Source organism: Hetaerina americana, unplaced genomic scaffold, assembly GCF_022747635.1.
Source record: "Hetaerina americana unplaced genomic scaffold, ioHetAmer1.1.p SCAF_3, whole genome shotgun sequence".
In the NCBI taxonomy this organism is placed as follows: Eukaryota; Metazoa; Arthropoda; class Insecta; order Odonata; family Calopterygidae; genus Hetaerina; species Hetaerina americana.
This window is the reverse complement of record NW_027286874.1, coordinates 68732595-68876773: the sequence shown is the minus strand read 5'-3', so window position 1 is coordinate 68876773 and position 144179 is coordinate 68732595. Positions and strand designations below refer to the sequence as shown.

General features: G+C 37.9%; 4 protein-coding genes across 9 annotated transcripts; 2 read left to right on the top strand and 2 right to left on the bottom strand.

Annotated features, from left to right (window-relative positions):
• Positions 1-48926: 48926 nt before the first annotated feature.
• On the top strand, positions 48927-67392 carry elgi (E3 ubiquitin-protein ligase NRDP1 elgi). Of its 3 annotated transcripts, none has more exons than XM_071588449.1 (8): positions 48927-48955; positions 49521-49620; positions 49694-49836; positions 50252-50408; positions 51531-51662; positions 53465-53620; positions 63111-63369; positions 66169-67392. In XM_071588449.1, exons 2-8 carry the CDS (start codon positions 49531-49533, stop codon positions 66210-66212), a joined length of 981 nt encoding a protein of 326 aa, XP_071444550.1. In that variant the 5' UTR covers positions 48927-48955; positions 49521-49530; the 3' UTR covers positions 66213-67392. The 3 variants fall into 3 exon arrangements, with proteins under 3 accessions (XP_071444550.1, XP_071444547.1, XP_071444548.1); XM_071588446.1 differs by lacking the exon at positions 48927-48955 and adding an exon at positions 49096-49228; XM_071588447.1 differs by lacking the exon at positions 48927-48955 and adding an exon at positions 49317-49341.
• Positions 67393-73402: 6010 nt separating this feature from the next.
• On the bottom strand, positions 73403-82538 carry Usp30 (ubiquitin specific protease 30). The gene is made up of 10 exons (XM_071588130.1): positions 82326-82538; positions 82129-82238; positions 81352-81543; positions 80269-81224; positions 77550-77825; positions 77013-77138; positions 76729-76916; positions 75888-76064; positions 75380-75427; positions 73403-74393 (listed from the first exon to the last, which is right to left on the bottom strand). Exons 2-10 carry the CDS (start codon positions 82232-82234, stop codon positions 74285-74287), a joined length of 2178 nt encoding a protein of 725 aa, XP_071444231.1. The 5' UTR covers positions 82235-82238; positions 82326-82538; the 3' UTR covers positions 73403-74284.
• A 69-nt stretch (positions 82539-82607) lies between these two features.
• On the top strand, positions 82608-96056 carry LOC139690240 (beta-glucuronidase-like). Its single transcript, XM_071587570.1, has 12 exons — positions 82608-83015; positions 83308-83490; positions 83729-83907; positions 84864-85030; positions 85492-85730; positions 88062-88202; positions 89464-89636; positions 89721-89867; positions 89949-90033; positions 92779-92955; positions 95390-95528; positions 95817-96056. The coding sequence occupies exons 1-12, from the start codon at positions 82815-82817 to the stop codon at positions 95960-95962; spliced, it is 1977 nt and encodes a 658-aa protein (XP_071443671.1). The 5' UTR covers positions 82608-82814; the 3' UTR covers positions 95963-96056.
• A 7059-nt stretch (positions 96057-103115) lies between these two features.
• On the bottom strand, positions 103116-138874 carry LOC139690284 (CUE domain-containing protein 1). 4 transcript variants are annotated; one of them, XM_071587640.1, is made up of 8 exons: positions 138770-138874; positions 137973-138260; positions 137745-137885; positions 127893-128311; positions 126287-126596; positions 110607-110814; positions 107110-107244; positions 103116-106504 (listed from the first exon to the last, which is right to left on the bottom strand). In XM_071587640.1, the coding sequence occupies exons 3-8, from the start codon at positions 137841-137843 to the stop codon at positions 106062-106064; spliced, it is 1614 nt and encodes a 537-aa protein (XP_071443741.1). In that variant the 5' UTR covers positions 137844-137885; positions 137973-138260; positions 138770-138874; the 3' UTR covers positions 103116-106061. The 4 variants fall into 4 exon arrangements, with proteins under 4 accessions (XP_071443741.1, XP_071443740.1, XP_071443742.1 ...); XM_071587639.1 differs by having other exon boundaries at positions 138518-138840; XM_071587641.1 differs by having other exon boundaries at positions 107110-107160; positions 138518-138840.
• Positions 138875-144179: the final 5305 nt, after the last annotated feature.

Genomic DNA, 144179 nt, shown 5'->3' with positions numbered 1-144179 from the left:
ACTCCAGTAGACAAGTGAGACAGCCAAGAAGACATCTATACCTATGATTACACCCATAATTGATTTCTTTAAGTTAATGGCAGCACTGACGAATCGATCATAAAATTGGAAACTAAGAAATGGGAGATACGGGAATGCAGTTAAACCCCCAAGAATTAGGACATATTAGTTGCCACTAAGTTCGAATACCGCCTTAATCTTGATTATTGGGTCAACACGAAAATATTTTTACGTTTTTGCGTTCTTACGTTGCAATATAAGCTCTGTTAGCCGGAGAATCTTAGTCTAAAATATGCAGATAAACCTACCATATACTATGTTTATAACGTTTGCATGCATGCGTTCTATTAAAGTTAAGATATTGAATCACGGAACATAAATACAAGCCTCGGAGATTTGATTGGAATCCTCTAGTGAGGTGCATTTACCTATCGATTGGTTTTGTGATAAAGGTGGCGCATTGGTATGCATTGGAAGGCTTGAAAAAACCTTAAATACGATATTTCGTTTAAATATAAAGTAGAAAGTTAACGCGGAAAGTTAGAGATATGCCGCCACCTTGACTATTAGTAATAGTAGTAGGCAATGTATACAGCCTTTTTGCTGTGAAATCATTCCATTAGTCAAACAATTCATATTATTATTTTTTACATAGCATACGTGTATATACGTTTATCTCATGCATTCTCTTACACTGGTTATCAATACACTTTGCTGGAGGTGCTGCAGGCGTGAATGTTCTGAAAAAATTCGATCATTCATCTCCGATAATTTTCTCATAGCCTCAGAGATGAAAAACGAGACAGAATCGAATTTCCAACGCCCCCACCAAGTCAACTTGGAAGATGTACTTAAAGTTTTAGATCTAAATAATGCAGCATTGCACAAAGTTGTTTCGCAAAATCCCATCTCGAGACACACAACCCTTTCGGTTACAGCAATTAATACATCTCTTGAATATAATTTAAAAAATGATTTGAAAAACTGCATTTCATTCAGTTTAGCCCTTGACGAATCGACAGATATCACAGATCTTCCGCAAGTGGCAGTTTCCATACGTTTTGTTTCACCTGACTTCGTGGTTAAAGAAGAATGATTAGACTTAGTAGCACTTCAAGAGTCAACCCGCGGTGTCAATATTAAAAATGCATTAGATTTCATAATGAAAACTTTTGACGTGCCTCTTAATAAACTTGTAAGCATTGCAACTGATGGAGCTCCAGCAATTCTGGGTAAAAAAATCGGTTTTCCATTTCCAATATAATTATGACCCAAAAAGCATCTGGAGAATTAGAATTAATAGAGATGCAAGAAGATCAATCTCTACGATTAACATATAAGTCGACGCCGATTACTGAATTTTGGAAATTTGTACCAGAATCGAAGAATCCTGTATTAAAAATGGCTGCTTGTCGAATTATTTCAATATTCGGAACAACGTACTTATGTGAATCTTTAAAATTCGTGAAATCCAAACAACGATCAGAATTAACAAACCAACATATGAAAGAATTACTGAGAAGTGCTGTCACCAATTATTCACTAAATTTTAAAGAATTATCAAGAGAAGTCAAATAAATGTCTTTAATTTTTAATATTTAAATTCAATACACATAATATGTACTTTTATTTATATGTTTTCAACAAATATAATTTCTGTAAAAAAATATTTTGATACCTTTTTTGCATACCTTTTAAATACGTATTTAATTGCGGCTCGCGAAAAATTTCAAATTTTAAAAAATGCCTCGGGACTATCAAGGAGCTTGGCCACCCTGATCTATGGTGAATATCTGATAACTGCCTTGGTTTACCCAAAACCTTCTCGACTGGTCCACCAATCGCCGAGAGTTCGAATGTTACAAAGGTAATGTGGTTGAAACTATAGCCAAACCATTACTATATTCCACATATATTCAGTTTGAGATCGTACAACGATTCTCCGTATTTTTATACTATTCCCCGATAAGAGCTTCCCTATCATTAAATAACAATTATAGTATCTACAATTAGATGCATTCTAAGTTTCTCCACAAAAAGTGGTGCTGCGGAGCTGCATTTCGATTTCGAAGAGAAATTGGTTATTCCTTGCTTCCGAGACGACTTTCGATTTCGAGGCCAAAGTGAAAGAATTCGTAACTCTAAACATTTGCCCCCTCTTTCAGCATCAAATGTCGAATTAACGCTAGGTTTAGGACGCGCCGTGAGGATAGGCTCCACCCGCCGGAACGAGCCCAGAAAAAGTCACTTCTGTCGTTCTTTCCGATGAACTTCAGCTTCATCCACACCGATTCGGGCCAACCACACAGGGTTGGCGGACTTGGCTTGCATCCAATAAAATCGCAACCACGTATGCAGTAACCAAGACGTCAACTCGGAAGGAGAGAGGGTGGGGAGGGGGGATTGACGGGAAAGGGGTTTACGAACTCGCGTTTTCGCGTTAATGAGGAACCCATCAGCCAAGAGCTTGAGAGGTTTAGAGGTGGAAAGGAAGAGGGAGACAAGTCTCTCAGGTCGATGCAACTCGAGGAAATTCCTCGAAAAAGAAACAAAGGAGGGTGAGGGGAGAAGGAGAGGGGGAAGGGTGGTGGATGGACGACCGTGGAAAGAACCAGTTCCCATGGTTCACTAACCTCTACTTTTCTCCTCTCTACCCTTCCCCTCCCCCCCTTTACCCCCTTCTTTAAGGTGGCCGGTCTTATAGCGGAAGGAATATCAAATCATTTTGTGATTTCGGATGGGGTCCAGGAAATGACGGGGGGCATCGACGGGGGGAGGGGGGAGCGAAGGAGGAGGAGAGTGCTAGAGAGATGGAAGGAGAGGGAAAATGGAGGAAGGGCTTCCCTGGAAGAACCTTTGAGCGTCGAAGCGAGTTCTTTCGTGATGTTTTTAATTAATGCGAGGGACGAGGCATGGCATCTGGTGACCAGGACTCAAACTTATGAGAAAACACTCCAGCAGGACCCTATCTCACCTCTTCACTACAACGACGAATGACACGTTAGCGTCCTCTACCTCCTCCATTAAGAGCAGTTTCAAATTTTACGACTCTTGTGATGTGTCATAATTCGAACGCCGTTTCGTCAACTGCTTATAAAACTGCCTGAACGGTCCCGTGGAGCGTATAAAATTTACGGCCGGCTGTGGCTGAGGGGTGGATGGGATTTTTTTTTCAAGCCTGTGTCAAAGGCACGTATGCAGTCGCGGTCCAAAAATCTCAACCTCGAAAGGAGAGGCTTCGGTGACCACCATTAAACTTTGGAGAGAGAGAAGGAAATATTTTAACCCGCGCGTTCCGCGACGGGTCGACTCGAACCGCGAGTGGGAGTGTGTCGTACGAGGAGGCCACCTAGTTTTTTCAGCTGGTCACGAAATTCATCGCACTGCTTTCGCCTTTTGTTCAATAGAGCCAGCTGAGCTTATAATAACCGCTGGAGGCTGAAGCCTGTGAGGTTTTCTCTGGCCAAAGTTCACCCTGTCAAACGAGCAATAAATGACCATATTAAACAAGATCAGAGGAGTACAACATTAATTCAAGGTATCCTACAGTTAAAGCTAGTTTTTCGACAGTCCCTACCGACTATTTACTCCTACGTATCACGCATCCTTTGGCTTATCCTACATTATTTCTTTCCTCATTTCTTCGTGCTGTAAATTCAAAAACCAAAAACTTATCCTTACTCAAACACACGCATGATGTAATATAAGTATGTATTTGGTTAATTGTACATTGTTTGTAAATGCGAAATATATATTTATGTATAATTGAATATTTATGCATAAGAGGCTGGTGTCCTAACATCCCCTGCTACATGTTCTGGCGGCAGTATTGTGTAAATGTTTAGATTCAAGTGTAACTATAATCATAGGTCTGAACGGATACTTATAATATCGTGAAAACTCTAAAACAATTTTTATTGCTTTGGTAATTTTCTGTAATAAATCTAGGATATTGTAAAAATGTTTCAAAGGATAAAATTTATCATGAGGCCTCTCTATTAGGATCTTGTTGCAAGTATTTTCTTCTAAGGCCGTGTTGTCGGGTTGAATTGTATCTCAAGAAAGAAAAGGCCTCGTCTTCATTTGAGCCGCGGAGAATATTTCATCAAAATCCACCTAATATAAAACTTGCTATATTGCTTTTGAAATAATCCAATAAAATTTGCAGAATTTTGTGTTTGGGGTCTTGCCCGAGCCGAGTCTACGGGGCTGGAAGATATTTCATTAAAAATTCTTCCTCCCTCAGTTGCTCCGTCTATCCTCCTCCTCTTTTCAGTGAATTAGTTGGTCCTATAAGCATTGGATGGCTTGCGGAAGGGATGTGAATTATCCCCTAAGAAACTCAGTTTGGAGTTCTTATATCTGGCAGTGATAAAGGCAAGGAGTACGGGTAGTTTAAAAAAGATTCAGCAAAAAAGATTGAAATTGAGAGATCGTGTCGAAAGAAATGTCTCATTGCACTGCCTTATATGACATGCGAAATATAATCTTAAACAAAGTCAAGGTAGAGGTAAAAACTGAAATCGGAACATACACTGAGTGTTTTGAGCGGTAACTTTCCTTCCCAAATGGGTAGAGAGCAAGTAAAATTTCCATGTGACTTCAGGAATTAACTGCTGGATGGGTTGAAATTTGATGTGCCCTCCATGGACTGGTGTGGTTGTTCATTTTAGTATACGATGAACGATGAGAGATGAAATTCATTTAAATCAGCAGGGGCGGGAACGTTTAGTTTCCCCTTAAGCATTTATGGCTCCGTTTTCCCAAACACATATTTTCAGCAGTCTCTCTTACTGTATGTTTTTTTTCATCATAAAAACATTTGAATTAAAAATTAGATTAATGTGAATTAAACAAATGGAGAAAATCTCAAGTCAGGTTCCTTATGTCTGTGATTTATTTGAAATGATTTATTGTCATCTCATTGCCTGGAAAGTTAACATTAACAATTTAACTGAGTGGAGCCATGATGTTTTTAGACAACCCTACTTAATACCCATGCCAACAAAGGGTTTAGTAAGGGGTAATGTTAACTAAAGCCTTTTAAAGTTAGCATTCGGGTTGAGTTCAGTAGTAGTATTTCTTCCGTAATAATTTGAATTTGAATAATTTCAATAACAAGGCAAGTCATCAAACAAAATCGCAGTCTCAAGTGCTCCGCAATATTTACCCCGATATTCCTCACAGAAAGGGAAAATATTAAGGCTCATTATGAATGCATAGTTTACGGACAACATCAATAACGTTTGATCTATCGCAAAGCCACTGTCGACACGGTCTATATTGTATCATAAAATTAGCTATATGGAATTATATTTAAGTTATTTGTGCATTTAAGTGTTTTTCAACAATTTCAAAATATAAATACCATTCGCCTTGACCGGGATTCGAACCCGGATCTCTCGGTTCCCGATTGCTTTATTCACGAATTCAATATATAGCGTGGGCACGAAATAGGTCTTTACGAAAAAAATCGGTGCTCATGACGCATATGAAGCTGTGAAAATGACACATTCAAATTTTACAATAATTTTTAAAGTTATTGTAATAATTGACATAGTGCAACTCCCACCTTTCCTGGATAACAACGGTCTTTGTATATTACGGCCACTCTGAATTAAGCTTCTTGTAAAATACGAATGATAAAGTTTAACTCCTGAAATTTGTAATAAGGAATACATGGCGAACTAACATAAAGAACCCTGTTTGCAGTGTATAAGTAGGCTCTAACATCACATTCTGCTCTCACTCCCGACCTAGGCTTTTTAATTGTCGAGTTTAAATTAAGGATTCATTGGAAATTTGAGTAAATTGAGTAGGAAGCAGAAGAGATTCAAATAGGAGTGCCATAATTCATAAATTTGAAGAAGTCCGTTGTCAGGGTTAAATTACTCATGAGACGAGAATTGACTTAAATCAGAGAATTCTGGGTAAATTTTCCAAGATGTACCATATTACCTTTTGTAAGTCACTTAGCATTTTCCAGGCGAGAGGTAGCTAAGCTTATCTCTACTGTATCAAATACCGATCCTCTATCCGCCATTTATATATAACTCCGTCTTCATCGGAAGAAACAGAAGTACTGAGTACTTAGCACTTCTATTTCTGCCGATGAAGACGGAGCTAAATCCCATCGAAATTATCAAGAAATAACGAGTGAGTGTTCTTTTTATGAGTTCTTATATTGTTTGTTGCTGTCCAAGTTTGTTATTCAACACTTCCGTGTTACTTCGACGAAAACATTTATATATATATATATATATATATATATATATATATATATATATATATATACACATACATATATATGTATATATATATATATATATATGTATATAGATTTTATATATATATATATATATATATATATATATATATATACATATCTATGTATATATATATATATATATATATATATCCAAATATATATCCAAGATTTCCAAGCACTCGGGAGAAAAGCCTAGTTTTTTACTCAATCAAATTATTTTCTGCTTTCAGACAAAGATCGTTCAGCGATCGAAAATTTAATCGCTGATGCCAAGGATCTCCCTCCTTTTTGCAACTTTTGTTTAGAATTCACTGACGAGGTAAGATTTTTTTAACACACCCCCTCGCGATAAGCAAATTTTTTGCTGGCCTCCTTGCTCTGTAATAAATCCCGTACGAAGTCTGTCGTGCATATGACCTTCGAATAAAATGAGCACATGAATGTGTATGAGTGTTTCCATTCGAGGGGTTTCCGGAGCACAGATTTTGAAAGTATAATTTTTAGAAGTTTTCAAACCGAGCTATAAACTCTGGAAAAGTGTAAATTCTCCAAGATTCGTATTACTGAAAATATACTCAATCTTCTCAAACGGAGAGCTATCATGAAAACACTAGGCTTATGTGCTTGCTATTTACGAATGTGTATAGAAGCATAGATTAAAGAATTCCAGGGATTTCTTGACGGTTTGAGTCAGAATAAAAGTTTGATATAAGCATCGGTATTTTCGTGCGCAACATATTATTTAAAGTAGATGTTTTTTTATGAAATACAAAACAAAAATATTCCAGTACTCATTTCATATTTCATGAGAATATATTCCTTATAACTGAATTATTTGGCGACTTAGCTAATGTTACACAATATGATGGCGAGTAAATCGAGGAACCAGATGTGTGATGGAGTACTTTACAAAATGGGGAAATAAATGACGTGAAAGAGAAATTAAACTAATTATTCACTATATAATCAAATCCTTTCACAACAGTTCGTGAAATACACTAATCAATGACTGAATTATATTGTTCATAAAAAAATAGAGCACGAAGTACCAGCCCAGCGTAGCTTTGTGGATGAAGTAAAATAACTTTCCAGAAATAGGTGACCTACCAACTATCGTCCACACCCGCATGTGGTTTTTTAATACTCGTATCACACCAGCATTATTAAAAGTACAGGAAACATAAAACGGGATTGATACCGACCGATCGGTGCTGTCCACCTAAACCCACAACACTGACCTGATTTACTGAGATTTTAAGTTTATTCGGGACCTTATTCGGATATCGATTCGATACACTTAAAGAAGGGAAGAGAAACGTCCGTCGAATGGGACGTTTACCATCATCCCATTTACGCCTTAATGCCGAAGTCGGCTTACTCTCCTCCTTTCTCAACTCTCTCCTAAATGTTTAGAAGTCCATAAGCACTAACCTAAGGCGCAATAGACCTCGGGAGCCGGAAGGCCAAAGAGCGGCACGCCTCGTCGTGCCACAATGGCTGTCATCTACACTGCAACGGCTGCAAAGCTCCACTCTTGGAACAAGGGCTTTGTTGGCCCCGAAACGCTGCGAAAGTGCACCGCATAAAGTATGAAAAACACTCTTCGCCAAATGGCGGGGGGTTATAATACGAGGGAGGAACGAGCGCTTTGAACGCCTTCTCTTTTAAGCGTCATTACCCGCGCTTCTTTTGTCTTTCGGGGAGGTGGGAGGGCGGCAGCGAGACAGGAACTTCTCATTCCGGAGGAAAGCGAGGAGAATGGCAGAGAAGGGGGCGGATGAAAGTGACATTACTTCCACAGTCGCCCCCCCCTTCCCCTCCCATGATGCTAATTCCCGACGGGGAAACAACTTCCACACTTCAGCAACGACGCCCCCCCCCATCCCCGCTTGCTCTCTCATCGCACCTGTGCGAACGGGGGCGTCGTTGCTTCAGCCGACGGTTGACGCGGGACCAGGGGGAATGATCCGAGGAGGATTTCACCACATCAACCTTGGGAATCCTGAGAAGAATAAATAAATTAAAATTTAATAAACGCTCTCGCTAAATCCCTCGCCCCGCGAGCATCCTTCTGTGAATATAGATTGAATAGAAAGAAAAAGGTGTCGACGCTCTTTCAAGCGCTAACCGCGGGTTGTTCCCCGCCTCCTTGCGGGAAAACCTCCGGCCTCACCCACCCATTATCACCTCGCCCTTGTTTCTTTCAGCACTTGTCTCGACCTAGAAGTCTCGTTGCTTCGGAAGTCGGTGACAAACAATGCTGCAACTGATGGGGGTGTTACTGTCTATCAACGGGAACCACTCATATGCGTAAAATGATGCTTATAAAAATTATTCGGCACAGTATGCAGTTATAGTATAATTTGTGAATGCTATACAATTATGAAGCACAGTATTCTGTTCAAAAAGTATCACGACTTTTGTGTTTTTTCAAAAATTATTTACTTATTCATGAATATCTATTTTGTCCCCTTCAAAGTAATCCCCATTAGATATTATACACTTGTGCCAACGTTTTTTCCAATGCTCGACGCACTTTGAAACATAATTTTTTGTGATCTTGTTCAGCTCCTCCTTCGATACAGTCTTTATCTCGTCAATCATGGTGTAGCGTCCTCCTTTCGTGGAACTCTTCAGTTTCGGGAACAAGAAAAAGTCACGGGGGTCCAGATCAGGGGAATACGGTGGCTGCGGCATCATTAGTGTGTTGTTTTTGTCCCAAAATTCACGCACAAGTAACGATATTTGAACAGGGGCGTTGTCATGGTGCAAAAGCCAATTTTTGTTATTTCCCAAATCCAGGCGTTTGTGGCGGATTTCTTCGCGCAAATTGCGCATAACTTGCAGACAATATTCCTTATTTACTGTTCTACCCTGGGGCAAGAACTCATGATGCACCACGCCCCTGCAATCGAAGAAAACTGTAAGCAAAACTTTCACATTCGACCGAACTTGTCGCGCATTTTTCTGTCTTGGCTCGCGCTGCAGCTTCCATTGGAATGATTGAGCTTTAGTTTCCACGTCATAACCATAAACCCATGATTCGTCACTAGTTATGACCCTCTGGAGCAATTTTGGGTCGACGCGGACAGAGTCCAACACAGCATTAGCAATGTTTTCATAGCGTAGCGGTTTTTAGTCGAAATTTAGCAATTTTGGTACGAATTTCGCGGCTACCTATGCAATGCTGAAATCATTGGTAAAAATCGAATGGCAAGAGCCAATCGATATGCTTAGGTCCTCAGCAACTTCTCTAACGGTGATTCAATGATTGGCCAATACTATTTTCTTCACTTCATCAATGTTTTCATCTAAGGGTATTATTTCTAGGAAAATAAAACTAATCAATGGAGTCACACAGTTTCTCAAAGGTATCAGTATAAATATTTCGAATTATATCGATTAATTAACGCTAAGATAAGAAACATTGGGACAAATTGCGTCTCACTTTACCTCGCATTCATCCAAAGTTCTTATAAATAAAATATACTGGAATTCTGGGATGAATATTTCCCGTTACACATGCATCTACTAGGGTCATCCGGAAAGTAGTACCCGTTCGTGAAATAAAGACACAAAAGTAAATATTAACAAACATAAAAAATTTTATTTGAAAGAGGATACTTTAAACTACTTCTCAACATAATCTCCAAGCAAATTAAGGCATTTGTCATAACGTGTGACAAGTTTCTGTATTCCTGCTGCATAGTCCTTCGCCGCCAGCTCATTGAGATACGCGAGGGACCCATCTTGCACAAATTTTTGCATAATGCAGATGGTGTTTAACAATTTCATGAACAATTGTTCGAGAAACATTGGGAAAATGCTCACAGATGTCATCAATTGTGACGCGCCGATCGTTCCTCACGAATTCGTCAACTGAGCTCACCAGTTGGTCTGTAATGACAGACGGTCTCTCCGAACGCTCATCGTCGTGTGTGTTCCCCCTCCCCATGTTGAAGTTGCGACACCACCGCCGAACAGACGACTCGTCCATTACATTGTCTCCATACACCTCCTTTAATTGGCGATGAATATCACATGGGCGAACGTTTCTTGCATTGAGGAATTTAATCACTGCCCTCACTTCACAACTGGCGGCGTTCTCAATTTTTTTAAACATTGTAAACAATCACAGAAACAACACAGGCAATGCTAGCGTCACGCAACTTGGCTCAGAGAAGGCAGACAAGCCACTGAAGCTATCTGACCTCGTCCAGCGGCTACTCGCGTCGTCAGCACTTCATGCGGCACGAACGGGTACTACTTTCCGGATGACCCTCGTATGTGGGTAGTCTGAAAGGTTTCCGACATGACAAATTAATCAGATAATTTTTCTTCAAATTAATTTACGTTTCTCAATACACGCGTAGTCTCCTTTTAAACCGATACAATTAGCTCAAGGAAGTATCAAGAGCTCAATAATAAACTGAAGCGCGAAACAAATTGGGAGAAAGAGTGTCGCGGAAGACACAGTTCGAGAATATGGAAAATTTACAGAGAAAGGATTATATTGGTGTGTACTGGAGGCTAAAAGCCCTGTCAGGAAGTGGAAAGGGAAATTTGTGGCAAATAGTCCAAGATACGCCAGGAAAATTATTACCTGAGCCAGGGTAAATTAAAGTGAGATGGAAGGAATATATAGAGGAACTGCTAGGGCGTCCGGCATGCTCCTCGTCGTTCACATCTTCTCAACCTTCTCAGAACATTTTGTACCACCGATAAAGGCTGCTTAACCCGCGAAAATTCAAAATTCGCGATACTTTTTGAACAGACCTCGTAAGATAATTTTTTCTACCCAATTAATAGTATAGGTTTTAAAGGAACCAAGTTAAGAGATTTTGTCTAACCTCACGGAGATTAGTGAAGTAGAGTGGGGGATTAAAATCGATCAAATATATAAAGATCAAAAATATATAATGTAATGGACGCGACCTCAAAATCTTTCTCTCTTTCTGGAGGTAAAAGTCTATCAGAGAGTAAGGCTCTACCTCTACTGGTCCCTGCCTTCACTCACGGCTACCCAGCCATTATTTATCAGTCAAAGGAACCATATATTCACCGAGTTTGATGCTAAAAAATATCAAATTACTTTTTCGCTACATATCGGGGACCTGAAATATTCTGATCGAAACTTTCAGGTAATTATGGAACTATGACAGATAACAAAACGGTCACTGACAGGAAATCTTTGGTCCTTCGTAAGTCACGTAATTTTATTCAAAATTTTTGAGGACCTCCCATTGTTAAACATTCGGAATAATTAGGAAACATTTGACTCCCGGACGACCAGATAAGGTTACACTTTGGAAAATCAGAGCACAATTGTAATGAATTTTTTTTTAATTTCGCCTAGTGGCGGCTGAAAATCTCCGCACATGAAATTGGATAGAGTGAATGCTCTCAATCCTTTAAACTATGTCAGATGTCTACCGTGTTCAGATAAAAGCTTCCTTTATATATCGTTAAAAAATTATACTTGTTTATCGTTTGGTCTTTGGTGTAAATTAGGTTTTATATGGACATAGCCTAAACAATGAAACTTTTCATGGTTTCTTCTAACAAAACACAGTTTATATAAGGATATCAAAATTTAAATAGATTGCACTTAAACACAGCTTTCCGGAAACTTTCATTACTTAGCCATCTTGCCCACCGTTAGAATTCATCATCATAGTAATGAGCCAAAATCCAGGGAAAGAATATTACGAGAATATCCGATAATATTCGTATTTCATTTTAAAATGGAAAAATTCATCTTGGCATTTAATAAGAAAGGTAAAATTGCATTTTCCGGAACAATTTGAAGTTGTAGATATCTTGGCCATTAGCATGTTATGTAGCAACCAACTTTTCCCCACGTATTCACATTATATCCCTTTATCCTTGTGGCCAATCAACCATCACAAAATTTATAATTTCTCTCAAATTGAAGCTATTCCTCCCCGCCCCCCCTTCCCACTCTAATTATTCAATTTATGTTATCCTGAGTTGTCTTACATTAATCCTAAAAGTGTACCTATTATATATGTCGTCTTCTCAATTTTCTCTTTCGTGTCCTCCTTCCTTTTTCCCTTCCCCACTCCGAAATGTTGACTTCCTTAAGGATATCTGTAAGACCTAGCAAGACCTTGAAAATGACATGGAACATGGTAGGGTTATTTAATAACGTTTGAAACCTGAAATAAAATTTTGCAAATTTAATATTAAGAGTTTCCTCAAAGTGACGCCTACTAGAGACTTATTAGAAGCTAAAAACTCATGGACTACTTTATTCCGATGTAGATTAATTCTTGCGGAGCGAAATCCAGCTCCCCTTTGGAGCTCGAGCGCCAATCATTTAGGCTCCGAAATATTGTATACCTGGATGCCATTCTCGGAGGCTTATAACAAAGTTGTTGCAGAATGCAAACACCCTTCCGCGAACTTACTAATCCGGGCGGCGGATCCGGTGGCGTGTTCACACGTTCAGGATAAGAGCAGCTCATTTCTCCGTGCGTGGAATGCGCAGAGGCACCAAGTGGAATTGTGGAATTGGAACGAGGATTATCCCGCTGGTAGCCGAACCCACCAGGCTACAGCCTCTCAATTTAGGGATGAACCGTGAAAATACGGCTATCATATATATGGAAAAACGTGAACATGGAGAATAACCTGAAAAAATGTTCACGGCCGCGACGACGAGTAGAGAGAGGATCGTTTCGTATTCCTCAGACGCAGGAGCAACGAGGCACCGCAGAAGTGCTCCCTATCAACGGTTTCTCCACCCGTGCGCCCGACGGTACGTGTAGTCTGTAGGCTTTTCCGTCTCATTGGCGTGGGGAGAAGTGGGCAGGGAGGCTGAAGAGGGAGAAAGTCCTGTCCAGGACTCGGGTGAGACCTGAAATACGCGTACTACCTTCCATTGTTCCTTTGTAAATTGAACAAAAATACAGAAACACACCCGCAATGGTCTTCTGTTATGATACTCGAGCGTCCTTTGAAAACCTTTCGAAAAGGGTGGGCTCACAAACGCAATCCAAACGCTTCGTCTCAGATGTTTCATCTCCCCAATGTCTTTCTCTCTCTCTTTCTTGTTCCTCTATTCTGCTCTTTCTCTCTATCTCCAGCGCTCTTCCTCGTATTCTGCGAGAACACCTTCACATATCTGATCTCCTTTTACATTCGCTCATCCATGGCATACACTTGTAAAAAGGCCTGCTATGTCAGCAAAGCATTTATCGAAACCTTTGGACGAAAGAATTGAAAGGCCCTCAATTTATATTTTGTCATAATTATTTTATCCTCAAAAGTGCGCGGATGAGCTCCTATGGAATAATTTCTTTACGTAAAAATCACTGTTCATGCAAGCCGCTTGTGAATAACCGTGAAGGTGGCGTTTGAACCAGTAGAATTGTGGTAGCTGATGCGCTGCGAATAGCTGATACACTTCGGACGTTAACCTAATTTCAGTCTAGTGAGGGATTTTTAACTTTAAAAAATAGTCATTATTTGAATCTGGCTTTAACGATTGCGTAAATGATTCCCGAGAGCCGAAAGCAATGTGGCGGCTACTTGCATTATATCAGGGCATGTTTTTACGCCGTCCCATTGCCCCATTTCCATTCTTGATGCCACTAATGAAGTACTTACCCCATCCTATGAAATGGACGCGCAGGCATTCAAAATGAAGACTCATAAAAGATCAACAGCGGCCATAAAAATCTCTAAATCGCTTCTACCAACATCATGATACGCAGTTTACCTATTTGAGTTCGATTTTTTATTATCCTTATATTAACCAACCATTTTCTAATTCTCCTTATCTTTTACTCTCAAGCAAGAAAATCTAATCCTGAAACTATTTTCTTCTCCAGTTCTTCACACTTTCTACCACCCTCCATGCCTCACAAGCATTTTATTCTTATCCTTCCTCCCCGCTCACCTGACATTCGCCCTTTTATCGCAAACTTCCACTCACCACTATCACTTGAAATCTTACCATCCACTTTAATCAGAGTATTCTAATTTTGCTATAAATCTGACTTCCCCCACTCTTCTCCATATCCGTACCTCAAAACACTCTTAAAACTGCCCTCATAATCTTGCCTCAGAAACCAGGTTTGTGAACCGTGCAGCGATGCATACACCATAATGACGTCTTTACTCAATAATTTTATTTGCACATAAATTCGGTGTGCTTGTCATCAATACCATCGTTCACCAACACATCAGCACTGCGTTCGATAAAACTAATGAATCATTATATGGACTTAAACTTTCACGTTCGTGGGCACCCTAAGGTAAGTGGTTAGTAAATGTTCACTCGCTTGAGGCATGTACTTTTACCTTGCCGACATAGTGTGGCCTTCCGATCACCCTTTCTCCCTCCTCCTCACCACGCTCCAGGAAAACGACCGAGAGAGAATGCGAGACGTCCCGTAGGGGGACATCAACCCTTCGCGGTGGTGCGGGCGTTAAGAGGCGACAGGGACGTGACAGTTGGGGTGCGGGAGGATCAGTGCGGCAGTGGGGGGGGGGGGAAGGGGAGCGAGGTGAAGGAAGATTAATGTGCACGCTGGGAGGGAGGAGAGTGACTGGGTGAAGGCAGAGGTGGGATGGCGAAGGATGTCAGATAAGCAGAGAGATAGGCGTCTTTGTTCGGGCGAATCGGGACCACCGGGTGCTTTACTATGTTTACCACAGTTTCAAAAAATTATTCGATACAATATTTATTTTGATATTCTTTGCTAATTTCCGCATGCTTTTTTTATCATGCGAAGATTAATGAGTAACTACATATATTTGCATTTAGGGCAATTAACGAACGTAGTTACTCTCTTTACACAGAAAAGTCTATCAATGTAGTAAAAACAGAATGCAAGGAGTCTGTTTACTTATAAATACTTACCCCTAGGGTATGTCGTAATAGGATTGGATGTATCGGTATCAATTCGAATGTGCATATTTCTGTGTCCATGCTAAATCAATGCCTGCCGAACCGATTGTTCATAGGTGGGGCAATCTCGGTGGCCGACAAGAAGGTAACGATTAAAGATCGCGAGGTATAGGACTGTGCAGGATACCTGTATTGGTGTTGTCATTTAAACGGTGCTGTATTGCCTCCGGTCGGTTCACAGAAATAATTAATATTTCGTGCCCTGATATTTCCACATTTTGTCAACTTTGTAACTTAGAACTTATTCGTCCATCGATATATTTTTTAAATGTTATTTACTATTTTAGTATTGAAAGGTAAACCAAGTAATGTAACAGTTCACTGTCTCATGTTTTTTTCAAATTCTATTTTGGTTTAAACGAATGAGTCACAGTAAAAATGATAGAATAAAAACATAATGCCTTCTTCTGCATATGACACAATACTCGTACGCCCTGGAATACTGGACGTACGGAACTGAATATAATTCCCATGGGTGTTTATCAACGTAGAGTCAATTTTGTAGTGAGCCACAAGTATTTCATATTATCAGCGCCGTTCAATTTAACGTTTAAGAGTGTGTATATTCAGGTTTTTTTGTCAGTTTTTTTTCAATAATTATATTACAATACAATATTTTGCATTTAAGGCAATACATATTGTGATTTTACTTGAATGAATTGCCGGTTATTAATCGATGGTGAATGCAAAGAGTTCAAATTCAGCCAGTGACACTGGAAAGGCTTGTATCTTTCAGTGATTTTTGAGGCAGAGTAACATATTTGGAATTCTAAGGAGGGTGGATGGGTGTAGAAGATGAGATAACTAGGGTTGAGGCGGAGAAATAGGATGGAAGAAAACCCCGGCGTTGGGCAGGGAAGTAGTTGATCTCAACGGTAGGAGATCAACTTTGGAGGTAACCAGAGAGGAGGGGAGGAAGAAAAAGTTTAGGCCCAGTTATTAACCTAGAGTTAAGAAAGTTCTCGAAGCATTAAAATACCATTCCAAAATGAAAGAGTTTCAGCTTCCTAACGGTTGAAAGATGAAGTTTTACATAGTTTACACTAGAAAATTCATAAACGGAAAAAAATAAAGTAGGTCCACTGCTCACGGTTTTAATTTTGCTCTACGATAACGAAAACTAGCTTTCCGTGCAATTTCTCGTCTTCCTCCTTTGAAATAAAAATGAAAATATTTATAATTTGGACAAAAATAATGATTATCCCGTGACCGAAAACTGTTAAACGCAATTCACCTAGTTACGTGACCGAAATTATGGGAAGTCTGATTGCTGCTGCTTCGTAGCTTCAACGGTGCAGTTAAAAGGAGAATATAAATATTAAATTCAGCTGAAATGTAACACAATGTATATTTTTTAGCTCTCACGGCAATCCGATTCAGTTACGATTTTAATGAGATACGTTCAGGGGTTTTCAATGCCACATTTGATTCCATTACTAACACATGCCTTCTTCGATTCGATTCCCCGAGCACACAACTCCCCTTCTCATCGACGGACGACTTCACACGTCGCGATGCGAATCTTTATTTTTTTTGCGGACTTATATTTCGTTCCAAGCATCCCACCTAGAGTGGGAAGACGCGCAAAGATGAGGATATTCGGAAAAATAGGAGGGACTCGCTCACGCGCGAACTCGTCGTAAGGGCGTTCTTTTCGATCTGAAACAGCGGGGTAATTGGTTGCCACGCGCCTCAGAGCTTTCCGTCTGCTCTATGTCAGGCGAGAGGCGTATTCACCTTAAAGTTCAGAACGCTCCAGATTCAAGAAAAATAAAAGGAAAAGTCTTGCACGAGATGAGGTTCACGTTCTACCATTCTGCCATCTGCACGCTTCTCTGAGAGAGGCAAATCTGAAGTTAAGCTGTACGATTCAGTTTTAGAATGTAAGCGCGTTGTATAAGGCCGGAGATGATCCCAGGCCAAGTTATTCCAATATGGGCTCCTGCTTTCTTCCTTCCCTTAGGTGAATTCCCGTCCCATAATAAATCAGCGCACGAGCACAGAATGGTATCCCACAGGATGAAGCTAGTAGCGATGCGAGAGTTCAGAAAAAAACATTTTCCCCCAGTGATTACATTGAATAACATTTGGCCTTCCGCAGGTATAGAGGTATCCGGTATTGCGAATTTTTCTTGCTGCAGGCTAATAAATCATTTAGCAAAATGAGTGAACTTCCCTGAGTAGAGTTTTAAACCCAGTCATTACGGACTAATTGTGTGGATGTTACACTTGCGGTCATCTCCCGTTGAAGCTTGTGTATGCGTCTGCGTTAAATTCTTTAAAACTATATTCTGGGAAATCAGTAGTCTGATACGGCTATGAATAAAGTCAGTATCAGACTATGGTCGGAATTTTAATCCGGCGTTTCACGTGGATTGTATGTATAAGTAGAAGCATTCCACCGTAAATTTATTTCAATGCTTCATTATATACGTTTCTATCGCTTTTCTCTCATTACTAACCGTGCGCAATTAGTGACGAAGGAAAACATTAGTTTTTTGTTTATTTCAAGACTTACACCATCAAACTAGCTAACCTACGGGGGCTGAGTTTCGAGTGGAGTCGAAAGGGGGTCGTGTACGGGGTTGAGTGGGGGTGTGCTGTGATTACCGAGTACCAGGTATTCGTTGTGAGAGGTCCAGAAGGATAAGGAGGAGGACGTCCTGGGATCAGAAGGCGAAATCACGGAGGAAGAAGGAAAGAAAGCTTGAATGAATGTAGAACTCCAATAGCCGTAAACAGTTTACCTTTCTAAACAAAGTACAAATGAAATTAGTTGGCTAGCGCCACAAGTCAAGAAGGGGTAAAAGGTAAAAAGAAGAGGATAAGAAAGGTGAATACGAATACGCGTATTTCGGCCACGAAGTAGCCCTCTTCAGGGTACTGAAGGGTAATCATCACGACAACACAAGTCGAAGTGAGAAAGGGTAAGGGCAATCCGAAGAATATATAGTGATACATGTGGGGGGAGGGGGGTTTGGTGAAAGAGACAAGAGCCAATAGACAAGGCTGATGGTAGAGGAGTTTGAAAAGATAGGTTATGTAGTGAGGGGGAGTGGGAATTACACAATCAAGAAAATGACCATTGCAAAAAAGGGGGAAAAGTGAAGGGGAAGCTTAGCACAACCGTTAATCGAACGTACATGGGGGAGGGAGAAATGAAAGGCAATCTACTGACAAATAACCGTTGAGGATGTGGGAAAAACGTTACAGAGGATGAAGGGAATAACTCAAAAACGGAGAATTAACAGTTTAGGGAAGGGAAAGGAAAAAGGATAAGAAGCACAAACGTTGAAGAGACTGTAGGTTTACAATGAACTAAGGGCTATTTTAAATTTAACAGGGAGAAAAGCGAGGAATATGAAGTAGGTCCTGTGTCACTGTTTAGGAGATTGTCTCTGTTTTTGAAAATTAAAATGCTCTCATAAGCGTCAAGTAAATTATTCGTTGTTTGTTTCAGAAGATTTAAATTACCTTTTGTCATGTGGTGTCCTGTTTCAATTAAATGCTGTGCCATACTGGATTTGTCTGGTTTATTGTGTTTGTAGTGGGCGTAGTGTTCTTTATATCTAGTAAGAATGTTTCTGCGTGCTTGGCCTATGTAAGAAGCTTGGCAAGTCCCACAGTTGATTTGGTAAATGCCAGACTTCTCTGTTGTAGGTTTTTTGTCTTTGGTGTTTCCTTGGAGCTGTTTTAGTTTGCTGTTGTTGGTGTAAAACATTTTCGTGTCAACAGTCTTGAAAATTTTTTCGATACCTCTGGTTAACTGAGGATAGAAGGGTAATTTAATTTATTTATTTGTTGCGTCTTTTTTGTGTGGTGGACGTGGAGATTATTTTTTTTAATTTGTGTTTCTTTAATATGTTGTCAATCAGTGATTCTTGAAGAAAGCAACTGAGTTTAAATTTGAAAGGCAATGGTCGAAATAAAGTATTTTTTTTCGCTGGTGTACGCGTGGGTACAGATTCTCGCACAGGGCAAGTAAGGAAGCTGCTGACTCCGATCCATGGGGACTGGCTGACGTTAGGATCTAAGAGCTACTTTTGCGTTCTGGCGTTCAGTTCTGTCGAAGGCCGCGTTTTTTACCTCGGGTTTTAAAACAGTGTATCTCCTACCCGAGCACGTTGTCAATTCCCGGTGGGAACCCGCCGTGGGAAGCGCGAATCCGGGACGAATCCTGGGGGTGTTATTGAGTTTTCTAGACTTCATGATACTCGTCTTTATTTCCAGGAGCACTAGTATAAAACTATAAACAATGTGTCACGTAGAGAGTGACTCTGAATCTTTCGTGGAGACAATTATGAGCAGACGTAGGCATGGTTCAAATGCCCCCCTTTATGTGCAAATGCCATAAATTTCAATGATTTCATTCATTAGGTTGCTGCAGTGAATGAGTGTCTTGTGCGTCCAAGTTTATCTTTTCAATAGATATTGCAAAGTTATACAGAAGTTGGTATAACATTTCAAGTTTCTTTTCCTTTCTTAAAAAAAATTCTAAATGGTTTAATATGACTGACTTATATTTTGCAGAACTTCGCGTGACGAGGGCTCGTGTCCAAAAGTTTACCCCAGACGATGCAGAAACAAAGTTTTTCTTAATAAGGCGTCGCGTTCTAGCGCGTGTTCCCGTGGACTCAGGGATCTGAGCTTGCGTGTGTTTATTTGATCTTGAGTCGGAGGAACGGGACCCAGTTTGAGAGGGGAAGGGTTAGGATTGGCGTCTTAAAGTAGCCGTATTTTCGGCGGGGCCTTTGGTATGGGTCGGAATGGACGGGGAAGGAGAATGAGGCAGGAGGAGAGGAAGCTTTCGAAGATAAAGGATAGAGAGAGAGTGAAGTGGTCGTCTTGTGAACGGGGTGATGGTAGTGGTAAATGGGGAGATGGAGATAAGAAGGGTTGAATTGGAGCGGTGAGTACCGGAGAAATGGGTCACCTCTTCCGGGAGTGAGGTCCTTTGCACGGGTAGCCGAGGGGATGGGAGTGGGCTGGCAGAATGGACCAATTGCGCCCTCTTTGGACATTAGCTTCGCCCCGTTTGCGTTTCATCGGATTCGATAGTCGTGGAAAAACCGCTCCTATTCCATCGCGAGTCAAAATGCGAATGAATGATTCGTCCTCCCGTTGACGTTCCATTATGCGTAGATTGTCGAGCCGTTAACTGCCTGTCACACGAAATACTATTCCTATCTCCTCCAGTTTATTGCAACTAGCAAGGTTCAATTATTATGAAAATGTCGCAGGATCAGGGAGTAAGTTTACAATTTACTTTAAAATTTTTAACAATCAGAAGTGGGGGAAAAAAGCAATAAAAATACGCTTAATCATTTTTGAAAAGATTTTTTGGTCCGCAGGACAGCGATAAAAATAGGAATATTGTAGGCATAATAGAATCGTAGCAGAATATTTAAAGAGCGATAGATTAGTGCCAAAACAGTTTTTAATTGAGTCACTTAATCTTAATATTTATTTTTATATAGTGTAATCGGGTGTTTTTGGATGCAACATTGGTGAATATAAACTAACATTTGTGAATTGATTCAAATAATATTTATGATTATCGATCTATCGAAATATCCTTCTACCTTTATGGAAACTAAAAAAAAAAGAATCGAAAAAAATGGTAACTGGAAGATCGCTGCCTAAAGCGCCCATTGTTTTGAATATATTTTCTGAGTTATGTCAATTTCCATTTTAATAATTTTGACCCTTTAATATATTCCATGTATTATAAATTAAGTTCATGTTTGGAATAAAGAGATACGCCAAGGCAACCTAAGCTCTCCTCGGATTATTTTAAAATTGTTTTTAAATCTGCACAACATTCCGAAAGCAACCGGAAGGGCGTGTGGCGGAGGGTGTTAGGGCGCTAGTCATGCATGTTGAAGTATCAGATAATTGGATCATACTTGCAATTAAATATATTAGCTAATTTACAAAAACATCATGGCACATACACACTCATGAGGACCTTCATACATCATGTTATAATTGGTGTGACTAAATCATTCAATTTTGACCTATAAAGGCTTTGCTTCGATTTCGTTATGATTAAGTATCGTGCGAAGGAAGAGCGAGTGTTTCAATCCGTCTCTGACGGTGTTGATTTCTCTTCTAATATCACGGTGGCTTAGTCTATTAATATACTTTTGTACCATAATAATTCTCACGATGTGGCAAATGAGCTCCTATCTGATTGAAATGTTTCCTGAACCTTTCTAAAAATTCTAAGTCTTCCCAGTACTCTTCGTGAATGAAGGGACTGCTGGACATATTCCGCCAGCTTACCCGTTTACAGCAATTTTTAACTAACCTAGCGGATTTTCCTTATCCTTATCTAAATCTCTGAATAACTTTTTCCCCAAGAGATCCAAGATGCTAGCCACATATTCCAAAATAAGACCCTTACTAAAGCGAACAAATCCTCCACTACTGCCTTTCCATTATATTTTCCTACAAGCCGTCTTATGGAAATTACCTTCTTTGAGGCTGACGCACATATGCTGCTGATTTGAGTGGACTATAAAGGTTGGTGTCAATTTAACCCCGTATTTGGCCAGCTCTGAGATGCTTAACTCGATTCCATATCATTTCCGCATAATGCAAGGGTTTCGTGAGATGACGACCGCGGAAGCCTTGCCTCTCCCAAGATTATTCGGGTCTCCCACCGGGTCCACGTTCGTAGGTTTGCCGACGTTTCGATGGCCGAGTCGTCCATCGTCTTCAGGGCATGTCGTTACTCAGGTATTTGGCCGCCTTATATAGTTTGTTCGGGAGTTCAGGTCACGTCTGATTGGTCGGACGCTTTCCGCCTCTTGTTTTCCTTGATGTTCCTCAAAATGGGTTTCCACGCGTTACTGAGGGAGTATCCGCTGTCTCGGTTAATGGATTTGTTTTCGAGCCGGATCGCTATTGCTTCCTTAGTCAATCTTTCCCAAAATTTCTCTTCTCGGCAAAGGACCCTTGTCTCCTCCCACCGAATGCTATGGTCGGAGATGATGCTGTGCTCTGCAATGGCCGACTTCTCAGGTTGGCACAGTCTGAGATGTCTCCGGTGTTCTTTTAACCTTGTAGCAATGGTCCTTCCGGTCTCTCCCACGTAGACTTGGCCGCACTCGCAGGGTATTCGGTATACTCCAGGGGTCATGAGGCCACAGGGGTCCTTTGCCCTTACTAATTCGTCCCTGAGTTTGTTACAGGGACGGAAGTAGGTGTCGATGTTGTACCTCTTCAGTATTCTCGTGACCTTGCCCGAGACCATGTGTGAACACCACATCAAGAACTCAGTGAACTTCGTTAAAACTTTGGCTGAATTTTGCCTCGAAGAAGGAGACCTCATGGTCAGCCTCGATGTGGTGTCGTTATTCACTCGCGTGCCTCTCAAAGACACTCTCAGACTACTGGAAGCCATGTTTGATCGTGACACGGTGAATCTCTTTCACCACGCACTGACTTCCACATACTTCAAATACGATGGCGAGTTCTTCGAGCAGACCGATGGGGTGTCAATGGGATCTCCCCTGTCTCCTGTGATCGCCAACTTCTTCATGGAAGATTTCGAAGAAAAGGCCCTAATATCAGCCCCTCTCAAACCCAAATGTTTCTTCCGGTACGTGGATGACACATTTATCATCTGGCCGCATGGATCGGAGACCCTCAAGCAGTTCCTGGAGCACATGAATAGCCTGCACCAAAATATACAGTTCACCATGGAGGTGGAGGTCAACAATAGCCTTCCATTTCTCGATATACTCATCCACCGGAAAGCAGACGGGTCATTGGGACACAGCGTCTACCGCAAACCGACGCACACAGACCTTTACCTCAACGGAAGAAGTCGCCATCACCCCTCCCAGAGAATGGCGGTTCTATCAACGCTTATACACCGAGCAAAAGCAATATCTGACACAGAAAGTCTTCACAAGGAGCTGCTGCACCTTAAGAAGACTTTCAGGCAAAATGGCTACAGCGAGAGAGAAATCGCCTTGGCGCTTAAAAGGACCGTCAAGCCTCGGGTCTCCACACCGAAGGAAGCCGAACCAAAACCACTGGCAAGGGCGGGTCTACCCTTTGTCTCCACGGTCTCGGGCAAGGTCACGAGAATACTGAAGAGGTACAACATCGACACCTACTTCCGTCCCTGTAACAAACTCAGGGACGAATTAGTAAGGGCAAAGGACCCCTGTGGCCTCATGACCCCTGGAGTATACCGAATACCCTGCGAGTGCGGCCAAGTCTACGTGGGAGAGACCGGAAGGACCATTGCTACAAGGTTAAAAGAACACCGGAGACATCTCAGACTGTGCCAACCTGAGAAGTCGGCCATTGCAGAGCACAGCATCATCTCCGACCATAGCATTCGGTGGGAGGAGACAAGGGTCCTTTGCCGAGAAGAGAAATTTTGGGAAAGATTGACTAAGGAAGCAATAGCGATCCGGCTCGAAAACAAATCCATTAACCGAGACAGCGGATACTCCCTCAGTAACGCGTGGAAACCCATTTTGAGGAACATCAAGGAAAACAAGAGGCGGAAAGCGTCCGACCAATCAGACGTGACCTGAACTCCCGAACAAACTATATAAGGCGGCCAAATACCTGAGTAACGACATGCCCTGAAGACGATGGACGACTCGGCCATCGAAACGTCGGCAAACCTACGAACGTGGACCCGGTGGGAGACCCGAATAATCTTGGAAAACATTATTCGCCGGGAAAGTACCAGATCATCCTTGCCTCTCCCGCTGCCGGGTTCGACACCCGGCCGATTGGACCGAGTCCCGTAATCGCCAGGACTCTTATTCTCTACAGTGTCCTTCATTATATTCTTTGGAATGATGATTGAGGTGGTTTCCCGTTCTAGTTTCCCATTCCCGTGGCCGCCTTCCTAAATAGTGTTTTAACGTGACACTGTCACTCAATGGGGTCAGACGCCTTTGCAGCCGCCTCACTGAGGAACAGACGCTGCGTGGACTACCTTTCGTCTGGCTCCTAACCTTCGACCTCCCTGGCATGGAAGACCCTACCAGGAGCAATTATCATTACTCCCGTCAGCACATCTGTAGGGGTAATCGGAACGCACCAGCCCTGGCCACCACGTCAAGGATGTAGTCCATGGGAGGGGTCATTCTTATAATGAAGCTGTAATTTGATTTCATATTTCTAAGAATTAACATAAGCAGTAGGTGACCGTACATAATTAGCCTGGTTTGTCTTCTTGTGCACCTATGGTCTAGTTTATAAGTTATATTTTTAAAATAATTTCAGACACCTTTGAATAGCATGTCTTTCAAAATTCAAATGTCGACAGCGTGATCCTCAGGATACACATGTGTTCAGTGATGCACGGTAGCCGATCGAAGAAATTGACGTTAGGTGCTTCTTATTCCGCGTCGGATCCGATCGGCGACTCGTTCAGAAGCGCGGAATCAGCGTGCCTGGGATTGGCGCGCAATTGCTCGTGGGATGAAACGCGAGCGCAATCAAGTTGCCATCTAGGGCGAACGAGTTACGACCTTCCGAGGTGCGGTGGAATCCTGGGGCAGCGACTCAAACAGGGATTTGATGATTTTTCTGGGATGGTCCGACGAAATCCCTCCAAGATCAATGTTGCAATTATTTCTCATCACCCTTCCAACTTCCTCGTCGAGTCTACGATTTCGAATATATTTGTCTTCCTCGGATGTGTTACGTAACGTTGGAGGTGACGCCTTTTCCAAAATGGAGCGCTCTCAGAATGGCGTCCTCAAATAACATTGAGACCATTTTCGTTTTTTTAGCTCCCATTTTTGTTAGGATTCGTAAGATATCAACTCTCCCTCCCCCTTCTTACGTAATTATAACATCTATCATTATAATCAAACAGAGGCACATTTTAACTGAAAAAATTAAACAATTAGCATACGATTTTGCCGAAAACGTTTTTTATTACCATCACTAATCCATTCGAATACAATTTCACAATCGATGTGAAGGAGGAGGAAGCATGCAGAAGAGCAGAAGAGGAAAGGGACATACGGAGAACTCTACGGCATAGGAGAACTAGATGGATTGGACACACCTTGAGGTAAAATGGTTTAGTTATAAACAAAACGGGCAGGAAAATTGAAGTAAAGATCCTGCAAGGAAGACCAAGAGTCAAATATATTGGACAAATTAAGGAGATAGAGTAGAAATGCTATCCGGGGATGAGGGAATTATCACTGAAGAGAGAAGAATGGACGGCGGCAGTAAACCAATCTTAGGATTGAAATACTGATGATGATTACTGAAAAAATATACTACCTCGAAATACACCTTGTATTCTTTAAATTTGGTGAGGATTTACACAGTATTTTCTATGGTGATCAAGAGTAATAATTGCTTCTCTTATTAAAGAAATTGCTGAACTAATGAAAAAACAAACCTCAGATAATTTTAACATCTCCGTCTTAATTACTCATTGTTAGTAAGCGTAATGAAATGGCACGCACACGTTGCTCCCACACTAAGGTCTTACGTAAATAAAGGACTGCCCCTTTTCGACGCGGACCTTCAGCTGGCACGCATGTCGGGTCTCCTGTTCGTCACGTCCGCCTTCCGCCGTGGCGGAGGTCCCGCGTCGGTGTAATATCTTATTGATCCTTAGAATAACTTAAATTGAGAGTCCTCAGAGACTTTAAGACACAACGCTGACTCAAATAAGAGGTAAAATATATTGTCGTCTGTCTATTTTTAAACCTCACTAAAATGCCAATCGTGTAATTTTGCACAAAATGAGGCCAAAATCCTAGCCCAACATCAAATTATCAGTATGGATTGGAAATTAAAGACACGAGTGGCACACTAGCATTGTCTTATCAAAATCACAGTCACTGGATATATTGGCTGGTATCCTGACATCCCGTGCCACGGATGATCCTTCCGGCAGCTCGCGGGGTGTTGCGAAGCTTCAGTTGAATAATTAATCACGGAAACCATGATTGAGTCAGAAAGATTAAGGCGAATTTAGGAGCTGAAATTTTATGGATGCACGAGTGTAGATGCAGTTTCATTTCATTTCATCAGAATTCTTTTAAAAAAACGCCCGTGATTATCGATTAAAAATCGAATATCGATGGCATAGGTGGAGAAAGGATTAGAAATAAGTGTTCGTGATTATTCACAACTTACTAAATATGGTAGCATTTATTTGTTTAGTAATGATTAAGAGTAAATTTATTTTCTGTAATGCACTAGATATATAAGTTTATATTAAGTTGTTTATTTACGTATTTATGTAATAATACTTAAAGTCATTTTTCTCTCGCTGTTCTGTAGATTCCGCAAAGGGTGACTGTCACTCTTCTACTAAGAAAAGAGTGTAACAGTGGTCCTCAAATATTACAAGACCTTCCATTCTCTACCGAGCCCTCTTTGGATATGTGTATTCAAGATGGCAGAAAATGTTTACTTTGTCGAGCTGAATCCAATATAGTCGGACATAATCCTTACCCAAAACCATCCTCTTGCTGTGATTTCGGGTCCCTATCATGCAAATAAACGATGAGGGTGTTACGTTAAACTTTTCAAATAACCTACACGAGTTTGTTTTCCTGCGTGAAATTGATAGCAAAGGGTTCCGGCATGCAAAGAAAATCACCAGTGATCCAGGCGTATCCTTAAGGTTAAATATCAATTGAAACCCCTTCAAAGCTCGGCCGCAACCAATATATTGCTTTTTATTTGGGAATATAAAAGAAAGAATCGAATGGCAAACGTCATGAGGTCTGAAGAGTAACCATTTGACTCGCCCTTCCGTCCCTTACACACTTCTCTTGACGAGGAAATACCAGACCTGTCCCAAAAGTAGTATGACTTTTTTTCGGATAGACGGACGGATGGGCGGCGGTTTCTCTGGCTGAGTTTGAGGGAGGAGGATCTCAGGATAGGCTAGAGGCCGGTCGCAGTTGCTCCCAACCTTGCGGAGGGCGAATCGTTCGTTTGCAAAACCTCTATAACGTAACCTCGTTACGCTCCTTCATGAACCGGTTATTGAAACAGCGCTACGCCATCAAATTTTGCGTGAAACTGGGAAAGAGACTCTTGACATGCTCAAGGCAACTTATGGTGATAATGTCATGGATAGATCGAGTATTTTTGAGTAGCACAAGTTGTGTCGGGAGGGTAGAGAAGATGTTGATGACGCCAAACGTTCAGGACACCCTTCGACCTCAAAAAGTGACGGCAACCTTGCAGCCTTGCTTTGTTGGACAGGGAACGCAGATTGTGTTAGCATGGTTTTTGATGAACTTGGCATCCCTAAAAGTGATCGGCTTCTGGCCAAAAAACAGGGCATGAGAAAAGTGTGTACACAGTTGGCGCCACGAGTGCTCTCGGTCAAACAAAAGGGAACTCACACGCGGATCTGCCAAGAGCTTCTCGACTATACCTCAACCATCGTGCAGCTCTGAATCTGCCCCAAAAGACCTCCCCTTCCGCCGCCTCAAATCCGGGCTGAAAGGAGGTAACTACGGCTCGGTGGAAGCATTACAACAGGCCGTGACGAGGAGGTTTAGCAGCATTCCAGGCGCTACCTTCCAGGAGGTGTACGAGGCGTGGAAACCCCCCTGGCAGCAATATATGGACGCACAAGGGTGCTATTTCGAATATTTGTGAGTGAATATATCAATTTTGGCAATAAATGTTTATTTAAACGACACAGTCCTACTAATTTTGGGACGGAACTTGTAGGCTCATGACGCCGTTCGCCTTAATGTTTTCTTGCCATAATCCTTGAGAAGATCATAGAAATTGTAATCATCCGGACTGACATTTAGGGTGAATATTAAAATATTCCCCAACTCTGCAGGAACTGGCATTTAGATCTGACCCACAAATGGCGTATTCCGGAGACTATTTTTTTTATTTTTGGCTTTTTACTGCATGACGAAGAGCATTCTTCACCAAGGAAACCAACCGGAAATATACTCGTCCGAACGTCTGTAGACGCTTGAAAACGGCTACGGAGTGATTTGGAGGGGGAAGAAAGAAAGGGAGGCAAAGGGAACAAGATCAGGGAAAGGGCAAAAGAAGTGATCTACAGGCACGGGGCACCCCAGGGATACCCGCCGTGCGAGTACAGAAACGAAACCGATGAGAGACATTCATTCGATATTTTACCCGAATTCAAGGCGGTTCTTCAACGAATCATTTAGCTATTCGTCTCCCTGAAATCAATAAAAGCCGAGGCCATCAATCATAGGCGTAGTCTATCCGTTAAAGTTACTCGCAGTTTCACGATGGACGCTAAAAACTATTGTGCATCACGTGAGGTTCCCCTAACCTCAACTCCTGTTTGCCCTACAATGTTTTCTCCATCAGCTCATCATATCTTCTACCAGTCTTCATGCCATCCCAAAAGCTTATAAAGTCTTCCTTCGCTTGATACGCTCTCCCTTTTATTACGGTTTTTAACACCAAACTAACTCCGAATATCTTCGCCACTTTTGTGTCTTCTTCGAATTTACCCCAGCATCTTCCTCTCTTTCCCCTCCAAGTCTTACGCTCTTGCATCAAAGTTCTGAACTGTAATTTGACGCCAAACTTTGAACCAAAGGCTTCTGAATCATGCTGTTCAGAATAGTGCGAAATAAAGTCTCAGTTTTTTTATTCTATGTCACGACCCACTCTTACTTGTTTTATTCCCTGCTCGAATTCATTTAGTTTAGAACACCCCTTCACTCCCTCCACTTTCCTCGCTGGCCTAATATCCTTTCTCCCGTCGTTTACCCCATGTTGTCCTCGGCTATTGATTTAATCTCCACAGCTCAACTCGTGTGCCTACGCCGAATTTATGTTCAGCCTTCTCACCACCACCACCGCCAAATAAAAGCCTAGTGATTTTATTGTTTTTACATCCAGCCCCTCTCCACACAATTCTCCAATCCCACTACATAGAAGCCTCCCGGTTGTAATTATTCCGCAGTAATATTTTCGTAGGCTCACATTTATTTCCACCTTGGCCAGATTCTCCGTCGTTAAATTTGTTCTGCTTCGTTGAAAGCTATCAAGGTATAACACTTGCATACATACATAGGACTGGGCGATAAACGATTTTCACGACATACATTTGAGTTAGGGACATTAGACGCGACGATATTCTATTTACAATGGAAGCTATGCATTTGGGGGATCGGGATTGATGCGGTGGCTATCGTACTGGCTTCCCGCCCAGAGGGCTCGGGTTCCAATTCCGGCGGTGTTGAATATTTTTCAGAGGTATCTCGATCCCTACTTGAGGTGCTTTGTGGAGGGCACTTTGAGTGAGTACGGCGTCCGTCGGATGGGACGTTAAGCTGCGGACCCCTTGGCGTCTTTCGTAAAGAGTAGGCTAATGCCGACGCCGGGTTTCTCTCCACCCTTCATCCTTCCCTATCCATCCCCTATGGCGCAAATGACCTCAGCAGTCGGTCGCCTCCCCTAAATACTACCACTGCTATTCATTTGGAGAATTTCAAGGTGTTGGCGGGATAACAAGGGTGTTTCTACTGAAAGGGACGATATTCTCCTCTATTCTGCTGAATGTTACATCAATTCTTACGGTTCTAGCCCCCCTGGAGGCGAATTCTGAACAATAAATGTATAATTGAAATAATAAAGGAAGACGTATACAGAAGAGAAGAGGAACATATCGCTTGGAGCACTTTCGGTAGGAAAGAAGAACCAGATGAATTTGACACACCTTGAGAAACAACGGAATTGTGAAAAGAATAACACAAGAGAAAATACATGGGAAGGTCCCACGAGGAAGGTCATAGGTCAAAGGCAGCGGCCGAATAAGAGAAAAGCTCGCAGGGCATTAGAGAGCTCCTAGTATGTGACAGTGAAGAATGGAGGCCAGCAGTCAACCAATCCTCGGATTGGAGGACTGCTGATGAGGGACGATATCGTCAATCATTGGTAGTCTAGGAGTAAACTGTAAGTCGGCATAGGATAATTTCATACCATATCTGACGGCCCTGATTGGTATGGCATACACGACTAGACGAGAAGATCGATACGAAATCGGATACTACCGTGGATACCTATTGCGCTATCCCATTTCCATCCCTTTGCACTGCTCAAATTCCGCGATCGCACCCGCCGCGTGTCCGCTACGATAAGTGGGGTGGACAGAGCCTTGGAAAGGGGTGCTGTACTGGGGAGGAGGAAGGGGCTGGGAAGCGGAAGTTTTGAAAGGCATCTCGTGTTGGGGAAGGAAGCGAGAGTTGACTCAGAGGGAGGGGGGGGAGAGAAGAACGAAGAGGGGGGGTGTCTAAATAGTTCCCGCAGGAGGGGATGTTTCGGTTCGGGAGGAAGGGCGGAGCCGAGGCGATACTGTTGATTGCCTGGAACCCGGCGAGGTCAAACTCTCTAGACGGCCATCTTCCCCGTCCCTCCTTCTCTCCCCAGCCCCCCCCTCCACCTCCCCCATCGGTCTGCAAACGCCGTATAACCGTGGAGGCATTTTTCACCGGAAGTCTGCCCTCTCCGATCTGTTTACCATCCACTCCTCCCTCCCCCATGCGTTGCCTCCCGCCTCCTTTCCCCTTCCGCAACCACTCCGCCGACTTTCCACACGCATCCCTTCTCCCATGATGGGTGACTACGTGACCGTCACCGCTTCAGTCCCACCACCCCCTCCCCCTGTTCTCCTCCCATTCCCTCCCACCAGATCCGTCTCCTTACTTTTCCCTCCCCTCTCTTGAGTGCGTGCGTGCGCGAGTATGTTGCGTCGTGTGCATTATGAAGTGCCTTTAATCGGGCGTGTGCCTTTTCCCGAGGGTCGCCCGCCTACGCCCCTCATCGCCATTAATGCCGGGCCAAGGAGTGATCCGTAGGAAGGATGGGACGGACGGGGGGAGGGAGGTTGCTGGTAGTGGGTAGTGGTGACCTCCTCCAGTGGAGAAGGCCCGAAAACGGGAGAGAGACCTATGGCACCACTTCGGTATTGCTCTTTTTGTCTCAACGAACCACGGCGATTTCTCAGGCCGTTTTTTAAGGTCGAAATTTGGACGAGCAATGAAAATGATGATAAGCAATGAAAGCGAAGAATAAACATCGCTTGCATTTGCCGGTGTTCGAGTTCCATCGTGAGCATGTATGCATTTTCTTCAGATACTTATCTAGTAATAATAAACAATAATGATCGTGTGCTAGTTATTTTTTTAAATACAGTCGTTTGGACCTCCAGGTTAGAATTAAATCTACTGTCATCTTATGGATCAATAGCATTGAAATAATTAATTTAAGGAAAAACTAATGTTCAGTCAAGACAGGTGAGACTTATTATATTGGATTCTGCACCAAGCAAACATGTACGCGAAAGTTGTTATCACTATGAAATTGGGTAAAGGCGGGAAACCAAAGTTACTCCATCTCTCCCTAAAAAGGAAAAGTTTATTTTCTGCAATCGATTGCCTGACATCTATTAGCTCATAAAAACCCTCCTAATATGTACATTTTTGGGTTTTTTATCGCCGTAACGTTTCAAGGTCTGTTATGGAAGTCCCAGGGCTTTACAGTTTGGGGAGCAAGAGCAGCGCTTGATGGAATTTTATTTCCTCTTTTCCATATAGTTTTGAATATGAATGATATAATTTTGATTTTTCTTATCGACGAAAAATATGCCATTTTGTTGACATTTGTGAAAACAAATTTCATCGAAAGACATCATTCAATTCTGTATCCCTGCTTTTCCTCAATAACTTTTAAATTAAATTAATCAAGAACTACAGTACGAAAATCCCAGGGCCATATCAATGAATTAAAAGTATATTCTTGTAGCGGTGTAAATGAAAGCAAGAAGCAATCACTCCTTAATTTCTCCCCAGAGACCATTTAAGACCACAGTACTTTGTCATCATGAGTTATACTCGTAAATATGAATATTGGTTTGTAGCATATCTACAAACTATGACCACGAAGCAAGCAGTTTTTCCGCCCATGCTCCCTGCATTTATGTTCTTCATAAAACTACACTGGCTCAGTTTCCAATTAGTTTCCTTCGGTGTCTTCCTCGTGCTTGTCAACTCAGTTCCTCTTCGAAGTTCTTCTTCGTCTGCAGATACGCATTCGGTTACAAAATAAGTAAAACATCTGACATTTTAGTATCTTTTATTTTTGAACCATTTCATGGGTAGGGTAAAGGAAAACGAACACCCGTCGAGGACTTTCATGAGCTTTCATGGCGTACCCATTCTCCCTCCTGATTATATGGAATTTCCTCCTAAAAGTCAGTTCCCCCGAGCCAAAAAGTTTTCCGACCCTTTGGACTAGTGCATCACTTCATATAAACCGAGGGTGAAACAGGAGTAGGGGCAGGGGGTGGAGGGTTTGGGAGCTGGGGATGTTATGAGAGGGATATGAGCAATATCGCTCCTCGTTTAGATGACTGAGGCGATACTTCCTCCTGCTGAGATCAACCTGCCTCCCATGACGACGCTTTCAAGATGCCCTCCTTCCTATCCTGCAATCAATTCTCTCCTCCGTAATCCACTGCCCGTCACCCCCCCCCCCTCGCCTCCCCCTCCCCCGCTCTCCCCAACGGTTTCTAAAGGGCAATTATAAAAGTCTTCTGTACCGCACGGGAAGTGTCGAGGCGCTCCCCCCATGCAAACGAGGATTCTGCGCTCTCCAGGTGGTCCGGGAGCGTCCCGAGCGATAACATTCCGATTTGGAGGGTCGCCTGAATTGTTTTGTAAGTGTCTCTCGTGATCGAAGCCAGCGGCTGCTGCTCCGTCCGGACGCGGACGCATAGGCGTACCCGGAGGCGTACGTAACGTCGCGGTATGGATTATAAGAGAACTCGTTTGCGCCTGAATCGAAGGAGCAATCGTAAAAACTTTCAAAGTTCCCGCAGAATTTTGTTACGAGTGATCCTCCCACCGCGAAATCATAGGGGTTAAGGATCTGAAACAAATATTAAAGACAAGAATAATTGAAAACGGTCGCATCTGTGTTTTATTTCAAGTCAAAGAGCTTCATTTCATTCTGAACGCATTTATATTATCATAATCAAAGCATGGGGTCAGAAATGCTACTCAAGTGCGTGTAAATATTTGACTGTCGCTCTAGCATGTAGTTTTTTTTATTTTAAATGTGAGTCAGATTTTGAGGCAGTTTGTTTTTAATTTCCTTCGAATAATTTAGGAAAGAGACGGGCAATGTCAGTGAATCTGATCCAAGTTTGATCGTATCTAACCTTAGGTCATGATTTCCAAATCATCTCAGGGAAATGAATACTGGTTATATCCTTATCATGGATATTTTGACTGAACGTGGAGGTCATCAGATCAATGAATAATTTAAGACACACCCCACATTCTGCCAGCCGAGTGGCACGTCAAATCAGTTGGTTAGCTTAAGATTATGACAATAAATGGACTAATCCCGACGTCATACATATGTCGTAAACATTTAACTTACACATAAGCTATACTCGACAACAATGTGTGACGTGGCGTGTTAGTGCACTAGCCATACCTGCGGGAATGTTAGTTCATTCATTTGTTTATATTTATATATTTATTTATTCATTACAAAATACAGCATTACGCGTGCACGTGTAACACATGCCTATGAACAACATTCAATATTGGTGTTGGTTAAAATAATTACTTTTCAGTCTTTTAGTATACGTATACACTTATAACCGAGACTTGGAAGACCAGAGAGCATAAGAAAATCTAGAATTTGTAGGTTTCTCAAATAGAATTTTTGATAGAAAAAGATGCAATGCACCACGATTTACGTCAGCATTTCTCATAATCATAATTTGAGAATATATCTATTAATTTATGTAGCCCTTTTTAACCTACTTTTAGCTTTGAGAAATAAGCCCGAAAAATGTATTCGTTTAGCTACTAAGGGAAGGAAACTGAACTTCGAGTTATGCTTTGAGATAGGCATCTTAATATTTATAACGCCTCGTTGATAGTTTTAAAGAATTTTCACAGTGGTAATCATGGTTCAACAAGGGTACATGTTGCAAGACGAAGCATGCGCTTTTTGATCATTTTGTTTTGTATTAGGGAGATGATGATATTCCAGTTGATGCGGTTTTTCATGACTGGGGAAAAGTTTTCTACAAAGAGTCTAATAGCGAGTAACTTACAAAGCCAGAAGCCTATGGCATAAATAAAAATATACTAGCCTGTATTGAAAAATGTCGCACACAAAGGGTCTTCATACATGATGTTACCTCTAATGCAGTCGAAGTCACTTCAGGTGTTCCCCAGCGGAGTGCCATTGGACCGCCAAACCTAGCGGTGGCTTCCAGGGTACCGTATACCATAAGGAATAGAAAACTGAGAAACGCGACGATATTTCATTCAAGTGAAAGAATCATTACTTCAGATCCGCAGCGATTGCCATCATTATATAAAACCATAAACACAGTAATCAACCCGAAGGTCGGTTTGGTAGGTGATGGTAGAGTTCACCCAGTGCTAAGCTCGACGGCGTGTGAAATTTACACATCAGGGTAAGGGGGCCAGTTCCTTTCCCTGTGCCGGTTATGGTTTCCCAGGAAGATCTGGTACCCGAAAAATCACATAGCTCACCATTTTATATGTTGTGAAATTTTTCGCTTTTGACGAAATGTGTTTAGGTTTAGTACTTTAATTCCATAATGGAGATAATTCTTTCAGCGGCTCCAGCTGGACTTGAATGATTACCACATGGAAGTGAGCGGATGATGAAGAAAAGGAGAATCGATGCGTGCATGTTACAAGACAGGATCTTTATCCGCTACTTATCGCACACGGCACAAAATAAGCTACACCTAATTACACGAATCCTATATCATCCGTAACTCCAGAGACCGCGTGGCTCACGTAGCATGCGGCTCAGCTTGTCAAATGGAGGATATTTTGGCAGGCTTGGAAGCCATTAGGCCTCCACGGCACGCCCTCCTTGCCCCCATGAAGCACCAGCCTGAATGGTGGCTTTTCATAGTTGGAGAAAAAAGAGTGGACAGCGCCCTAGATCTTCAAAGTTAGAGGAATCTGTGTTCGTCGCCAAGGAGGAGTATATCTATATCTACACAATGCCCAGTAAGCCGCCACTAGGGCGCGTGGCAGGGGAAGGCGAATTGTTAGATCAATTACGGTTTCCCTGTTAATTTTATTCTTCATTCCATCTGCCCGGATTGCACTTATTTCCCAACAAATCTTACTCAAAAAACTCGGAAATCCTTATGCTGATGTTTCCCTTCCTTGATTATCAGGTCACATTTTCTCTTATAACATGGCTAACCACGACCACGTATAAGTACAAAACGTCAAATAAACAACGTACACGTATGCAAATCAGTCATCAAAGTAATTGCCTCCGTAACTATACCACAAAAGATCATTCAGAGTTGAGAAATTCATTCCCTTTATGATGACCTCTCAGGAAGGCGGAAAGTTCACCCGGGAGACGGATTTGGCAGGCTAATTCGCTTAATCGGCCAACACTGCAAAGGGGGGTGGGGAATTGGTGGAGAGAGAGTCCAACCATCCCTTGCATTCGCGAAGGACTCCTTCCTGCCCCCTTCCCCGAACCCTCTTAAAGGCTGACTTAGGAGGTCGAGGACAATGAAGACCACGGAAGGGAATTGGGCGGTCGAAAACTGCAGCCGAAGTAATTACGAGCGATTAAGCGAACGGCTGTTCGGCCGGCTGAATGGGCACTCGGGCTTTCTTGTATGTGCCCTCATCGGTGTCTGGGAAGACGAGCGGCATGGAATACAGAGATGGGGGATATCGCTATACATCCTTGCATAGCCTCGTACGAGATCACTCAGACTTTGCGAAGAATTTTAGCAATTCTTAATTGAGCAACTGAGAACAGGTGAAATACTTGGGTGTTGCACATAACTTCAAATCGTTCATGGGGCGTACACATGCGGGTCGCCCTTAAAGAGACTAGGTATTTTTCGATAGGTTGCAGTAACAAATAATAATTCTGAGTAATTTGATTATGAAGGTCAGCTGTCGAAACCGCCATTAGGTGCCGTCACAAAAATGTGTCGAAAAATCACTAAACATCAGTTATTTTTTCATGAGATGGAAGGATTCCACAAAATTAAGCTGATTCGGTTGATTAATACGTAAAATTTAAAATGAAATGATAAAATCAAACAGACGAGTTAAACCAAAGCGCAACACTTCCGTTCTGTAACATTTGGAATACGCAACACTAGTTTGGGAGAAAATGCTAATTTAGGAACTGAAAAAAATTCAAAGAAAATCCACCAGTTTGATAAATAGCTACAAGAAATAAGTAAGTATGACGAGCATTCCTGGCGATGAAAGGTTGGATAACCAGGATATATTAAGAGAGATAATAAGAGACCCCACCATTGACAGATTCAAGCACTCTTTCTTCCCTCGCATGAAAACTAAATCAAATCTAAGCACCCGCAATTCCTCATTGAAACAGCAAAATTCTAAACTTTACTCGAGCACACCCATTATTGTGTATAAGAGTAAGTGCACGTGTGTTTATAAAAGTATCTGTTCAAATATATAGTCACATTTTTCTAGAAACTGTTGGTGCTCAAATACACTCCACCACACAACCTTGCGGCAACCCTGTGTGGTATTGTCTAGATGTGGATGAACGATCTCAAAAACAAGCTGATTCTAGGAATGCATTCAGATAAAATGAGAAATAATAATATTGTAAAATTTTCACATTGCAACATTAGAATTTTAAATCACTAGTGTCTACGAAAATGGCAGTCCTTGCATAATTTATTTATGCCTGTGCGGAGGTTGTACGTGGCAGCCACGGATCCAGTTCGTTAGGTTAACAAATTCTATGGCTGGATTACGAAAAGTTGCGGTCTCAAGGCAAATGAAATTTTTAAGATTGGCGTGTATGAAAAATATGTTCGACCAGTATGTTAACATGGCGGTATATTCAATGCGGAATTGTTTCAAGACCGCTCAGAACAGGAAAAGTCAACAGCTCAAAGAATAAAATGCGTGAGGTTAATGAGAATATTAACATTGATATATTATGTACGAGGGAGTATTATAAACCTTATTACTAAAAATAAACTTGAAAGCACTTAAATAAACTTGATTCTTATTTGTTATTCTTAAAACTTCTCTAGATAGTCACCAACCAAAGTTAAACATTTCTCCCAGCGTTTCTTGACCTTCCGCATACCATCATTGTAGAACTAAGCAAATTACGTCGAAAACCATTGTGCCACCTCTCGAGTGACGTCATTTGTGTTATCAAATCTCCGAAGGCGCAATGGTTTTTTTTGAGTTTTTGGAACAAGAAAAAGTCACGTGGGGTGAGATCGGGAGACAAGGGCGAATGTGGCGAAATTTCAAATCCACATCGTTTTTATACCTCAAAAGCACCTGAGATGAGATGAGTGAGCTGGTACAGTGTCGGCATGAAGATGGATGCCTTTGGTCATCATACCGCACCATTTCTTTTTCAGAGCATTACGCAATTTTTGCAGCAGTGCAGTAATAAGCACCAGTGATGGTCGGACCCTTTTCCAGGCACTCTGTCAATGCGACTCCACGACAGTCCAAAAAAACAGATAGCATAACCTTCCCTGCAGACTTCTGCATCTTGGCCTTCTTGGGGGAGGTAAGTCGCTGTGCTTCCACTCCTTACTCATCTCTTTGGTCTCTGGATCACATTAATAGATCCGAGATTCGTCCATTGTTTTCAGGTGACCGAAAAAATCCTCTTCGTCTTGCTCGAAAATATTCAACACCTCCCTTGACAGGTTGCATCGTGTTTGCTTCTGAAAATGAGTCAGTAGTCGTGGAACCCAGTGTTCTGACACCTATGACAAATGCAGTTGTTCTTTATACTTTCCCACATACTGCCATGACTAAGATCAGTCTCACTCACGATCATTTGGGTGGTTGCCCTTCGGTCTAATAGGATTAAGTCCTCCACTTTCTTCTCTGTGGCAGCATCGTCTGTGAGCAATTGTCTTCCACTTCTTGGATCGCCTGTGAGGGACATGTGGCCGGTTTGAAGATTCCTTTTCCACCTCGCAGCTATGTCACATGACGGGCTATCATTTTCATGAACAGCCATAACTTCATCGTTGATTTACCGGGCACTATAATCTTTCAAGTGAAAGAAATTAATCACACTGCGTGGCTCTATCTTCTCCATATTGCGAGTTACTTCAATCTACGGCTTTCTGAAACAAAACAAATGAACATTTATAGCTATAATTTAAAACATTATGTAAGAATGAGTTCATGTACATAATTAATTTTACCCAGATATCGTGGTTATTTCTCAGTAATAATTAAAACTTTACGATACCCTCTCGTATGTACACCCACATTTCTCATGTGGTTATTTGTCGGGATTGGAGATCACAGTCTCTTCGTCATTCATAACCAAAATGCACACACCTTAAAAACTCCCTATCAAAACTACGATGCAAGATCGTAGCACACGATACATTTTTTCGAGTCAAATAAATAAAGTATAATAGTTCAAATTTCCTGGACCTTATTTTTTCAAATGTCTCTCAAGTCAAAACTGGCGTCTGGCCCAATATGATATAAAAATGTTGTGACACAATTAAAACCAGTTCTATGAACAAGAACTAGCTCTTGCAAGCTAACATAGACAAACCCTTCTGAATTTTCTCCATCAAAAACAGATGTACGTGCAGTAGGACATGCACAATATCCGGCTATCAGAATTATGACCGTGTCGCGAATGTATGTACTATATAAAGACGGGAGGTGAGAGATAGAGGGGGTGGGAGGAATTCTGCGTGGGCATTAGCCTACTCCAGTCGGAAGTTACCAACAGTTTCATGTTTTCACCGTTCATACGACCCAGGGAGTAATGTGTTAACCCATGCACCAATTTCATCTACATCTACACAATATTTCAGCGAATTGATAAAAGAGTAAGACGCGAATATCGATGCAAATTTCGCCAGCCCCAAACCGATTCTAACCTGAGTCCCCGGGCAGAAATAGCAGAGAACTAATCATCGCGCCACCTTTTCCCTTATATTTCAATATCTTCAAATGTAAGGTAAATTGATCATTATCAGCATCTGGAGGAATGTCGAAAAGTGACCTATATACAGCCATTTACCAGGAATATCCGTGTCTCAACTTATAATAATTCATTTTAGATTTTATTCCAGGTGAAATCGTGATAAATCATCCTAAATTAGGATTAAATGGTTCAACTAGAATCATTCTGAGATTTCAGTTAAAGTTAAAATGCATATTTTCACGCCCTGGATTTTAAATAGTAGAAGTTTTTATAACTTGCTTAGGTGGTGTTTTTAGAGCTGAGAAGTTCTCTCATATTCTTAAGACATTCCCAGATGACGGGTCAGACAGAACGTGGTATCAACTCCTCGGCGGTTTGCCACCCGTCCACCCGCCCTATCAAGTCTTAGTCGTACACCCAAAGAATGAGAGTTAGGGAACAGTTTCGCCGTGTCGGTGCGCTCAGTATTATTTCTGATTTCGTCTTGATTATCCTCATTGCTTGAAGACAACGAACGACATCATTATGACACTTGCCCAAAATTTTGTTCCATTATTTCTCCGTTTTTCCTCCTTCCAAATTGTACCAATTACTATTTTAGCATTGCAATATATGTATGTCATTATCACCCTGTTTCGGAAGAAGGTGGCTGTGTCACCCTAATATTCGGAAAGAAAGAATATTTTTCGTACATGCGCCTATTTTTTTTAAATGAGCGGGTGAGTTCAATCGATGTCCTAACGGGTGATTACTGTAGTCAAGTACACCGAAATGCAGGAGAGTAGTTGAAATTTTGATTTATTGCCAAGTATGTTTCCCTGCGCGATGACCAAATTTTTGGAACTTTAATGAGTTACTTGGTGCTTTGCGATGGATGTGGCTCGTTTTGAAGAGTCCGCTGTGTGCGGACGGAGGACGTATTCCGTTGGATGAATTGAGAAAGGTGCAATGGCAGAGCCGAAACCTGCAGCTCATGTACAATAAACATTACGCGTCCTCTCAGCCGCCCACCAGTCACGTAGCAATCTTTTCGTCTTCCGACTTCCGGTCTCTCCCTCGTGTCGAGGCACCGCGTGCGACGGCATTCCGACGGCCCTCTCCACCTCCTCCTCCTCCTTTTAATTCTCCTCCTTCATTTTTTCTTCTCTTTTCAAAGAGAAGAGAGATATAACGATAGAGAGAGGAGTGAGATGCCTTGGATTCTTCGAAGCCATTTACGAGGTTAGCATTGCATAATGAGATTCCGTGGGCGACGCACTCTGCCCCCGTCCGTTTGCAGGCCTCAGGTTTCGACTAACGCTACTGACTTGGCCACTGGTCGATCCTGCTAAAACCAAGTCCGGCGGGCCAGGATGTGTGTGAGAGGAAGAGACGTTATCACAGTATTTTCAGACGAGGCTGAGACGAAGTTCTCTTCTCACCTTTTTCATCGAATATCATTTCATTAACCCTCAGCCGCTCGCGGTCCCAACCTCTTCGCCTTCTGTGGCATTTCTCAACATTTGGCCGAGCCGATCCGACGGTTTTGTTTTTGTTGCGCTGATTTCTTTTTGCTGCCACCGCAACCGGTGGGTCGGCGAATGTTTTTGGTGCATCCCTTATCCCATTCGAGGAAAATAACAGTTGGGGGCAACGTCTTGTGCAGAAGGTGCCCTGCTCCATGAAGCATTTAATTGACGCATATTGAATTTTTCAGTGAAATAAGCCAGGCTTGGAGAGTGGGGTGGAAAAGTAGTTGGAGAACTCTTCAAATCATGTTTGCGGATGAAAAACATTTTCTTAGCCAGTCAGCCAAGGGCTTATAAACATTACTTCACGTACTGTAGAATCAGTGTGATAGGTGTAGGATGAGAATGAACCATAAGAAAACAAAGTTTATGAGATTTTCAAGAAAAGGAATGGCTAAGATAAACATTAAATTTAGGGGACAAAAACTAGAAGCAGTTCAGCTATTTAGGAAGTGTTTTGGAGGATAGCGGCCATAGTGGTTGGGAAAATAAGAATTCCGTTAGTTTAAGAAGCATTTAGAAAGAAATGAGAGTTGGTGACAGGCAAATTAAGTACTTATCTAAAGAAAAAACTGGCGAAAACAACAAATTTTTGCATGGCATGGAAACTTAATCATTGAGGCGAGGGGATAAGCATAAATTTGGAGACTTGAGATGTGCGGTTGGAGATAAATTAAGAAAAAAAATGGGCGAAGAGGAAGACAAACGATGAAGTTCTGCTGGAAGGTATGGAAGACAGGAGAATTGGATGCCGAAGATACTAAGAGGCATAGGCAATGGCATTCTGAAGACGATAATGGACGAGGGAATGCTGAGAAAGTGAGGTAAACGGAAGAAAAGAATAAGCAATTTATTTGAAATTAAGGGAGGTATAAAGTGTTCACACTTAAATAATGATTTTAATATGTGATATCGGTTTTCACAATATTTTGTGTCCCGTTAATTAGGGCCTACAACTATAGCAGTGTGAAGTGCCAAAGTCCATCAAAATGTATCCCTATTTAGCTCATCAAATCCTTATCTCTCCCAATCATTGTAATTATTACATCAAGGTATTCTGTGGAGTTGACGAGGATCTTCAATGGTTCCTAAAACCTACAAAAAGCTTCGAGATATTAAATAAATACTCGTAGTTCTAATTTGGGTAAAACGCTGTTTTTCAGTTTACAATAATTTTTACTCAGTATCACTCAGTATTTTCGGTCCCTCTGTCTTCTGTGCTCACATGATGTTATCTGTTTTTTTTAGTTTCTATCATAAGTCCGTCTCCCTCAATATCAACTCTAACCTCTTTACCGATTTTTGACTCCCACCCACCTCCTACAAAAAACCAATGTTCTCCACTTATTTTCCTTCCTTTCCATTCGTACTTCCCTTTCTGTATTAACCCGTGCGTATCCGTATATCGAAATCCTCCAATCATGGACCAATCAATCAGATTCATGTCCCCATTAAACACAACTCTTCTAAAAAATATATCAAATTAGTATGATCAATTATATTTCCACTATTTTTCGTCCAGAATATCTCACCAAAGGCTGTTCACATACTTTCAGTCATCCGTTCAGTTGTTTTTAGTGAACACCAGTATAACCAACGGGCGCGATGATACAGTGGGTGCTGAGCTAAGGACCGGTTGGCCCGGGTTTGATTTAGTTTGACGCAACCACTATTTTTACCCGAGCTGTGTGATTTTTCGTGTGCCAGAACTTCCTGAAGGGCCACAGGCGGCAGTGGAAAGAACCTTGAGGTATGAATGTTACCCACCGTATAGGGGATGAAGTCACCTTACCTTAGTTGTGCTCTAACCTCAACTATTAAGCCAACTTTCGGGTTGAATACAGTTTTATATAGCTAACGGATTTCTCGCTCTTGGCATATTTGATAACTATAGTATTTCATTTGTAAAGAATGCTGTTCTCATTCCCTTTGTTGAAATGAGATTTTTTATACTCCAATGTTCTCATACTTTTTCGTTACTTTGATCAATCCTCAAACCCTATGTTTCTGTCTGGTGGTCGATTTACTTCTCATGTAGCTAACTGAAAACCCTTCGCCATGGACCTAAAACTCTTCAGCATGTATACCATTCCGCCAAAACATGGCCGTATGAAATTGAATCCATAGGTTTTATTATGTATCTACCCTCTTCTTTGCGTTGTTTAGAGTAAGGATATCGATTTAAGAAATGTTAGGGGCCAACTTCTACCCAGTAAGGGCTTTGACATACTCTGAGCAATCCTTGTTCCCTTGAAATATGTAGAAGTAATGCATAGTTGTAGAATGTAGCATATACGTATATTACAACTAATTACCAAAGTCGCCTTCACTTCCCTTGTTCTTTTACTATATCTCGATCAATTGTTCCTGGGCCCGAGCTATCCGGATTCACATCTCATTTATTTGACATGTGTCGTAGCGTCTACTCGCTATTTCTACCATTTCCCCGAATTTTCTCCAGTTTCCTTTCCAATTTCCCTGGATATCTTCCGATTGAGCAGATGAATTTTATGCCCTCTCTTACACTTGGTAATAATTTCCCTCTCTGGCTTCTCAAAAAATTTTCTCCTTCTTGAATATTTTGCCAATATCTTCCTACACGTGATTTTCTTCTATTTGCAATTTTTACTGTTTCCGGTATGCTTCCTCCGCTATATTATTTTCTTACCTTGGTAGGGACACATTAGAAAAAAAATTAGGAAGGAAGGGCAACCAGTCTCGTCTGAAAAAGACAGGTCAAACTTTCAGAAAAATCCAGGATACTCGAATTTACTTATGAAAACGAAGGAATCATTGAAGCCACGTAAAATACGGGCAAGTATTGGCTACCTAGATAAATTAAACAGTGTGACCTCTGACAAAATGTGTGTGGCTTGCGTTAACAGATGGTTTCCCTGTGCCGAGAAGATCTGGTGCCAGAAAAATCAAATATCTTGGGTGGAGCTGATCAGATGGTATCAGGGATTGCCCGGGAATCGTACCCGAGACCTTTAATCACTAGCGCAACGCTCTACCCCTGGACTACCGCGACCCACACACACAGCTGTATACATACGTATGTGTATATATATATATATATATATATATATATATATATATATATATATATATAGACACACACACATGTATACATATATATAATAGCTACGAATACTAACGCTGACTGTATCTTGTTAAAACTCCTAATTAGCCATTCCTGTATCGACCATTTTTTTAAAAAGATTGATCGACAAATTAGCTGTACACGAATATCCTAACGTACTTAAGGCGTCTAAATTCATCCGTTGACAAAATCCGAAACTCTGGTGGGAGCCAACGTTACACTCGTCATGCCTTTCGTCATCCGTATCGAAACAAAACAGCTAGTTATCTCTTCCGGGGTATTTTTGAAAATGGAAATAATAAAACGCCCGACTTAGCTTCGAAGACGGCAAAAAATATTTACTTTGAAGAGTGGAATGCTAAACGAAATCAAACAGATGGAAGTCCTATTTCAATGATGGAAGATCCACTATTTTTTCTTCGTCGAGAGAAGGAAGTCCCTTGAGTCGGAGGAGAAGAGTCGTTCGGTCGGTCGGTGGGGAAGAGGGAATAGTTCTCTGATGGAATGAATCACTGGGGATTCTGTTTGTGGGGCAAGCACGGGGAACGACGCAGTTTTCGCGCGATGATCGGAGCCTGCTTATTGTTAGTTCGGTGCTCTCGCGTCAAGTCCGATAAATGGCCCGGCTGCAGGTGGCGAGGTCCTCGTCCTCCAGCTAGGGACGGAGGAGAGAGGCCAAAGTGGGGCGATCATCTCTCGGTTCGACGCTCGAGAGCAGATCTGAAATAAATGAAGTCGTTTGAGTACCACTGGGGGCAAAAGAAGGAAATTTATTATGAGATATTCGCGAATCACATAATGCTGACGCACCTTTTATTACAACGCCAGCACATTACTAGATATTATGACTTTCTTAGTTCAGCACCCACCTACTGGTAATATTGCATTAATATTTTTGATATAATAATTTGATAATACAAGAAAGGGTTGTCTAAAGCCGCAAAAGACATCATTGGAACCGTTAACGCTTAAAGGACTAGGAAACCATGGATCACGGATGAGATGATTACAAAAATGGATGAGCATGTAAAATGGAAGAATGTAAATACCGAATTAGGCAAAATGAAGTACAAAGAATTAAACAATAAATTGAGCCGGGCAACAAATAAAGCAAAAGAAGCATGGTGGAAGACGCAGTGCGAGGATATGGTAAGTCTGCAGAGGAAGGGTGAAATCGGTGCGATGTACAGCAAAGTTAAATCATTATCGGGAAGGAAGAAAGGGAGATCAACGATTGTAGCTAGAGATAAGGCGGGTAAGGTAATAGTTGACGCAGGAAAGATCCAAGAGCGATGGAAGGAATATATAAAAGAACTATATAGTAATGAGCTTAGACCAACAAAGTTAGACATTGAAAAGGAGTATGACGTAGAGGGAGATAGCTTAGGTCCAGGCATACTAGACAATGAGATAGAAAAGGCATTAAGGGAGATGAAACTAAATAAGGCCGTGGGGGTGGATAACATTCCCGTGGAACTTTTAAAATGCTTAGGAAAATGTGAGAGGAAGAGGCTATATGGGCTGATCCGTAGTATTTATGAGGAAGGAATTTGGCCGGAAGACTTTGTGAGATCAATTTTAGTTCCTATTCCGAAAAAGGTAAAGGCCACGTCATGTGAGGACTACAGGACAATTAGTTTGATATCCCACGCAGTAAAAGTTGTTCTCAGGATCATAAACAAAAGGGTAGAGAGTAGGGCAGATGATTACTTAGGGGATGATCAGTTTGCGTTTAGGAAGGGAAGAGGTACGCGTGATGCCATTGCAGTAATGAGATTATTAATCGAGAGGAATATAGAACACAACCAGGAGGTATTTGCCTGTTTCGTAGATTTCGAAAAAGCGTTTGATAGAGTGAATTGGGGAAAACTAATGAGTATTCTGCAGAAAATAGGAATAGATTGGAGGGAAAGGAGGCTAATCCGCAACCTGTACATGTCTCAGACTGCTCAGGTGCGAGTGGGGAACGGGGAGTCTGGTTGGGCAGTGTTAGGAAGAGGTGTAAGGCAGGGATGCCCATTATCACCGTTGCTGTTCAACCTGTATGCAGAGGAAATGATCAAAGAGGCATGGGAAGATCTCGAGGTAGGAATGAAAGTGGGCGGGGAATTCGTAAAATCAGTTAGGTTCGCTGATGACCAAGCTTTAGTTTGTCAGTCAGCCAAGGGGCTGCAAGCATTGCTGAGTGAATTGGAAATTCAGTGCGACAGGTATGGAATGAAAATCAATGTTAATAAAACAAAGGTTATGCGATTTTCTAGAAAGAAAAAGGCTAAGCTTAGCATTAAAGTAGGAGGGCAAAAACTAGAGCAGGTGGAACAGTTTACGTATCTCGGTAGTGTTTTGGACCAACACGGTCAAAGTAGTAGGGACGTAAGGAGAAGAATTACGCTAGGCAAAGAGGCTTTCACAAGGAGAAGGGAGTTGATGACAGGGACGTTGAGTGAGGACGTTAAGAAATGACTCATAAAAACTTTGATATCGAGCGTAGCTATGTACGGTGCGGAAACCAGGTCATTGATGCAGGAGGATAGATTGGAGGCTTGTGAAATGTGGGTGTGGAGATGAATGGAGAAGGTGAATTGGACAGAGAAGAAAACAAAAGAGGAAGTACTTGGTATGGTGGGCGAAGAGAGGGGTTTGTTGGGAGAAATCCTATGGAGGCAGGAAAAATGGACGAAGGGGGTATTGACCGGCAGTAGGATGTTGAAGGCTGTAATAGAGGGGAGACTGTTAGGCAAACGAGGAAAGGGAAGGATCAGGATAGGGATGCTGGACGGGATGAAGGGAGGAAGAAAGTACTCAGAGCTGAAGAGGGACCTGATGTAGAGTAAGATGTTGTGTTTTGCTAGGGGTCACAAATTATTTAATTAGTCATTATGTTCATCCAAAAACCTACCTTAACCGGTAGATTACCTAATAATAATAATATAAATTACTTTCAACTTAACCTATTAATTGTGGATGTTCCGAACGGTGATCTGTGACAGTCAAGCTATATTAGGATCTTTCAGTTGTTTTTTTTTAAAGATACACTCGTCTCTGGGATGGGTTCGAAAACATATCCGAGTAAACTGTTCAATTTTTGCATTGCTTTGCTAACGAAGCAGAATTTGCTTGCATTGTTTTACGGGATGACCTGTTCCTCCTCATTTCCAAAGTCGCTTATTTCCTAATAAGAATTTAGATCACTCTACTCCTCCGTGTTACAAGGTTTCATGCATATTTGGTGGAAGTTTTTAGCCTGGTTATGTTCATCCTTCTTTCTATGAAGCTAATATTACAAGCATATCTGGCGGGCTATCTTAAATTCCAAGTCAACCCAATAAGTTTAGAGAGAGAATTAGAAGATTGTCTCTTAATTCTCGGCAAAATGAAAATCCCGGACTCGATGGCCGGAGGGTGGGGCTAAACAACCTACCGTATTTAAATGCGTTCAGCGATGATTGTAACCTCTTGACTGATTGACTAACTAAATTTTAATCATTCAAAAATCTGATCTTATGAATTTACCACCGACTTTCATTCCTATTCCCAATCGTCCCCTGGCTCCTTTTGCTATTTCATTCGCGTATTCGTTGAAAATCACGGGTGATAATCGGCACTCCTGTTTTATCTCCTCCTAACACCGCCCTCCTGACTCTTCATCCGCCTCACGCATCTGAGAGGTTGTGGATAAGTCCCTCCAATCTAATCCCAGGAGTAGTAATAGTTATTATGTGAGGCGACCGACAATTGATGTCATTGACACCTTTGGAAATATGCGGTTAATTTGATAAGATTAGGATGTTCAGGGAATGGAGAAAGGGTGGCATTAGCTTACCCGGCGTCGGCATTAGCTTACTCTTAACGAAAGGAGCTAAGGAGTTCACGATTTCATTTCATATCCGAAGGACGGTGTACTCCACATCAAGTGTTAGGGACCGGGATACCACTGAAAAATCTAAAAATCTTCACACCTCCGGGATTTGAACCCGGGCTTGGGGTAGGAAGCCAGTATATTAGACACCGCACCATCATGGTCTCCAAATCTACTCCTACTAATCTTCTGTTTTACAGCCATTAATCCTACCAAATATACTCCATTAATCGCCTTCTCAAAATCTTGCCGCCGCCTGACTGATTTTTTAAAATCACGCAATACCGAGACAGTAAAGCGGGAAATGTAATATATTCAATGTCCTGTGCACTTACAATGCACTTGTGCACACACTGTGCACTCACCTGTATGTTAATTATTACAGTGGTAGATCAGTGCCACGGTTCGATCAGGATAATACAAATACATTGATTAAAATTTCATTTTTTAGCTTGAAAATATATCAACCCCGACTGACGAAGTGCATTTCTGGTGTGGGAAGTGCTTTGACAGGTGTTCCACAGGGCAAAAAACGAGAGCGCTTAAAAACGTTCCTCGCTTTAGATAAGCGGTCTCACAAAAGGTACCTACCTATTTTTTTTCTAGAGCGACGTTTAGAAGACATCTATCGGTTGCTCTGGTTCAGACTTAAAAGATTCAAGTAAAATCTGACAAAAATGTTAGGAGGGCTCCTAAGACACCAGAAGTTTGAAGTTCAATATTAATTTTCAAAAGGCAAAAGAATTCTCAGGATTTTTAAATTAATTGTGGTATTTTTGAGAAAGCCTTAAATGTTGCCAATAATAATGTTACAGGGATGCTAACATTAAAATGAGGTATGATTGTTTCAATGCATAAATAATGCACCCCTAATTTTAATTCGTGGCAACGCTACTTATTGAATTTAATTACCCATTTGGATAGGTTCATAACACTTAAGTCACATAAACGCCACTCGTACAATGTCGATAAATTGTCTCAGCGAATCTCATGGAAGTCTTATTATTTCTTTCTTACGAATTATTAGCCTGCCACCAAGATGAGCCGCCTTTCATTTTTATTCACATCAAATAGAGATACCAATCAATTATTTTAATAAGTGATGGTTCCGTAGGAAAAGAGCAAGATTACAAGCATCTCAACAAACGCCCATCCCAAACGTCTCAACAAACACACACCTGCAAGAGCCGGGAACCATTTAGCCCTTTGAAACCATAGGCGGCGCTTCAAAAAGCACACACATGACAATTTCAAACATGCCTAAATGAAAAATTTGAAACGAGAGGTAAGATTTTGATCGCGATAAAATATCTTTAAATTTGAATGTTGACTTTTTTGAACCTATGTTTTTATGTTTTCATGATCGACAAATTTTTCATACATGTTCGAAATTTGTGTGTTTTTTGTTTTACCTATGAAGGAATAGGGGTCTGCAAGAATGAAATTGTTAAATATCTTTCAAAAATACTAGTAATTCCAAGTTATGTCCTGTTTTTAGCATTAAAATGCACTAGAGACTTCAGAACTCATAGTAGTAAAGTAGTTTTTTGTAAACTTGGTAAGATACAGCATCAATCCTTTTCTTTCTGTTTTGTTTACGGTTATTCCGAAGTTGCATGGCGATTGTAAAGTGCCCTGTCCTTGATGTTGTGATTTCTTACAAATTTAATGGTAAAATTTTTATTTACTGTCATTTTTGTTGTTTGTTAACTGTTTATATTTTTTTCTGGTGTTTTAAATTATAATTCCTTGTTATATTGTATTTTCCGAGTATCTTGCGGTCAAGCATTTGAAACGATACCTGAAAAATCGTACAGGTGCGTCACATTTGTTTTTCTTATTTATTCCAGGCAAAGAAGCATGGGATTTGATTTAAATCGGTTCCAGGGAGAAGTTGACGAGGAACTTGTTTGTCCTATTTGTTCGGGAGTGCTCGAAGATCCTCTGCAAGTAAGTTGCTAGGTATATTATGTTATCATTGTAAATAATTGATGTCAGTGTGTACTAATGAGATTATTTTCAGGCCCCTGAGTGTGAACATGCATTTTGCCAAGTATGTATTCATGAATGGGTTTCTCGTCAGCCAACATGCCCTGTGGATAGACAACCAATTACCTCTGCTCAGTTGAGACCAGTTCCTCGAATACTGAAAAATCTTCTTTCAAGGTAAAAAAAACTCGTATTATGAATGAATCACGAGTTAAAGCAGCTTATTTACCCCATTGCGTGTGTTCTAAGTTTTTTATTTAGGTTTACTCTTAATATACCATATCTTTCTCAGTTAATATGGCGTTTGTAATTACATTTGGTTGAACCGCTTGGAATTACCTTTATCATATTAATACTAGGAGGATATTTCATTGAACGTTAATATGGCGTTTGTAATTACATTTGGTTGAACCGCTTGGAGTTACCTTTATCGTATTAATACTAGGAGGATATTTCATTGAACTGCATATACTAGTAACTAGATGTGTTTGTGTCATGATTTATATTAGGAAATATCATTTATCTCTTTTTCTTATTGAATCTGTGGCGCTAATATCGTTTTGTAAGCTGCATTTGAATTATTTTTTCACAGATTATGTATAACTTGTGATAACATATCCTTTGGCTGTACATCTGTAATGAAATTGGATGCACTAGCGTCACATCTGGAAGATTGTCCACATAATCCTAAAAGACCAATCAGATGTGAGCAGGGTTGTGGTTTAGTTATTCCTAAAGATGAGATTAAGGTGAGTTATGTTCACTTGGCAAACTTTACTTGCATGTATATCTCCCCTGAGGTGTTAATTTTAAGTTTAAAAGGGAAGGATTACTGTGCAATTATGGGTAAATATTATTGTTCCTGTGGTATACATGTCCTTGCACAAGTGCATTAAGAGACTTATTTCACATGGTAGAGAGATAAATATTTTCCTGGTGCAGAAATTCGTTTTGATGAAAAATTGTTTTTTTTCATTGACCTCCAAATTTGACCACTCTGAAGAACAAATTATAACAATTTTGCAAACTAGTCCCTTGACTGAGGTTTGTATTATTGCCTTAGGCAGTTAGGTTGTTTCTTGGAAAGACTGGTAGTTGTGGCTTTTCTTATTTATCAAACTATTGCCAAAGTAGATGCCAGTTTGATTGGCGTTGTGTCTAGTATGCTTACCTGCTATCTTCCAATGCATCTTATAGAAAACTATGACCAATTATATTTTCTATTAATATGATTTAAGATGCATATCTCAGCTAAATCATTGGAGAAGTTGAAATTTCAAAACTAAATTAAACTTCTAATTCTCATCTGTTCAGATTCAGATGTTGGTGTACTTGTTTGAAAACCCCCTACTTTGCTGGGTGTGCATTCTACTCGTAAATTACAGTAAGTAGGAAATTATCAGAGGTTTGGTGACTTTCAAATCAAAGGAGTATTGTTTCTACCTATATTTGATCTGGGCAGCCCATATATTTTGAAATAATAATTGTATATGTTACGTTTTCTTGGGGAATGGTACTTGTAAAGACTTGTGAAGTTGGCTCCTTTGTGGGGGCAACATTTTAGCCTCACTACTTCGAGTTTAAAGTCAGTTTTCTTACTGGTCCACATGCCCATGTCTCCACCGCGCATAGATTTTGATTAGTCCATTGTTTTTCTTCTCTTTCATTATCTTGTAGTTACTTTCTTAATCCGTTTAAAAATGTTCAAATTGTTGTTCTGTGGCATCTCAGAACAGAGTTTTGTAATCTTACCTTATTTCTTATTCTTGAACACTTTTAAGGCTTTAAAAGTATGAATGTCTGCTCGCTGTCTTGAATTTATTTGTTCCACCTGCATTCTTAATTTTACTAAGGAGGGATTGTATTTTCAGGACCACAACTGTGTTAGGGAGCTTCGTTCCTTAATCCATACACAGCAGCAAAAACTTGGAGACTTCCAGCAAGGGATGGCGGAGATGCGTTTTCAAATTAGTGAGCAAAAGAGAGAGTTACAGCTACTGAAAGTAAGAGCCAACCCTTTGTTAAATTACACTTATGTGTTGAATTAGAAGCATATTTTCTCGCAATATCATGGTGTTGTATTCACTTATGATTGGTCAGTTTGTTTATTAATTAAAAAAATTATTGAAGCTTTAAACTCCGACATTGGTGATTTATGTAGATCAAAGGTTTGTCATAATTCTTTACAGAGCTAGTTTTTATCAATTGCAGTGTTTCATAAAGGAGGACCACTAATAATAATAATATTTATATCATGAATACATATACATGTATGTATAACCATTTAAAGGGTGTTTCATAAAGATAAGACAACTATGGGATATGGGAAGGATTCGTTTATAAGCATTTTGTTCCATGAATGTGTGTGTAGTCTATGCTCCTTAATTATGGAGCTATGGCAGTTAAAACATTCCATTGAGCAGACCTACCGTTATCATTAAAATGCATCATTGCATCGTTAAAGTTCATTGATTTGAACTTAAAATTTTAAATAAATAAACAAAGTATGTTTCTTTTTAAACATATTGTATATTTTGTTTACCATTTACATGTTTCAAGATGGCCCCTGAAAAGTTCCAAAATAAATAATTTCAAAATCCCAAGAAACAGTGTGAAATGCTGGGACAGTAACTTTTAACGTAGTCATCCAATAAATCTGTATTTCAATGCAACAATTTCATGGTGTAAAAATCATTCACCTTGACCAGGATCCAAGCCCATATGTTCATATCTCGGTCAATGTGTGAATGATTTTTACCCTCTGAAATTGTTGCATTGTAATGTAGAAATTGTTTCCACCATAACTTTTTCTATTCAAAAGTTGCAAAATTTTATGTTATTTAGAAAATATTAGAAAATAAAATTTTCAATCGTTTAGTTTAGGCCTCATGCTCATTGTACGAAATATGCTTAAAATATCACATACCATACTCTGAAGTTGTTCACTATCTTCATTAATCACCTGTTACAACATTCTCAAAAAATTCACATGGGTTATAGTTAGATTTGCTTTACAGTATTAGATTAATTGTTCTTGTAAACATTGATATTGGTGGAGTGAATCAGATGTGTCATGGAATCTTATTGAATATACTTATTTCAATTGAAATATATTTTGGATCATATTTTATGTAAATTCAAATAAATAGAAATATTTTGTCAAAATATAATCTATTCTTCCATTCTTTTAAAAATGATGCCCAAACGTTTTTTTGGTGTTTGTTGCTGCATTGTGGTGCAATATTGTTCTACCGCATCAAAAAAACATTTTCACCCATGCATTCACCCAAACAAGCATTTTTAATAAATTTATTCTTTTGTCCATCAGACTTTTTCCTTGGAAATATGGTAGTAAAATGTTTAATGGATACATTTGCCCTCCATACTATTCATTGAAACAGTAAAAATTGATCCAGATCATCTGAAAACGATAAACCCACAACAAAAGAGATATTAACGTTGCAGCATACTTATTATCTTGCTGAGATAAATTTTCATTATTGAAAGTAACTTGAATTCAAGTTTTGGAGCATGGTAAGGTGATGCATGATATTGTACATGTGTGTGTGTTGAGCTTCAGAATATGTAATTATGTTTTTCATTAAATTTATTTAATTTTAAAATCCCTAATGGGAAGATATCATAAGCTTTTATACCTAAATTAAAATAGTATTATTTGATTCCTACTGCCAAAAACTCCTAATCCATGTTTGAATCATGATGAATAATTATCTGTTTAGCATTAAACTGTAAGAGGTTTTTTAAAAGATGTTAATTCAGTTAATGATTTTTTGACTGATACTAGGATTTTATGCGTGCTATGAGGATCTCAAACCCAGCCATGCGAGCCATAGCTGATAGAATGGAACGTGATGAAGTGATACGCTGGTCGAACACACTGGTTCGAGCGAGGGTGACTCGTTGGGGTGGAATGATATCAACCCCAGAGGTGGCGTTAAGGGTAAGTAAGAGTGATGAATGCAGAGGAGGCCATATGGAATTGAGCACAAAAGAGACCAAATTGACTGACTGTCTTTATTAATGTTCATTGATTCATGCATCCGCTCTCTGCTTGTTTTTTTCCCATGAAACTTTTTCAGAAAAGTGTTATTTTCTGCATTAAACGTATTTCAGCAGTCTACGGCATAGTCTATAATTGATAAGAATATTTGTTTACGCACCTAGAATTCTGGGTGGAATGGCATGAGTAAAATCAAGAGGTCATTCATCTGAGGGTATAATCTAGGAAAATACATGCAATTCATAATATTTTCATTATTACGAGATGAAATTGCATTAATTGTTTGAAAGTAACTAATAAGTGAAGTACAAACTGAGCCTATGCCTTTCAGTCAAGGCATTAGCATTTATATGAAGAGCCACGATCCAACCTGCAAATTACTGTCATTTGCAATTCACTCAAAATACTTTTCTAAGTCCTCTAGTTCAAATAGTTTTGTGAATACTAATTACACCATTTTTATTTTGACTTTTAAAATCACATAGTAGAAGTGCATTAACTGCGTTTGTTTCCTATGAGAAACTCCTGTATATTTCTTCCTCATCTTTATGGATATAAGTAACTACCATAAATAGAAAGTTAATGAAATAGCACTTAATCATATAAGAAATAAAATTTCATGTAACTTGTTTCAGCTTTACAAAGCTATCATCACATATTCTTGTAAATAACTATTCTGACACATTAAAAGATTAAATTCAATGGTGGAGAGCGATGTCTACTCTTTTTTTAAAGCCAATCAATTCTGCATGTGCATGCAAAATTTTTATTTAAAAGATATACCATGTTTTGACGATATGATAGGTATAGTAGGAAGCACTTGTGCACTGTTCCTCACTGTCCCTTTGGAAGTGGCCAGTTTAATTCTCTTTCTTGAAAAAAGACCAAGGATGCATTTGGATTATGTGCCAGTAAGGCATTTAGTCTGTATATTTAGAATAAAAATAGCATCAATCTGACCATCTGTGCCAACTTTCGCCTATTTCCTTTCCTTTCTCACTCTAATCTGCATCCCATGTTATACTCAACACACAATATTCTGTTGGAACCTTTCTGCTCCTTTTGTATCACACAAATTTAACTTCTGCAGGTCGGAATCTGAAAGGTTTTTTCATGTTGTAGAAAATGTGTTTTTCCATGTGGTTTTACCATTGATGACTTTTAGTCCTGGTGATAATGACTAATTTAGAGTGAACCAAAGGCATATAACAGTGTGCTGGTTATAACGCCTTGTTGATGATCAACATTTTTACAGTTAGATCTGTTGCTTGTGGCTTAAGGTTGAATGTATTAATGTTTCCCATATAATATGATGCTGAATAGAAATTCTGCAACACAATGTATGGCATCTCAAAAGGTCACGTTCTTTCATGTAGATAATCTGTACACATGCAATGTTCCTTTCACAGGTTTACTGGCTTGTTTGAGCTTGTGAAAAATTAATGGAATTACTTCATTTATTTTCTCCCTTGAACTTAATTATAAAATCTTAAATCCAATGGTCTTGTAATAAAGGGAGTATAATTAATTTTTATAAACTCACATTCCTTTATGAAAATCCCAAGGAAAAAAATGGGAAAAGTAGTGAAAAAACATCGGAAAGGCAGTGGTTGCTAATGTTCTGAAGAGAAATGTATTCTGTGAGGAGAAAAAGTTGTGGAACATGATCAATAAATTTTGTGGGCGCATGTTTATGGAAAATGTTCATAATATAGACTTATATTATGTATAAATTCATTAGAAAACAGTTGGTGGAAGGCATTAGGATTAACAGTTAATCTATGGTAAAAATTTGGAATTTAACAGTGAAATGGGTGAACAGGATAAAAGTACTTTCCAAAATTTGCATAATTCACTTTCAGGAAGATGTAATGAATTGATTTGATTTGGTTTCTGCAATTCTTAATTCAATGTCAAAAGGAAGAGACCATGATAACTAGGTTTGGCAATTGAAGCAATCCCATAATCGTCGTAGGTTCAGTTACTAGGAGCAAAAGCAATTGTTTGAAATTCATTGAAAAGAGAAACTTGCTGTGGACTGATTTTTTGTGAAATGAAACTGGACAAAAAAGTTGCTCAACAATGTGTTGGTTTTTGTTGCTGGATCCTTTCTCAGGAACTTATTTGATGATTATTTAGGGTCCTGAGATGTCAAGATTTGGATTTGGTCACCAGGAGGTCATGTGTACAATTGGAACTTACATTGAAAGGGTTTGGTTTTTGTTCTCAAGTGAGTCCAAAAAGAGTTCCACCTCAGTATTTACGAGCAATGCAACGACTGCCTAGTCGAAAAAGTTGGAAATGTGAACACAAGCAAATCTTTGAATCTCCTTAGTTCAGCCCATGACAAGCCCTTTCTTTCCAATGAAAGCTATTTTATTAAAACCAAACTGAAACGTTATTCGCTGCGAAAAATTATTCCGAACATCAAAAGTTTCAGATAGCATTTGAATTGCAAAAGTTGGTGTTCAAATAGACATTAATTTACTTTAGCTTATACATTGAAATTACTTTGATAATGGATTAGCGTTTTTGTTAAAGAGTATAAATTCTGTCTGAAAAAATATAATTAAAATAAAGTTACATAAAAAAATACATTGGTGAATTTATAATCAAGATGACTAATCAATTTGTTAGCATTCACAATGCAAATTGTCTGCTTTGCTTTGTGTTGATAATTGAAATTTTGCCTAGTGAGCTATTGGCAGTAGATTTGTGTCCTACTGGCCATGTTAAATTGGTTTTTAGTGTGCAATGCAGCTGAAGTTAAGGCTGTGCTGACAAAAAAGGATTCTGAATAGATATATTTTTAGTATTTTGTGCCTAGAAGCATGATGGGAAGTATCATAGAAGTAAAGATTCATGGACTGAAAAAATCTTAATACTTTTCATAATAGGTGGGTTTGAATTGCACTGCAGGAAGGTATCCTTAATTATGTAGTAATTAGAAAGCTTTTCAAATAGTCTGATTCTGTACATAAAAGCCAAGTGTAATGGATGTTCTAGTTTTCAAAACAAGGAATTGTCTGAATTCCCCTAAGCAAATGGGAGTGGAAGATGGAGTGGTGCAGTGTGGATGAAATATGCTATCTATACAAATCTCATGCTTTAGTATGCATTTTAATTGTAAGTAACTATTATTTAGCACTCTACTTTTTAAGATAGGTTTTATTTTTATTTTATGAAATCTCAATAGACTTTCATTCCTGTATCCAATTCTTCCCATACCTCTTTTACAATTGCTTCCGCATGTATGTTGAAAGCAAAGGTGATAATGGACACCCATGTATTACCCCTTTTCCTGACTCTGTCCATCCTGACTCTCCACCTAAACAGTCTCAGACATATTCAGGTTGTGGATAAGTTATAGCGATCACTCTGGTCTACTACTATTTTCTGCTATATATTCATTATTTGGGGACAGGGTAGTCCGGGGTAGAGAATATGACTACTGACTGGAGGGCCCGAATTTGATTCATGGTCATGTCTTTCTGGGCACCCTCAGCTTCACACGAGCTATGTTATTATTTTGGTACCTGAACTTCCTGGGAAACCATAGCCGTCACAGGGAGAGGATCTACCCCCCTACCCTGATGTGTGAATTTTACATGCCATTGGGATTAGTATTGGGTGAATTCTATCATCATCTACCAAACCGACCTTCAAGTCGATAACTTTGTTTATGGTTTTTCATTAATTCCATCTGATTTACTCTATTGAATGCATTCTTGAAAGCTACAGAACACTCAGGTACATCCTGTTTGTATTCTATGTTGCTATGTATTAGTGACCTCATTACTGCAATGGCATCAGGCATACCTCTCCCCTCCCTGAACCCAAACGGACCATCCCCTAAGTAATCATTTGACCTTTTCCCTTTATGTATGATTCTAAGTAGAATATTAGCTGCGTGAAAATAAAACTTATTGTTCTACAGTCCTCTCAATGACTGACTTTTCCTTTTTAGGAATGGGAACTGACAATGATTCGACAAAGTATTCCGGCCAAATTCCTCCCCCATGAAATATACAATAGTCCACTAGTCCATAAAAACTCTCACTTCAAGTTTTCCTAAACCCTTAAGTAATTTTATGGGAATATTACCTACATCCATGGCTTTATTTGAATTTGATTTCCTCAATACCCTTTCTCTCTCACCAGAAACCATGTCTCACCATGCCTGGACTGAAACTCTCTCATGCCACCTTCTCTTGCTATGCCCAGGCTTGTTGACCTATGTGTTTACCATATAGATTTTCTATTTATTTTTTATTGAAAGTAATATTGCATTGTAATTGTCTTCATCAATGCAGGGGTCAGTTTTGTATTGCTCCTAAAAATGAAACTTATAGCAGCAATTCCAATGTGTGCCATACAGAAAAAAATATAGGTAATAGGATGTCATTTGCTTCCAAAATTAAGAGTTCAACTCTTTAAAAACCACACTTGGTAATACAGTGTAGGAATTGGAGTTGGTTTGAGTATTCAGTCCTTTAATTTATTTAAAAGATTCAGGCATTTAATTTATTTAAAAGATTGTGATGTATGATATAAAAAATTATCATTAAAAATTCTATCTACGGGAGTCAATCAAAAATCTAATTTGCAATGTCCTGCAGCAATGACATCATTTGTACTTCCAGTAATTGGATAGACAATACAAGAGGCATCTATAAAAGTTCCACCAGTAAATTCAAAGTCAACTGTTGGACTATATCTTTGAGTGATGGGATAGACACACATTTAATTGATGTTTAGTTAAAACTTCCTACTTTAATCCTCTGTTTTCTCAAGCCTTCAGTCATTTATTGGTATATCTTCATTTGTTTTCCTTAGTTATTAAGGAGCTACCACTGAAAGAGCTTGCATAAAACGAATATTTCTTTTAAATCCCGTTTTTCTTATTCTCAACTGGGATTGCATTCCTACTGTCCATGTTTTTTAGTTTAAATGGGGATGTGATTGCTCTGGAAATGAATGGTGCATACATTTCCCATTTCAAGAAAGATCTTCCTATGCCTTATGTGTAGTGACATTCCCATTTGTCTATGCAGTGGGCTGTATATGAAGCTGGAAAGATTTTGTTTAAATGATGCTACGAAATTTAGGATTTATTTTTCTTAGTAATATATTTGTAATACATATGCATAGCTGATTGCATTATCATCTCAAAATTCACCTCCAATAGTAATTCCATTTCATCAGCTATGCTTTTTCTCTCATAAAATTGTTCTCCTTAAAAATTTGTGTGTAGCAAAATTTCATAGTGTAATTGTCAACAATTTAAATCACACTTTTTATTTCACAGTTTAGCACAGTCATCTAGAACTGTTATAATTAACAGTTATTCATTCCATTGATGAAATTGTTTTAGATTCTTGTTAAATATATGGATAGAATAATTTGTATCTGGAATTTCTACAGCTATTACAAATCACACTCAGGATTTTTTTCCTTTGAATAACAGCAGTTGATGCAATGTGTGTTATGCCAACAACATATTCTTTTAATTTCATCTCTAATTGATTCCTCTTAAAGGGTTTTTATTCTGGTGGTAAATGCATATACCTCCCGGAAGCTGAAGTACATAAAACTGTATTGAAAAGTTACAGGTTGTAGGAATACCCTAAATTAAAGTTACCATTTGCTGTCATTTCTCATTGCAGACACTTGTTTTTAAGTAGCCCACTGTGATGCCCACAAAATGGTAAGCAAATGTTGACTCCATGCTTTATTCTTTGAGAATTTTTTGTCAGATCCTCTATAGAACACCTTGCAAATTTTGGTGGTGTTTAAAAGGAGCTTTTTAGCATGTTTCTTTTTATCTGAGAGGAAGAATATAGATGCATGCATCAGGATGATTTACAATCTCCAAAAATCTCTGTGATAGGATGAATTCAGAGTACTACTGTTTTGCTGTTTTCATAGAAGGTTAATTTCTGCCCTAAATGACTTCATTTTAGCATAGTATGTTACTGTTTGTTTTAAAATTAACATTATTATGCATAGTGTCAGTAAGTGTATGGTAGTTAGCGACATTTTTTAAAATTAGTGTGCCTAAAATTATGGCATCAGTAGTTCTTACTTACCTTGGTAAGATGATTGGAATTTTTGAAACTTTTTATATATTTATCTTACAAAAGAAATCAATATACTATAGTGTAGATCTTTGCATTTTTATTGATACTAAAATTGTCCTTGCTGTGAAAATCATATTTAATATAGCTCAATAGCTTACACACAGGGAGTGGAAAGTGGTTAATGAAGAATTAATATTCATATTTTGTGGAAGTGTGTATGAGTTTTAAGACTTCATGTATGAAACTCTGGCCTTGGACTGTAACCTTCATGTGATGGAAGGATTTATGCATCCTGATGACCCCAAGAGCTGTGCTGACAGGAGCAATTATAATTGCTCCTGGTTGGGTCGCCCATGTCGGATAGGTCAAAGGTTTAAGGGTAGAGGGCAGACAAAAGGCAGTCCACATAGCATGTATTCCTTAGTGAGGTGGCTGCGAAGGTGTCTGATTCCATTAGGATAGCCATTGGAGTAATGGTGTCAAATTGAAAACAATATTAATTAAGACAACAGAAAACTATTTCATTATGAAAGGCAAAGCTTCCATGCTGGTCATTACATGAATTCCTTGAAAAGCGGCAGCAGTGCAGATGACTCAGAAAAGGGCCAAATTAGTTTAAATAGGGACTTGGAATATTAGGACAACGATGAAGGCGGGGATATTAGAGAATTTAAAGTGAGAGATGGAGAGAGGAAATAGAGATGTAATAAGGCTGTGTAAGGTAAGATAGAAGGATGTCGGAGAGTACTGTAGTGATAATCTTAGAGTAATATATAGTGGAGGGGAAGAGAGCCAATGAGGGCTCACAATAATATTGAGTAAAAAGGTGGAAAGAAACGTAGAGCAAGTGACTAATGTGCATAGATTAAGCGACTGATGGAATATTTTTTGTAGAAATAAAAGCTGAACTGGCAAACTTGGTGGTTATTCAGGATAACATGTCACCAAGAAGTCATAGTGAGGAAGAAGCATATATGCTCTGATAGTGATAGAGGATTTGAATGTGACAGGCAAATGTTAAAAATATAGGCAAAGGAAGAGATGGTAGTGAGGTGGGGCATTACAGTTCAGGAACAAGAAATGACAATGTGGAGAAAGTAATTGAGTTCTGCAGAAGGCAGGGGTTAACCATCACCAACAATTGGTGCAGACACCACTAAAGGCATAGGTATGCATAGAAAAATGACAGGGGACCCACAAAGGTATCATTTAGCCTCTATTGGTTAGGCACCAATTTAGGAACAGCGTGATTAAGTTGCATAATTTTCTGGGAGTGAATGCAAACTCGGATCATAATTTATTAATAATGAATTGTAGTATCAGATTCAAGAATATTAAACAGGGAAGTTGTGCAAGGAAATGGAATGTAGAAGCACTAATTGGATCAACGAGGAAGGAGTATCAGGAGACTGTAGAGAAAATCACCTTTAAGGAATGAGAGCTGAGTACTACATGTACAGGAAAATGGGAACATATCAAAAAAAGGGATATCAGAAGCTGAAAATGAAATGATAGGAACAGTAAACGGGAAAAGTACTAGGGAATCATTCATTATGGATGAGATGTAGTTTTAGTATTTAGGGGAGGCGACCGACAGCTAAGGTTATTTTTGCCATTAGGGATGGGCAGGAAAGATGAAGGGTGGAGAGGAACCCAGCATCGGTATTAGCCTGCTCTTAACGAAAGGGGTCCACAGCTTAACATCCCATTCAACAGATGGCATAGTCACTCAAAGTGCCCTCCACAAAGTGCCTCAAGTAGTGATCGAGATACCTCTGAAAAATATTCATTACCACCGGGATTCGAACCCAGGCCCCCTGGATGGAAAGCCAGTACAATAGCCACGGCACCATCTCGATCCCCTGGATGAGATGATTAGAGAGAAGGAAATGGAATGATGCCAACATAGAGGTAGAAGAGATTCTTATGAGATAAATGATAAACAGAGTAAAAGAAGCATGTAGAGGTTGAAGTGCGAGAATATGGATAGTTTTGTATATGATGCAATGATAAATGTATTTAAAATGATGAATCTCAAGGTTGCTTGGTTGTTTTACTGCACTCTTAATCTCTCCCATTCATTTCCTTATTTTGTTCGCTTGCTACAACTGCTGGGGTCTTGGAGAATCTTCAAATACGTATACGCCCAAAATACTCAGTTTGTACAAAATTCCATGTTCGTTAGTCTTTTGCTCCAAAGATTTGTTGACTTCTCTTTATGAAAAATTTTGAATTTCAATGGTAAACTGTCAAGCTTTAGCAGTTAATGTTGAATGTAAACAGTGAAAGTTGAATTTTCATAGATTTATCCAAAGGAAGTTCAATTTGTATTTTATGGTAAATTGATTAATTTTTTGACATTAAATTAACATTTTTTCATTTCATCATTTTTTACTGTAAATTAATCATTCCCAATTTACTATTAACTTTTCAAAAGTTTTTAACAATGAGTGCGGCCTTGTATTCTTCCATATCAAATGGCAATTGTCTTGTACCTTGATAGTTCTTTCATGTATCCTACCCAATTAAGTTGTAGGGGCCATGTGTTTATTTCATGGTCTACCAATTACTGCAATTCCCTATTATCGTACTATTTTCCTGATGAACCAATTGAGTTCCATGGCATGCCTTGCCCACCTAATTTATTTTTTCTCCAAACAATGCTCCTTATGGCCTCTTATTCTTAAACTTCCCCATATATTTCCTCACATTCGTTTTCTACAAAAGTTTGCTCTTCAGTGTCCCTGGCAACAATTTTCTGATTCTGCATGTTTTGCAGTACCTGGTGAGGATATCAAGTTTTCAAGAAGTACAAAATTGAATCATTGTCTAGGAAATCAGTGAAAATACTGTAGAGATTGCGAGGAAGTGCATCATTGTGTATGTCAGAAGGAGTAATTAGAGTTCAAAGAAAATGAAAGAAGAGATAAATGCTACATTAGAAAATTGCAATTGTTCACAATGAAGGGTCTCATTTTTAAAAACTTAACATTTTCATCAAAAAATCTTAATAAATTCTTCATGGGTGCAATGCTGCACAATGTATCACCTATGAAGCACTTATGCCTATTGCCCATATACTTAATAGTCCTCTGTATTCTTGTAAATTTGGAACAGAACTGATACCTATGCTCTCTTTCCCTCATTCTGCTATGTATATGTTTTTAAATTCCCAAAAGAGGATTCCTCATGAGCAAAAACATGCCTGTTTTTGGCTGGTGTAAGTTTTAACGAGAGCAGTGAAGTTGCAGTGATGTGTTTAGGGTGTTTATATCTTTCTCCTGTCATAGGAAAAAATTTATGTTTAGAGGCAGTCTATAAAATTACAAGTAAAAACTCTCTCCTTGCAGACCCTGGTGAAGAGGGCTCTGTCCGAGTGCAATTGTCCCCCCCACATAGTGGATGACCTGATAGAGAGAGCACACGAGAGTCGATGGCCCCCAGGCTTGAGTTCTTTGGAGACTCGACAGGCAAACAGACGACAGTATGAGAATTTTGTCTGCAAGCGGATACCCGGGCGCCAAGCAGTTGTGGTCCTGCAGTGCGACAATACCCACATGTCGGAAGACATGATGGTTGATCCGGGCCTTGTGATGATCTTTGCACACGGTATTATTGAGTGAATGCGTGAGGATGAGGATGCTTGTTGCTAATTATTTTGAAAGGGGTCGTTTTGGAGTGTGGGAAGATGATGGCTCACCACTTTCCCCTGTGCCAATAAATTTACAGTGTTTAAATTTTATCATTCTAAAATTCTTATGTGGCTCTGCCATAATATAATTTTTTTAAATTTTGTTGTTTTTCTAGTGTTGATTAGGTTGTGGCCAAGTTTTGACTGCCATATTGGTAGTCAACATGTTGAGTTTGCCTTTTGTGTCAAAAGCAATCGATGGCTGATTGATTTGAGCTCAGTAATAACTTATGATAACACATCCATGCTGTGAAATGGAATATCTTGATATCCGTTAAATATAGTTGCTTGGAAATGCTTCAATATCAAAAATATCATTGCAGTGAATCCTTGATTTTTCAGTCAATATCTTTGTCTGGAATATGTGAAATAGATCCAGTGTTCATAAACACAAGTCCATCAGAACAAAGAGTTGGCTGAATTAAAGGGTAATTTGGGTCAGGCAAACCAAATACTGTAAATCATTCATTTTATGCTCTCTAGATCAATTTAACAGCCTCCTTTAAATAATATTAGAACATTTTATGTTCAAATAAATTTTTATGGAGAGAATATTTTAAAGACTTGATCCTTAAAGCTTTCAAATACCAGAGACATTTTTATGATGTTTTTATCATGATTGTTAGGAATGTTCCATCTCTTCTTGATGGAAAGATATTTTTAAATAATTTAATTTAATTTGAAGCTGAATCAAATGCAAATTGAATATAAATTGGCATGTTCATATGGAAATTATTTTTTATGAAGGGTATTTGAGATTTTGAAATATCATCCTCCTGTGCTTCAAGGAGAGATAAAACGGGTAAGTTTGGTTTTCCATCCAGGATGCTTTACTAGCATGTCCTCCTGTGGCATATGTTCAGAGAAATGCCTAAGTGGTAAAGAGTGTACCTTTTGTAATCTTGCATGGGTTAAATTTGAATAAAAAGCTCTTGGAACATTTTACTTTTGTTTTGATAGATTGAATCCCTCTTTAGCTGTTGAAAATAATTCTGGGGAAAATGTGGACTTCAAATATCAGCATTGTTAGACTTCATGTTGAACTTGAAATCCTCTGAATTGAGGGGCAGTTTTATCATGATACCTTTAACAAAAAGTTAAGATTGAGTACCTAAAGTATACACATTTGTTCCGGTATTCTAATTCTTAAAGTTCTCTTTGCATTCATTTACTACGGAGTAGTTATCATAAATATTGAATGTTTAAATGGCATTGTTATTTTTGTTTTTTGTGGCTGCCTTCCAACTCAACCATAATCAAAATTGAATATTATTGCCTGGGACAATTTTCTCACCAGCATCATTTGAATATATTGAACAAAAATATGACATTTAATTGCTAATCTGAGACATTTATTGTCAGTACCAAGTTTATCAAATCATGAATAAATTATTGCATAATTAGTCAGTCTATCATTTTTGGAGATCACTCTTCCCTTGGATGCATTCACATACATCCTATGGTAAATTTGTTTTTAAGTTTTCCACAAAATAATCAGTTGACTGTGTGAATGTAGATTAGCAAATAATGTTGAAAGTATTTCTGTTACCAACCAAAAGTGCATTGAAATGGAAGAGAACTAAGAATTGCATAAGAAAGGCTGTACCATTGAGCATAAAATGTGAAATTTGGATGGAAATGAGAGAGAATGGGTGAAGAGTCAAGAAAGAAAAAGTATACAGGTTGTATTATTTTCTGTGCATGAACTTCCAACACTTGCACATTGTCGTATCTCTGTCTTTTAGCATGAGGCATAAGAATGGTTCCCATTTTAACCCTGCAGAAGTAGCTTATATTGTGGTCTTTGGTAATTTTACAGTTTCTATTTACTGTTTACTTTGATTTCATGCCATTATTAAGACTTGAAAGAGTAAAGAATCCACACTTCATATTACCAATTCAGTTTCATCAAAAGTGTCCGATATTGAATTTAAATTATGTTTTACATAAACACATGCACACACTTGTGTGCGGTTGTTGAATTTATGTCTGTGACATTCACTGTAATATTTTAGTGGCAGAAGTCTCTCACTCACCCTATCTCACATTTATTTTGGCTGTTTCATGAAGTAAAACTGCTTATATTTATTTCAATCACAAAATATGATTGGTGTAGTTTTTTTTTTATTATTTCCTGGTCGATATAAAAGATGCTCAGTAAAGGCAGTGGAGCATTTTGCACTCCTTGGATGTTTTGGTTCTGTTATTTTTTTGAAAATATAAAACCCTTATAACGTTAGGAAAGCATTCACTCCACCCTTCTAATTTTATGAAATAAAGTCCCATCAATATTTAATGGCATTAGAAATTCCTCCCTCATATGTTACTTGTATTACTAATCATGGTGTAAGTTACCAGTGCTGTAAATCCTTATCTTGCAGTGAAATTTCTTAAGATTGATAAGGTTCCAAAAATTGTGCTTTGAAGTTTTGACCTATTAGGAGCTTCTGGCCAGGAGAGAAGAAAAATATTTTAACTAAGGTGCTAGTCAAATAATGTATCCTAGACCTTTGCTGAAAATTATACCATCCTAGTGTATTCAAGTAAAATTTCAGATTATCAGCACACATTGTGCATACCATTATTAATGCTACAATTTTACAAATTACCTTGAATTATGCACTATATGTTCAAGTTGATTTTGCCTGTCATTGTTCACCTTATCCTTCATTTCAATGCAGTCTTGACATATTTGCCGTTACTTTGTTGCATTTAAGGTTCAAACTTCAGTCGTGGCGTCCTGGAAGATGTGGTGGACTAAGATGAAATCAGAGCCTTCCAACAAACTCCTTAAACATGCTGTTGATGCACCATCTGGAAGATTCTATTCAATTGGTAAAATTTTGAGATACTGTCCTTGAGATGTGACAAGCCTTTCGTGGCACTCACACTTGTTTTTGGATGTTTTTAGTCCAGTTAGTTTTGAAATTAATTTGTGTGTGCCCTTGTCCACATTCCTATACCCCAACAAAACAGATTAATGTCTTACGGTGTTAATGGCACTGGCATTTAGGTATTGAGATGTTCAATCTGATTGAATAACTGTGTCATAACTATAGCTTATGTGAGAATTTAATTTGATGTCATTTTGAATGTATGGTAAATCCTCATCATGTCCTTGAGGTTCAGTTTGTGAGGAGTAAACTTCTATTATGAGGGTCTCTACGTATGAGGTTTGAATGAATCATGGTGTAATATGTTCAAGTTTGGTTGGCTTGACTTTCCAGGATTATTGTTTCACTTATTTGCTTGTGGGGGAGTAAGTTCTCTCTGAAGTAGTCCTGCAGATTTATTGTGTTCTCCTTGGATTAACTCATCAGTTTGAAGTATACTTCAATACTTTCCCTAAATATGATAAAGAAGGGAAATGAGTTATTTCATTCATTCCCCATTAGTTATATAATAGATCAGTATGCTCAACGTACAATATTTCTAAACAACGGGCAAAATTAACACTTCCTGCCAAACTAAATCCTTGGAGCATTTATAAGGTGTTTTGCGTAAATCTTACATTTCTGGGGCTGCCATGGTATCAATTATGCTTTAAATGAAATAAATTGCTGGAAAGCTTGAGGGCTGTTATTTGAAAGAATGAAGTTTGGGTTTTTGGGATATTAAATTCGTTATAGAATGTTATCCTAAAAATGTTTCATTGGCATTTTTTTGAGGTTTAAAAGAAGTGAGGAGCTGTTGTTTTTGGAAACTGGTTGTTTTAATCGAATTTAGGAAAAAGGAAAGGGAGCATCTGTTATGCTTGATCTCAAAAGCCTGTAACCTTTTTCATGCCTTTAAGGGTGGGTGTTGTGTAACTTCTATGCTTTAAAGTGTTCTATCTGCGAGTTTCATTCTGATATCTGTGCAGTAATAAGTTCACTTACTATCTTGTACATTGTTAAGTGAAATACATAAATTTATGTCGAAATAAATTTGATGATGTTTAATGTTTTGTTTATTTCATGCACTTGGACTCAGATATCTGATATAGTATTGTTTTAAGTTTGATAGAAATTTATTTTCTCTGTAGCTCATATTGAAAAGAATTGCCTTGACCAGGTCAAAGATGCCTTTCAGAATTATGCATAAGGTATCATTGAAATATGTATGAAGAGATATCTATTCATTTTCTGCGACTATTTGTCTTAGCATATCTATTCACAGTATTATTTACTAAATGTGTGATGCAACTTCCAAGTTCAATCTGTATTACTGAAATAATTCCGCTCGTCACAGGTTCATATAACAGTGATCTAAAAAATAACTGCTTCAGTGAAGTGCCCTAGTCACCACTGGATCTAAAGGTCTACAGAAATTCATAAGGTTTAAAGCATTAATATGAATTAATTATTTCATAATCAGAAAATCAATGGTAATGTAGATGGATTTTTCTCTGGCTATAGGGCAAATGATTGATAATTAACTATGTTTGTTGCAATAGGGAAATTAATTTTTACTGGCTATAGAGAGTATTGGTACTGATTCCACAAAGATGTGTGCATAGGTCATGCAAAAGATATAAGCTAACATTAATATTGTAGACTCTGTATAGTTTCTCAAGTCTTGATGGAATTAAGCAAAATTTTTATAAGTTTATTTAACAAATGATGGCAGAGGATTTATATAAACTGCCTAAGTCCTATTCTAGCATCATTGGTGACAAACTGGTGAGAATTTACAAAATATTCTCTCTGAATTCTTACATATACATTTTTAGGTGGAAAAAAAGTGGCCTGTGCAATAAATGTGCAAACTGGTGCAATCTGGCAGCCATGACACAGACTATAGCCCCGCCCACTGGTGGCACTTGTTGCCTGAGACTCAATGAGCCATCTGTGCTTGGTGGATCTCTTAGAGCTGTGCATATGGTGCCAGTTATTTCAGTTTCTGTTGTCCTTGTTTTTACTGTTTGTCGAAAATGGAAATTGACGAAATCATGGTGCAATAAATCAACATCAAGTTTTTTGGTTAAGTGTAGCAAAGTTATCAAGAAATTACTGAAATGTTGACAGCTGTTCATGGTGATAATGCTCTGAAGAAAAAATCTGTTTTCAAGTGGATTAAGTGTTTTAATGATGGCCAACAAGATGCCACAAATGATGGAAGGCTGGGATATGACCTCAACCATCTGTGTTGAAGAGAACATTGATTGTGTGCAGTCCTTTGTCCTTGCCGATTGTCAAAAAACTGTCTGAATGATAGCTGATGAACTGAATTTAGAAAAATCAACAGTGCACACTATTTTAACCGAACATGATGGATGTATCCTTCACCATGACAATGCACCTGCACGTTCAGCATTGATTGCTCGCCAGTTTCTGTCAAAAAATTCAATCACCATCCTTGATCATCCATCTTTTTCACCAGATCTCGCCCCCTGCAACGTTTTCCTATTCCCAAAATACAAAAATGTGATGGGGGGGACATCACTGGGAAGATGTGGACACAATAAAGCAAGAAACAACGAGACAACTAAAAAGCCTTACTGCTGAGGACTTCTAAGGGTGCTTTAAACAGTGGAAAAGATGATGGAATAAGTGCAGATCAACAAATGGAGAGTACTTTAAAGGGGAAAAAAATCGATGGAGACTAAATTTTGCAAAATGAAGTTTTTATGGCCTCAGTTCATGTATTTATTGGACAGACATTGTATTCAAGGTAAGATTTTAAAATATTTAATCATCTTATTTTAAATAAATGTTATGCATGTAAATCATTATTTCAAGTTAAATCAATGCTACAAACAATTAATTACTAGTCTTCTAATTATGTTTTAATAAATTTCCCGAGAATATCTAATTATGACTTCAAAAACTACTAAGTTCTGAAAGATCAACCTCTAGGGTTATCGGTCATCCACTTTATATTGGAAAGTTACATGAGTATTTCATGTGGCATGTATGTATTTAATTAAACAAGGTTTTTCAGAGAAAAATGTTTTCCTGGCAGTAAGAGACATTCCAGGATTTTGGAAAACGATTATACTAGTAAAGTGAGGATTACTAGTGTCTCCACATCATGATGCAAGGATGAAATCTTTCTACCAAGGATAAAGATCTCAATAAGGTAATATCTAGTAAATTTGAGAATACTATTTAAGCACGAAAGATTTGAGTTGATCCAATTAGGTTTTGGTGGGTTACATTGTGTTAATGTATGTATTATCAAAATAGTATTTGTTAAAGATTATGCCAGTATACTGCGTTCGTTTCACCTGGACATTTTGAGAAACAATGGAATCCTTCATAACTTCACTATATTCGTATAAAATTGGGGTTGAGGAAATGAGTAGGTGGGTGATATTTGCGGATTTGGACATGATAGCTCAAAATCCACCCAATGATTTCGAATAATAAGCTCAAAAAAACGATTGATCAAGGAGGGTGGCAGCTTGTTGCAAAGTGTCAAATTTATTTTTTGAATTAAATGAGACTTCTGGGAATGATTGATTGGATTTCATATAGTTGAATTCAACACCTGTGCTGGTAAAATATGTCAAATAATGTTTATTAGATGGTAATTATCAGAGATAAACTCTGAATATGAGAACTATTGATTTTGTTAATGGAAGGAAATGAAGTGTGAGAATTTAATGATTGTACTTCACATGTTAAGTTCACATCGATCGTGTGTACTTCTAATAACAAAAGTCGTCTACCCTAGGAAGCTTATCTAGAAATATATGTTATGACAATAACTGAATGCAGGATTCATCCAATTCCAAACTGAAGCCATGCACCTAAAATGCATAAACCCGAAGGTTGGTTTGGTTGGTGATAGTTGAGTTCACCCAGTACTAAGCCTGACAGCGTGTGAAATTCACACATCAGGGTAGGGGGGCCAGTTCTTTTCCCTGTGCCGGTTATGGTTTCCCTGGAAGATCTGGTACCTAAAAAATCACATAGCTTGGGTGGAGAAACAGGTGCCCAGAGAGGCTTGCCCGGGACTCGAACCCGGGCCCTCCGGTCAGTAGTCCAACACTCTACCCCTGGAGTACCGTGACCTGCATTATGCATATATTGATGAAATTTAGAACTATACTTTCGAGAATTATTTTTGCAAAAAGCATCAATTCTTAGCGATGAAATTGACCAAAGGCTATGCGAGAAGTCAGGAAAACCATTAAAATATTTTTTTTTAATGCCCGGCATTGTTTCCAGCTGCCCAGGCAACCAGCCGGAAAAATTGTCGCTCATTTTCTTGCCAATGTTAAACTCATCCAATCGACTCCAAGGAATTAAAGAAGAGCCACGTGAAGTTTATTCTCTGTGAATTTTCCAAAAAAATATTCAAATATAAGAGTTGGTGGCAAAGTAGTCTAACCAAGACCATTCAGCCCCGCCTTTACCACGCCAGCTGGGCATGTTCTTGTTAAAAGAGCTTTGGAACTTATTCTTCTCTTTCAAAACTTGGGACTTGGTCATTTTATTGGAATTTCAGCTGCGATGAGTGCAGCTGAGAGGCTTTGAGCCTTGGGCTACTCCGCTCCTTCAGAGAGGGCTGCGGTGGCCTTGGAATATTTTTGATCGGTGACAGACTCTGATTTGATGTTGGTTCTGCCTCGCTACCGGTCTTAGGAGAAGGGGGTCAGGTTTAATAGCATTAAAGTTAGCAAAATAAGTCCCTAGTTTTAAAAGAGAAGAAAAAGTTCCAAAGCTGGCTTCATTTGACACAAAATTTTCAGTCGCATCTAGTTGCATTTTGATTTCGATCAAAATTTGAATGTGAAAATACCGGATTCAGAGACTCGTCGTCATTTTTCATTTCTTAAAAACTCTTTGTTCCACTTGGGCTGTGGTGCATGCAATGAAAACGGTGGCAAATGCATTACAGCATATTGCAATTAATTTATACCGGCCATACTGAAAGAAAATTCTGATAAATCTGACCGTCGGATATTTATAAGTTCAAAAAAGTCATTTGAAGACATTCTTCGTAAAGCGAATTATGCAATCCCTCTGGTTTGATCACATCTGCTTTAAATGTTGCAAAGTGGTGAATTATAAGATGAATTTTTTTCACAGCCTCTTGCCTTTTACAAAAGGTCTGCAAGTTCATGTATGTTATTACTTGTTTAGACCAGTTGGAGCATTTGGGTACCAGCCAAATAGCTTTGGTTCAATTCTGGGTGAAGACCTAGGTCAATTCAAGTTTTGAGATTTTTTGGGTACTAGTACATACCCAAATGATACATGGTACTTAATTAGTAGCGCACTCTTAACAGATATGCATTCATCAAAATTAGATTTAATCTTTTGTGGGTAAAAAATGGGCCGCAGAATTTATTGTTATTCTACTCAATTTCAACCTTTCTTTTGCAAAAATTCTAGGCTGAACTAGAAACAAGATATTACATAATGAAAAAATGCTTTCATACAAGAACTCCACAGTGGAATTTGTATTAACACTCTTGAATAGCAAATTTTGAAACAAAATATTTAAAATCACCCTCCTCATAAGTTTTAAGATCCAGATAGAAGTTCATGATACAATCTGGTTTTGAATCTTCTTCCCTTAATTTCTCAATTCAAATGGAATTTTCCAACTGTTGTCCTTGAGACTATAAAATGAGATTTATCCAAATCCTATGCTTACAAAAATCAATTCCAAATATTAATCATTTTGAAGTTTATTTTGTCGCCCAAAAATTAAACAACATAATACACCTAAACAAACTTCCCCAAACTCCTTGTTGTCATGTCTTCATTTGGCATCATGAAACTACTGAACGCCTATGGATTGTACAAGGATACCTAGATATATGGGTTGAGAACATGCAAAGATGTGGTAGTCCATTCTTAACTATCAGCCACACTCAACCAACCCAACCATTCACATCAAGCCTAACTCATTGCCCCTCCTTATTCTGCATCCGCAACATTCTTCCCAAATGATTTTCCCTTTTTCTTTTGAACACTTCAATACACAACTCACCCAACTTGAAAAGAATGAGGTATGCCAGTACATACATTCACAGAGAAATCAGTTTTCCAGGGATGAATTAAAATTTTAGAAAAGTAGAAAGTTACCTCCATTAAGAGTATTAAATTCTATTCCACATTCTGATTTCTTAGATGCCCACTGAAGCAAAGTACACATAGTAATGGAAAGCACATCATTTGTCATAAATAAATGCTAAGCATGGATTTCTCTCATGGTTTACCCAAGCAATACTATTTGTAGAAATAGCAGATTCTCAATGGCATGAGTGTCTTGGTGTTGATAGTACATGGTCTTGAAAACAGCTTCAAGCAAATGAGGGAAACTAGGCACACTTTGGACATGAAATCTATCACTATCACCCAATTAAGTAACCAATCATCTGAAAGTACCCCTTTCCCTCTTCTTGCTCATTCTCTAGTGTGGTTAATATTGTACCCAGGAAGACTGACCTTTCACTAAATTCTACCAAACCCCAGTCATCTGAATTCTTAACACTTGTTAAGGATATGTGCAATAGAATTTAGTTAAACAGCCAGAAGAGATTAATTTTGTACCCATATTAAAAATGTGACAACTTAAGTGCCTACCTCCAGCTTTTACAACAGGTAATATCATACCACTGCACAAGATTTATCAATTCACTAAAATGATTAGGATAATCAACTGCCAAAAAATAATCTCTTAATGAAACTTCAAACTTAAGTAAATAATAACAAAAAGAAGGCTCAAATATAAAGTACACTGCGTTTGACTAGGCATAATTCTTCAGAAAGAGTTGGACGGTCAATAAAATGTATACACAAACTTAAGAGCAGGAAAAATTGAGATGATATATTTTTCAGCTTGACAGAGTAAATTCAATGTCCTGGGTAAACCATGTAAACAACACCACGATAACATTTATAATAAAAGTGTATAAAAACATGTTAGCATGAAAACAGAAAAGAATAGGAAGAGGTGCATCATCATGTATAAAGATTTTTCACTTGACACATCAATAAATGAAAATTCCAATACAGTGGAAGGTTGCATTTATTTTTTGGAAACAGTTAAGACAGTTCACAGCAAAATGCAATAAACATCATAGAAAAATAATAACAATGGATCCACATCAATTGAAAGTGCCTCAAGTTTGCTATACCATTGTATGCCATTCTGGTTTTGGTCTCTCGGTTACTAATTATCAAGGAACTCACTGGACAATGTAAATAATGACTGATGAGTAAGATGAGTACGACTCCTGCACCTACTACACAAAAAATCTCATTTTATTGATAATTAGCCCATTCAATGCTGATTAAAATAAACAGCATAGATGAATAATTACACACTCATTTTTATTTGTTATTATTATGAAAATTTGTCAAATAGTCAAACTTTTGCTGGCATCCCAGCCCTACATCGGTTAGCAAAATAATAAATTTTGGGACGCCAAGAGGTATTGTAACTAAAAAGACCGCACTTAAAATCATGATTGACCAAATATAATGACCTAATTCAAACATCCTATAAGGACATTATTAATGATTTATTTATTTTGTAACAATAGAGTATATACATGTCTATTTGGCAGCTTAATCAACTCTAGCAAGCAAGCATATTCTTCTCTCTGCATGTAAATCTGCAGAAAGATAGACATCAATCTCTATAATACCATGCAATAGAAGAGTTATTGCTTGAAGAAAGAATGTTGTTATCATTCTTTTATCACATATAAATAGAAGAAAAATGCTTCCCACAAGTTGACAAAAATGGAAAATATCCACATATGAATACATAAATATTTTAGGCAAATAGTATTTATGAAAAAACACAGTTCATGAGAATGCAAAATATTCATGAGACCAAGTATTTCAACTTGAATACTGATGGAACGAACCGCTTAAAAACAAACTCCTACCCTTGGGAGGGCAGAACTTTCTCATAAAACAGCATGTAAGCAACTGACTCCAAAACTTTACTTAAGGAACACTCGACTATTTCAGTGTCAGAAGTGTAGTACCACCTGAAAATTAACAATTGCATTCAAATTAGTGGAGACATTTACAGTCTCATGATGTGGTTTCTTAACCATGATGAATTTCCACAAAACATAAAATTGTTTTGAATAGGATCTTAATATAAAGCCGAAGGGAATCATGGTAATCGTGAGTGTTCAATAGCCATCAATAGAGGAATGAGGAGAGACAAGGCAGTGAAGTATGAGGGAAAAGTAGGGATACAAAAAGAATAGTAACTCATGCCCTGTTGATCAATGCAGAGTCACTGCTATTCAACTCCTTGTCATAAGCAGATTTGCCAGTAAGCAGCTGGTCTGTGTTAGTTACAAGAGTCCTTTAAGACCCTTATACACACAAATTGATAAAAAACATCAGTAATCAAAATAATAAATCAGTAAATCATCTTTTGTACCATGGAAGAAGGGGCAATTATTAAATTTCACTAATTGAGAAAGCATTTAAAGTTTTTGGAAAAGTCACCTTATTTTAAGAATACAAACAAGAGCTGAGAACTGAATTGAATATGACATACTATATAAAGAAAATGATGGGGTTAAAGAGGAACATGAATTGATGAAAAATCTCATTCAAAACTTTCTATTAGTTATTAATAGAAAATTATCTATATACCAGTACATAGGGCGACTAGTGATACAATCCGGGGACTTCTAGAACACATGTCAACTCTAATTGAACATGGATACTATATCAAGATAATTAAATTTTCCTAGTGCACAGACAGCAAAAGTGCAAATTTCAAAATATTGCTGCACTAATAAAGTAAATCATCTTGCACTCTTAAAGAAAGGTATGAAATTAAAGCCACTTAATTGATAAATCTATACCAAAAATGGGCTTAGAAAAGCTTCACACTACATTTGAACAACTTTGTACAATTATTTATGAAATAAGTCCAATATATCATAGACTATCTTAGAAATTAAATAAAATATGAACATAACAATAATTGTAACGCATGCTTTCAACTTACCTGCTGTCATCCAGACTAACAGATCTAGAGAGAGGATAGCTTAACTCCCTGGAAGAGAATCCACAAAATAATGTTACATAATAACTGGCTCAAAGGATAATTCTGTGAATTAATAACAATTGGCCCACAATTTCACACAAAAAGAAAAGTACAAGTATTTTTGTGATGCTTACAGAAGCCTCATGTCACTAAATTTGCCATTTTAATAGGCTATTTTTTTATCCCCTGGCTTCTTAATAATGACGATTTGGTTTAATAAACACTTCACTTTGCTTTGTTCAAATATTATTTTCAACAGCTAAAGGAACAAATGAAACTCAATTTCTGACAAACATTTTTAACTCTAATGACACTTCCAAATAAAGTGATCGATCACAACAGCCTCACTTGCATATTGATAGTGTCCCATTGGTCTTCAGTGACCATTCTCCAGTCCCTCTTAGTGTCCAACAAGAAGAAAAAGACAGGCTTTCAGATCCGAACTGTTTACCCATTCATATGTACTCACCCATTCCGTTTAAAGGGAGAGCCTAATCCTTTCTGCCTGACACTGGACGGCATAGGTGGACCACGACGATAAGTCACAAAGTGGCCGGAATTGCTATCACCCACATGAACCACCACTGCAGTCAATCTAAATGTGTTACGTTTGTGAATCGAAGGCCTATGCCATAGCCTTCCTTCACTGAAAAGCAATTCAAGGTAAATCAATATAAAACACAAATGAGATTCAAGGTTTAGTCGAGGGAAATGACAAAGAATCAGGCATTTCCATGAAAAAATGAACAGTTTGGAGATTCACCAGAACATTATATATGTAATACACAGGAGGGAGCTTTAATGCATTAACCTGCCTTTCAAGATGCAGGAAATAAAAATAGACATCAAGAATAATAGAAAGACATCTATGAAAAAGTGCAAAGGTGACCAGGGTAAAATGAGTGTGTAAGTGTAGTAGTGCAATGTACTTGCATTGTAAATCTGATGCATCTGAACATCAGGTAAGAAATTAAATTTTGCATTTTCCAATTTCATATTTCATGTACTAAATAATACATCTTACATCATTTAGAAGCAAGAAGTTTACCAGGACTTAAATCAACTAACTTACAAAAACGGTATTGTTTTGCCTATTTTCTATTTTTCTCCAACAAACATGGTACAACTTATTTTATAACTTTTGGAAACCTTTTTGAAATAATATATTTCAAAGAGATTTTCGACATTGATTTGATATTCTATATGCTTATACTGCCATTTCCAAAACTCTTTAAAAAGACTAAATTCTTTTCTAAACAAGACCAGGAAGTTATGCTACTTTTAAAAGAGTTTAAATCAAATTTATTTACCTTTTTGATGGAATGCCCATTTCCATTTTCAAAGATGATTTTTCTGTCTTCACAGGAGGTGATAATGGCGCTTTTGTTGAAGTCTTCTCAATTTCTAACGACTGTTGACTTTTGCTCAATCTATTGTTAACCGTATTTTCTTCTTTGAGGACTTTGAGATTGCTCTTTTTTGAGTCTCTAACAGAGGCCTGCATCAAAGAGATGGAATTTTACGCAAAATTTTGTAAAATATTCAGTGTGTGACAAAAGGAACTGCTTTTGGCTAAAGCTGTTTATGCACTTGCCTGCAAGTAAGTGTACATTTCCATACACAAGTATTCTGGGAATGCAACAAAATCATGTCTCTTTGAAGTCTGACCATTATCAAACCATGTCGTCCGTTGGATGTGAAAACAAAGACATTTGGGTAGCTGTAATTTTAAAAAGAAGAACATGAAATCAGACCTTATTGAAACATCATAAACCTTTTCATTATATCTTATTAGTTAAGACGCTATGAGATGATATTTATTAGAGTTACTTAGTTAAAAATAAAAAACAGCTAAGTCTGAGAAAATGAATCCATCGAGCAGATGAAATAAAATTTCAAGATCTTTAAAATGAATAGTAATACTGATGCTAAGTGAGAAAACATCAAAATAACTCAATGAAAAAGAATCAATCCCTAGAATTTTTATCTTCGACCAAAATTACAAATATATATAAAAAGGACTGGCACAGCTGTGACCAATTCCCCGGCTGGCTCTAGGAAATAGGTAGAGTACCACGCTAAGAATAAAACAATTTCATTTTTTCTATTAATCTGTACCACTTTTACTTACTCGACCAAAGTTCAGCCATTTAAGGAAAGTAGCCTTGACTGGGCCTATGGCTTTATCATCACAGGATGTATCAACTCCTAATTCTTCCTTCCTCTTAATTGTACAACCTTCACAAGTCACACCCTCAACTATTTCTCTTGAGACAAAGCGATGAAGGAGATACTCCAGGGTAACTCCTTTCTTTACATTACCAACAAGGTAACCCATGTCGGACCCAGCTCCTCTAGGAGGAAGACTGAGGGAGAGGCTGTCAAATTTGTCATACCTCACAGCAGACTAAAGAGGGGGAAATAAAAAAGCATTATCTAAAGTAACAAAAAAATATCACCTCTATAAATGATTAATAAAATGCTACAAAAATTAGATCATTCATTATTATAATTACTCCTATGGAAATTTAAATAAATTATGTTTACTTAACTATAACAGCTGCAAAATCTATTTAATTGAATAATGACCTTGAATCACAAAAGCTGCAATTACTTAATGCATGAAAATATTAAATAAGCCTACATTTACTGCATGGACTGGAATATGATGCCATGCATCATATTCCAGACCAAAGGAAATTGAAATGAAACATAGAGACTGGAAATTGATACACACACTACATAGAGAACAAGAAGCAGAAATTAGATGTGGTGAAAGCAGGGTAAGGAAGTCAATCTTAGAATAGGTGACAGGGAATTTGCCCTTCTTACTGTCTTGCTTCGGTGGATGCCTGTCAGATATATGGTTTTGGTTGATTTTTATTCCCTTTTTTCCCATAAAAAATAACTGATTTATTATTTGAATTAACCTTTGTTTTGAATTTAGTCTTTTTCCAGCATATACACAAGTTTGCACATAATGATAGCTTTTTAACAAATGCTTTTCCCTTCCTCTCTTATATCCTCCCATATCACCAACCCCTCCCACCTGATGCTTGCACCCCATGCCACACACCTATTTTGTGGCTCACCGCGTATTTAGTGTTCTGGTAAGAGATCTCTGGTACAGACTCTCTGTTGATGTTCCCGTGTAGTGATTTCTGAAGATGGAAAAAATTGAGACTCAAGCAGTGATTAAATACTTGGGAAAGAAAGGTATGAAAGCAAAGGAAATCCAAGCCAACTTTCAGAATACTCTGGGAGACTCTGCTCCTTCATTTTCAACTGTTGCCAAGTGGACAAACAAGTTAAAGTTTGGTCGGGACAGCTTGGATGATGATCTGCATAGTAGTTAGCCAAAATGTGCCACTACCCCAAAAAGTACTGCAAAAGTGCAAAAAATGGTCATGAAGGGTCTCAAACTGGGAGTGCAAAAAATGCTGAAGCTGTTAGGGATATCACCTGAACGGGCACATCACATTTTAACAGTTCAATTGGATATGAGAAAATTATCTACAAGATAGCTGCCGCGACTCTTGATGCAGGATCACAAACACATTAGAATGGAAATTTCTGTCCAATTTGTGACCTGTTTTGAGAGCAACCAACAAGATTTTCTTGGCCAGTTTGTGACCACAGATGAAACTTGGGTCCACTACTATACCCCAGAGATAAAACAGCATTCAAAGCAGTGGAAACATGATCCATTACCACCAAAGACCACAAAGGCAATTAGGTCAGCCGGAAAGGTGATGCTCCAGTTTTATGGGATGCAAAATGGATATTGCTGATAGATTATCTTCCCAATGGTCAAACAATTACTGGAGAATACTACGCTAACCTCCAGAACTGACTACAGCATAAGATACATGAAAAAAGGCCAGGTTTGGCGAGGAAGAAAGTCATCTTTCATCACACAAGTGTTGTTGCCATTGCAAAATACATGAACTAAGATACGAATTAATAAAATAAAAACTATAGCTGCAATAAGTTTGAAACACTCGTCCCGCAATGAAAACAAAATTTTTGTTGGTATATTTTATGGGAAAATAAATTCCATGACAGAGACCAACCACAACCTCTCAACCAGAACCTTTCTACAGGAATTTGCGTTAATGTTACTTCCTCGCCAGCGACCAACTACAGACCCAAACACTCAAACTCAATGGGCATCATTGACAGAGTTTAGGGCCTCCATTGAGGATACCTGGTTTTATGAACAGATATACACTTTCCATGACTGCTACTACTTAAGTCCACGCCAGGGACAAACAGAGCTGACACACTCACAAGCACTCAGAAAAACAATCACTCACACATTTAAAAAGGACTACCAGAATAACTGTGAAATACCCAATTGCATATAGAAATATCCTCCATGAAGTAGGAGAAGGAAACATTTTTTGAGTGGGAATATTGTGATGATCCTTAGCACCCACCACTCTGCAGTACACATACTCCAAATTAGTTTTACATGAGATATAGCATTGTGCTCATTTTGAGACTGTCGATAAGCACACAAAACAAAAAATGATGAATAAAGTATCACTTGCTTGAATACCATAGCAGAGAGGAATTCCAAAGTCGCTCATCAATATAATATTCCAACCAAACAAGCCAAGACCCAAATATTTTTTCGTAACTCATCATAAACCCAGCAATGCTCGTGCTTCCTTCTCTCTAATCCTCTATTAGCGTTGAAGTGATCACTCTATGAATGGACACCCACGGAATTATTGTAGCTGCATCATACAATGTTTTAAAATAAAATAAATAGAAGGTAAACAACATAATGGTGTAACGTTTAATCCTACCATCAGTACTCGCTCATAAAATATATCTCAACATACCTTAAAATTACACGACATGCACTTCAGCTGACTGGTCAGGAAACCCCTGAATGGAGAGCCGGATGGAGACGACACTAATCCTCCGGTGTTGTCCCAGCTGTTGCTCTCGAACAACTGTGATGTGTATCGTCCATCTGAATATCTCAGGACCCTTTGCCTTGAGTTAATGGCAATGCTAGACCGTACTCTTCTGCAAAGCTGGTTAACCTTCTTGGGAGATCCAATTGGAGAGGCTGAATGGGTTGGAGATTGCACAGAGACAGGAGATCGTGATGCATTTGGAGAACCTGGGTAAGATGATGCGTACACAGAGAGCAAATCTTTGCCTAACAAGTCTGCACATTTGGCCCCATCACCAAGTTCACTCACTGCCAAATGACTACTGACATCTGTGTCAGATCCCCTGATAGATTCATTTAGGACAATCTTGACCCCACTTTCTTGTCCCACACCATCGCACTTTACATCCCCCTTCCCAAGGATACCAGCAAATTCATCTCCATGGCTACCATATTCGGAAGTTGCTTCAATCCCACTATGGGAGATCATAGTAAACGCATCCTTGAATGGTGGATTCCTAGTACTTGAATCAGCTCTCACTTCGTTTGTCAAAGATTGTATTCCTTCATTGACCTGGTTGTCGTTAGAGATTCTTAAACGCTCCAGGCCTGTCCCACAGTTATCTGAAGGTGTGAGAGCATCTGTAATGGATGGTTTATGAGCATTCAAACTCAAACCCATCCGAGATCTATTATTATGCTCCACCATGGGGCCCTGGCCATTATTTGCCTCTATTTCTTCACCAATTGTAGACAAGAGAGCATGAAATAGCTCATGAGCATCTTGTTCACCAGGACTGATGGCCCACCCACGCTTATTAAGTGCCTCAAGAACACAATATGGTGCATAAGCATATCCGTCCTCTGATTGTTCATTGGCTTCATTTCCATTCAACACTAGAAGATACAATTTAGTAATTCAATCGCAGGTAATGGTACTTTCATATTTTGAGCAGAAATAAAATATTCATTAAAAAATATACATATATTCAGCATTTATGGGTAAAAATTCTTCGATACTCACCTAGAATCACCTTGTAGATAGCTGCAGCAAGACTAGAAAATGTTCTATTATGGGAAGCGTATCCATCCCTGAACCTGAACTCTCGGTTAGCATGCCAAGATAGCCAGCTAATAAACGTTGGGCAGGATGCCAGAGCTTGTAATAAAGTGTTCAGGAAACAGGTATGGCCCAAATTTACGAGTCCAATTATTCCTGTTAAGTCAAATAACAACAGTTTCAAGTTACACATCATAGAGAGCATACAAATACAGTGTCAGTGTAATCAATGGCCCTGGGAGTTCTCATTAAATTTTGATAAAATGAAATGAAGACATTTTACACAAAAATAATCAGGAGGCCACAGCTGTCAAAATTGTGATATTAAAATCAATGTAACTGCTTAATCTAATCACAGATAATATTTTAATGAATTAAAGTACCTAACCTTAAACCTATCTGTTAAGTTACTGCCGTTAAGACAAACACAGTACCAGAAAGTGCACCTACTGGTAAAAATTCTTGCAAATAATTGCTTAACGCCACCGATTTTATTAACTTACCAGAACTCAAGAGTGCTGAATTGCTTATCACAATACATCCAAAATATACGCAAAATATTTCATTAGCTGACGATTTCGGTAAATTTCATGCATACTCTAGTTTGAACATAGGATTGTCTTCATAAAGTACTACTGTTGAATAGATAGGAAACACCGGTGTATTTAAAAAAATGAATTTATGATCGCCGACAAACAGACTTTCTAATTACTATTTATAACGAAATGTAGCAGTGTTTACCCGCTTTCTTTCTCTTTTTAGTAGTTGATGGACCCCACAGAACGTACAATCCAACTGCCACCGCAAGAGAAACACCAGAGAGAAATAGTATTTTCTCTGAATCCATTGCCCTACGAAGGAAGTACTTTATATACAACATTTTCTAACAAAATAATCAATAACTTGATAACTCAATATCCTAATTAACAATTTATTACCTAAATTTCACGGTGATTTTTCGTTGTAGTTCCCTCACTTATTAATTAATGCATTACTTATGCTATGAAAATCATTTTTGTGCTGGCATTCAGCGTCTCTAAGGGCATAACCGACTGCAGAACATGTACACTGTAAATTTTAAACCATTGTTTCCTAAATTGTCGTTACAGCAGCGCTTAAGTACATAACACTAAATCGTAGTGAATGCGATAGTAAAAACAGAACATAAGGCGCATCTGCGGACAATGTATATCATTTGTCATTCAAGGGGCGCGACTTGTCGACGCAACCGCGCTACTATTTTAAATGGAAAGATATTGTTTACCTACTAACCTCAATCAAAAACCTTGTAGTGAACATGTTATAGGTCTTTAAAACTATGTGAATTCAATTTTATGCCATTATATTTAATGAAATCATTCGTTATAAAGTAAACACTTCGTAACTTTTGAGGGTACGTTTCAAGTTGCCATTATCACTAATTAAAAATGTATGGGGCCTATAAATTCGTTTGGTTATTAGTACTTGTAATCGTGCAGAAAAGACTTTGTATGGGTATCTTATACCCGAGAGAATCTGAAACTAGAGAAATTCGGACTCTGGATGGGCTCTGGAATTTTCGAGTTTCCTCAGCTAGTCATGAAGATTTGGGAATGTTGGAGAAATGGTATGCATCAGATTTGTCAGAGGTAAAAACCATATATGCTGCGGTTTACACATTCTCTTCGTGGTATTGCAAATAGAATACAATTTAAATGCGTGCTCTTTTGAACTCTTACTTTTTAGGTTGCAGTAGTCGGTCATTTATATTATTTAGCGAACATTTTCTACTTCTTCTATCTGTTACTTAAATTGAATTTTTAGCCATAATTGTGAAGTTACCTGTTTAATGTCTGTCGAGATTTCCTTCTTGAAATAAATGCTTTCTTGTTCTATTCAAATGCATAGCTCAATATTAACAATCTTTAATGTTATGCCTAGTTGGGACCCATTGAGCTAATGCCTGTACCATCAAGTTACAATGACATATCCGCAAAGAGTTCCATTCGAGATCACATTGGTGTGGTGTGGTACGACAGAAGGTTTTTTACTCCTCGCCATTGGGCTTTAGAAAGAAGAAGGGTGTTCATTAGATTTGGAAGTATCCATTACCATTCTCGTATTGTAAGTCTGTGCCTTATTGTTTGCTATTTGCTTTGAGGATACTTAGTCATATTTTTGGACCTATGCCATTTTAATTCTCAAAATGTCCATGAAAATGGTCTAATGCACTTTCAGGTAGATTTAAAAAATTATTTATTTTTTTAAGGTGTTTGACGGAGTTACTGATTATCTTAATAACTATGTCATAGGCTTTATTTTTTGTCTAAAATAGTTTTCTTAATGGATGTTTATCTTCTAGTGGATTAATGGTGTTTTTGTAGCTACACATGAAGGAGGACATCTTCCTTTTCAAGTGGATATTACAGAATTCCTTAACTTCAGTAAATTTGATGACAGAGTTACAGTTGCTGTAAACAACACACTAACACCAACCACAATCCCTCAGGGATATGTGAAGGTTATGAATGATTCCACTAGGTGAGTGATCCAAATCAGGTCCCCATATCCTGTGGACACTTGCATTGAAATCCTAAATGATCACAGCTTTAATCTGTATCGCCATTATTTTATTAAAAGAAAAAAGGATTTTTGTGTAGAAAGTACTATTTCAAAATGAGAAAGAAAAATTATCCCATTTTTCAAACTAACTGGATACTTCTTTATTGGTGGTGCATAGCTATTAACAGTTAAGTGTTTTGCTTCTATTATAGCACTTCCAGATGGTAGCTAAACCAAGTATATTTTTTAGAATATTCATTAGTCGATAATTAACTCTTCTGGAATGTTTGTGTCCTAGTAACTACCAATACATACCTGCATTGGTCATAGTTTCACTCTCACTCTATCAATATCTCCATGTAGGTCTTTTGCATTCAGTATAGCATTGCATGGACTAATAGAATTGGGCTTAAGGCATTCTTTCTCTTAATATATATTGACATTTCATGATTCTCCTTTTGTATATAGTAAGGCATATATACCATCAAAAGGAGTGCAACTATGCAATAAGAGAATTGCATTCATCTTTGGTGGGCACCAAGTACCTGAAGAAATGTAGTAAATAATATTTTATCTGGGTATTCCATCTCAAGGTTTACTTGAAGTTATCCTTTTTTTAATGATCAACCAAACTAAGTGTAATTTACAAATTGACTAGCTTCAGGCATGATGTGGTGGAAGTCGAACATAATGAATGACTGATCAAAGCACTTTTCCACTTGATAAAACTTTTATTTTACGACTGGATTTCGATGTATTACATCATCATCAGCTCTCCTGATCTTTTATCAAGTGGAAAATTACTTCGATCAGTTATTCATCAAAGTGTAATGTGTTTTCATATGCCATGATAAATGTATCAGCTTTAATCAATCTTTTATCATCAGTTTATACAGTAATTTTTACCAGCCATTTCATTCTTCCTTCTTCTGTAGGTATCCAAAGGGCTATAGAGAACAGAGTTTCAATTTTGACTTCTTCAATTATGCTGGAATTCACAGATCTGTGTTACTGTATACAACTCCATCAACCTACATTGATGATATTTCCATTTTAACCAGCTTTAACAGCAGCTTAAATGATGAATCTAGTCAAAACACTGGTGGGTGTAATAACAAGCATCTAGGAAGAGGTTGTGTCATATTTGAGTAACCCATTAAGGGTTTTTTTATGTTGCATTTTATTATGGGTGGGTAGGAAGAGTAGAATTTGGAGGGCCCTGTTTATCTGTACTACCCAATTGTAGAACACAGTCTACTCTACTTGCAATTGCCAATCTGCCAAATGCAGTGGCTATTGCTGCTGTAGAAAACAGAGCTATTCAAGGATGGAATTGGACATAGAGATTAAAAACATTTCAAATTTAGCCTTGCATGTGATTCTACATATGGGAGAGGGTTTAAAGTCAATGTTATTGCTATTAAATGAATAGCAGGGAAATCAAAGAGGAATCCTGATACTTGATTGAAGAGTTGCCATGATGTGTTATATCCATGTTTATAATTCTTGTTTTTTGGTAATATACATTATATGCAGGTCATTATATTCGATAATATCTTTCAGGTATACTAAAAATTGATGTATCAGTTGCAAGTCCTCCATACAGTGAAAATTCTGTTCAATCTCAGGCTACATGTTTAGTATATGTCTATGAAGGGTGGGACCCAAATGGAGCTGGAGTGAGGAAAAAGGCTATGGTAGCCACTAAAATTGGATGTAAAAGTGAAATTCAAATTCCAAAAGTGAACTTATGGTGGCCGTTTCTCATGGACTCCTCACCTGGATATCTTTACACTTTGGAGGTAATATTTTAAATTAGGGGTGCTCAGCTGGTAGCCTAGGGGATCTGACTAGGCCCATTTTGTTTATTTAAGACCTGCTTGCAGTCTGTGCATGGTCTCTTATGCTCTGACTTCCTATAAGTAAGCAGTTCTCCACTCCCAAGGTCGGCCTTGCTCTGCGTCCACATGAACCATCACTTGGCACTTCTGGTGCAATTTGGATAACATGAGTAAAACTCCCCCTCCCTCTGACCAGCAATACATGTTGCATACCTGAATCTGCCCCAAAAGTGCAAAATAGTTTAGTATCCCTGGCTTAAATGAATAATAATAAATACAAAATTATTGTGTCAAACAATTGCAGTGTAAATGCATACATGTCAGCAAATGAAAATAGTGACAATGTAAATGCTTCTTATGTATAAGGGAACATAAAAGAATGTTTAGATTGACAACCAAGCTAATTTACCACACATGTATTCAATAGATAGTTTCAGATTCCACTCAAGTGTATTTGTAAAGATTGGCAAGACCTTGAACCAGGTTTCAATACTTTTGTTGATCATCATCATTTGATTTAGTTTTTTTCGTTAACTATTGCACATTATATTTGTCACACCAAAAGATTTTGGATCCTTACTGATATGCACTACATGAACAAAATTAACATATAAATTAAAGAATGCTAGTGAAAATATAATGTAATTAGATATCTTGCTACAAGTAGCTAAGCCAGCTGATATTCCCATCTATAAAAAGAAATAATTCTTCCAAAATTAGTCTGTTTTCCAATCAAACAATGACCATTATTGGAAGAAGTATTATTTTTATAGATACAAGAGTTGGGAGTTTGTGGTAAGCGTTGGAAATGATGAAACAGATGAGATAAGTATTGGAAGGAATGTCATACAAGGATGATGTCTGTCATCAACTCTCTTCAATATATATTCTTAAGACCTTACTATAAGGCATTAGGAAAAGAAAGAGGTGTTATGGTGGCAGGAGAAATAATCAAGACTGAAATATGTAGATGATAAAGCAGTATGGGTGGAATTTGAAGAGGAGTTAAAGTATACATATGCTGTAGTGTATTGTAAGAATAAGGACATAATTCAGAATGAACATAAATATAGAAAAGACAGAAGTGTTGAGAGTATATAGGAACAAAGCAATCACTGACATATCCATGAAAGGAAAAACTGTTCAGCGAGTTAAATAATTTCAGTATTTGGGAACCTTAGTAACTTAGAATGAAAGTTATACTGAGGAAATAAGAAAGGGCATATCTATGGGTAAGAAAGCTTTTGAAAAGGTATGAGTACTTCTTGCCTAGTCCTACTTGCCCAGTGGGTAGAGTTTCAATAGAACTTAAAAAGATATTTGCTAAATGTTTTCTCAGGAAAGTGGCGTTTTACTGTGGTGAAACATGGATGGTCAAAAAGAAAGATGGAAAATGATTGGAAAGTTTTGAAATATGATTGTGGAGAAGAGTTTAAGTTAAATAGACTGATAGGCTGGGGGATGGAGGAGTGCTGCTGAGAAGGAGCAAGGAGAGACAACTGCTGAGAGAAATAAAAAAGAGAAAGACATCTATGTATTACATACATGTATAAGCCGGGATATATTATGCTGAAGTTATTTGCGATAAAGAGTAAAAGGGAAAATTTGGAGAAAAGAGAGGAAGGGGAGGAAGATAGATAGGAATACTTGATGGAATAAGAAATGGCAGAAGTTAACAGCAAATGAAAGAAGTTGCTTTGGACAGTGTGATTTGGAGGACATCTAGGTAAAACCTGAAAGAACACAGTTCTACTTGAGAGAGATCCTCTTACTTGACCCAACTCTCTTTTGAGTTGATCTCTTAGCCTTTTGCTTTTCCTCCCTTCCTTACTATGCCTTGAGAAAAGGGGTAATACATTGAATCGGTAAATGCAGGAATATATTTCTGAGAAAATGTTTCATTTCCAGTGCCTTACTTTGCATGCTTTTGGAACTAATCCGGAAATCCATTTATTCGGGGAAATCAGAAATCAAATTTCTTTAATCACCCTTTCTGTCTATGATACTAAAATCAGCTGTGTTTTTCAATCATTTTGGATTATGATCTTTTATCAAATAAATGGATATAAATTTCCTCAGAACAGGGTTCGTTTAATTGAGTCTGTACTCATAAAGACAAATGCTTGCCAATGCATGTATACATACTTCATTCAAATTTTGCCTTACTTAATTTATGTCATCCAAAACTCCTCCCTTGTCTCTTTCATGTAATTACCTACTCGTTTTTGTCCCAATGTGCAAATGTATGTGTGTATGTATGTATGCTAAAAATAAGCCCTCCATTCTTTGCAGATTATATTGAACAAAGATGGAGAGAGAGATGTTTACAGAATGCCGGCTGGAATACGGACTGTTGAATGGAACAGTAATGAGTTGCTGATCAACAGGAAGCCATTTTATTTCCATGGATTTGGAAGGCATGAAGACTCCAATGTATGTTCTTTCAGATATTAACTCTTTCTTTAATTAACTTCCATTTAACCAGGGGAAGACTAATCAAATCCAAAGTCCAAATTTTGGTGTGGATTACAGAGAACTCAACGGCTGTAATTTATTGAAGTCTGATCTTGTGTTTTCCTTGCAAATTTCTGTGGAAAAGACTACTTAGGTCAGTTCCTCCATCAATTATACTGTTTTGGAAAACGACTCATTTTCCAAAACGTTGGTATCATCGATAGAGTAACTGACCTGTTGGAAGACCTGAGTAGCCTTTTCCACCCTAGAATTTATTACTTACTCCAGGCCAAACTTTAAATTCTGGCAAAAAGCTTCCTATCCTGCCTTAGCATCTCCTGGAATCCTTCTCACAGTTCCGCATAAGCAGCTACAGCCGTATAAAAACAAATACCATGAGAAATTTCTTTGGCTTACTGTCTTAATCATATTTTTTGTGTGTAAGACCAGCAGAGGGGTGTGGAAGGCCACCCGGTAGATTACTTGACTACTGATCAGAAGACCTGGGCTCGAATCCAGGTATGACACCTCTGGGCACACTCAGCTTCACCTTAGCAATATAATTTTTAGATACCAGAGCTTTGTGGGAAACCACAGGCATCATGGAAAGGATGCCCTAATGCATGAATTTCACTTACCATACATGGCTTAGTATGAGGTGAGCCCAATCATCACGTATGTACCAACTTTCAAGTTGATTACTGCACTATTAAGACATACAGAAAATGAAAGTTTCATCATACTACATGTCCTTTTCCTCCCCACTCACCTCTAAGCAAGAAAATTACCTTTAAAAAACACCCAAAATATTTATTTTTGTAGTTGTCTTGCTCACAAAAATAATGTAGAATTCTGGGGCCAACATTATAGAGGAAACTGACAAACACCAATGTCTTCATGCAAAAAATGTCTTTAGTCTTTCTAGCAGAGACTAGAAAAGAATCATCACAACTACAGGTATTCATAACCCTTTAACAGAGAAGCCTTAGATCAAAGGCACTTAACTGAGGATACTGCTCTCCTGAACCACAAGCAAGATTATTTGTGCCCTTTTTTTAATAGAGCTTTCATTGTCTCCTTTCTTATACAGCTTTCTTGACAGTTTTCTGAGCATTATTTTAGAGCTATTTATGCTAATTTTTTAGAATTTTGTAAGTTGTTTTTTACTCGTACCGTTGCATCTTTTCATGTTATAATTTCTGGCTCAAGAATTAGTTACTTGTATGCATTTTTTGTTTAGATAATTGGAAGAGGTGAGAGCCTTCCACTTGCAGTAAAAGACAGCAATCTATTGCACTGGATAGGTGCAAATTCATTCCGTACATCACATTATCCTTATTCTGAGGAAATAATGGACCTGGCTGATCATCAAGGGATTGTCATCATAAACGAAAGCCCTGCAATAGGCATAAAGTGAGAAGGCATTTGCATTATTTGTAAAATAATTACCATTATGTTACATTATAACTCTATTTTTAATTTTCTTTTTTCTTTCAGTAATTTCACCGAAGACATACTTCTTCGGAAACATAAAAAAGTCATGACAGAATTAATTCAGAGAGATAAAAATCGTCCGAGTGTTATTCTTTGGTCTCTTGCCAATGAACCTCTCTCTCAAGAAAAAGGTGCAGATTTATATTTCAGGTAACCTGTTTGAAATTCACTGGATTACATGTAATGATAAGAGCACATTATCCGTATCTTTCTATTCTCTGCCATTTCCAGCAAACTTGTAAATCACACGAAGGCACTTGACTCATCTCGTCCAGTAACATTTGTGACGAGTCAGCAATATTCCAATGATAAAGCTGTAAGTTTGAAGTCAGATGTTAAGCTCTATGTTTTATGTCTATGAATTTAAAAAAATACTACAAAATTTAATGCATGCTTTATTTAAACACAATTTCATTTGATTAAACAAGATATACTTTCTTAATTTTACTACACCTAGACAATGCAGGTTTGTGAAACCTGGTAACGTGGAAATCGTATATTGCTGCATGTGGTTCAGATGCATATTAAATTTTTTAAAGTTTCAATATAATCATATTTTACTGCGTTCATATCCAATTGCAGGGTGTCCACCCATCTGGGGAAAATCTGGGTAATTCCTCTTTGTGTTCTGTACAGTCTTAAGAATTTAAGGGGTCAAGCAGTAAGGGTTCATTTTTAAGTAGCCCTCCTAGCCTGGGGCCTAATATCACTGTGATAGAAGCAGGGCTGCATTACAGAATTACTTATGAGCACACCCAGAGTTTTCATTCATCACCTGTACACTTTTCATTGGCCAGATTTTTCTCTTTAAAATGTTGCTCATCATTGCTTATGCCAGATGGAGTAATAGCAATTCAATGCTATTAAGTTTACTGGGTACACCAGACAAGAGCATCAGATGCCACCATCAACATTAATGATAAAATTATTCCAAAGAAACTGCGGGAGATGCCGCAACAGTAACTTTTAACGGATTCACCCACTAATGTGCATTTCAATGCAACAGTTTCAGTGTAAAAATCATTCATTCATTCATCCCAGTCAAGGCGAATGATTTTTACACTCTGAAACTGTTGCATTGACATGATAACATTATGTCTACAGGGTGCGGCGCTTAAATACGGACAAGCACACATTTCCTTGAATGAAATTTCCTCGCTGGGTTAGCGAAACCTTCCTCAGACTTCTCCGAAGCATTATATTTAGCCATAATATGGTAAACAGTTAATCTGGGGCACCAGAAGAATCAAACTATTTCGAAATATAATGCCCAGCGCAAACACTTTCAATGATAGTGGCTCTTCAATTGTACTCCACTCTTCTATCTCAGCCATTTTGAGGTTATGACTGTTTACTAGATGCCTATAGCTTTCAAGAATGCTAATCGTCATATCCAGTGGAACTACAATATTCAATTGAAATTCAAATTGAAATTGGTCCGGATTTAAGTGCTGTACCTTGTATATTCATGAGATGAAATTTTTTTTCTCTATGCTATGATTAACGTAGTATTTTTTTGGCTTTCATTATGCATCATATTAATTTTTTTTATTTAATGCTACCAAAAATAAGCAATTTATGGAATTGCGCCATCTAAAAGTTAAAACATTCTAATTATACCAATTTTCATTGAATTAAAATTGCTGGATATTTCATGTAAACATTGAAACCGATGACATTTTTACCTTCCCTACCACTTCATTGTTCATATCTCTGTTGAAAGATGTTTGATTATAGCCTTGGATTAGCATTCAGTGTTCACATCAATGGCAATGGCCACTACTTTGAGGATTGAGTCATTTGCTCCTCACATTAGACAATATAAGCATTTGGTCATATGGGAAGTAAGCACCAGAACTTCAACATCTCAAAATGTCCTTATCTCCTCCTGTTGAATTTGGGTTCAATGTGATTGCATTTCAGTCTTAGAGAATCTTTCCTGCTGTGCTTTATGAGATTTTCTTGTACTTATGCAGTAAAAGGCACATATTTTTATAAAAAAGTGTCTATGAATTTAAAAAAAATACTAAAAGATTTCTTGCATGCTTAATGTTGTAACTTCAAATCACAATTCTCTCCCTGAGCTCACCTGGTGTTTTATGGTCTCATGAAATTTACACATTCAGGTTATGGGGACTAGCTCTTTTCCATGTACCACCTGTGATTTCTCAGTAAGTTCTGGTGTCCAAAGAATTGCATACAGCTTGGGTTTTGCTAGGGATGACATAAGGCATCACCCAGATTTTACCCTGGGCCCTCTAGTTAGTTGCCAACCGTTCTACCCTCAAGGCTATCATGTCACCTGTTGCGGTATCACTAAATACAAGATTGCAACAAAATCCAAATAATGGTAAATCATAGTAATATTACCCTCAAGTGACTCTGATGATAGTATATTTTCAGAGAGTGACAACTGAAATTATATTGGTGATAAAACTCATACTAGTAATGATTCATTAAGTAATAAGGGAAATTAAAGGAAAAAGATAAGATTAATGGGGAACTATCTTAGAATTATTTTATAAACATTTCAGGATAACTCAGTAAAACAACATCGTCAATTAACAGCAATGTTTTTATTTCTCCTCTATTATCAAAATTGGATTCAATTTAAATGCTGTGGTGTTTTTTTTGTCTTATGTCATCTCTTATCATCTTAAAGATCAAAGAAAAAAAGCATGTGTTCATTCTGAGCTTCTGCTTTTAAGAGACACTGCCCATAGTTTTCTACCACTAGCAAGACTTCAAGGAGCAATTCGGTAAATGGGGAAAAAATATCTGAAAAAAGAACAATGTTTGTCGCATTCACAGTTTTGGATCTCAGGGACTCGGGAACAGATCATATCAATGAATGAATCTCTCACACATTTTGCATTCCCTGTCCTGTAAATTTTGAATTGATCTGCTCTTGTTGCATGGCATTTTTAAAATCAGGGAAAATGAAAAATAATCTGGAAATACCCAGAAATTTCTTTCCCCTTCATTAGTGGACACCCTGCAATTATTTTATAAGTATATTCATTTTATTATAATGCATTTTTTATCATTTATACCATTTCAGGCTCAATTCATGGACATTATATGTGTCAATAGATACAGCAGCTGGTATAGTGACACTGGGCACTTAGACCTCATCATTCATCAAACTGTGTCAGAAATGTTGGCATGGAATGTTAAGTTTAAAAAGCCTGTTATAATGTCTGAATATGGTGCTGGCTCCATTGCAGGCTTTCATGCAGTATGTCTCTTAGTTTAAAAAATAAATTTAAAAATGAATTCAGTTGATGCTTGTGGTCATAGTAGGTGCCTATAGTCTTTGATCTGCATGCATGGTGGGAATCTTTTCCAGGGATACATCCTTCCTCAGAGAATCTTTTAGCACCCAAAAACCTGTTACAAACAAGTCACTCCTCTCACAGTAGGCAACATTACCTAAAGAATAAGCTAAAATATTATCTTTTCATTTGATTGAATAATCATGTGTAAATGACAGTTGTTTAGTTTCAAATATGCTATAAAAAGAGGAAAATTGAAAAAAGCTGAACCAAAATGGTGGATCAAGGTGTCATATACATATGCGCCTATGTACTTCACGCTAGATGCTTGTAGCAGAGGAGATACGAGAGCGATTCGAAAAGTAAGGTCCCCTATTTTTTTTCATGAAAAATCAAATTTATTCTCAAATTTGCATACATCGTTGGAAAGGTTGAGCATTTAGCTATTTTTCTACACAGTCGCCTTAACAATCAATCACTTTTTGCATCCTTGTAAGCAGCTTTTTAATACTGGCATCGAACCCTTCTCCCGCCGCGTTGCAAAGCCAATTGACGACTGCTTCTCCGATATAAATTCATCGCCATGTAGTGGAAGTGTACACTGGGATGTGTATGGACATCAAAAACGTGCGGAAGTTGTGCAGGGAGTTTTTTGATGGCTGGGAAAACGTCTACGATGAGAAGCAGTCAAGGTGGCCAAGTTTCCGGAATCAACAGTGGCTCCAATTGACGAGATGGTGCACAACAACCGGAGAATTACCCTTCATGATAAAAAGGAGGGCCTTAATGAAGAGAGTGGCTACTTCTCTGTGCAGAATATTGTGTCTGAGGTCCTCGGGTACATAAAGGTGTCTCACCAAAGGAGTGTGTTTGCATCATGACAATGCTCATCCACATGTGTCACATCAAACAACCACCCTACTCAATGAATTCGGCTGGGATATCATTGACCACCCTCCTTTCAGCCCGGACGTTGCCCCAAACAAATAACATTTGTTTCCTGCTCTCAAAAAACACCTTAGAGGACAGAAATTCAAGTCAGACAAGGAAGTGCAAGAAGCAGTCGTCAGTTGACTTCGTGACACAAAAAGTGTTCAATCGTTCCCGGCTCAACTTTGTGGAAGTTCATGTTCATTAAATGAAGAGCACAATGTATCTTTCCACTGTTCTTATTTACGTACAACTAGTTTATACAGTTAAGCGTCATCATCAGGTACAAATTAATCAAGTCGCAGTACATTTATATACCATTCATGAGGGAGAAGAGGGATGGGTGAGAGGGGGGAGGAGGGGAAAAAGTGGGGTTGCAATCGGCATTGATGGGAAGGGCGAGAGGGGTGTTGAGCATCAGGAAAGGTGGTTAGTGGGTTCACAGTAGGGGGGGGGGGTTGTTGAGTCTTTCTGTGAAGGAAAAGTGTACTTCCAAGATTAGGGGGAGGTATTCAAACAATAAATCGTTAACCAAATGACCCGCTTTTAAAGTCTTCCTGATTTCTAGCTCTTCCCACTTGCCCATCCTCATTCCTTTTTCCATCATCCTAGATCCCTCCTCTCCCTCATGAATGATATATAAATGGACTGCGACTTGATTAATTTGTACCTGATGATGACGCTTAAGAGTTGAAACTAGTTGTACGTAAATAAAGAACAGTGGAAAAATACATTGTGTTCTTCATTTAATGAATATGCAAAAATTGATTGATTGTCAAGGCAACTATGTAGAAAAATAGCTAAATGCTCAGCCTTTCCTACGATGTACACAAAGTTAAGAATAAATTTGATTTTTCATGAAAAAAAAATAGGAGACATTACTTTTTGAATCGCCCTTGTACAACACAAATACTTCATAAAAATTAAACCAGAATATTATTTTGCTTTTGAAATGAAATTACAATCCGGGAAATTAAAATATATTTTCAACTTATTGGAATTCATGATGGTCATATTAGGAAGAAAGCTCTTAGATGAATTTTAATATTTTAGGAAACCTAGATTGTTTTCTTATTGTCTCAACTCATACTTCGACAATTCATCTACATATTACAGCAAATTACCCATGGCATTTGGTGCCTCAAAATGCCATACCTCAGGTTGCCCTGCATTGAAACCCTAGGGAAACAGAGGACCATTGGACTCTTAGTCCCCTTATCACACTAATACTTGGGGGTCTATGTAACCATTCGTTACCGTTAATAATCTTTATTTATGCTACAGTCGTAATATAAACTCATGTTACTTTTGACTTATTTTTGAGGAAGTGTCAATATTGGTAAAAAATTAATACATGTGTACATCACATGTCATCTATCTTAAATGAAATCTTACCATCTAAGTAAGTATTCAAATTCATTGAACAAGAGCGTCAATTAATCATAGGATAATTTATAACAATTTAAGGAGCCTTCATCATTGTGGACAGAAGAGTACCATGCAACTACCTTGAAAAGGCATTTCAAAGCCTTTGATATACTTCGCCAGAAGAGATTTTTTATTGGAGAGATGATTTGGAACTTTGCTGATTTTGCAACGCCTGCAGGTAGATAGCAGAACTAAAAAATAATGTAACTATGTTAATTCATATGCTTAAAAATGTCTTTGCAATTGAAACGCAAGGAAAACTATTGTGTTTGTGCTTAACATAATAGTGAAGTAGCCCACATGAAGGGGAAGCATTTTGCTATTTGAACTAGAGGCGTATTACAGGCTGAGGAAAGTTTATTTTGACCAACCCCACTTCAGTTTTTGTCCCTCAGCGCTGATTTTCCTTTCTCTTTCCAGCACGAGATAATCAGCAGATGAAATTAATGCATATATTTCATTCTAGAGTACTTCCGGCCTGGGGGATGCATGAAAGGGGTGTTCACTCGAGAGAGAAAGCCGAAATTAGCAGCCCATGTCACCAGACAGCGTTATTGGTTTCTCGCTAATCTCAATGCTCATATTTCCCTGCCGGATGATCTGCTCTTTTAAGGAAGTGATCCTTTGCAGTTGTAATTCTTTGGAGACAATGCTAAAGGATTTCCAGTCAACAAAGAATTAAAGCATCAATGTTTTAACAAAAACTTATTGAATATTGAATAAAATTTTTGCCATATTCCCTTGTCTTTACTATTTGCCCTTTAAACACAAAATAATTTCTTTGCACGGATCACAAAAGCTCTCCTGAATTTAATTTGTCATTGTTGAAAACTCATTCGCTTCCAGATTTTATTTCAGAACCAAAATAAATTTCACTCATGTAAACAGAATCTTCTAAAAAAATTCAAGTCCAAACTTGTTTCATTCCAGTGTCACCTCGATTACTGCAAGTTTATCAATGCAACAATTTCAGGGTGTAAAAATCATTCAAGGCGAAAGATTTTTACACTCAGAAATTGTTGAATTGAAATGCACTTTAGTGGAAGACTCCGTTAAAAGTTACCGTCGTGGTCTCCTGCAGTTTCTTGGAATTTGTACTGCAAGCTTAGTTGAATTTAGTTAAGTATTCTTTAAAATTACATCAATTGAAGTGTTAAAATAGTACCCCTTCTTATTCCAGGCTTCACACAAAGACATTACGAGTATTGCCATTGAGTGTAGCGCGGAGTTTTTGTATGGTGTGAAGCGCATTATTCTATAGCAGATACAGCACAAATTGCCAAATTAAAAACCTCCATTCTACTTGAGCATTGGCTACCAGAGAATACATGATTAATGCATTTATTGCCACGAATGTTAACCCAACCATGAATTCCCTGTGAAATTCATATTCAAACCAATAATTTGAACTTGGAGGGGCTCCTTAATCCTGTCATCATATTGTAAAGCAGCCAACAAAAGGTTTTCAAATTTGTTAATTTTAAGTATTCAATGTATATTATTGGGCAACAATTACCTACCTATGCCATTACAAGACATTTTGAGTTGCTGCAAGTCAAAAATGTTATAGTGCATACTTTGCCTTCCCAATGCTATAATTTCTCTGGAATCGAGTATGTATATAGTATGATTTAAAGGTGACCACACCAATAAATTTGTATAAGGCAATGATGTCCCCCTCGGTATTGAATAATCATTTTCTGTGGCGAACCATAGGGAGGGAACTAAGGTCTCATTGCTCTAGGTAGGCTATTTTTCTCAAAATATTTCATGGCTAGATAATTTCCAGACAGACCTCATATTAAGAATAGGTTTTTAAAATAACACCGCATCTAGAACTTATATTTAAGAAGTCCCTATAAAATTATATAGTTCTCAATGGCAGAAAATTGCTAATATAAAGTATATTTAAAAGGAGGGATAGAAAAACAGTGTTTAGACCTATTTTCCTAAGATAAATTTCAAATATGGTCATAATAAAGGTACATAATAATTAATAGTATAATAATGGACCATCTCATTCAAAAGAGTTAATTTATGAAAAAGCAGTGGTTTCTGGAGATCCGATGAGAATTAGGTAATGACTTTAGATTTGGTAGAAAATAATGTAAGAGTTGACATGGTTTTTCAAGACTTGAAGAAAGCTTTCAACAAAGAGCTTAACAAAGTTATAAGCCTATAAGAGATAAAAATACCAAAGGCTGGATTAGAAACTATTCAAGTGATGTGTACGGAAGTAAAAAGGATGTCAAAGATTGTGTTAGGCCTAACAGTTTAAGTCATGACATACATGCATGTTTCCCTATTGAAGTGCCATTGGTCCACTTTTATTCCTCCTTTACATTAGCACCATGGCTAATAGTAAACTTCACTTTCCATGTAGGCTTCCGCGGAGATTATTGATGTAGGAAGTGGTTCTTTCGGGTTTTCTTCCGCGTGTATCCATTTTTCGGACGATATTTCGCCAACGTTCCAGTTGGCTTCCTCAGGTCCACTGAATTGCGAGGGCCCTCCGGAAACACAATGTCTCAGCCAGGTTCAAATGCGTAACCAAAGTGGCCAATATCCTCGTCAACGCGAAAGACCGCCTCCCAAAAGACATCTCTGGAGGAATCTACCAAATCAAATGCAGCTGCGGCAACTCCTACATCGGCCAAACATCAAGAGCGCTGAAATGCCGAGTCCAAGAACACAGAAGGGCCGTAAAAAATAGACAGTTCCAGCAGTCAGCGGTGGCTGAACATCATTGGAGTGGACCGACACATAATATTGAGTTTGACAACGCCACTTTATTGAATAAAGAAGGCCGCTACTACCCAAGGATCATCAGAGAGGCAATTGAAATTGCAAAAACGCCCAGAAATTTCAACCGCGAGGACGGCTACCCCCTCGCCAGCGCGTGGAAACGTGTCCTCAAGGATTTCAACGAATCAGAGCACACCTCCTAAAAATAGGCGCCAAACAGAGGGTATATATATTGGACCAAAACCTGCATCGGCACTTCAGTGGACCTGAGGAAGCCAACTGGAACGTTGGCGAAATATCGTCCGAAAAATGGATACACGCGGAAGAAAACCCGAAAGAACCACTTCCTACAGTAAACTTCACTTATTTGTCGATAATACAATTGAAGTCCAAAGGATAGAATAGCCTTATAAAATGACACTGATTCAATTTACAGGTTATGCAACTATTGGAAATTGAAATTGAACTTGAAAAAGAATGTAGCAATGAAATTGTGGGAAAAGAAAAGCTCTACTTAAAGCTCTTACTGTATGTACCACAGCAAGTGTATAATCTATTATATAGCATGTGGCTGTTATAATCCATTTGCGTTAACCTGATGAAAATATGCGAGAGGAGAAATAAGTGCAGAGAAGGGATAACTTTGAGGGGTACATGTAAGCCAGGTATCATGCACAGCAACTGATTTTGGTATGCGCAAGTCCAACTTTAGGATACTGCCCCTCAAAGGGAGTGCATTTTGTAGAGGCACATCTATAAGCAATGAACTACATGTATACCACCTCTATCCTCCTCTACTCCCTTTAAATTTTTTCCCTCTCTGAATTACTGTTTGGCACATACCTCTCCCGAAGTAAGTATTGCCTCCACAATTACCTGAAATGGATTAGACCTATCTGCAGAGTAGGCTTGGGGGTCTACATATCAAGTGGACAATTACAATTAGTTTAGAACTGGGGAAAAGTGACGAGAAGGTAAAAGAGTGGTACTACCAGTCATCAGCCAGGTCTCACTTACAAAATGCTTCTAGTGAATGAGTTCCTTGAAAAGTCAGTTTGATAACAAAATAATACATTAAGCCACAAGAAGCTAAAGTTCTAAAATGATGTAACGACACATTTAGTGATCCATCAAGATTATTAGAAGAACTAGGTTGGAGTCACACACAGACTGAATTTTAAATCATATATTCTTATATAAATTAGAAGTAATAAATTCCAAAGAAACTGCGGGAGATGCCACAACAGTAACTTTTGACTGAGTCATCCGCTAATATGCATTTCAATGCAACAATTTCAGAGCGTAAAAATCATTTGCCCAGTCAAGGCGAATGATTTTTACACTCTGAAATTGTTGCATTAGAAGTAATAATGTTAAAAATGTATATAAGAAATGATGCCAGATATCACTAGTAGAAATTTTAAATGTCCATCATAATCAATTCAAATTATAGCAAAATTTTCTATACTTTTCTATTTAACCAATCATGGTTCTGCATCACTTGTCATTCTCAAGGTGTCAGATGAGGTGAGTGGTCTCATATGTTATCAGGAGGGGAATGTTTATGGAAGATAATGTTTCCACCAGATGGAGGGTAATCGGTTTCAAATTGAATATCTAAGGGGGGGAGAATAGGAAGGAAATCAATGGTCAATACAAAGTAAAACATTATTTGAGCTTTTGGCAATTTAAATTAATATTTGACATTGCTAAAAGCTGCTATTTTCTTTGTAACGCTATCTCTCCTCTTCCCATCCTAAGCATTCACCTACCTCTCACCTCATGACCAGCCAACCTCCCAAGATATGGGATAGTGTTCATCTAGATATGTATTCGTCTTTGTCATCAGATAGTGAGTCCACATTGAGGATGACACAACTTACCAAGATCCCTAACCTTCTATTACCTCCCTTGCCAAACAAATTCCCTCACCTCCTAATATGAGACTTCACCTGATCTGAAACCTCTATAATGACACACATTACTGAAACAATGGTCAGTTAAATATGTAAAAGAAGTGTTGAAATGAACCCAGTGATTTTAATTTATATGAATGGATTTAAAATGTATTACTAACCCCAGAGTACCACAGTATGATAGTTCATACAATTAAGATTAAAGAGACAAACTCTAGAACCAAAAGAATTTATATGTACTTATTACTGACTTTCCAAACAGTTATAATTAGTAATTTTCCCATGAATGGCAAGTGAACAGGAAAAATAGCGAGGAATTATATAGCCTAGTTTTTTAAGCATTATTCTTATCATTTTATTTTAACTCCCACTAATAGCTCATCTTTCATGCTGAAGAGTACAGTGCTAAACCATTATGTGAATATATTTGCAAAAATATAGAGCATGCAAAGCCGTTGGTAAATATGATTGTGCACTGCTACATTTTTAGAACCCAAATATAACACTAAATACTGTGAGATCCCCAATTCCAATAAACCATTTTCTAGCTTAACATATTCTCCACCTCCATTCATTACTTCCAATATATCTAACCTTTTCCTCCCTCTATCTCGCTTTGCCAACATACCTGCCTCTTATTGTCTTCAACATTCATTGCCACTCAAACTGACCTGCATCTACTTTTTCTGTAGCCTATGATTTTCTCCCAACAAACTCTCTCCTCCCCTACATACATTCTTTGTTTGCTTTCCTTATTGTCCATTCTGCTTTCTATTCTTCTTTACTAAAACATCTAAAAGTCATCTATGCTTATCCTCTTTCTTCGGCAACCAGTTTACAGAACCACAAAAAACCATGCTCCATATCAGGTTTCACTCATTTTTCTTTCTATCTTTACTTATGGTCCCTGTTGTTAACTCCAAGATGGGTGAACTGTTCTACCTGTATTAGTTTCAGCCATCCAACTTTTTGGATCTTTAACTTAGCCTTCCTATTTCTTGAGAACCTCATCACCTTAAATTTCCCAACATTAATTCTTATCCCATATTCACACTGGAACTTTTAATGTGCTCGGCAATGATAGTTATATTTCTAGATCCAGCTCTTCCCATACCTGTCTTATCATATCCTTGAGTGAATGTACTGGAAAGAGTAGTTGATAATGAACAAAATCCCTGCCAAGCCCTGCACATCCTAATTCTCCAGCCACTACTTACACCAGTGCAGCCTGGGTTATTAACAGGTTAAGGATTAGTAGCAGAAAGATGCCCATTAAAAGTGAGGGACTGCATGACCTTCAGGACATGGTATTGTCTTTTATCCCCATGAAACTCCCCTTTCTTCCCCACCAATGCATAGCACACAGAGGCATTTATCATTTCAAGAATCCCCACAATCTTTATACCTCACCTCATTACCTCAACATATCAAATCCCGGTATCTTTTATATTTCCTCTCTCAATATCTCTTTAGATGTTTGCTAACCTCCTTGAACTCATCATAATTCTTACATTCCAAGTCACTATTCAGTCACAGTCTTCTTCTCAGTCTTTTCTTCGGCTACTATTGATTTGGATCTGTGTGACAACAACCACAGAGGTCTTTCTTATCATGTAGCTAGACAGAGCAGTAGCCCTTGTGGATTCAATTCTTTGGTTACCAGGACTCGTGATCAAACTTGTAGCCATCATAATTTCATTAGATAAACAATTGAGGTGGTTTTCCATTATCCTAATCAATTCATGGTGTATTTAATGCGACAAAACACTTAAATTATCACTCTAGATGCCTTTGACATGGCCTTACTGAGGAATACCCTGTGAACTACCTTCGCCTAGCTCCTACCTTTTGATCATCTGACATGAATGACTGTGACTAGTCTTGCAAGCACAGTTCACTGTCACAACAGAACCTGAGACCTTTCACCATATGAAGGTGTTAGGATATCATCATCATCATACCAGTCAATCTAAGATTTGATTTGTAGCACCTCTCCAATCTAAATCCTATTTCCTGCTAATCTCTTAGTCTCCTTATAGTCACTGCACCAAAATTTCCTATTTATTGCCTCTTGTAGTTCATGTTTGGTTTTCTTCTGTAGTTCTTCCCTTCTTCAAGTTTTCATCAGTTGAGGTCTGCAGCAAGCTACCACAACTAGGATGTGCCTAATTGATTCCCTTTTCTCCTTCTCATGCCCTCCACAGGCCTCTTTCTACAGTTGTAGTCCATGGAGAAGGTTATTAAGTTATCTAGCAATGAAAATCATTGAAGGGCTGAATGGCATTTTTTGTTTTCTTGATATGCTTTCCATACTTACTTGAAAATGTATTGCTTAAATGGCCCCAAATAACTGTATGGCTCACAGTCTGAAGCACTCACTTGAAGTGTGTATGAGCGCTATGAAGAATCAAAGATGGAAAAATGTACAGAAAAAGATTTGAAAGATGGCAGCTCTCTATGAAAAAACAATATTTCAATGTAATTTAATGCTGCTGAGGTGACTTCTTGCCTGATACACCAACAAGCATGATACTTGACTAATTAACCCACATATTAAAATCTGTTACCATTTTCATATTTGTTTGTCACTGGACATAACCAACCCTAGTAATCAAACAGCCTTCTGCTTACACCAAAAATATCCACAGGAAACATTTTTCATGTCAAAGTGAAACCATCACATTACATCTCATTTGAAACATAAGACAAGTGCACAGTGGATAGTGTTACATTGGGAGATCATGACTATGCCCATCTAAAAGCTCAAGTGGTGCGATTTTCTGGAAACTAAAATATCATGAAATATCAACAGGTGACACAGATAAAGGAAATGACCCCCATATCCTGATTGAATTTCACATGCCTTAGTGTTAGTCCTGAGTGAGCTCTACCCATACCTATCACAACCAAAGCACTTTACCGTAATGACAATGGTGTTTTAACTTCATTCATATTAAGCCCGCTTTTCATTATGTATTAATAATTTGCCTGTTTTCATATCTAAGTAATAGGACTGCCGATAACTCATGTTTTTGTTCATAGTCGGCACCAAACATTAGGTTTAATAACCACCAGAAAAGAAATAAATGAATATATATGGCACAAAATTTACTTCATTTTATATAACTTCATTATGGCTACAAACATAAATATATATTGAAATAGTTTCTCTTGGTGAAAAACTACCAAAAAATAACAAAGGCGCATTTAGGTATAACAATTTTCTGCAATTCTTGAAGTAAAATTGCATGTTATGAATCAGCCAAGCAAAGAGATCAGTTCATGTTCACATTCTTATATAAAGTTTCATTTCCAATCACGAGTTTCTAAATTAAGACAACATACGCACTCACTACTTCCTAATGCAAACAAAAAAACAAGGTTCCATCATCAACTCTATTTACACAAATCATTACACATTCATATTCATCCAAAAATTTTAAATGCTATTGTAGTATGAAATCTTGCCTACAATACACTTTTAGTCTTTCAGTCTACTTTAAATACACCAAATGGAGTAAAAAAAATAGCACAGTACAAAAGTTCTTTGTACCATATTTACCTTTCTAACCAACTTGATCACTTAACACAACCATGCTGAATTAGGATTTTTTTTGTTGCTGACAACATATTTAATTTTAGAATTTTACCACATTATATCAATACAGAATTTATATCTAATTTGATTCAAAACCTTAAAAAGTTTTTGAATCCAACAGCACCAAACAGAAATCAAATAATATCCATTCTAACTTAACTCAGCAAGATACAGTAAAGCCACAATATAACAAACCTAGTAGAATACTGGAATTCATAAACCTGTGACAGATTGAAACAGGAGGTATCAAAAACAACTCTCCAATATGCCGCATGCCTTCAATAATTTAATGAAAACAGAATATAATTACTTCAAAACTTAAAAGGATTACGATTGAACAAACATCCATATTTAAGTCTACTGGAAATTTGGTCCTTGCCTAAATTCTTATGAATTTTAAAATTTTATCATTTTTTTTAACCTGCAAGTTGGCCTTTATTATTGGTGCACTAATTCAATTATCCCTTAGGATAAGAATGAATTTACGTGTATTGCTGTGATCAGACAAATTCAGTAGGCATGCATAAACTTTGTAACATCTTATAAACCTATCATTATTTAAATTTCTTTCGGATCAACAGGATTTTAAAATAGTCCCAATTCACTTCTCAATAAAAAAACTACAATCACATGGCTTGAGAATTATCATTTTCCCAAATTTGTTGGACATGTGAGATAAAGAATAGCTATTTCACCCATCATATTACTTTCACAAACATTATGGCACAACGAATGATGGAAATTAGAAATATTACAGGTTTTATTTGAAGATGTAGGATGCAAATTGTGATATGATCGGAGGAAACTCAATGGAGAAATGGGTGTCTTCTTCATCCAATATCCACGGATCATTCCACATAATTTGCTGAGGGAAAAATAAATGGTTAATTTTTCATTCCATGTATCCAAACTCCTAATTCTTTCAGAAGCTAAAGAAGATCATGCTTCAGTACATGCATTGAAGGACATGGTTATCAAGCTCTACCTGAATCAGATGCCAAAGGGGAACTTAGGCACACCAATGCTGAGGCTATGCCTCATGCAATGAGCCTATGCTGCAATATATAACCATTTGTTTTCTGCATTATCAATGCAAGAGATGACTCTCCAGAATTGACAAAAAAACTTACTGTTAACGAAACTACCTTCCTTGATATTTTGTCTTAAGAGTACTCTTGTGCAACATATATTCTGAATACCAAGTTAGAAATTACACAGGTTTTAGTGCTGAGATATTTCAGTGAAACTTGGAATGTTTCTCTGCATGATCAACAAAAAGCGAACAGTGCACTAACTATTGAGAAGAAGTGCAGCTGGAAAAATGTGAATCACAATGCACCCCCAACTCCTGAGAAAACTTGAGTGCCGAAAAAGGTTAACTATTTAACTGTAAATTCAAGCTAAGCATTTTGCAAAAACTGAAATTGATGATTAAGTACATCCATGTTTTATTCACATTATTGCAATAAAAATACCTAGTTTTGCCACTTTTTGGGTACTCTTTGTCATAGCATGACTTTACTGTATCAATTCCATATTAAATTTAAATCTGAAAAAGAAGATACTTCAAAGAAAATATTTTTTTTTAATTTTGTTTCATTTCTCACTAGAGCAATCAAACACTGGAATGAAAAAAACTTTTAGAGCATGAGGATGACATCTGGATATTAAATGAACCACAAAAAGTGCACCGTCACTGAATGCCATTTATCACAATTAGTAGCTGTTACATATTTTACAGGTGTGAGAGCATTTACAGTGCAGTTCATAGCAAATGCCCACAAAAGCTGATGAGTTATATTTGAACATTAATTTAACCTAAAAGGAAAATCAATGTATCTATAATGAAGCAATTCATGAAAATTGTTATGCCATAACTAATCTTTTGAAGTTTTAATATAATTAAAATGCCACTGTCAACAAGAAAATATAGCATGTACAGAATATGTTATATACATTTATGTACATACATTGATTAATACTCAGACACACATACCAAATAATAAGTTTCTAATGCTACATCACAAATAAAAACTTTTTGGCTAAAACATGACCACATCATAACATTTCTCTGATTGTTCTAAGCTTGAGAGCAATCATGTTACTCAAACATGTCCCAATAAACTATGTCCTTCATACTTACTTTTGGGTTGTTCCATTAGGTAAGATCTCAATAAGAGGAGCTACATTTTTTTTAATGTCAGGGATTGATTTCTTCAATTTTCTCACAAGAATCTCAAGGATTCAGAGGTACACTAACTTAGTATACTCTTGGGACAAAAAGGGGCTTTAAGAAGACATTTTTCTTTTGTCTAAGACTTGTTATAGAAGAAAGCAGACCCTCACCTTCAAGGGGATGTGAGGCAAATGGTGGATATTCAACAATTTATAATCACACTTTTTTTTGTAACTTCTCCTGGAAGTCAACATGAGCACCAACCTTAAAATTTTTCTAGTCTCGAGACTCAGCCCGCCGACCATGTCCCCCGTTGTGACTCTCGCGCAAGTGGTGATGGTGAAAGTCCCCCCCACCCTTGTCCTCCTCATCCTCTTCCTCCTTACCATCCCCGCTGGCCCTCTGCCCACTCCTCTTCCTGCGGTCCCCGCCCCCCAGGCGCATGTGCCTCTGGGCCCGCCGACACCGTCCTGAGTCACCCTGATCTGTTTCCACCTCCTCTGCTTCGCTGCCACCGCCTGCCTCCCCATCAAAACGCTCCATGTCCTCCTCGTCGTCATCCTCGTCTGGAAGTAAGGGCTCCGCATTCAAGAGCAGGTTGTCCCTCGAAGGCGCAGGACCTTGGCTCAGGATGTGCTTGGCTCCACCAGCACCGCTCCCACTACGCTTCTTTCGACCAGTGAACACTCGTGCTAGCTGCGCAAACTTTTTCCTTGACACTGGAAAGGAAGTGGGGCTCAGTTGAGACTCAATTGGAAAGCCAGACATTGATAGGAGGCAGTACCCACTTAGTGAATGTAGCAGGGTCCCCTGTTAGTGCTGGACTTAGAGCTTACATGGAATGAGGGTAAATGTTAAAGGTCACTAAAAGTTTTTTCCTTTCCTAATGGTCTACATGTTGCAAGAACAGTTGTGCAGATATTCTAGATTACTTCTTTTGGTCAGATGGTTCCTCACAATACAGCTTCTAACCAGGAGAAGTTGGTTGGAATGCCTTCGCAACTGTCATCACAACAGAGAGACCAACCAGAAGGGAAACCTCTAGAGGTCTTCTTCATCATGCCCTCCATTATATCTATTTTAAAAGTTAAATTTCCCACTTCTAAAAAAAGGAACATTTTTGAGAATAAAATTCAACATCGAGCAAGTGAATTCACCTCTTTTATGAAATAGCACCTTCCTTGTAACATGAAGGCAAATACGGAGAGTAAAATCATGCAAGATATCAGTTTAAAAGTTTGCATAACAGGGTAGCAATTTTATGAACACCAAAACATTCTAGCACTGAGAAGAAAGAGTAAATATGTTAAGGCATGCATCTTACCTTTTCCCATATTTCTAAGCCTTTCCTTAAAAAGAGCATCTTCATCGTGACCTGAGGAAGATAGAGATTTGCCAAGAGGAAATGAGCCCATGTGATCTTCAGGGGGACTATCACAATCACCTCGCTGCATTTGATCTATAATAAAAGGCAAAAGAAATGAAAGAACAAGAGAATTGTCCTTGTGTCTCCCAGATTTAATGAAAAAATACACAATCATGATTTTTCCATAAAAATGTCCACAATTTTCCATATTTTGTTATTAGAAGGATTAAATTACAAAAATGAATGTGCTTGTGCTGCAATACACATAATAAACAGGTGTACTAAAAAACAATAACAAAAGATTTGTAAGCACCTTTGTAGCTACAAAATGTAATAAGGAGTTTGTATGGGTTGAAAAAATGGATTGTTATGATTCAGCATTCTATATTTCACGCTAATCACCTGTATTACTGTCATTTTGCAGATTTTTTTCTAGATACTTCTTTTCATATATCAAGATAATTTTTGTTGTGAACATATGCCTACCCATAATTATTTTGATGCTGGATAGTCTAGATGCTATCTAAATGACACATCTCTGTTTTTATAGCATGTTTCTCCATAATCCCTATATCCTTTGCATTGGTTCACATGAATGTTGCAATCAATGAAGTAAACACAACAAACATTGTTTACCTTTGAAGGGGAAGAACAATTTAACCAACATAAATCAATTCAAAGAAATTAGCTCTCTTATTTTTTCCATTGAGCTTCTTGAAGTAATTTCTAATTTGAAGACACTTGCTACATAACCTGCTTATTTATTTACTGTGAAACATGCTACGGACTCACTTTAATGCTTCTCATGCCTACAGTAGAAACTACCCAATATAGAATCTGATGGTTAAGCATCAACTATCAAGGATAAAAATTGGCTAGTGCTTGAGAGAGCTTTGCTAACTAATCTGTTTACATGGAATCTTAGAGATCCCAAAGGTTTCCTAATCGAATGAACCCTAGAAAAAGGCTGTAATTCTCAGAAAAAACAGTTATAATTGGTAAGTTGTCCAGAATTTTTGGAGTGGCAGCCAAATCTTACAAAAAGCTTTATTTTTTTCAGAACTTACAAAATGTAAGCTTCCACGAAAGAGATTATTAATGATAGCATTACATAGACATTCATCACTGAAATAATACTGTACATTTTAATCATATTATGAATTATTATCATAGTTATCTACTTTTTCTCAGACTGACAAGTAAATTTTACAACATTAACAATTGTGACAATGCCTTGGCACATAAATATGTGAATTATAAGTACTTAACTTATTTGTAAAACAACTAATTTTGCTCCTTCAACTGAAACTGTGCTTATCGTGATAAGACAGAATGAGGATGCCTTATGGAATTTATAGGAGGAGCAAGGGATGACGAGACTCAAGGTTTTGTGGTAACAGTTATCTAGCAATGACTTTGGTACTGGGTTATATTTACAGTTGTAACCAATCACCTATAATTTGCTGAACATTTTAACCTGCATAAATGAACATTTTCATTAAAAAATCAGTTGAAATATTTTTTCATCATAGATTAACAAATTAAACAGCTTCAAGAAAAACAGAAATTGAGATGATGGGCTTATTTGCTCTCTCTGCAAGTGAGTCATTCAGGAAAACAGTCATCAATCTATTCTGAACACGGCACAGAAGTCCAATTTTTTACTTTTAGAGACAGAGTAATTCTTTTCACATTTGAGGGGTAGAAGTGCAAAACACAGATTTTTAATGAAATTAGATCTTAATTCCAAATCAGCATTTTATGATAAGAGATTTGTTATCATCCCATTTTTTAACTCAAGTTATGATATGGTTATAGGGGCATTTTAGTGGCAAAACACCTGCTAATTCAAAGGCATGTATTTGGAATAAAAATGACAGAATATGAATGTGACAAGTATAAGATCTTTTTAAAGGGCAAGTTCATCTCAATGATCTGTCGACCATTCACTTTAATCAGTATCTACTAAAATTCTATTAAACTAAAGTGAAAGTAAAAGGTGCACTCTTCCATGTGTAATAGTTTTTTTAGTGAAATATAAATATTTTCCTGAACATTTCCAGTGCATAATGACTTCCCTGACTTTTCCAGGTTTCCAGGATTTTCCAGGCCAGCGGCCACCCTGAGTTATTTTTTCAGACCTGAATAAATGCCTGCAGATCACACTGTCACAGAAGGGTAGACATATTAGTATCTTTTAGCAGTTATTGGAAAAATATTATTTACTTTCTTCTTACATATATAATAAGGAAATGAACTCCTTTGGTGTACTTAAACAACTACACTAAGCTAGTTGGCTGCAAAAATGGTTCTCATGGCTTTAAAATGAAAAAGACCCTCACATGGGTATGTCATGTCCAGAATGAATAGAATTCTTATCAGGCAAGTACAAGGTTTGTATAAAAGGTATCATGACAATTTTTTCCTGACGTCAGCATGAAGTGCAGAAATCAGACCACCAGTTAAGTGTTTGCATGATCACAGATTGAATTGCAATTGATAAGATTACAGTGCACATCATTATCACTGAAAATTTGGCGATGCAAAAGATCTGCACTAAACTCACCCCAAAGGGCTTGACAGATAACCAAAGGTGGAGTCGAGGGTCTGCTTGCAAGACCTTCTGTAATGGCATTGCGACCATTCCCCAACCCCCTTACAGTCCCAAATTGGCACCAGCAAATTATTTCCTATTCCCAAAAGTGAAATACTCCCTCAAATGATACCATCATTTGGCCTTAAGTGCCATCAAAGAAGCTTGCACGCATACCCTCCAGGACCTTCTAGAATCTGCCCACAAGGGAGCCTTCAAGTCATGGAAAAGCCACTGGCAAAAGTGTGTGGATGCTCAAGGGATGTACTTTGAAAAATTTTGAGGCATTGTCACAACATCTGAAATAAATATATTTTTCCAAAACTTTTCCCGATACTTTTTATACAAATCATGTATGGGAAGTCTATGTTTAACAAAATGCTGCAATTTATGCATTTATTTATGAAACAGTTGAATGGTTAGGCGATTCATAAATATTCTTCTACAAATATAGTTACATTAAATTTGAGATTTTCTTCGTTTGTTATTCAATTTTTTTAAAATCTAAATTATAACAGGTTTTCACAACAATTTATAAGCATAAGTGAAATTACTATGTTTGTGATAGAAAATATCTTTAATCTTCTTACTCTTTACTTAATTTTAGGGAAATTTTATTCATGTAATTGACACTATCTCAAAGATAGGTAATATAATAACACAATCTGATTCAAAATTTAATCAAATCAGAGGATTAGAATAATAGATACCCTGAAACACATTATCAAGCCAAAATGTCTGTCTTTGCTACCACAGTCTTTTCTAAGATTTGCAAGGGCAAGAAGATGTTTAAAATGGCAAGTTCAAAGTAAACTGATCTGGTCTGTATTGAAACACTGATGTTACAAGCTAAATGCTTTACCTTTCTCAAGAGTTGAAAGAAAGTCTTTGTTCCACCGCAGCTCTGCCATAAATTCTTCATTTTGCAAGAAGAGAGCAATCCGCTCATCTTCAAGAAATCGATCTAAGTCAGGATCTCCAACTGCACCTCCTGCACCAAGTAGGGCTCCACGACGTTCCTGATTCTCTGCATATCGTTGCTGAAGGAGTTGATGGCTCAACATCAAGCCCTTTGAGTAAAATAATTAAATGTTAATTTACATGCCTGCATATTACTACCCTACATTTCCACCTTAATCAACTCTATAATTATGCGATGCCACAGGCATCAACGAGACTGAACCTTCCATCCTCTCCAGGCAATAGCCCAATGCTCTCCACTTTGGCACTATCTCATCACCCTATATTCCATACAAATTCCACAACTATGCCAATATTAGGCAAACTAGAGAATAACTTCTAAAAAACAATCAAAGAAACTATTCCCATTTTCCTAATCTGCAGTGTCTTTGAGGGAAATAAAATTTCTACCAAAATTTACAAAAACGTTGTAAAATTGATGGTTTTTTATCTTATCACCTATGAAATTTCGACTTCACTGAGTATAAACAGAAAATTCTACAAATTTAATTTTTAAATGGGGTGGGAAACTGAGAAAAGAATGATAGGATGACCACTACTGCAACAGGGAGGCTTCCACTGTAATTATTTATTTTCTCAAATCAAGATTATTGATTGAGCAGTGGAGATTCCTCTCAACTAGAATAAAAACTATGCCTAGGTGTGGGGTTGGACCACTTATTATGCATTTAAAATCTTTTTTACTTTGCTGTGCGTGCAAAAATTAAAACTGTAGGGCAATCACCATACAAGCCAGTCATCCTTCACAAACCCTGAAAAGGGTGACTGGAATGACCACAGGATACATTGTTTTCACTGAATTAATTAACCCTAATCATTCCAAAAACTAAAATTGCAACAAAAGAAAACATATTGACAGAAAAGAAATTTAATAAGCAAAAGTAACACTTTACAGGAAGAGGAAATATGCAATACACAGCCTCTTGTTACAAACAACATGTCAACCATTGTATTATAGTGGATATATGAAACAAATGGATATGTATTAAGTCCATAAAAATATATATTTGAGAAAAACAATCCAGCAACCAAAATCAACTATAATCTCTGTCCATTATAGATTTTACGCATTATGTTGTAGACTCCACTGATGCTCAGAATATCTATTTTTAACTTTTAAAAGAGACAAAATAAATGCCCATATAAATATGAAGTCCAACAGATAGCAATTTACACATTTTACCCAACATACGAGGGTCATCCGGAAAGTAGTACCCGTTCGTGCCGCATGAAGTGCTGACGACGCGAGTAGCCGCTGGACGAGGTCAGATAGCTTCAGTGGCTTGTCTGCCTTCTCTGAGCCAAGTTGCGTGACGCTAGCATTGCCTGTGTTGTTTCTGTGATTGTTTACAATGTTTAAAAAAATTGAGAACGCCGCCAGTTGTGAAGTGAGGGCAGTGATTAAATTCCTCAATGCAAGAAACGTTCGCCCATGATATTCATCGCCAATTAAAGGAGGTGTATGGAGACAATGTAATGGACGAGTCGTCTGTTCGGCGGTGGTGTCGCAACTTCAACATGGGGAGGGGGAACACACACGACGATGAGCGTTCGGGGAGACCGTCTGTCATTACAGACCAACTGGTGAGCTCAGTTGACGAATTCGTGAGGAACGATCAGCGCGTCACAATTGATGACATCTGTGAGCATTTTCCCAATGTTTCTCGAACAATTGTTCATGAAATTGTTAAACACCATCTGCATTATGCAAAAATTTGTGCAAGATGGGTCCCTCGCGTATCTCAATGAGCTGGCGGCGAAGGACTATGCAGCAGGAATACAGAAACTTGTCACACGTTATGACAAATGCCTTAATTTGCTTGGAGATTATGTTGAGAAGTAGTTTAAAGTATCCTCTTTCAAATAAAATTTTTTATGTTTGTTAATATTTACTTTTGTGTCTTTATTTCACGAACGGGTACTACTTTCCGGATGACCCTCGTACATATGAATAAGGCTCATGAGAAACTTTAAAACTGTTAAGAAATCTAATAAAACATATGTAACACAACTGAAATCTTAGTCACCAAAAAATACCGTGTTTGCTAAGTACCTAGTGCATGTGAATTATTTATGTGGAAATATTTTTAACACTACTGTAATAGGCTTTCGCTGTTATTAATTCAATATTCTTTTGCGTCATAAGAATCACACTGAGTAGTTGTACTCCCAAGACATATGCATATATCTCTCTAGCATCTTCTCATATCTGGCTACTCTTGCACTTGCCAAGGCATTATTTTTCATTTAATTAATTAAACAGATGGCACCAGTTGAGAAATACAGCAATGGTGATCAAACAAAAAATCACAAAATATTCCCTTTGGAGAGAAATTCTTGATCAAGCAATATGTAAATAAAATAAATTGTAGGCAAAATTTGTGTCTGCAATAGTGCTTGAAATGACTATTTATCATTTTCATTAGAATACTAGATTAAAACAGAAAGTTGCAAATCAGTAAATATTTTACATAGTTGGTTTAACCCCTTGGGAATTGAATTTTCCAAAAATTCTCATATCCTTAGCAGGAAGTTAGATACTAGAAGTAACCTGTATGAGATTCAACAAATATAAATAGATACATTGACACACAAGAAGTAAAATAATGAGGTGAAATACAAGAGATTATCAGACATGCATTATTTAGCACATATTACTTACTATATGATTTCTAACACTATGCTATAATGAAATTCTGCAGCCATATTAATATTTGAAGGGATTTAATAAAAATATTTTTAAAAGGGTAATTTAAATGAATTTAAAACCCCTGAAAAACTTTTCAATGACAAGCAATATTCAGCTGACAAGGCCTTGAGTAAATTATGTAGGTATCAGCACTTTTTTGGTATATTCCATTGTGACTCAAGATTTGGCCATGAAGAGAACAGTGGCAAAACTCATGCTGAACCTGCCGATGGCAGAGCAAATGTAACTTCTTGTGGAAGTCTCACAGGACATGCTGGACTCCACAAGTAGTGACCCCGACTTCATTAACACCATAATCACTGGTCACCCTGTTTCCGGAAAAATTTGATGCAGTAGAGCTACTCCATTTTCTTTGCAATGAAAAACTGACGAGAGCACTACACACTACCTCACTCAAATGCTGCTTGCCAGCAACAGATGGTATCGACAGGCAGGAAAAAATTCATGCATGTGCACTAAGGCTCAAGGTCAGCTAATGCAAGCACGTTTGATTCCAATCCATCAGCTTTTCACAAAGAAAAAATAAGGTCCAATACTTTCCTAACAGACCTCATAGGAGTAGACTGGGTGAAAACATGACTTATTTGCAACCTTAACAAGTCTCAGACCACTTAAGTGCGAGTGGTGATGGAGAGTCTGGATGGCCCGAGTTAGGAAGAAGAATGTCCATTATCAACCAAGCTTGTCTACATATATGTGGTAGAAATGGTAAAAGAGGCATGGGATGAACTGGAGGTAGGAATGATAATCGGTGCAGAATTCATAAAATCAGTTGTATTTGTCGATGGCCAAGCTTCAATTTGTCAGTCAGCCAAGGGGTTGCAAAGTCTGCTGGGTGCACTTGAAGGTAAATGCGAGTCATCAGAGTAGAATTAATGTACATATAACTCAGAATGTGTGGTTTTTGAGAAAGAAAAAAGTCAAGCTAAAAATTAAAATAGGAGGGTGGAAACAAAAGCAGGTGGAAGAGTTTACCTATCGGAAGTGTTGGACAAAATGGGCAAAGTAGTAGGGTCATAAGGAGAAGAACTGCATAAGGCAAAGAAGCTTATACAAGGAGGGAAAGGATGACCAGGACATTTCCCAATAATGTTAAGAAAAGGCTTGTCAAAACTTTGATACGAAGCATGGTCTTGTATGGTGCAGAAACATAGTCATTGACGCGGGATGATAGGCATAAATAGGGGGCTTTTGAAATGTGGGTGTCGAGAAGGATGGAGAATGAAGACTGTGATAAGAGTGGAGAATGATAGGCAAACGAGGAAGGGGTAGGATAAGGGTGTTAGATGGAATGAAGGGAGGAAGGAGGGATTTGGAATTAAAAAGGGGCCTATTGTAATGTTGAATGTCAGATTGTGTTTTCTTAGGAAAAACAAGGGTGTTGTCACTGTACTGTTTTGTAGCTTGTGCCCATCCAAAACTTAATTGTTAGATTACCGATAATAATCATAATACAACTCCAATGCAATTCCAAGACACTCAGGTCACTGACTTAGTACTCAATTAATACTATGATTTAGATTGGTATGTGGTTAAACGTGTAATTGGTTCGCCGCAAATTGAGAATTAATGTCGACGTCGCATATTTTGCAGTTGGTCCGAGGTAATATCCTCCGGCATCTTGGCATCTCCGACATCCATCTCTCTAAAATATTTATCTACCCTGTTGGCGCACTGCTTTCCTCAAGCATCTATGCTTCGGCCGACACAAAATTGGGTCCGGTCGCCTTCAATAGCCGATTGAATTCGTCGCGTCAGTAAAATCTTCAGACATACAGACCATAGCGGTAACGACGACAAATTTTAAGGTCACGACGGGATGGAACCGAAAATTATCCTCCAATCAGCCATCAGACGTGACGAGAATTACGAGAGGCTGTCAATTTTGTATGCGGGCCGCCTATCGCGACGTAGCAGGAGGATATACAACAGAGTATTTCGCCCTCTCATGCCCGGGTGTTTCAATACATAGCCTCTCGTACGTAGGCATCCTAATTTGTAAGTATTCCAACCATTGGTATAACTGTGGTGGAAACGAGAGAGAGATGGCGGATACACAATTGTATCCACCTCTGTAAGCAAAAAGTCCGAAGCAAGCCCCCAAGAAACACCCCCAAAAACAACATTACCAAGGTCTCAATACAGATGACACACCCGAGATATTTGTTTTACAGACTTTATAAATGTTACATATAAATATAAACGGTTAAGTTTCCACTGGTCGCTGGTCAAGAAAACCTCTTACTTCCGCTTAAAATTCCCCTCCAAAAATGATTTTCTCTTTTTGTTTCGCGATCCTATGATATTTTCCCGCCCTTATAAAACACTGCAACCAAAGTGTTCGTCTCGGAATTTTAATCTTTCACATTTGAACCATACCACCATTTCGCTCATTCGCCGCACTTGAGAGTACTGTTTCTTGGTACCATTTATGTACGAATGAGAAAATTAATGATGATTACGAATTGGAAAAAATAATTCAATATTTCGTGAGCAGCGTCTGAACGATGCCAATCGCGATTTTGGGCATACAATTCACGCATTTCATTGAAGCTTGCCACATTCCTTCACGTAAGCAACCGTAAGCGTGTCGGAGACCACGTTGATGCACGCAATCGTTTAGCACATCTACGAGTAATTATTGCTAGATTAGATATACATCAATTGATATATTATCTAATACTATAACGCAACCTGACTATTACCGAGAGTACAGGAAACAATTGTCAAGATAACGTAAATCGAAGGCCTCGCTAGTAATTACAAAGGGTTGGGAAATAACCGTCGTGTTGTCTTCACTTTTCGGCATGAAAAATATGTAATTACGTCGTATACGGTAATAAAAACGATAAAAAATATAAGCTGAGACGGGTTTGCTGTCTGAAAGAGGATTATACAAATCTGCAAACACGATTTCGCACCATTTTTACGAAAACAAGTGTTCTTTGAACTCTTGCCGGCAACTTCATCGGGAGGCTTTTAATTCCAGAAAATGCTCATCGTCGATCATAACAACTTCCGAAAACACAAACGCGTTTATTGCATTTCCGAAATCGTATCAATCCTTTATTAATTAAGACACGGATTCTTAACTCCGCCTGGTACGAAATACTCCAAATACCATATTCATGTTATGTTACAGCATAATTACTAAGAAGGTATGGAGAAATCAACCATTTTCACTTACTTCTTCTCGAAGAAACTTGCGCTGCCTACGAATCCATCTCGCCCTTATGTGATGAGAGTGCCACCGAACAATCGTGCCATCCCACCATGTTTCAATATCCCCCAAAGCATTTCTGATAGCTGCTCTGGCAGTGCTGGCCAAGTTCAAGAAACCGGACCTTACTACTAAATCCTTGTAGGCTGATGGGGCGCCTTTCACCATGTTTCCCACACATACGTACGTACTTCACTCGAACGCTATCGAATATGCTCTTCAACTCGCCTTCCCGGTGGAGGTGTATTGTTTGCGCCGGATATAAATTACCCTATCGACTTCGTGACTACACAAGTGCTCGGTCAGTCCAATGTCTTGTCATGGGAGTCGATATCCACGAGTCAGATGATTTGATTCAAGGCGCCGACCAATTCGAACGTCACGACTAACTGCCAGAGAGCATATAACCCTTGAGAATTCCTTGGCGTGGCCTCCGCAACTGGGTGCTAATTGCCGCTGTGGAGGCACAAAGCGTGAAGATACTTGGGGACGCTGATTTTCGAAGCAAATAGGATTATTGGGAACATGCCACAAATATGAATGACGTTGGCATTATACCTGTAGTCGCCTTGCTTCGGAACACTCGGGATAAACAGGGAGTAACCAACTACGCCGGGCCAGTAAAAAGATTTTCGGGCGGCGATTTTTTAACGAAAAAAATAATGAGCCCATTATTACATTAAATATAATGACATTGTTAACCTACTCAATGTATAAAATAATTTTGTAGAATACATTTCATCGATGTTATCAATTACAAAATAATGTATTCTCAAATAAAAAGAATGTCATTTAAGAAAGAATCCTTGACACATTAAATTAGGTATGAAATAATTCGCACATTTAAATACAACTCTCTTCTAAGGAAACTTTGTGTAATTTCATTACAACTGTTGTTAGTAAACTTTTACAAACAAATATTAACTGGCTTGTAAGTTTTCCAATGGTAAATTCACACATTACCTATTAAAACTTCTGCTGATTATATTTTAAAATATCTCCCTTTTTTGGGATATTTACAACAGCAAATAGAATACAAAAATATGTTTCAGGCCAAAATAACTGGGGTGAGTTTAAATTTAGTCATCTGTAAAATAGTCATAGTGCAGATGACAAATGCATTGATTTGAAATAAAATGTGATACAACCTATTCATTAAGATGTTTGAAACACCCTTAATTACCGAATAGAAAAAGAAAACTAAGCTAATAAAACAACATGGACTTATTTTCATACTAGGTTACATCATGTTAAGTATAGTTGTCTCTTTTCCTCAGCAATGAATATGGTTTCAAAGGCCAACAAAGGATGAAAGGCATCCACGATTTTCATATCACAAAATCTTGCACACACGAGCAGAGGAGAGTAGAAAAGAAGGGAATAAAGAGGAATGCCACCATGAAAACACTGACTTAGAATGTTAGGATGATGCGACGGCCAGGGAAGTTAAAATACATAAAGTGAAAAAATGAATAGAGATAATATAGACATACGTAAAGAGACATGGAAGGCTAGCAAATATTATTGGAGAGATAGTTAATGAGTAATATATAGCAGAGGGGTGGAGAGTCAACATGAGATGGCTGTAGTACTCAATATGAAACTGGGGAGAAGAGTAGTGAACGTGGCAAATATGAATTACAGAATATTATTGGTAGCAATATATATACTTCACAAATAAATTTAAGTGAGCAGAACTATTCTATCTCGGGATAACTCAAGTGTTCCTGCTGACAAGCGGTCACAGGGAAGAAGACTGAAATAGTGTTTCTGATCAATTACATGAAATTACTGCGAATGCATCTGGGAGACATTTGAAAGTGATTGGGACTTGGAATGTAGTAATGGCAGAAAGGAAGGGAATGAAGTAGGAGAGTGTGATTTAGGAGAAAGGAATGATCAAGAGACAAAACTACCATTTTGCAGGAGAACAGGTCATTTATAAAAAAAACACCTCTGAAAATGTAGGTTCACATGGAAAATGCAGGGAGATTTCAGTAAGATTACATTATTTTTAGGTTTATTTAGTTTCAGGATTAGCATGATCAACTCAATGTCTTGGTAGCAGATGCAAATTGAGATAAACAAACATTACATGAATAAAAAGTGGCAGGATACAATTTTTTCCTGACGTGGTTGTACGCTTGCACTGTTCAAGCTTGGTGTCGGGGGGTCTGATCCTCAACATGCACCAAGTGCTAATCACCCACAAGCGTTCGTTCAGGCTAGATCATGTTTTTAGTGGATCCCTGTCGAGTCACTCAGTGCAAGCACAAAATACAGGGAAAGATTGAACAGCCATCATACCATCAAATTTTGTGTTGGACTGGGGAAATTGGGTACGAAGACATTGAGCATAACTTTCCAAGGCTTCAAGGATCATACCATGTCACAAACTGCAGTTTTTAAGTAGCACAAGCTCTTCAAAGATGGCCGAGAGAGCACAGAGGACAAGCAGATGGACACGGTTAATGTCAAGAACCGATGACAACAAGCATGTACGTGTGTGAAAGTGCTCAATCCAGACCGTCAGTTAGGTGTGCACATGATTGCAGATCGCATTGGCATTGATAAGATGATAACGCACACCATTATCACTGAAGATTTGGTGATGCAAAAGATCTCCGCTAAACTCATCCCGAAGGTGTTGATGGACGACCAAAAGCAGAGTCAAGTGTCTGCAAAGGTCTAGCAAAGTCTGAAAGTTTAGCAAAGACCTTCTGCAATGGCATCGCGATGATTCCCCAACCCCCTAACAGTCCCAACTTGCCACCAGTAGACTATTTCCCATTCCTAAAAGCTAATTCCTCCCTCAAAAAACACTCCCACAAGACCCTAAGTGCCATCAAAGAAGTTTGCACGCTTACCCTTAAGGACCTTCCAGGGAGCCTACGAGTCATGGAAAAGCCGCTAACAAAAGTGTGTTGATGCTCAAGGGATGTAATTTGAAAAATTTCCAGGTGTTGTAGCAATATCTAAAATAAATCTATTTTTCCAAAATTTTCCCCAATACTTTTTACATTAACCTTGAATAATGCTAATGAAGTGTGATGTTAAAGCAAAGAGAATGAGGAAGGGAAGGAATATACAAAAATGGAATATGGAAGACTTACATCCGGAATAAAGTACCACAAGGCAGTTAGTGATATATTCTGAGTAGACAGCACAGCACATGGATATGAAGATTTTACTGTTATAGGGCGTAACCACCATACTACACAGAAAGGTGAAAGAAATGTCAGAATGTAGGAATAGGAATTCTGCTTACACCAGTAGAGATGCAATGGGTAAAATATTAATATTGAAGAAGTTCTGACATGATGGAAAGAATACACATATGAACTATACAGTAAAGATAAGTTGCCAGGTAGTATAAATATAGAACAGGAATATGATGCCAATAAGAATAGTTTAGGATAAGGAATAGTTGACTCCAAGATAGAAAGGCATTTTAGGAATGGAAATCAAAGAAGGCTGTCAACATGGAAGGAAAGGCAAAGAACCGATTCCTGCAGAATTACTCAAGATCTTAGGAAAACAGGGACGAGGAGGTTGTGTGTGTTCATTCAAAACATTTACCAGGGAGAAATTTTGCTGGAAGACTGTTAGATAAATGTTACCCAGGTAGTTTGAGAAGTACTTGGAATTACCACCAGATGCCAGTGTTAGCGGAGTGAGTTTCTCACCTAGTAATAGGTAATCCTTAATGAATGAACACTTAACCCATCAGTGCTCTGGGAAGAGATCTGTGATGCAGATGCCTCTCTGTTGTTGTTCCCATGTAGTGAGTGTGAAGATGGAAAAAATTTGCATTAAAGAACTTTCAAGAAGTAGTTGTACCTCGGGATTTTGTCACCTTAAGTTTCTGTTTCATTCTTTTGCTACATTGTACAGAAAGGTTGACGTACAATTAATCTTTCCAAAGAATGATTAAAATTATGCCTGAAATGAAGCATGGCCAATTGAATTGTCATCATTTTCTGTTACTGGAAAAGAGATAATTCTAAGGACCAATTATGGGTTGAGCAGCCTTGGTCATTCCTACTTCATTCCCTGTCTGGCATATTTAATATTAATTGGTACTTTTTGTTTGGCATGCAACCCGCAGTGCTCCAAGGTGACTCAAAGGAATCAACCAAGTGAATGAGTTATTGAGGAGAAGCAATCCAAATTACTCGATTCAGTAAACTGAATCATTCAGCCCTCCGCTGATGAGTATTGAAAAGACCAAGTGAGCAACATTGGTGATGGCAAAAGAATTAAATGAAGTATTTTTATGGGCACAATCAAAATTACAACCATGTTAAAGAAGAACACCTCCATGTCATTGTTCCCGTGCAGTGATTAAATACTTTGGAAAGAAAGGTATGAAAGCAAAGGAAATCAAGTGGACTTTCAGAATACTCTGGGGGACTCAGCTCCTTCATATTCAACTGTTGCCAAGTGGACAAACAAGTTTAAGTTTGGTCGGGACAGCTTAGATGATGATCTGCATAGTGCTCACACAAAATGGGCTACTCCAGAAATTACTGCAAAAGTGCATAAAATGGTCATGGAGTGAAAGTGTGAGAAATCACTGAAGCTGTAGGGATGTCATCTGAATGGGCATATTACTTTTTAATGGAATTGGATATAAAAAATATCCGCTAGATTGGTGCCGCGACTCTTGATGCAGGATTACAAACATATCAGAATGGAAATTTCTGAACAATTTTTGGCCCGTTTTTAGAGCAACCAACAAGATTTTCTGCGCCAGTTGGTGACCACAGATGAAACTTGGGTCCACTACTATACCCCAGAGACAAAACAACATTCAAAGCCGTGGAAACATGTTGATTCATCACCAACAAAGAAAGCAAAGGCAATACAGTTGGCTGGAAAGGTGATGGCTTTAGTTTTTTGGGATACCAAAGGTATTCTACAATAGATTATCATCCCACTTGTCAAACAAATACTGGATAGTGTTACACTAACCTTCTGGGCCAACTACAGCAATATATATATACGAAAAAAGACCAGGTTTGGTAAATTAGAAAGTCATCTTTCTTCAAAACAATGCATGCCCACACACAAGTTTCATTTCCGTGGCAAAACTACGCAAACTAAGATAAAAATTTTTGTCACACCCGCCTTATTTGCCTGATTTGGCTTCATCAATTTCCATCTTCCCCAAGCTCAAAATTTTCCTTCGTGGTTTGAGATTTTCTTCTAACAAACAGCAGAAGGAGACAGGTATTTTGCAGACCTGAAGGAATCTAATTTTCTAGATGGGATCAAGGCATTGTAACATTGCTGGACCAAGTGTATTAGTGTACAGGGAGATTACATTGAAAAATAAAAAAGTTTCACGGAGGTAATTTCTATTCCATTCGGAGAACTTTTCAAATCACCCTCTACCATCCCAAAAAAAAAAAAGTAGCAGTATATAAGCAAACCCAATTAATGGAGAAGGCCTGAATGTATGTTTTCGGAAATAACTATTAAAACAAAAAAATCTGCATGGGTGTTATTTACAGGCCTCCAAAAATTGCTCACCTGTCTGACATCGATAAAGTAATATCGAACTATGTCAATGAATAGGTACATTTCATAATCACAGGGGACTTCAATGACAATTTTAATTCAAATGTAAGCTCCTATGATACCACTTATCTCCGGAACACGTTTAACACTTCTAACATGTTTAATATCTGACCACTTGAGCCAAAAAATGCAACTAAAACATCCTCAACATGGATTGATTTAGCTATCACATTTAATCCTGAAAAAGTAGTTTCCCATGGTCATCTTACTGCAGCTGGCATCTCCTTCTATGACTTAATCTGCATAGTCTAATCACTCAATAGCCCAAAAATTAAGCAAACCTTTATTCGTAAATGTAACTCGAATCTTATAAATGATTATGATTTACTTATTTCTGCTGAATCACTTCCATGGTGCAAAATTGAGTATTTAAATGATGTCAAAGAAAAAGTTGAAGTTTTCAATCCTTTCCTAATCCAATTGCTGGAAACATTCGCTCCTGAAAGAACTACACATGTTTATAAACCACTTGCACTATAGCTGACACCAGACGTAAGAAAATTCATGGCTGCATGCGATACAGTTTTCCACGCTTTTAAGAAATCAAAAAAACATAGAAATAAAGCTAAGCAGGAGATAAGAATTGCAAAAATGAGATATTTTTACTCACTTACTAGCAAAAGGGAACAGCCTAATAACCTCTGGAGTAAACTTAAATCTGTTGGAATAGGTAAAAACAAAAATTCACCTCTACCCTCTTCAGTGTTGCACAACATATTGAACAATAAATTCACCTTGCTACATAACACATTGGATACTTTGAAAAAACCAGTACTCTCCAAACACTCCACAATAAACTAAATAAATATATACCACCTGCTACTACATTTTAATTTGTCCCGGTAACACAATTTTAAGTTTGAAAGACATTATGAAAAATTAAATCCACAGCAAAAGAGTCGATTGGAATTCTTATTCTTCTTCTGCATAAATTAACTCCTGTCATACTTCCATGCATCACAAATATTTTCAACTTCTTGTTATCTCAGGAAACATTTCCTTCTTTTTGGAAATATGCATTAATTTCACCAATCCCAAATAAATTAAAAACCACAACTCCATATTAACGACCAAGTGGCTTCCTACCTATCTTATCCAAAGCACTACAGAAATTTGTTCATGAATAAATCATAGACTCTTTATGTATCAGCATAATATTCTAGATGTATTTCAATCTAGCCTCCACAAGGCTCACAGCACTTTTACGGCTTTGGTAAGAATAACTGATGACCTACTACAAGCTATGGATAAAAAGATGGTCACAATTCTTTTCCTACTTGATGTTAGCAACATATTTGATTCCACTGACAAAGATGGACTAATGCTAAAATAATTTGTCGTGGATTTTTATGAACAGTCACTGCATGGATTTCCACTTACCTCTCAGGGCACCGACAAAGAATGATGGCTGATGACATTTACTTTTCATGGCTCGATATATCGTGCAGTGTCCCGCAGGGCTCAATCCTGGGGCCACTACTATTCTTGTTGCACATTAATAACATTTCTCTATTGCTTCCATACTCCAAAAATCACCTGTATGCAGATGATCTCCACATATATCTAAGTACCACAATCAATAACCTTCCTCTCACCACACAACAAATTGATGCTGGCCTCCATTACATAACAAGATAGAGCACATAAGACTTCATTTGCCTAAATTCACATAAAACGCAAGCTATAGTGATTGGATATCCTAAACTGCTAAAATCTATCGCTGTATTTCAACCACTCAACTTGTATCTTAAAGGCACACGCATTACATTTAAGAATGTTACCACAAATCTAGTTTTCCTTATAGATCGAAGTTTCTCATGGTGTTCACAAGTTTTTAAAACTTGCAGAACTGTCAATCAATACCTCCGCTTCCTTAGGAAATATCAATATGTTTTGTCCATCATATCAAAAAACAGATAGTTTCCTCTCTCATTATTTCTCACTTTGATTGTGGTGACATAGCGTATCAGGACCTTTCAAACAAGCTGTCAGTAAAACTACCAAGGGCATTTAACTCATACAGATGCTTCATTTACAATTTGAAAATTGCATATCACATTACAGAATACTTTAACAAACTAAATTGACTATTTCTGGAATCTCACAGGAAACTCCACATGCTGTCCTTACTCTATCAAATAATAAATTATTAAACCCCTCAGTATTTTACCAATGACTTCAATATCCTTGTATCATAGAGTAAACACCATAGGTAGTCATAAACTCGTTATCTCTCATCAAAAAGCAGCTACATACAACCAGTCATTTGCAGTCACAGCATGTCATCAATGGAATGAGCTATCATCCATTATAACTAATGCACCACCTCTCCCATCATTCAAATGCACACTTCATATACCACTAATTTCCCAGCAAACTAACCAGTAAAAATCCAGCTGTAAACAGACTTTGAGACCCTTCCTTTTTCTTTTGCTGAAGCATCATACTTGGTATTGGCATTTGTAAATATAAACAGGAATATTGTTTGCATGCATTGGTACATCTATCTAGTGTTGTGCGTCTTGTTTGTGTGTTTGTTGAATATATTGTGTTATAGTTATTAATTCACCAGGCAACTAATATGTTGTGTTGCTGTATGTTAGTGCTAAGATATTATGTACAGGGTTCGTCCGGAATATAAGTGTACTGACTCCTGGGCTGGGCGCGCCGCTCCAGGTGCGCCCAGCACCGCTCTGACGGGCTGCGATTGGAGGGGGGTATGTTGGCAAGCGACGCTGAAAAAGGCAGTCGGCTCTGAGCTGTGGTGTAGTGAGGAGCTCTGTTAACGTGAACCTCCACGCTCGACCCACGTCACGGAACGCGATGCCGAAGTTTTTGGAGCAGCATTATTCCATCAAATTTGCGGTAAAGCATGGGAAATCGTCTACCGAAACTGTCGGTATGATTAACCAGGCTTACGGGGAGTCAGCCATGTCCAGAAACATGATCTTTCGGTGGCACAAGATGTTCGTGGAGGGTAGAGAAGAGGTCGACGACGAGTCTTCGAGAGGTTCCCGATGATGCCTTCGCGGGAGCGTTCCAGGAATGGGAATGCCGCTGGAACAAGTGTATCGACTCACAAGGGTCCTGTATGTATCACCTGTATGTATTATATTATGGCTATTGGTGTATAATTTGTGAAATTCATCAGTAAGTTCAATAATGCAAATGTGTGATGAGGGATTAAGTAGTAGAAGAGACTCTATAGTCTCAATCTTGCCCCAAAAGAAAGACGACTATCTATCCATCCTGCCATCTCTTCCTACCTCTTCCTACAGACTTTCATCCTGGGATGAATGCAGAGCTATAGAGAGTGGATTTTTGTATTTATACATGCAGTTTAAGGGTGCATTTTAAGCATTTATATGATAATGGCATAAAGAGTAAAAGTGAGCCTAAAATATGGATTTGATAGTGAGCCTAAAAAATAGATTTGATGCTGAAAATGACTCCAGAGAAGCTGGTATACGAAAAAAAGAGGTTATAATGGCTGTAAGAATTATGAAAAATGGAAAAGGTGCAAGTTACAAGGTAAATAAAGAGAAAAGGTGAAGTGGGAGCACAAATTGGCTCATTAAGTGTAACAAAATGGATCACAATGCAATATCTTCTCCTCTTTCCCTCTGTATTGTAAGGGTGGCAAAAACATGCAGGCATGACATGTATTAAAGACAATTAGAATACTTAAGTAATCAAGTAACATTTCAAATCATAAATGCAGAATTAAGCTTATTACTCTAAGGCTATCACAACTACCAATATCATGGACAGCAAATTACATAATTGCAAGGTAATTTTTTCTATAGTAATACAATGCCTCAAGTTGCCATCCCCACTAATATTACTTTTTAAAGGAAGCACTCTAGGTGTTTCTCAAAATTATTTTAACCAACATAAATGTCGTCGATTAGCACTTTCAGTTTTATCCCTAAATGCCTGACCCTATCTATGCACACAAATCTATGCATCTGTTGACCTTTTCTTCTCCCATATGACTGCAATTGAGTAATCTTTTTACTATTCATAAGCAAGAAAAAACGCCACAAACCTGGGACTTCTTGCCAGCTGGAGTCCACTGCACAGAGGGAGAAGGTATGGCAATACGTAAAAAGTCATCAGGAAGTTGTCCAACTAGAGGAGGCTCCCATCCGTGAATAACTCGTAATGGAATTTTTTCTTCTGCATCAGTCTCACCCACAGCGCCACTTTGCTCCACCATTTCAGCTCCATCTTCTTTATCAGAGGAACTGTCACCATTTGGTCCTGTCCTGCAGTGACCATCTCGTTCCTCGGTTTTCCTCGGAGAAGATGCTGTTGATGTAGCTGGCGATGGGATAAGTTGTAGGTTTGGTGGCTCCCTAAAAAGAGAGTAAAAATATCAATTAAAAGCTATGATTTCTTAATAAAATAAGCTCATTTATCATCTCGTACATCCTAGGCCAATTTCAACACACAAGAAACCTGTCCTACATTAAGTCAAAGTCTTTTACTGATTCCTAAATACAGTGAGACCTCTCAATTATCAGCGCCAATGAATGGTGATACATGGATAATTAAAAAACATGACTAACTGAAATACATGGAAAATCTAGTCTTCATATAAACAGACAGAGGTACACATATAATCTCCTTTTAATTCCATTTGATTAATTCAACTTTTTTTAGCAATAGATAGTAATTTTTCAATTTTTTAGTGATTTTGAAGCATCAAATTATAGCTTCATAAGAAAACAGTGTTACTGGAATTAGTTGCATGTGTATTGGGTCAGAAAACTTTGGTGGAAGGGGCTCACAAGAAATTTCATCATGTGTTTATAAATATTTGACCATGGCTAAACTAAGGGGGAAAACAAAACTTATTTGCTGGTCAGATAACTATGCAGGTCAGAACAAAAACCATTTTAAGTTGGCGATGTACCTAGTCCTAATAGCAAATGATTTCTTTTCTGAAATTTTCCACAAATTTCCAGTGAAAGGGCATACTTTTCTCAGCTGCAACAGAGATTTTGCATTGATTGAGAAGAGGAAAAAAGTTTGCCAGGCTCACACTCTGAAAGATGTTGCCATAGTAATTACAAGTGCAGCCCATAAGAATCCATTTATACGTATGACTGAAGAAGAGTTTAAGATTTCAAGACAATAGCCAAGGTCTTCCTGAATAGAAAGAAGCTCAGAATTTTTTTCAGGAGTATTTTCAGCACATACACATAGTAGGTAATGTTAACTGTCTGTCTTTGAGGAACAAACTCCTCATGGACCACTCCTTTACTATCAAAAAAGACAAAGAGTGTTGTTTTCACTTTTGATTTACTAATTCTCCCCTTTTTCGGCTTGGAGGACCGGCGTGCCACTCAAAGCTTTGGCGTTTTGTTCCTAGGGCTTATTAAAAAGCCCAGGTTTCATGACCAGGGATGACGCTATCCAAATAATCAGCTTCATTTTCAATACATGTGCAAAAGTTCACTTGAAATTTCCACTCGGTTAGTCTTTTGGTTGTTAGACAACACCTTTGGCACACACCATACACAATTGCAAAACTATTTCCTTGACCAGGACTACTGTTCGAAGAGAAGTAATGCAGAAATACAAAGTCACCAGCAACCACTACTGAAATTGTCAAAAAGAATATTACTACACTGTCATTCGTTACTCACTTGGCTTTAGATGGTGAAACAGTACTCCCAGTAGGAACAGAAGATGCCGAAGCTGCTGAACTCTGAGCATGCCGGTTTGGTGAGTGACCAGATGACACCAAAGCTGATGGGATAGGGGGAGGGCCTCCTTGTTGAGCAGTGCTCGTTTGTTGGTTTTGGGGTAGGGAAAGGAGAGGAGATGCCGTTGATGTCGGCCGAAGCTGGCATGGATGCAAGGGTTGGCTGGGAGTGGCCTTAATGGAAGGCATAGCTGATGTTGCAGATGTGGGCACTGCTGTGGAAGATGCCTGAGATGTCCACTGCTGTTTCTCTTTTTTTTCCATTTCATTCCGCAACCTTTCATTTTCATTATCTGTGCTCATTGCAAGCAGCTGGTCTATGGTTGCATCCACGGCACCTTGGTTGGCACGAAGCACAGCCTTCAAAAATTTGAGAGAAACCACACCAGCTCATTACAATCGTGGAAACACATTGAAGTTGCTGATTAATATCACACTATATAAGGATACTTTAACAAATGTGTCAGCTAAAAATCATATACTTAGAATTTGCCTGCCTTTTGTTACAGTCAACTTAAAAGACTTTGAAGAAGTGGATAAATGATTAGAATCTTCCAGTGAAATAACCTGACCTGTTATTGTTCATAATCAACTTGATACAAGGCTGGTTTTAAGGATTTTCCATTTCTTTCTTTTCCCTCGAGGATAACTCACATCAACCATCGTGTAGTTGCTTGTTGGAGCTTGCTCTTGTCTGAACTAAAATTTTTTAAATACATAAACAAAAAAATTAAAAATGAGGAGAAATGAAAGTGCTCTCAAATAATTCCAAAAATTCAAATAATTTCAAAAATAAGAAACAAAATTTAAGGTTAGTAAGTGGAAATCTAAGACCTCTACAACAATTTACAAAAACTATTATTTTTTAAATATCAGATCATACACAAAATCCACACAATTAACAAAGTAATAGCTTAACTACAATGTTATAACATCTATAAAGCATTTCTTATCACAAAAAGAGGAAAAACTAAAGTTATTAGTAATCTAAAATACTCTAATAACATGAAAATGAACAGAATAACACTGTTTAATATTTATTCCATATGATTTACTCATACATTTTCTTATATCTATACAATATACTTAATTTTTGAATTTACTAAATACATTAAATATAGCTATATTTTCAAGCAATAATACATACTGAATTTTATCTTAGGAATCACTTAATTTATCCATTGAAAACAAAATGTCGCCTACCTTGGAATATATTTGCATGAAAATAAGGTTATAATATAAAGCTCAAGAGAGAAAATTCATAATTTGACAGGAAAACCTTACACCTGTCAATTGAAAAATCAGTGTTATTCCAGTCCCTATCCTCCAACGATTCATTTTGCACCACATAACACTAGCTATAAGGGTGCTAATTACAGTTTGTTTTGGGTACTCTCTGATAGTTTGAAGACTAGATCTCACATAAGAAATCTTCAAAAAAAAGGAGACTAAAAAATCAGTCTGTTAGACACAGATTTTATGATGTAAACAATACAAAAAAATTTGGAACTGATTTTTTTAACTTTGCTGCTCCACATACTTTTGGGACGATATAAAAAAAATATGGAGGTATTCCATCTATGCAGTACACTGTAATCTCATTGACAGTAGGTCACATTGGCAGTTCCTCATGCACCTCAAATTTGTGGCAAATTTAAATACTCTATGACAGGCTTCCATGTTTATATACATGAACCAACTGCAGGGATTAAAAAAGCAGAAACAAACAGTACTTTCCAGTTCTTTACAATGTTTTTTCAAAAACTGTTCTTGCAACCACAAAAAAATTAAAATTGTAGAATATACCAAGAATGCATAAAAACTTTTCAAAAAAGTTTAAATTTCCAAAAAAGCACTAATTACTAGACACACGTTACAGGTATATGAATTGCACATCCTCATTTGGTGGTTATCTCAGTGATGTCAACTCCCCTTTTCAAGAACGTCCAATTTTAAGAAGCAGACTCAATCGAATTGGAAAGATACAGCTGCAGAGGGAAAGTCAACCGATTGTATTTGATTAAGTTTTCTCGGGTCTTCCTCCAGGTCAGGGGTTCCATATTGGCTGACATTTCAATGCTCCACTTGTGCATCATCCTCAGGGTAGAAGAGTGCCACTCTGCATTTGGCCTTCTTATATACGTAGAGACATGTACATTGGAGAGACCAGGTTAAAGGACCATTGAAACCAAGTTAAAGGAACACCAAAGACACCTATGGCTAGGGCACTTGGAGAAATCAGCCATTGCTGAACACAGCATCGGGATGGATCATTCCATTAACTTTGATGGGACAAAGTTACTTGCCCGCACCGGTAGTTATTGGGATCAAATAATTAAAGAAGCAATTGAAGTAAGAATGACGAGATGTAATTTCAACAGGGACTCCGGTTATTCCCTCAGTAACGCGTGGAAAATAGTGCTGATGAAGGTTAGAAAAGGAAGGAATATAACACAATTCCATGGCGACCAACCGGGAGGCTCCTCCACAATGGACCAATCACAAGTCATATGACATATGGGTTCATGTATATAAGACAGCCAAATGCAGAGTGGCACTCATATACCCTGAGGATGTTGCACAATTCGAGCATCGAAACGTGAGCCAATATGGAACCCCTGACCCAGTGGAAGATCCAAGAAAACTTCATTTAGCCAGGAAAGTACCAGATCTGATTGTATTCTCTCCCATGACGGAATTTCACCCCTAGATCATCAGTGGTATTTTCTAACTTCAGCACTCATATCTATCAAAAAGCATTCATCTCTCCGAAAAGGGTAGGAAACGAGAGAGAGAACAAGTGACTCACCCTTCTCGCCACCATTACCTAAAGCAGACTCACCCTTATGTATTAGGGCCCTGCTATTAGATGCCTCACAAATGACTCTGATGAATGCAGATATATAATCATTGTTATTCCTAAATATATGCTTGAATTCTGGGTAAGATTTCATTACACTTGAGAATTTAAAAATCAATATATATTTTGCATAAATTCAATCCACTTTTAAAAGTAACAGTTTTTACTTCCTGTTAACATGCTTATTGAAAACAAAATATTTTGTACCTAAGTTAGGCAACTTTACGAATCAGATTTTCACTACCACAATATTCAACTCAATGGATGGTTTAGGAATGTGCCTCATGAACAATTGATTCAGAGTATCTGCATTCCTCTTCCACAATTAAACCACAACTCTTAAAAGCATAAATCCAACCCCCCACATAAGAATTTTTTAATGGTTTACTGATAATCCATTCCATTTATTCCAGTTTAACCTTCTGCATTAAACTCCATGCTCCCCTTCCCCTCTTATTATATTTACCAAATATAGCATTACCAACACACAAAGCTCCAAATCTGTATTCAACCCAGGAACAGAATGTAACTTTTTGTGCTGTTGAGAAATTTATTTTCAACTGATGTGTATCCTAAAGGAAAATTCAAGACCTTTCAATATTGTCTTTGCATACAGCCTATTTTGTTAATTCTGAGAATGGGATCCAATACACATGCATGTGATTCAAATAATACATAATTAAATCATGCACATCAAACAAATATATAACTACAAAACAAAGCACAAGAGCACTTTCTCAGCAATGTTAATAATTAAAATGTGTTAAGGCATAAAGATCAAAATACTATATTGAAAATCATTTAACTACACAATTATAAATCATGCTCTAAGAATTGACTGCATAGTTATTTCATTATCACAACACTAAGGATTAAGGTAAGGATAAAGAAGTTTTTTTGTAATCCATAAAGAGTTTTCGGCCCAGCAACAGGTAATACAAGGTTTCTGTGGTTTTAATCTCATAAAATCTTTGAGAAGAAAAAAGCAGCAGCACAAGAGGAGCAATCTAGTTAGAATGAATAGGTATGTGTAATGTTAAGATGATGTTGAGGACAGGAAAATTAGTAAATATAAAACAACAGATGGAAAAAGGAAACAGGAAGGGTAGAATGAAAGAAGCAAGGTGGAAGATACAGTGAGAGGATAGGAAAAGTTAACAAAGGAAGTGTGAACCTGGTGTGCTAAACAGGAAGGTGAAAGCACCGTCAAGAATGAAGAGGGGAAAATTCTTGCAAAAAATCAAAGATTAGTCAGGTTGAACCAGGGAAGCTTCAAGAGAGATGGAAAGGATACATAGAGGAACTAAAAGGTAAAGATATTAGGCCAGCAAACTTAGACATTGTAAGAGAATATGATGTAGATGAGGATAGCCTAGATCAAGACATAGGTACTTGATTGCAAGCTATAAAGGGCATTGAAGGATTTGAAATTGAATAAGGCTGCAGGATATACAACATCATAGAACTACTTAAGTTTTTTTTAAGTTTAAGTACTTTTTTAGCTGTTCTCAATAACATATTTCCTGTTTACCCAACATTATCCCAACTAACATGGCCTTCAAAATCCACATGGTTTAAAAGAATGCTGGAGTTATATTTTTTACGGACTTATTTGTAGCATTGGTTTGCGAGGAATTTTGTTAGAAGATTTTGTATTCTTATCCCAAAAAATAAAAGTAATTATATGAGAGGACTACAGGACAATAACTTTGATATTGAACATAGTTGAAGTTGTTCTCAGGATCACCATTAAGAGGATTGAGAGGACAAATGATCACTTAGGGAATGATCAGTTTGGGTAGAGAAAGGGGAGAGGAACGTGTGATGGCACAGCAGGATTGAAGTCACCAATGGAAAGGAACGTAGGATTAAAATTGAGATGAATTTGTATGTTCCATAGATTTAAAGAAAGCATTCAATGGAGGAAAATAGGTAGAATTAGTGAATGCATAGCAGCAAATAGGAGTAGATCAGAGGGATAGGTGACATATCTGGATCCTTTACAACATGCCTCAGACTACTCAAGTGCGAGTGATGGATAGAGTTAGGATGGACAGTGTTAGAAAGAGTGGTTAGACAAAGGTGGCCATTAACACCTCTGCTTTTCAAAATATATACGGAGGAAATGGTTCAAGAGGCATGAGAAGAACTGAAGATAGGAGTGAAAGTCAGAGACTATTCATAAAATCAGTTAGGTTTGCAAATGATCAAGCTTTAGTTTAGGCAGTCAGCCAAGGAGAGCCAAAGGGCAAGCATTGCTGAGTACATTGAAAATTGAGAGCAATAAGTATAGAATGAGAACAAATGATAACATATTGGCATTGTTGGGGAGGAGAAATACAAAGGAGACAGGAATGATAAAATATGGCATGCTCTTATTCTGCATGGTATGTTGGAGGCTGTGAGAGAGGGGAACAAATAGTCCAGTGAGGAAGGGGTAGGAATAGGATAGGCATATTGGACAGAATGAAGGAGAGCCCAGGTTCTAAATCCCAGAGGTGGCAGATAATTTTCTGTGGTATCCCGATCCCTACTTGAGATGCTTTGTGGAGAACACTTTGAGTGAGCATGCCATCCGTCAGATGGGACATTAAGCTGCAAACCCCTTGGCACCTTTCATTAAGAGTAGGCTAATGATGATGTCGGGTTTCTATCCACCTTTCATCCTTTCCTGTACATCCCTAATGGTGCATATGACCTCAGCTGTTGGTCGCCTCCCCTAAAACAACTACTACAGAAAGAAGAGACAAAGGAAGTGTGCGGGATTGAAGATGGACTTACTGCAGTGTCTGATGTCAGGGTATATTTTGTTAGGAGGCAAGGAAATGTATCAATGTACTGTTATATAGCCTGCGTCCATCCAAAATCTACCTTAATCGATAGAATCATATCAATGGTGTGTTCTTAGATTGGCATAAACAGACAGAATGAATACCAATGATATCAGGTTAACAAGATAAGACATTGATTAGTAGATAGGTTGATGCAGAAAATAGCTACTAATTCCTACTCCAAGTTGCCACTCCCCCTGACTTTCAATATTTTTATGACAGTTTAATTAGTATTCCATCAAAATTTATTTCCCCATCAGCTTTAATTGGCTTTGGTTTATTTAGAATTTCTCAAATAAAAGATTTAATAATTTTTTTAGCTGTTCTCAATAACATATTTCCTATTAACCCAAAATCATCCCAACTTACATGGCCTTCAAAATCCACATTTTCTGTCTTTTCTGAATTCCAATAAACAATATACTCATTTCTCCCCCGTAAGTAACATTTCCTCATCTATCTTTCTCTCTGTACCACTCATCTGCCCACCCTTATCCACTCACTTATGCACTCCAAATCATATTCCAAGATATATAAGCCTTTACATGTACAGCCTTTTTAAGGTCATGAAATCAATGCCTTCCTCTTTGAAAATGTTCCATTTTCTATAGAAAATATTCTCCTAATACTAAAATAAAAATTAAGACCATTTTCTTCCAAAATTCACGCTTAATCTACAGGTACATGATGCAGGTACACCTGATATAGATTACCTCTTCCATTAACATTAACTTAAACCCTACTTCATTAATGCTAACTTAGCAACCCCTCATTTTACAGAAGACCATAACTTTTGTTGACACATTGAGCAAAGCAATACACCACTTATTCAGAGAGAAATCAGGTGTTCATATACTATAGTTCCAAATCGCTACAACATCCGAAAAAACTGTTAAGTTTCTGTGATAAGAATTTACACAAATGATATCAATTCATCAAGGTTTCCATTGAATGATGTAGTTAGAAGTTCTCTTCTCTTGAGTTACTGGTGAGAGCATGGATACCAGTATCAGACACTGACTTTCAACATTATTGAATGATTTTTCCAGATTTCCATCAACACTTTTTATCAATACATCAAAAAATGTCAGGTGTTATTTCAATGTGCACAGTGGATTAAATAAATTTATTCGCTCATGGTGGTGCTGTAGGAAATTATCGATTAAGACAAAGACAATCCATAAGACAAAGATATCACCGATATAAGTATCTGGACATTGTTTTATTTTATTTTAGGATGTCATAGGGATCGCTTAAATTCATAATTGGATGGAAATTCCTCGATTAATGCTTTTTTGCCATCACTATATAGTTAAAACAACACAATAAATAATAGAGTTCCTAATTTTTTATGCTGCAAGTCACATCTAAATCTACCAATAATAGAAACTTACTACCAGTAGCTTGTTACTTCTGGACCCTGGTTCTACATGAATGTGTTACTAATTACATTTGGGTACATCTAATCATGTGGTGGTAGTAGAAGTCTGTAGCTGAACATTTGATTCCTCCAACTATTTCTATCCAAGCAATGAACTTAAGACTAGTTTATTGAAAACTAAAATAACATCAAAAGTGACAACATAGCACACCAGTAAGGGAGGCAGGTGGTATATTGCCCTAGTCAGACCACCTCTGTTCCATGTCACACTGGAAAAACCGAACAAATTTCCAATTTCAATCCCCTATTATTCAGTCATTCCAGGATATTCAGCTCTCAAAAATGTTCAATATCATCTACATGTGAAACTTTTATCCCTACTTACCCTGAAACCAACTTGAAGTGTTTTGTGGAGAGCACTAAGTGACTACGTCATCCGTTAGATGGACTATTAACTGCTGACCCCTTGGCACCTTTCAATAAGAGTAGGCTAATGCCAACACCTGGTTTCTCTTCACCCTTGCTCGTTTCCCATCCATCTCTGATGGCGCAAATGACCTCAGCTGTCATCCACCTCACTAAAACAACTACTACTCTTATCCTTCCTGAATTATGAAAATTCTTATTTTTTTAGGCACCCTCACATTTATTTTGCATGAATTGGGAACCTCAAGATTGATATTCTATTGCATGTAAACCTATTTTTCCCTCATTTGCTGGAAGCCATTCATCACCCTTCATATTTATACCTAGCCAAAACAGGAGCCAGTTCAAGAATGAGAAAGATAAGAAAGAATATACTTTTATAGCAGCAGCTCTCAGACTGATTGCTGATATCATGGTGAAGGCTTTTATGAATACCTAAACCAATACCTGAGAGTGAAAAGATGCCACACAGTGATGAAGAAGGCTCTCATTAAAGGAAAACAACAAGAATCTCTTATTTCACTTATTCATGGGCCTCTCAGGGTGAACCACATCATTTTGAGCAACAAGAAGTAAATGGTCTAGCACAAGATCCTAAGGTAACCTAACATTAACAAGGTTCTAGCATCATGAATACAGGAAGGGATCCTGTTGAATGAAAGCAACAGCATTCAAAATCAGAAACGAAGCACTTTCTTTCCAATCCAGGTTTAAGGATTAAAAGTTTCAAATGTTATTTTGTCACTAGATTGAAGACTACATAGTTATGGGTACAATGTATAACATAAAAGAAAAGGGCCAGTTTATTTACTTGTCAAAGTTCAGCTTGCAGGTAAATGTGGTTTTTACCTTAGTTTTTGATACCCAAATTCAAGACCTGCATTTGAACAAAGAACTCACTGACTGGTAACCATTAAGAAAAGGGTCACAAGTTAACAATATGTCACATCAGATATGCATAAAGTTTTTTGTTTCAAACTGATTTTTTTAACATGACGAAAATGACTTCCATGATATTGTAAGTCTTTCGGTAAGATCATCAATATTGTATATTGATGATCCGGTAGAGTACACTCTGCTACTAACCTCAAGCCTCTATGTTTGAATCCCATTTAAGGTGAGTTGTGTTTCCTGTGAGTGTTTTCAAATAAGAAAGTCATGCTAGGAGATGATTTTAGCATATCTAAAATTAAAAATGAACTACTGAACAATCCACTCACTCAGTAAATATTATTCACCCTGAAATAAAATAATACACTTTGTTCCATTTATTTCAAAAATACCACAAACAGCGAGTGACCAGGCACCTTGACATCCATCAGCTAACACTATGCTAGCATAAGGCACTGCCTTGAGTGCTTTTTGCAAACCTGTAATGACCATTTATCGATTCATTTTGATTAGTTTGACAGATGACGTCTCCCCTTTAAATAATGCACTGCAATTCAAAACATTAATGATTTGGTCTGTAACATTCACAGCACATTCTTTCAAGCTCTCGACCTGAAGTTCTTCAGACAAGTTTCATGCACCAATACGCCTGGGTCTGAGAGAGGATTGTTGGGAGCAAAACCCATGTTGGAAGCAATAGCCAATCAAATTTAAAGTTGGTTATCTCAGATGATAAATTTTATAAATTTAGAAAACGTTTTAAAATATATACATATACATTTGCATCCAAACCCATGTCATCCTTTGGCAAATTGAATAATAGACTATTGCAATTTGGTATCCGCACATTGTGAAAGAAGTGCACAAATATTTTAACAACAGTAGCAACACTTGTGCTAAGTCCCCGAGTAATTTTCTTCGCATATATTCAGTGTTCCTTATTCAGTGGAAGGTATGTACTCCACACTTGCATCATAGCTTTGAATCATATGAATTATAAAATACTTAAACCACAGATTTTTACAGTGCAATTACATCACCATTAAAAGCAATGAATGATTTCCATTCAAGCATTTGCACCCCTCTTAAGTGAAGTGCACTTTGGTTCACGGGGCGGTCTATTTTTTTGTCCAGATTGTAGAGTATGCCAAAATAGCTGCAATAAGTTTATCTGTGTATTAGCTGTTATTCATCTGTCATTATTTGCACCGGCTTGCATTGAAGCTTGAATTGAAAGCAACTAAGGACTTCCGTTTGCGCTACAATCACCACACGATTCTGATTTTGTGAATGGAATGATAAAAAGTTGACACAGTTGATCGCAATCAGTTAATATTTACAAATCAAGTTTCTTCACCAATATGTTTTTCTAAATATTATATGCGAGTCACTTCACCAAATTACCTCAATTACATCATGATCCATTTCAGGAAACATGACTTTAAAGTCAGCCATAGCTTGATGAAACTCAAGTTGAGTAGTTTGCTGTTGAACAGCAGCCATTGTGGAAAGATTTCAATTTTTCAAATTAGCCAGATTCTTCACCTGTAATAAAAATGGTCTGTAGTTCACCAGGTCTTCGTGAGTAGTATTTAATCACTAAAATCGACAAAAATGATTTTTTTAACTTACCAGACCAAGTGTTTTTCTTAGGCCATACTATAAAACATAGTCCATTGGAGGAATTAAAAGTTTTGTAACAGTAGCTCTAAAAGCCTTAACTTGAGAAATAGTGTACTTAATAGCTTTTGCTTCTATGTACAAATAATGTGAATTCATATTTTGTACGCTGAGAAAAACTTTTACAATTGATGTTCAGCAGTGAGGGAAGAGCTATTCTCCTTGTTATACATTCTACTACAGAAAATAACGGTACAGTTACTTCTCCTTGTAAACATCAGAAGTGCCATCACTGCGAATCTGAAAAAAAGTAATAATAATAGATGTGTTATTCTGTCACCCTTCGACGAAAATAATGCTTTCTGTATTGAAAAGGCATATCCTACGGGTAATTTCCGTCACTGACTATTAATATATAATTAATATGAGCAATATTTCCAAATGCATTCTTGCCTAACAAAGAGATATCAAAAGAGTAGGAGTGTAATGCGGAAAATAAAATGAAAGAAGCATAAAAATTAAAAACGGTACACAAACACCAGATATTTCAGACATACTTCTGCTCAGTCGTAGGCCTATCCACAGAGCTTTAAATTGATGCATGACTACTAAAGACGGGTCCACTCTAAAAACTAATTCAATATTAATAAAACACAAAGACGCAGAGTCTTTTTCCGAACGTCCGCCTACTTCGGCAACTTCACGTGTAATGCTTAAATTCAAATTGCAGTCCGCTTTGAACGCTTATTTCATAAACTCTAAGGATATTCGATTTTTGCCGTCATTACTGCAGAATATATCACACTTACGATTATAAAAACACAGTAATTTTATAATAATCGTTCTGCATTCACTTATTTCCCAAAAAAATTAAAGCTGCAAGCAGAAGACGGAATTCTCATTGATTGGACAAACGGAACTACCAACATATCGATAATAATAAATTTTACTGAAGTAATTTCATCAATTTCTCAAATCAAAATCGAGATAATCACCGTCATCAATCACTGTTTTTTATTCTCTTATTAAGCATTTTTATTCTATTCTATACTTTGAACAATACTCCAACTAGTGCCAATGTTTTTTAAAGGAATGAGTTACCATTAAATGAAACGCTAATGATTTGAAAGGCCTCCGGGGGAAAATGCATTAATGCTTATAATATGACTATTTTTGATCATTTCGATTTCCAAAGTGTGTGCTAAGGATATATAAATAAAACACGAAAAGCTGACGAATCCACGTGCGATTTTAAGTAATAAACAATATGAATGCAAGGCCCAATATGACGTCATTAGAAAGATGCGAACACACACAGATGGCGTTCACAGTAGCGGTGGTTCAAATAGCATATTTAGGGGGACTGAATAATTCTAGATATGAGTTTTAAATAGTTTCAGTTAAATTAAAATTTGCAAAAAAGCATTCAATCTATTGAATATTTAGATATTTTTTAATGATGTAAAGGGTTCACGGGATACATGAAATTTAAATGCTGCATGAATGCCAATTATGGCTTGAACAAAACTTTTTCGTTTGGCATATCCACTTCCACGACACTACTCCTGACTTCAATAATTAAAAAACTTATCCTACCATGTAATAATAGCGGACAAAATTAAAAAGTTTCCCCTCAAGATAGTATAATATCTAAGTACATCTTTTTCAACAGCTAGTGCCTACATTTTCCTATGCACTTATACCCACATGAGAAAGTTATCAATTTGGAAAACAGCTGAAAGAATATTTTCCTCAGTGTTTCTCCATTATCTCTGTAGTGAAACGAGAATTTAGTCATAAAAATGAGATAACGTTACTCTCGCTTTTATTTGCTTTGTAAATAAGAGTTCTCTATTTATGGACTACAAATTTGATAACAATCTTACTGAGTTACTTCAACGAGAAGTTCTAAAGAGGGCGTTAATAAATTATCCACCATAAACACTATTATCTACAATAAAAAGGTACCCTATGTCACAGTCACAAACTTTAGACTAATCCAAGCAAATGTGTATTTCCCCCAAGACAAAGTCAGATGTCACTTCTCATTACTGAACTATGTATCTTAGCAACTGTTATTTTCAGAATAATCATCTTTCCCTCTGAAACAAAGGGATAAAATAAGTTCCAAACTTATACATTTTCAAATGCTTCCTAAAAACTCACAAAGTCACCATAAACTGATTATTTCTATAAACTAGTAGGAAGCTCTATGCGCTGTTCTTACTTTATCAAATGCTAAAATTTAAAACACCACAGCATTTGGCCAATTACTTCAATAACCTTGATAGAATACATAAAGTATATAAGAAGTAATCATAAACTTTTTATCCCTCATCACAGAAGAACTACATTCACCCTGTCATTTGCAATCACAGGATGTCACCAGTGGGATCCTCATATTTACTAATTTTATTGTTATATATATATATATATATATATATATATATATATATATGTACTATGTAAAATGAATTTATAGCTATTTCCTTGCTAATGTGTGATGAGGGGATAGGTTGTAGAAGAGACTCCATTATCTCAATCTTACCCCAAAATAAAGACAAGAATCTATCTAACTACTTCATCAATGCAGTTAAATTTTTTTTGTGTGTCCATGTCATTTTGCACCATTGAACCAAGGTACATTTTGAAATTTAAAGAAAGTTTGACTGGTTAAGTCCTCAATATAAATTTGCTTGGTTTTCACATATCTGGTACTGGATTTGCCATGCAAGTACTGCATTTTTAATGTGCTTAATTTGAGTTTATACCTTTAAGCTCATTGTTACGAGGGTCATCCGGAAAGTAGTACCCGTTCGTGAAATAAAGACACAAAAGTAAATATTAACAAACATAAAAAATTTTATTTGAAAGAGGATACTTTAAACTACTTCTCAACATAATCTCCAAGCAAATTAAGGCATTTGTCATAACGTGTGACAAGTTTCTGTATTCCTGCTGCATAGTCCTTCGCCGCCAGCTCATTGAGATACGCGAGGGACCCATCTTGCACAAATTTTTGCATAATGCAGATGGTGTTTAACAATTTCATGAACAATTGTTCGAGAAACATTGGGAAAATGCTCACAGATGTCATCAATTGTGACGCGCCGATCGTTCCTCACGAATTCGTCAACTGAGCTCACCAGTTGGTCTGTAATGACAGACGGTCTCCCCGAACGCTCATCGTCGTGTGTGTTCCCCCTCCCCATGTTGAAGTTGCGACACCACCGCCGAACAGACGACTCGTCCATTACATTGTCTCCATACACCTCCTTTAATTGGCGATGAATATCACATGGGCGAACGTTTCTTGCATTGAGGAATTTAATCACTGCCCTCACTTCACAACTGGCGGCGTTCTCAATTTTTTTAAACATTGTAAACAATCACAGAAACAACACAGGCAATGCTAGTGTCACGCAACTTGGCTCAGAGAAGGCAGACAAGCCACTGAAGCTATCTGACCTCGTCCAGCGGCTACTCGCGTCGTCAGCACTTCATGCGGCACGAACGGGTACTACTTTCCGGATGACCCTCGTACTATTTTTATATTGTCATTTGAGCCTCTTAGGCACTCTCGTGAATGATAACCACCACATCAGTGAAGAATACTGGCTGAAGTCATCTTTTCTGTAATTCTTCTGCAATTATATTCATTATTTAATTGATTTTGCATGGGCTAACAGGTAGGATTAATATTTTTGCACAATCTTGCACCCCTACCATCTTCTAAACCAGAAATCCAATACCTCTGAACCAATTTTACACTCCTTTCATTTCTTGCATACTTTTCCTGTTTTCCTCTCCTCTGACCCCCTTAACCCATGCCAGCCTTTTCACCTTCCAACCCTTCTCCAATGACCCCAACACAGCAGTTGTATGACAGTCTGTACAACATTCCTCTATGGTGCCAATAGCTCAGGCTGGGCTTCCATCCTGTCCACCTATCCCTAGGTTAAGAAAACTGCTAATAATGTACAAGACATTCCCATGACTCGTTGGTGTGGCTATCATATATAGAAATTGCTGTTCTGTCAAACTAATTTCTTTCAAGTGTTTCAAGCACATAGGTACATTATTCTACTGTGTGAAGAATATTTAACATTCTCCTTGATTATTTAAGCAAGAGTACTAATTATCACCACTTATTCAAGTCTAATAGCTAATATCAATTTTATTTTGATAAGTGAAATGTGCATACATTATTACTCCCTGCTTATGCTGTTTTATTATTAACTTTTTACTTTGCAAATGCTCTGATATTGGTTTGACAGAAAGTATTTTTTGAGGCTGCTAATGGCAAAAACAACCTCTGCTCTTAAGTTGCCTCCCCTGATAACTACAGCTACAATTTAAAGAAATATACTATCTAGGTTTTCAAGTCTTATGTAGTAAAATAGCTCACATTTGGTCACAGTGAGTACCATGACCATTTTCTCATATGGCTTCAGTTCATGAAACGGCTATTCTACTACTGCCTTTCATCACGATCTTTTGAAGAACCCCAGAGGTAGTGTTGTTACACTGTAAGTTGGCTGAAGAGAAGGCTATCTTCACTATGAGGTCTTGCCTCCCTTCTTACTTGCTTCTCCTCCTGTGGAAACTTCTTGCATCCTTAATACAGCACACCCTCTTTTAGTTGTGGAAGCCTCTAGTGTCAGAGTTCCTTTCCTTAAAACACATCTAAATGCGAGGACATCTATCATGGATGTTTTCAATGCATAAGTGGAAACAAGTTGCCAGGCCATTTGTGCGCTCATTAAATATAAATGATACATTCACAGGGACAATACCTTTGATATTCCATGTCTCTGGTAATACTGAGTCCATCATGATGAAAATTAATATTTGTATACATATACTTTATATTGTGCTTTTAATACCTTTGTCAATATATCAATTGTGGTTTGTAATCATCTAATTATAAATAAAGATAATCATTATGGGAAATTGAGAGTATAGCATCTTGTGAAACTAACTCTTTTCCTACTGTAGTCTTTCACTAGTGATAATACCTTAACCTCAACCATCTTATAACATCAAGTTTGCACTGAAATGATTTATTTATTTAGTTTACGTGGAGATCCTCCTTATAGAGGACACACTAGGGGCATTATAACATTTATTTATTATCATTACCAATATAGATGATAATTATTCTGGCCTTGCTGAAGGCCAGGATAGTTATACCTTCCAAGAATGTCCCTAATGTTCTTGAGTTCTATGGATGGTGCCCCTAGAAAGTTCATATGAGCCATTAAAATGGTATTGCACAAACATAAAATATGAGTGAGTTACGGTGCCTATTGACTCAAGAACGTACTTTTCAGTCAATAGACCCACTTTCGTTCTCATCTGAGTTCAGTCCATTGATAGAAACTTCTTGGTACCAATGATCCCAGGGGACCCCAATATGGAGTCTGGATTAAGCCCTATATATTTTTTCAGATTCTGAAGTGGTGCATGAAAGTTCACTGTCTCCATCTTCCCTATTATAGGGGTAATCAGCAGGATTGGTTCAGGACAAATAAGAAAATGACCGGACCATTATGACAAATCCATCAGGAATCTCATTCCCAAGAATGCCTCTTTCGCCTGAAAACCACAAAAGCATAATTATAAAGACCCTACCTGCCTTAGTTAATACCCAAACGAGGCACGATTTGAGCCAAGAAGAGTTGTTGCTTTTATGGTTGCTTGACTGTCCAAGCACATGTGATTCCATCTGCTGGTGAGAAGAGAATTATCTGGGAGAATTAACACCCATACACACTGGCCCCCATTTTGTCATCTTTCCTGGCTTCATCCATAAGCCAACCAGAGGCTTCCTTGAGGAGATTATCCTGGCCCATTAATTCCCACAGTTCCCTTGGAAGGATGAGTTTTATTTAAACCTTTGGTATTCATCCTTGCAACCAAGCCATTGCATCCTATTTAAAAGACAGGACTAGACTTGTTGAGCTCAATCCATATATGTATTGATTTGCGACTCTTGACCTGTCCTTCAACTACAAGGTGCAGTGGCAGAAGATTCAGGGGCAGAGTTGGAGTTGTTCTCATAGTCCCAAAGATCCCTAGAGAAGACATTATCATAGTTGAGATTGTTTATGGTTCCCTATTGCCAGACCCTCCTCCCCACACTATTTAGCAGAGGGTAAGACAAGGTCTTACCACTGAAGTACATTGCCATTGCAATAGTAGGTGTAGGACCAAACT

What these genes read in the sequence shown, in the direction of transcription:
- elgi (XM_071588449.1), top strand. Translation starts at nt 49,531, where the DNA reads ATGGGATTTGATTTAAATCGGTTCCAGGGAGAAGTTGACGAGGAACTT. An exon ending in TGCTCGAAGATCCTCTGCAA is followed by an intron (nt 49,621 to 49,693) that starts GTAAGTTGCTAG and finishes GATTATTTTCAG; the next exon opens with GCCCCTGAGTGTGAACATGC. An exon ending in TGTGATGATCTTTGCACACG is followed by an intron (nt 63,370 to 66,168) that starts GTATTATTGAGT and finishes GTTGCATTTAAG; the next exon opens with GTTCAAACTTCAGTCGTGGC.
- LOC139690284 (XM_071587640.1), bottom strand. Translation starts at nt 137,843, where the DNA reads ATGGCTGCTGTTCAACAGCAAACTACTCAACTTGAGTTTCATCAAGCT. An exon ending in TCTTTCAACTCTTGAGAAAG is followed by an intron (nt 107,245 to 110,606) that starts GTAAAGCATTTA and finishes CTTTTATTATAG; the next exon opens with ATCAAATGCAGCGAGGTGAT. An exon ending in GCTTAGAAATATGGGAAAAG is followed by an intron (nt 106,505 to 107,109) that starts GTAAGATGCATG and finishes CTTCCTTTCCAG; the next exon opens with TGTCAAGGAAAAAGTTTGCG.
- LOC139690240 (XM_071587570.1), top strand. Translation starts at nt 82,815, where the DNA reads ATGTATGGGGCCTATAAATTCGTTTGGTTATTAGTACTTGTAATCGTG. An exon ending in TGAATCTAGTCAAAACACTG is followed by an intron (nt 85,031 to 85,491) that starts GTGGGTGTAATA and finishes AATATCTTTCAG; the next exon opens with GTATACTAAAAATTGATGTA. An exon ending in GATATCTTTACACTTTGGAG is followed by an intron (nt 85,731 to 88,061) that starts GTAATATTTTAA and finishes CATTCTTTGCAG; the next exon opens with ATTATATTGAACAAAGATGG.
- Usp30 (XM_071588130.1), bottom strand. Translation starts at nt 82,234, where the DNA reads ATGGATTCAGAGAAAATACTATTTCTCTCTGGTGTTTCTCTTGCGGTG. An exon ending in TATCTACAAGGTGATTCTAG is followed by an intron (nt 81,225 to 81,351) that starts GTGAGTATCGAA and finishes TGTATCTTCTAG; the next exon opens with TGTTGAATGGAAATGAAGCC. An exon ending in AATGGCTGAACTTTGGTCGA is followed by an intron (nt 77,139 to 77,549) that starts GTAAGTAAAAGT and finishes TTAAAATTACAG; the next exon opens with CTACCCAAATGTCTTTGTTT.